This window comes from Chiloscyllium plagiosum, unplaced genomic scaffold (assembly GCF_037043375.1).
Source record: "Chiloscyllium plagiosum isolate Xiang-an unplaced genomic scaffold, Cpla_swu_hap1 HiC_scaffold_1, whole genome shotgun sequence".
Classification (NCBI taxonomy): domain Eukaryota; kingdom Metazoa; phylum Chordata; class Chondrichthyes; order Orectolobiformes; family Hemiscylliidae; genus Chiloscyllium; species Chiloscyllium plagiosum.
In genome coordinates, this window is record NW_028270139.1 from 166561749 (window position 1) to 166704816 (window position 143068).

Consider the following 143068-nt stretch of genomic DNA (forward strand, 5'->3'; position numbering starts at 1 on the left):
CTCATTGAAACTTTCAAAATACCTAAGCAGACAGACAGGATAGATTCAAGTAAGCCGTTTCCCCTGGTTGGGGCATCAAGAGCAGAGGGTATTATTTGAAAATAAGGAAGATTCCATTTAGGTTAGAGGAGAGAATTTCTTTTATTTCAAAAGGTTGTAAGCGTTTGGAATTTTCTACCATAGAGTGCTGCGGGAGCTGTGTCTTTGGGCATGTTTCAGGTAGAGATTGGTAGCCTTCTGATTACTAATGGTGTACAGGGTTACAGATATGAGATTGATAAAAGGTACTTAAGTGTGCAAGCAGCCATGAATGTATTGAAGGGAAGGACAGACTCAATAGCCTACTCCTATGTTTGTCACTATTAATTCGCAGACCAGCAGGTAGTTTCTAATAGGCACATTTATTGCCCACCCCTCGTTGCCCCTTGAGCTGCCTTCTTGAACCACTTCAGTCCGTGTGCTGCAGGTTGACCCACAATGTCCATTGGGAGTGAATTCCAGGATTTTGACTCAGTGCCAGTGGAGGAATGATCATATTAGTCCAAGTCAGGATAGTGATTGGCTTGGAGGGGAACTGGTAGGGGACATTGTTCCCTTGTAACTGCTGACCTTGTCCTTCTAGATGGAAGTGGTCATTGCTGTAGAAGGTGCTGTCTGAGGATTTTGGTGGATTTTTGCAGTTCATCTTGTAAATAGTGCGCACTGCTTTGGTGGTGGAGGGAATGGATACAATGCCAATCAAGTGGGTTGGTTGGTGGCAGGCTTTTGGAGTATTGTTGACTCTGCCCAGGCAAGTGGGTAGTATTTCATCACACTCCTGATCTGTGCCTTGGAGATGGTGGACAGGTTTTGGGGAGTGATGTGGTGAGTTACTGCAAATTCCTAGTCATAGAGATGGGTACAGCATGGAAACAGACCCTTCGGTCCAACCCGTCCATGCCAACCAGATACCCCAACCCAATCTAGAGCCACCTGTCAGCACCAGCCCATATCCCTCCAAACCCTTCCTATTCATATACCCATCCAAATGCCTCTTAAATGTTGCAATTGTACCAGCCTCCACCACTTCCTCTGGCAGCTCATTCCATACACATACCATGTGAAAAAGTTGCCCCTTAGCTCTCTTTTATATCTTTCCCCTCTCATCCTAAACCTATGCCCTCTATTCTGGACTCCCCGGCCCCAGGGGAAAGACTTTGCCTATTTATCCTAACCATGCCCCTCATGATTTAATAAACCTCTATAAGGTCACCCCTCAGCCTCCGATACTCCAGGGAAAACAGCCCCAGCCTGTTCAGCCTCTCCCTATTGCTCAATGTCCTCCAACCCTTCTCTGACCTACTCTTATGGTCACTATTTACATGGCAAATCCAGTTGAGTTTCTGATCGATATTAACCTTCAGGATGTTGATAGTGAGGGATTCAGTCAGGGCAACACCATTGAATGACAAGGGAATGGCTAGAAGGTGTTTTATTGGAGATGGGCATTGGCTGACATTCGTGTGGCACAAATGTTACATTGACTATTAATGTTCTTGCTGCATTGCCATGCCAGGGATGGCTGACCAATCAGCACTTTTACTGCACAAAAAGATTTGATTCTGTCTCGTGTGACTGAGACAAATAAAAAGTTTCACATTTTTTAAATTCTTGCCTCCTTTCAGCAATGCCTACTTTGACACTAATTGAACATTTTTGGAAGAGCAACATGCACTATAGATCGGTTAGGATTATATCCACTGAAATTTAGAAGAATGAGAGGGATGAACTCATAGAAACCTACAAAATAACAGGAGCAGACAGAGTAAACACAGATTGTTCCCAATGACCAGGGAGCCCACAACCAGGGGCACAGACAGTTAAACGCTGCCCTGAGTTGAAAGAGTGAGCTCACAACCACCAAGATGAGTGCAGACTAGGATTTTTAAAAAAATGTTATAACCAAAGAATGATTAAGGTGGAGAAATTAAGAGTACTTGAGAAAGCTGACTAGAACATTAAAAACAGCTAAGAGTTTCTGTAGATGTTCCCTAGATGCTGCCTGACCTGCTGCGCTTTTCCAGCAACACATTTCCATCTCTGATCTCCAGCATCTGCAGACCTCACTTTCTCCTCCAAAATGGAATAAAGCCAAAGTGGGTGTTGGTTGTCCAGAATCCCTCTCTGGGGAATGAATAATGTGAAATAAAGAAATGACACATCCATGGAACAGGTACTTCACCCCCATTTTTCACTACAGAGAATAACACCCCAGGAGGGGAGGGAAAAGGGAAGTAGGAACATTAAACCAATACAAAAACCAGCGAATGGGTATGGCTGACACATCCCTAGGTCCTTATGAACTTGATCACAATATTAAAATAGCTAAAATTGCCTTAAATTTGCCAGGAAACAGCAAGCTAAAGGCCAATTAACCTAATGTCTGGCTTTGAGAAAATACCAAAATCTCTTGAGGTTACAACATGGCAGTTAGTGAAATCAATGCAAATATGTAGAGCCACGTGGTTTTGAACATAGTTTGTGACTAGAGGTCTTTGAGGAAGTAACAATCAACAAGGATAAAGGGGAACCTATTGATGACACCAACTTGAGTTTGCAGAATGATTTTGACTAGATGTTTCAAAGAGTAGTTAAAATCAAGAGCTGGAGTAGGGGGGTACATTAGCACGGATATTGCATTAATTAGTAAACAGGTGACGTAAATGGGTCACTTTCAGGTTGGCAAGATGTAACAAGTAGGGGACCAAAGGAGTACAGTACTGGGGCCTCGACTATTTACAATCTATACAAATGACTTGGACGAAGGGAGAATCAATTATATGCTGTTCAATTTTACTGGAAACACTAAACGAGAGAGAACGTTGCACAAGAGAACAGAATCTATTCCAACTTCGTTACTGAGTCCTTCAGCAAGTCGATAAAACTGTGGCAGGTGACAGTACAATGTAAATCTTTGGCAGGAATAGGAAAGCAGCATATTTAAGGGAGAGAGATTATACAATTCTGAAGTGCAGGAGGAACTGGATGTCCACATGTATCACAAAATACTAGGTGGCATGTACAGCAATTTGGAAGGGAAATGCAACACGATCGTTCATTGCAAGGGGAATGGAATAAAAAGCAAGGAAATTCTGCCATGGTTCTCGAAGGCAGATGACATCTGCAGCTCTGCAGAATTGTGCATCTTCTTTACAAAAAACAGAACTACACTAGAACTTGTGAAGTTTTAATTGACCGATTTCTGAGATAAATGTGTGGCCTTATGAGGAATGCCTAGGCCTGTATCTAATGAAGTTCAGAAAATAAACCAAGAAATTAGCTTCTTGAAAAATCCCGAGAAACTGGACAGGGTGAGCACTGAAAAGGTATTTACCCTTGCTGGAGAAACTAGAAGTAGGGGGCACAGTTTAACAACAAAACATTTAAGAGTGAGCATTTTTTTCGCAGCAGAGAGCGGCGGGAGCTGGGCGGAAGTTCAGACGGAGCGCAAAGCCGGTCGGGAAGGTAAGTGATTGCTATTAGAGTGGGTGTGTTCTAAACCCCAGGTCCTACAAAGTAGGGTCTCCTGCCCTCCCTCCTCCTCTAACCTTAATTAAGAGTCCACAGACGTGCCACAAAAAGAGGGTCTAAGGAAGTTTAGATCGAAGAGTGAGGCTTCAGCTCAGGAATCTTTGACAAGGAGGTTGAGTTGAAGAGGGTGAAGACATGACTGCCCAGCTGGTTCAGTGCGCTACGTGCTTGATGTGGGAGGTCAACGACTCTGGTGTGTCTGGCTCGTATATGTGTGGAAAATGTATGCACATTCAGCAATTGACCGAGCATATTGCAGCGCTGACGAAAGAACTCTAAGACCTTAGGCTCATCCGAGAGAACGAGATCTTTCTGGACAAGACCTTCAGCGATGTTATTACACCAATCATGCCAGAAGAGAGAAGAAGAGAGGAGACGATGAGGAAGGCAGAGAGGAGACAGGTGCAAGAGACCCCGGGAGAAGTATCTGTCAGGAACAAGTTGAAGCTTTTGGAAGCAGAGACTGATGACACTGCAGTTCGCAAGGCGGCCAAGTTTGTCAATCAAAAGTTGGCGTGGAGGCAGAGCGGAAGAGTCGGACATCGCATAGAGCAGTGGTAATAGGGGACTCCATCGTGAGAGGAACTGACCGGGGTTTTTGTGGCAGCAGACGGGATTTAAGGATGGTGTGTTGCCTTCCTGGTGCGAGAGTGAAAGACATCGCGGACAGAGTGCAGGAAATCCTCAAGGATGAGGGTGAAGAGCCAGAGGTGGTGGTACATGTCGGCACAAATGATGTCGGGAAGAAGAGGAGGAACATACTACAGCGAGACTTCGGAGAACTAGGAAGAAGGCTGAAAAGCAGGACGTCCAAGGTGGTTATCTCCGGTTTGCTTCCAGTTCCTCGGGCTAGTGTGGCCAGAAACAGGGAGATAATGGACTTGAACGTTTGGTTGGGGAACTGGTGCAGGAAGCAAGGATTTAAGTTCTTGGATCACTGGGGTATATTTTATGGTAAGCATAAATTCTATAAGCGAGACGGCTTGCACCTTAATAGGTTAGGGACCAGCATTCTGGCAGGCAGGTTTTCTACTGCAACACCGCTACATTTAAACTAAGTAGCGGGGGGGGGGGGGGGGACAAGCTGGATGTTTAAAAAGGAAATTGAAGGGAAAGTTAGAACAAGAGAAATCAAGACAGACAACTGTATCAATGAGGCAGAAAACTCGGAAAGGCATCATGCTGTAAGGTTGAGTGAAATAAGGGTTGATGGGAAGGGTGAGAGCAGTAACAAATTAAAAATACTATACATGAATGCACGAAGCATTAGACATAACATGGATGAACTTGAGGCTCTTTTGGAAATTGGCAGATACGATATTGTGGGGATAACTGAGACGTGGCTTCAAATGGACAGGGCCTGGGAAATGAATATTCAAGGCTTCACGTGCTATCGTAAGGACAGTCTGACGGGCAAAGGGGGTGGGGTGGCCTTGTTGGTAAGGGACGATATTCAGTCCCTTGCGCGGGGGGACCGAGAGTCAGTGTGGATAGACCTTCGAAATACTAAGGGTAAAAAGACCCTCTTGGGAGTCATCTACAGGCCCCCAAACAGTAGTCTGGATGTCAGATGTAAGTTAAATCAGGAGCTGAAATTGGCCTGTCGCAAAGATGTCACTACAGTTGTTATGGGGGATTTTAACATGCAGGTAGACTGGGAGAATCAGGATGGTATTGGGCCACAAGAAAGAGACTTTGTGGAGTGCCTCAGAGATGGATTCTTAGAGCAGCTGGTGCTGTAGCCGACCAGGGAGAAGGCAATTCTGGATCTGGTATTGTGCAACGAACCAGAATTGGTCAGAGACCTCAAAGTGAAGGAGCCATTGGGAAGCAGTGACCATAATACAATAAGCTTCAATCTGCAATTTGAGAGGGAGAGGGTACAGTCGGAAGTGACAGTACTTCTGTTGAATAAAGGGAACTATGGAGCTATCAGGGAGGAGCTGGCCAAAGTTCAAAGGTGCAATACCTTAACAAGGAGGACCGTGGAGGAACAATGGCGGATATTTCTGGGTATAATGCAGAAGTTGCAGGATCAGTTCATTCCTAAAAGGAAGAAAGATCCTATGAGGAGGCAGGGGTGGCCGTGGCTGACGAGGGAAGTAAAGAAACATATAAAGTTAAAAGAGAAAAAGTATAACATAGCAAAGATAAGTGGGAAAACTGAGGACTGGGAAGCTTTTAAAGAGCAACAGAGGATTACTAAGAAGGAAATACGCAGAGGAAAAATGAGGTACGAAGGTAAACTGGCCAAGAATATTAAGGAGGATAGTAAAAGCTTTTTTAGGTATGTGCAAGGCAAAAAAAAATGGTTAGGACAAAAATTGGGCCCTTGAAGACAGAAACAGGGGAATATATTACTAGGAACAAAGAAATGGCAGAGGAATTAAATGGGTACTTCAGATCTGCGTTCACTGGGGAAGACACAAGCAATCTCCCTGAGGTAACAGTGGCTGAAGGACCTGAACTGAAGGGAATTTATATTTGCCAGGATTTGGTATTGGAGAGACTGTTAGGTCTGATGGTCTGCATCTCAGGGTACTGAAGGAGGTGGCTCGGGAAATCGTGGATGTGTTGGTGATTATTTTCCAGAGTTCAATAGATTCGGGGTCGGTTCCTGAGGATTGGAGGGTGGCTAATGTTATACCACTTTTTAAGAAAGGTGGGAGAGAGAAAGCAGGAAATTATAGACCAGTTAGTCTGACCTCAGTGGTGGGAAAGATGCTGGAGTCTATTATAAAGGATGAAATTACTGCACATCTGGATAGTAGTAACAGGATAGGACAGAGTCAGCATGGATTTATGAAGGGGAAATCATGCTTGACTAATCTTCTTGAATTTTTTGAGGATGTAGCTCTGAAGTTGGACGAGGGAGATCCAGTAGATGTAGTGTACCTGGACTTTCAGAAAGCTTTTGATAAAGTTCCACACAGGAGGTTAGTGAGTAAAATTAGGGCGCATGGTATTGGGGGCAAAGCACTAGATTGGATTGAAAATTGGTTGGCTAATAGGAAACAAAGGGTAGTGATAAACGGCTCCATTTCGGAATGGCAGGCAGTGACCATCGAGGTACCGCAGGGATCCGTGCTGGGACCACAGCTTTTTACAATATATGTTAATGATATAGAAGATGGTATCAGCAATAACATTAGCAAATTTGCTGATGATACAAAGCTGGGTGGCAGGGTGAAATGTGATGAGGATGTTAGGAGATTACAGGGTGACCTGGACAAGTTAAGTGAGTGGGCAGATGCAGTTTAATGTGGATAAATGTATGGTTATCCACTTTGGTGGCAAGAACAGGAAGGCAGACTACTATCTAAATGAAATCAATTTAGGTAAAGGGGCAGTACAAAGAGATCTGGGTGTTCTTGTACACCAGTCAATGAAGGCAAGCATGCAGGTACAGCAGGTAGTGAAGAAGGCTAATAGCATGCTGGCCTTCATAACAAGAGGAATTGAGTATAGAAGCAAAGAGGTGCTTCTGCAGCTGTACAGGGCCCAGGTGAGACCACACGTGGAGTACTGTGTGAAGTTCTGGTCTCCAAATTTGAGAAAAGACATTCTGCCTATTGAGGGAGTGCAGCGTAGATTCACGAGGTCAATTCCTGGAATTACACTGAAAGACTGAAGCGACTGGGCTTGTATACCCTTGAGTTTAGAAGACTAAGAGGGGATCTGATTAAGACGTATAAGATTATGAAAGGATTGGACACTCTGGCAGTAGGAAACATATTTCCACTGATGGGTGAGTGCCGAACCAGAGGACACAACTTAAAAATACGGGGTAGACCATTTAGACAGAGCTCAGGAGAAACTTCTTCACCCAGAGAGTGGTGGCTGTGTGGAATGCTCTGCCCCAGAGGGCAGTGGAGGCCCAGTCTCTGGATTCATTTAAGGAGGAGTTGGATAGAGCTCTCAAAGATAGTGGAATCAAGGGTTATGGAGATAAGGCAGGAACAGGATACTGATGAAGGATGATCAGCCATGATTATATTTAATGGCGGTGAAGGCTCGAAGGGCTGAATGGCCTACTCCTGCATCTATTGTCTATTGAGATAGGATTTTATTTTTCCTCTCAGTCACTGGAGTTCAATTCCCCTCACAGCAAAGTGGCTGTGTCACAATATTTTAAAGTCTCAGATTCTTGATTGACAAGGAGATTGAAAGAGGGCAGCCATGAAAGGGTTGCTGAGGCCAGATCAGGTCAGACACCATTTTATTGAATGGCAAAGCAGGTAAGAGGGACCGAATGGCCTACTCTTAATGTAGATATTCAAAATATGACAGCCAACTCATGTTGACGAATTGCATGCAATCCTCACCAAAGTGTCTTTCTAAATTGATGGAAATTGAGCAATTGCATTGGCCAGGAAACTGGAAAAGTTCTCCTATTCTTGCACAAACTAGTGCCAAAGGATCTTATAAATGTAACTGAAGGGGAAGATAAGACCAGAGTTTAACATCTTACCTGACAATGCAGAATCCTTCAGCACAACATTGAAATGTCAGTCAAGTACTTGCTTCAAGTCTCTGGAGATGGGGCATGAATCCATGAGGTTTCAACTCAGAGGATGGAGTCCAACCCACTGAACCAATACTGCCACCATACTCCAGGTTGCTATCCTGAGGTACATGAGAGGCTGACATTGTGGAGTGCAAAACGATATGGAGAAACTCACTATGGATTTTAATACTTTACTCAAGAACTCTCAGATCCCTTAGAGTCATCCAGCAAGGAAACAGTGCCTTCAGACCAACCAGTCCGCACTGACCATGTTCCCTAACTAAACTAGTCCCACCTGCCTGTACTTGACCCACATCCCTCCAAACCTTTCCTATTCATGAACTTACCCAAATGTTGTTACAGCACCTGCATCCACCACTTTGTCTGGCAGCTCATTCCACACAAGAACCATTGCATTGAAAAAGTTGCCTTTCCTGTCCTTTTTAAATCTTTCACCTCTCACCTTTAAAATATGCCCCCTCGTTTGGAACTCCCCCACCCTAAGGAAAGGACCCTTGCCATTCACCTTACCTCATGATGTTATAAACATCTGTAACCTCCTACACTCCAGTGAAAAAGATCCAAACCTTTCCAGTTTATTTTTTATAACTCAGACCCTCCGTACGTGGCAACATCCTCATAAATCTGTTCTGAACTCTCTCCAGCTCAATAATATCCTTCCTATAGCACGGCGACCAGAAATGGATACAAGTACTCGAGAACAGGCCTCACCAACATCCTGTACAACCTCAACATAATGTCCCAACTCCTATACTCAGAAGGTCTGAGCAATAGAGACAAGTGTACCAGCCCTTTAATCACCCTGTCTACCTGTGATGCAAATTTCAAAACATTATATACCTGAACCCCGAGGTCCTTCTGTTCTACAACAGTATCCAGGGCCCAAACATTAATTGCATCAGTCCTGCCCTTGTTGTTTTACCAAAACACAATCCCTCACGTTTATGCAAATTAAACTCCATCTTCCACCCCTCAGCCCACTGACCCAACTGATTGAGATCTCTATGTAATCTTAGATGACCTCTTCACTGCCCACTATGCCACCAATCTTGGGGCCTTTCGCAAACGTACCAACCATGCCTCTGACATTCTCATACAAGTCATTTATTTAAAAGGCAAATTAAAAAAGTGGACCCAGCACCAATCTCTGTGGAACACCAGTCACAGGCCTCCAGTTTGAAAAACAACCCTCCAGCAACACACTGTCACCTTCCATAAAGCCAAGTTTGCATCCAATTGGCTAGCTCACCCTGAATCCCATGGTGACAGCTATAGGGTTTTATCTTGAATGTTTGCACCATATGCACTTCGACCGAGTGATTTAACATTCCCCTCTGAAACCCCCAGCTGTCCGAGTTCTTATTGATTTATAACACTGAACAACACCTCCCTGCACACTCTCAGCCCCCCACTCCCACCCCGTGGGTACCAAGAGGTAGTTGCTGATGGCATGCAGGGAAAATGCAGCAGAGAAGGGCATGACTGGCTGAAAAAAAATACACAAATTACTTGAAAATCAATTGGTAATGAGACAAAGTCCAAAACCTTCTCATTCAAACACCATCTTTCAAAACCTCCTCACCAACCAGACAAAACAGTATAAAGTCAACAAGCTGAGTAAAAAAAAAAATCTTCCCCAGATATTTAACCAGTCATGAGAAATGTCCTCACTAACTTGAACCAAAACCTGTTGAACAATTGAGCCTTTTGAAAGCTCCCAAACTAACTCGTGTTGACTTATACAACCCAGACAACCCCAGGATACTGTGATGCAATGTGTCATCATGTTGAGAGAGTCGGTGCTGTGCTTGTCCAGAACCAAGACCGAGAAATGAAGAGACAAAGTCTACAAGAATCTGACTGGGATTTTATAAGGATGTATCTGCAGTCTCTGGCACTGCTCATTTATCTCAAATCAATTTTTATCTGGTTATAGAAACTTGATTTTTCTTAAATATATATATAAAGGCATTGTGCAATTTATAAAAGGTAAAATCAAATCACTGATAACAGGGTGCATCATTTTAACAGAGTACACTGCCTCCAATATGGCACAACGAGGGGCAGACAGTAGTATCAGAATACCACCCCCTCTCTCTTTAAACACATTTCGAAACATGGTTTATGGAATCAAATCAGCAAAAACTGCAGAAAGGCGACATGATGACAGGAATTGAGGCAGCGCCGGGTGAGACAGGAATCGACAGTGTAGAATCCATCTCCAGGAGCAAGCCACGTCAAGCAGCTCCAAGAACAAGTTTCCGAATCAAAGCTTGAGCACACACAGAGTGTGGACAGGAGATTCCAGAGGGCATTCCAATTACACAGCTCATTCCGTTTCCACCACAGGCAGCCCAATAGTGCGTGCATGCGCGTGCACAAAGGTGATGCTCTCAGGACAGTAAGGATTCCACCCTCCCCTCCCTCAGCGGTCCGCTGCCGAGATTAGACTTTTTGCCACGAGCAGGGGAGATTCAGCTGCAAGGTACACACCCTGCCGGATGGAATTTTAAAACTGCAGAGCCCTTCCACATTCTGTACAGAAGCCAGGGTCACTGTCTCCAGATAACAAACACAGAATCTTGTTTCCGCCTGACGTGGGGAGGGGGGGGGTTAGCACTGAATCCTAGTCAGACCAACCACAGAGGGTCTAACCAAGGGGAGTTGGTCTGAACTCTCAGGCCACAGAACTTCATACCAGAGGTGGGGAGGGAGATACTTTCAATGCCTGTGATGTGGACAGATTCGTGCTTGCACACTGCAGAGGTTCACCGAATTAGCTGCGACAATGCAGTCCTAGCCTCCTGGTCTGCGCTTCTTGGATATGTGCAATCACTCTTTATACAAGGTAGACTGGAAACGCCTCTTGTTCACACGAGAATTCCTTCCTTATAACACCAGCTCCTCTTACACCCAGGTGAAAAGAGTTCCGTAGTTAGCTCTCCAATCGGGTGTTCTTGTTTCTCTCATGAACCTGATTATAAAATGGGCTCCACTGCACGTTGCTGCCGTAGTGATAAGCACATCACACATTGTTCTTGTTCACTGATCCATTCGTTACTGCCACTGGCTATCACGCATCATGCCCTCTCCTCTTCACAACTTGGCATCTTCCTTTGAAATGTTACAGCACAAACGTGCATCTGTCAGTGTTTAATTCTGCGTGACCTTGGTATCCACGCCTTTGTGCTGCGGAATGTGCCGGAAGCGACACTTGTCCCCATAGACACAGCCGACATTCCTCCAGAAATGGCACTCAAGGGTGGGTGGGATTTTCACCTTCTCCCTGTTGGAGGTGGGAGTGAGAGATCAGTTAGTGGCGGGGGGGGGGGGGGGGAAGGGAGGTGTGTGTGCTGGGAAGGGAAGGGGGCTGGGAAGGGGAAAGGGCAGCACAAAGACGATGCAGGATTGCTTGGGGTTTGGGAATCTTTATACACTGGAAATCACAAGAGATGTGCGAGCAGCAGCAGCAGCAACACTGCTACTGAACTGGCAGCAGGCTTCAGGTCCTGTGTACCTCTGACCAAGAGCTGATGGAGTAGCAGAGGCCCGCTGCACAAGCGCTACTTACACAAGTGAAGGCTTAGTGGCTGGAGCTGCCGTCTTGGCTGCTCCGAGGTTTTTGTAAATATTGTCAGGATGACGAATCAGCAGCTTGGTTCCTTCGAGTTCAGTACCCTGCGGAAAGGAGGGAGAGCAATCAGCCAAGCAACACAACCAGGCAAAGAGATGGTGTGAACTTTAATGAGCATTTCAAGTCCTGCTTAAGAGCATCATCTCAGTCTCATGACCTCCCTGGCCTCACTAATTCCTATGAGATCCAGGGCAATTCCATAATTCAGTTACGTTTAGTTCAGCGCTGGAAAGGGATAGCTCCATGCCACAGGGCAAGAGTTGTCGATGGGGTAATATGATTAGGCAAGGATTAGGATGCATAGAATGGGGTAGCAAAATGCAGGGGAGGCAGGCAATTGAAATGTGGAGCTGGTTTAAGGAACAGGTATTGCGCGTCCTTGAAAGGTATGTCCCTGACAGGCAGGGAGAAAGTGATAAGGTAAGGGAACCGTGGTTTACTACAGAAATTGCATCTCTTGTTAAGCAGAAGGAGGAGGCTTATGTGTTGATGAGACAAGATGGTTCAGATGAGGCGATGGAGAGTTACAGATCAGCTAGGAAGGATTTAAAGAGAGAGTTAACAAAAGCAAAGAGAGGACATGAGCAGTCTTTAGCAGGTAGAATAAAGGAAAACTCTAAAGCTTTCTATAGGTATGTGAGGAATAAAAGGATGACTAGGGTAGGAATAGGGCCAATCAAAGACAGAAGTGGGAAGTCGAATGTGGACCCTGTGGAGATTGAAGAGGTGCTAAACAAAGGCTTTACTGATTTTCATCGGTTTCCACTCAGGAAAAGGAGAAGATTGTAGAGGAGGAGAATGAGATGTGACATATTAGACTAGAAAGGATCAAGATTAGTTACGAACAGGTGTTATCAATTCTAGAAGGAGTGAAAGTAGACAAATTCCTTGGGCTGGATGGGATTTATCCAAGGATTCCCTGGCAAGCTAGGGAGGAGATAGCAGAGCCTTTGGCTTTGATATTTAAGTCGTCATTGTCTACAGGTTTAGTACCAGAGGACTGGAGGATTGCAAATGTTGTGCCCTTGTTCTATGACTCTACAACTCTAGAGATGACCCAGGTATTTATTGACCAGTCAGCCTTACAACTATTGTAGGAAAAGTGTTGAAAAGGATTATAAGAGATAAGATTTACAATAATCCAGCAAGCAACAATTTGATTTCAGATAGTTAACATGGTTTCGTCAAGGGCAGGTCATGTCTCACAAACCTCATTGAGTTTTTTGAGAAGGTGGCCAAGCATGTAGATGAGGGTAGGGCAGTTGGCGTGGTATACATGGACTTCAGTAAAGCCTTTGATAAGGTTCCATACGGTAGGTTGTTGGAGAAAATGCATGCGATCGAGGGTGATTTAGCAGTTTGTATTAGAAACTGGCTTTCTGTAAGAAGGCAGCGAGTGGTGGTTGATGGAAAATATTCAGCCTGGAGTCCGGTTACTAGTGGTGTGCCACAAGGATCTGTTTTGGACCACTGCTGTTTGTCATTTTTATAAATGACTTGGACACAGGCATAGGTGGATGGATTAGTAAATTTACAGATGACACTCAAGTCAGTGGAGTAGTGGGTAGTTTGGAAGAATGTTACAGGTTGCAGGGGGACTTGGATAAACTGCAGAATTGGGCTGAGAGGCGGCAAATGGAGTTCAATGCAGCTAAATGTGAGGTGATGCACTTTGGGAAGAATAACAGGAAGGCAGAGTACTGGATCAATGGAAAAATTCTTGGTAGTGTGGATGTGCAGAGGAATGCTGCAACTCTACAAAACGCTAGTGCGGCCACACTTGGAATATTGTGTACAGTTCTGGTCCCCATATTTCGGGAAGGATGTGGAAGCATTGGAAAAGGTGCAGAGGAGATTTACCAGGATGTTGCCTGGTCTGGAGGGAAGGTCTTATGAGGAAAGGCTGAGAGACTTGGGTCTGTTCTCATTGGAAAAAAGACGGCTAAGAGGAGATTTGATAGAGACCTACAAGATGATCAGAGGATTAGATAGGGTAGACAGTGAAAGACTTTTTCCTAGGATGATGACGTCAGCTTGTACAAGGGGCAGAACTACAAATTGAGGGGTGATAGATTTAAGACAGAAGTCTTAACTCAGGTTCTTTACTCAGAGAGTGGTAAGGGCGTGGAATACCCTACCAGCTAATGTAGTCAACTCAGCCACATTAGGGAGATTTAAACAATCCTTAGATAAGCACATGGATGATGATGGGATAGTGTAGGGGGACGAGCTGAGAATAGTTCACAGGTCGGCGCAACATCGAGGGCCGAAGGGCCTGTTCTGCGTCTCTACTGACAACGATTCAATTCTCCAGCCACTGGAGTGTCTCAGCTGAATTCACCCCAATGATTTTATCCCTCAATATCTCTATACTCCATCTTGGAACAGAATCCTCTGGGTGGGGTGGGGGGGGGGGGGGGGTCACCTCTGGGCAATTCACCTCCTGTCCCCTTTTGCTCTATCTCTGTGCCATTCATCCCTCTACACTCACCAGCTACTTTCTCTGAATTGAAATCAAGCAGCTATCTATCCTCCAAACATTTTTGTTCTCTTGCACACCACAGAAGGGGTATTCCTCTCTTCCTCCAGCCTTTCCTGACATTCCCATCTCCCTTTGCCATCCCTCCCTATCCAGCTGTCCTCTGGTTTCCAGAGTCCCTTCCCCCAACCCTCGCAGTCAGTGCCACATTGACCAGCTGGTCTCCAAATGCCCAGTCCCCACGTGCCCTCAAGTCAGTGCTCAGAATAAAGAGGAGACTGACTGGGTTACCGGTCAGCCCTGAATCATGAACAGGTTACTAGCACCTAACCTCCCTTAACCACCTGCTGCAACTCTTACCGACCTCATCTCCCACTCAGAGGTTTACAGCAGGCCCTTCAGCCCAACTTGTCTATGCCATCCAGTTTTCAGAATTAAACTAGCCCCATTTGCCTGCATTTGGTCCATATTTCTCCGTACCTATCCTATCCATGCATCTGTCCAAATGTTTCTTAAATAATGCAGGTGTACTCACTGCCACCACCACCTCTGACAGCCTGCTCCAGACACACACGGTGTGAAAAGAATTGCCTCTCCGCACCCTTCTTTATTTTTCCAATCTCACCTTAAACCTATGCCCTCTAGTTTTAGACTCCCCGATTACTGGTTTTCTCCCTGATCTATGCCTCTCTTGATTTTATGGACCTCTCGAAGGTGACCCATCAGTCTGCTATGCTCCAAGGAAAAAAGTCCCAGCCTCTCCTTATAACATAAACCTTCCGAGTAAATCTTTCCTGCATTCTTTGTAGTTTAATAACATCCCTTCTATAGTCAGCGACCAGAACTATAGTGAACCCTTCCCTCGCCCCTCTTCACCAGCCAACTTTAGTTCCCACCCTTGCCAACCCCTCCACCACCCCCTTGATGCCAGGCAGTCAATCTCACTCTGCTCCCTTATTTCACGTCTACTCCTCCTATCCACTCATCTCCCACTCCGACAATCCACTATCCCTCTCACCTCTGGTACCCTGTCCTAACTAATCCCTCGACCAGTATCTTGCCTCTGCTAAACCCTTCCCTGACCTCCCGTCAACCCCTCCCACAATCTCCCGCTAAACTGTTCCCCACCTTACAGCTTTCCCCTCGACTTCGGCTAACCCCCCTTCATCCAACCTTGTCCTCTTGTCTACCCATCCTTTCTGCATGGAGCTAGCTGCCCTGAGTATCACTGGGACCATTCGAGGGACTGGGAAGTGTGCAGTTAACGACCATGTGGTAACAACTCTATAGCCCTGAGCTTTCCATGAGACAGAAATAGAAGCAGCCCATCGAGTCTCGGCTCCACCAATTAATAAGATCACGGTTGATCTGATAATCCTCGGTCCCACTTTCCTGCCTTTTCCCATAACCCTCGATTCCCTTACTGGTTAAAAACCTGTCTACCTCAGCCTTAAATATACTTAACAACCCAACCTCAGCAGTGCTCTGCCGTCAAGAATTCCACACATTCATAACCCTCAGAAGAAATGCTTCCATATCTCTGTCTTAAATTTGCGACCCATACTCTGAAATTATGCCCTTGGATCCTAGACTCTTCCACAAGAAGAAAAAAATCTTTTTTCGAGTCCACTTTGTCAAGTCCCCTAAGACTGTTTTAAGAAGGTTGCCTCTCATTCTTCTGAACCCCAATGTGTACAGGTCCAACCGACTCAACCTCTCCTCATATTTGGCATTAGCCTGATGAAGCTTCAGTGGACTGCCTCGAATGTCCCTGAAATAAGGGACCCACAATTGTCCCAACCGTGGTCTGATTATTGCCTTATATAGTTGAAGTAAAACCATTCAGACTTCATTCCCTTTGAAATAAAGGGAATCAGGCATTTGCCTTCCCTATTACTCACTGAGCTAGGATACTAGCGTTTCATCATACATAGTCAGGAACACCCAAATCCCTCTGTTCTGTAGCTATTTGCAGTCTATCCCCGTTTACAAGTTCAGTAATCTTCCTGTCACAGTGCATAACCTCACACTTCCCCACACTACATTCCACCTGCCAGGTTTTTGCCCATTTATGTAACCTCTGCAAACCCTTATCATCATCCTCAGCACCTTGGTTCCCACCTATTTTCATGTCATCCATAAATGTGGCTCCAATGTATTGCCTTTCCTTATCCAAGTCATTAATATATATAGAAACAAAATGTGGCTCCAACTCGGAACCCTGCAGCATTCGACAAGTTACAGGTCGCCCTCCTGAAAATGCCCTCTTTGTCCCATCCTCCATCCGTGCTAATACATCTCAGGTCTTATTCCATATCCACACAACCCAGAATGAAAGCGGAGCCAGAGACTCGCTATGAGCAGAGTACACACTAAACAGTGCAGCAGTCAGTACTATAATTGGAGAGAAGTCACTGACTCATGCAGTACGTGACCAGCCAGCCAGGCAGGCAGTGTGAACAGCCACAGACATTTTAACAGGACTACAGCTCCGACTGCTGGTCAGGACACTGCCAGGACGACAGCTCCGACTGCTGGTCAGGACACTGCCAGGACGACAGCTCCCACAGCCGGCCAGGACACTGCCAGGACTACAGCGCCCACTGCCGGCCAGGACACTGCCAGGACAACAGCTCTCACGGCCGGCCAGGACACTGCCAGAACTACAGCTCCCACTGCCGGCCAGGACACTGCCAGAACTACAGCTCCCACAGCCGGCCAGGACACTGCCAGGACTACAGCGCCCACTGCCGGCCAGGACACTGCCAGAACTACAGCTCCCACTGCCGGCCAGGACACTGCCAGGACGACAGCTCCCACTGCCGGCCAGGACACTGCCAGGACTACAGCTCCCACTGCCGGCCAGGACACTGCTAGGACTACAGCTCCCACTGCCGGCCAGGACACTGCCAGGACTACTGCTCCCACTGGTGGCCAGGTCACTGCCAGGAGGACAGACCCCACGGCCGGTCAGGACACTGCCAGAACTACTGCTCCCACTGCCGTTCAGGACACTGCTAGGACTACAGCTCCCACTGCCGGCCAGGACACTGCCAGAACTACAGCTCCCACTGCCGGCCAGGACACTGCCAGAACTACAGCTCCGACTGCTGGTCATGACACTGCCAGAACTACAGCTCCCACAGCCGGCCAGGACACTGCCAGGACTACAGCGCCCACTGCCGGCCAGGACACTGCCAGGACTACAGCTCCGACTGCCGGCCAGGATCCTGCCAGGACTACTGCTCCCACTGGTGGCCAGGTCACTGCCAGGAGGACAGACCCCACTGCCGGTCAGGACACTGCCAGAACTACTGCTCCCACTGCCGTTCAGGACACTGCTAGGACTACAGCTCCCACTGCCGGCCAGGTCACTGCCAGGACTACAGCTCCCACTGCCGGCCAGGACACTGCCAGGACTACAGCTCCCACTGGTGGCCAGGACACTGCCAGAACTACAGCTCCCACTGGTGGCCAGGACACTGCCAGAACTACAGCTCCCACTGGTGGCCAGGACACTGCCAGAACTACTGCTCCCACTGGTGGCCAGGACACTGCCAGGACTACAGCTCCCACTGCCAGCCAGGTCACTGCCAGGACTACTGCTCCCACTGCCGTTCAGGACACTGCCAGAACTACAGCTCCCACGGCCGGTCAGCACACCGCCAGAACTACAGCTCCCACTGCCGGCCAGGACACTGCCAGAACTACAGCTCCCACTGCCAGCCAGAACTACAGCTCCCACGGCCGGTCAGCACACTGCCAGAACTACAGCTCCCACTGCCAGCCAGGACACTGCCAGAACTACAGCTCCCACTGCGGCCAGTACACTGCCAGAACTACAGCTCCGACTGCGGCCAGGACACTGCCAGGACTACAGCTCCCACAGCCGGCCAGGACACTGCCAGGACTACGGCTCCCACTGCCGGCCAGGACACTGCCAGGACTACAGCTCCGACTTCCGACCAGGACATTGCCAGGACTACAGCTCCCACTGCCGGCCAGGACACTGCCAGGACTACAGCTCCGACTTCCAGTCAGGACAGTGCCAGGACTACAGCTCCCACTGGCGGTCAGGACACTGCCAGGACTACAGCTCCCACTGCCGGTCAGGACACTACCAGGACTACCGCTCCCACTGGCGGTCAGGACACTGCCAGGACTACCGCTCCCACTGGCGGCCAGGACACTGCCAGGACTACCGCTCCCACTGGCGGTCAGGACACTGCCAGGACTACCGCTCCCACTGGCGGTCAGGACACTGCCAGGACTACCGCTCCGACTTCCAGTCAGGACACTGCCAGGACTACCGCTCCCACTGGCGGTCAGGACACTGCCAGGACGACAGCTCCCACTGCCGGCCAGGACACTGCCAGAACTACTGCTCCCACTGGTGGCCAGGACACTGCCAGAACTACAGCTCCCACTGCCGGTCTTGTCACTGCCAGGACTACCGCTCCCACTGGTGGCCAGGTCACTGCCAGGAGGACAGACCCCACTGCCGGTCAGGACACTGCCAGAACTACTGCTCCCACTGCCGTTCAGGACACTGCTAGGACTACAGCTCCCACTGCCGGCCAGGACACTGCCAGAACTACAGCTCCCACTGCCGGCCAGGACACTGCCAGAACTACTGCTCCCACTGGTGGCCAGGTCACTGCCAGGAGGACAGAACCCACTGCCGTTCAGGACACTGCTAGGACTACAGCTCCCACTGCCAGCCAGAACACTGCCAGAACTACAGCTCCCACGGCCGGTCAGCACACCGCCAGAACTACAGCTCCCACTGCCGGCCAGGACACTGCCAGAACTACAGCTCCCACTGCTGGCCAGGACACTGCCAGAACTACAGCTCCCACTGCCGGTCAGCACACCGCCAGAACTACAACTCCCACTGCCGGCCAGGACACTGCCAGAACTACAGCTCCCACTGCGGCCAGTACACTGCCAGAACTACAGCTCCGACTGCGGCCAGGACACTGCCAGGACTACAGCTCCCACAGCCGGCCAGGACACTGCCAGAACTACAGCTCCCACTGCCGTTCAGGACACTGCCAGAACTACAGCTCCCACGGCCGGCCAGGACACTGCCAGAACTACAGCTCCCACTGCCAGAACTACAGTTCCCACTGCCAGCCAGGACACTAGCTCCCACTGCCGGTCAGGACACTGCCAGGACTATGGCTCCCACTGCCGGCCAGGACACTGCCAGAACTACCGCTAAGAATGCCGGCCAGGACACTGCCAGGACTACTGCTCCCACTGCCGGTCAGAACACTGCCAAGACTACAGTTCCCACTGCCGGCCAGTACACTGCCAGAACGACAGTTCCCACGGCCGGCCGGGACACTGCCAGAACTACAGCACCCACTGCCAGCCAGGACACTGGCAGGACTACGGCTCCGACTGCCGCCCAGGACACTGACAGGACACTAGCTCCCACTGCCGGTCAGAACACTGCCAGGACTACAGCTCCTACTGCCGGTCAGGACACTGCCAGAACTACTGCTTACACTGGTGGCCAGGTCACTGCCAGGAGGACAGACCCCACTGCCGGCCAGGACACTGCCAGAACTACTGCTTACACTGGTGGCCAGGTCACTGCCAGGAGGACAGACCCCACTGCCGGTCAGGACACTGCCAGAACTACAGCTCCCACGGCCGGCCAGGACACTGCCAAAACTTCAGCTCCCACTGCCGGCCAGTACGCTGCCAGAACTACAGCTCCCACGGCCGGCCAGGACACTGCCAGGACTACAGCTCCCACTGCCAGCCAGGACATTGCCAGGACTACAGCTCCCACAGCTGGCCAGGACACTGCCAGAACTACAGCTCCCACGGCCGGCCAGGACGCTGCCAGAACTACAGCTCCCACTGCCGGCCAGGACGCTGCCAGAACTACAGCTCCCACAGCCGGCCAGGACACTGCCAGGACTACAGCGCCCACTGCCGGCCAGGACACTGCCAGGACTACAGCTCCCACTGCCGGCCAGGACACTGCTAGGACTACAGCTCCCACTGCCGGCCAGGATCCTGCCAGGACTACAGCTCCCACTGCCGGCCAGGACACTGCCAGGACTACTGCTCCCACTGGTGGCCAGGTCACTGCCAGGAGGACAGACCCCACTGCCGGTCAGGACACTGCCAGAACTACTGCTCCCACTGCCGTTCAGGACACTGCTAGGACTACAGCTCCCACTGCCGGCCAGGTCACTGCCAGGACTACAGCTCCCACTGCCGGCCAGGACACTGCCAGAACTACAGCTCCCACTGGTGGCCAGGACACTGCCAGAACTACAGCTCCCACTGGTGGCCAGGACACTGCCAGAACTACTGCTCCCACTGGTGGCCAGGACACTGCCAGGACTACAGCTCCCACTGCCAGCCAGGTCACTGCCAGGACTACTGCTCCCACTGCCGTTCAGGACACTGCCAGAACTACAGCTCCCACGGCCGGTCAGCACACCGCCAGAACTACAGCTCCCACTGCCGGCCAGGACACTGCCAGAACTACAGCTCCCACTGCCAGCCAGAACTACAGCTCCCACGGCCGGTCAGCACACCGCCAGAACTACAGCTCCCACTGCCGGCCAGGACACTGCCAGAACTACAGCTCCCACTGCGGCCAGTACACTGCCAGAACTACAGCTCCGACTGCGGCCAGGACACTGCCAGGACTACAGCTCCCACAGCCGGCCAGGACACTGCCAGGACTACGGCTCCCACTGCCGGCCAGGACACTGCCAGGACTACAGCTCCGACTTCCGACCAGGACATTGCCAGGACTACAGCTCCCACTGCCGGCCAGGACACTGCCAGGACTACAGCTCCGACTTCCAGTCAGGACAGTGCCAGGACTACAGCTCCCACTGGCGGTCAGGACACTGCCAGGACTACAGCTCCCACTGCCGGTCAGGACACTACCAGGACTACCGCTCCCACTGGCGGTCAGGACACTGCCAGGACTACCGCTCCGACTTCCAGTCAGGACACTGCCAGGACTACCGCTCCCACTGGCGGTCAGGACACTGCCAGGACTACAGCTCCCACTGCCGGCCAGGACACTGCCAGGACTACGGCTCCCACTGGTGGCCAGGACACTGCCAGAACTACAGCTCCCACTGGTGGCCAGGTCACTGCCAGGAGGACAGACCCCACTGCCGGTCAGGACACTGCCAGAACTACTGCTCCCACTGCCGTTCAGGACACTGCTAGGACTACAGCTCCCACTGCCGGCCAGGACACTGCCAGAACTACAGCTCCCACTGCCGGCCAGGACACTGCCAGAACTACTGCTCCCACTGGTGGCCAGGACACTGCCAGGACTACAGCTCCCACTGCCGGCCAGGTCACTGCCAGGACTACCGCTCCCACTGGTGGCCAGGTCACTGCCAGGAGGACAGAACCCACTGCCGTTCAGGACACTGCTAGGACTACAGCTCCCACTGCCAGCCAGAACACTGCCAGAACTACAGCTCCCACGGCCGGTCAGCACACCGCCAGAACTACAGCTCCCACTGCCGGCCAGGACACTGCCAGAACTACAGCTCCCACTGCCGGTCAGCACACCGCCAGAACTACAGCTCCCACTGCGGCCAGTACACTGCCAGAACTACAGCTCCGACTGCGGCCAGGACACTGCCAAAACTACAGCTCCCACTGCCGGCCAGGACACTGCCAGAACTACAGCTCCCACTGCGGCCAGTACACTGCCAGAACTACAGCTCCGACTGCGGCCAGGACACTGCCAGGACTACAGCTCCCACAGCCGGCCAGGACACTGCCAGGACTATGGCTCCCACTGCCGGCCAGGACACTGCCAGGACGACAGCTCCCACTGCCGACCAGGACATTGCCAGGACTACAGCTCCCACTGCCGGCCAGGACACTGCCAGGACGACGGCTCCGACCTCCGGTCAGGATACTGCCAGGACGACGGCTCCGACTTCCGGTCAGGACACTGCCAGAACTACAGCTCCCACTGGCGGTCAGGACACTGCCAGGACTTCAGCTCCCATGGCTGGCCAGGACACTGGCTCCGAATTCCGGCCAGGACACTGCCAGAACTACAGCTCCCACTGCTGGTCAGGACACTGCCAGAACTACAGCTCCCACTGGCGGTCAGGACACTGCCAGAACTACAGCTCCCACTGCTGGTCAGGACACTGCCAGAACTACAGCTCCCACTGCCAGCCAGGACACTGCCAGAACTACAGCTCCCACCGCCGGCCAGGACACTGCCAGGACTACAGCACCCACTGTCGACCAGGACACTGCCAGGACTAGAGCCCCCATGCCGGGCAAGACATTGCCAGGACTAGAGCCCCCACTGCCGGTCTGGACACTGCCAGGACACTGCCAGGACTAGAGCCCCCACTGCCGGTCTGGACACTGCCAGGACACTGCCAGAACTACAGCTCCCACTGCCGGCCAGAACGCTGCCAGGACTACAGCTCCCACTGCCGGCCAGGACACTGCCAAAACTACTGCTCCCATTGGTGGCCAGGTCACTGCCAGGAGGACAGACCCCACTGCCGTTCAGGACACTGCCAGGACTACACCTCCCACTGCCGGTCAGGACACTGCCAGAACTACACCTCCCACTGCCGGTCAGTACGCTGCCAGAACTACTGCTCCCACTGCCGTTCAGGACACTGCCAGAACTACAGCTCCCACGGCCGGCCAGGACACTGCCAGAACTACAGCTCCCACTGCCGTTCAGGACACTGCCAGAACTACAGCTCCCACGGCCGGCCAGGACACTGCCAGAACTACAGCTCCCACTGCCAGAACTACAGTTCCCACTGCCAGCCAGGACACTAGCTCCCACTGCCGGTCAGGACACTGCCAGGACTATGGCTCCCACTGCCGGCCAGGACACTGCCAGAACTACCGCTAAGAATGCCGGCCAGGACACTGCCAGGACTACTGCTCCCACTGCCGGTCAGAACACTGCCAAGACTACAGTTCCCACTGCCGGCCAGTACACTGCCAGAACGACAGTTCCCACGGCCGGCCAGGACACTGCCAGAACTACAGCACCCACTGCCAGCCAGGACACTGGCAGGACTACGGCTCCGACTGCCGCCCAGGACACTGACAGGACACTAGCTCCCACTGCCGGTCAGAACACTGCCAGGACTACAGCTCCCACTGCCGGTCAGGACACTGCCAGAACTACTGCTTACACTGGTGGCCAGGTCACTGCCAGGAGGACAGACCCCACTGCCGGCCAGGACACTGCCAGAACTACTGCTTACACTGGTGGCCAGGTCACTGCCAGGAGGACAGACCCCACTGCCGGTCAGGACACTGCCAGAACTACAGCTCCCACGGCCGGCCAGGACGCTGCCAAAACTACAGCTCCCACTGCCGGCCAGTACGCTGCCAGAACTACAGCTCCCACGGCCGGCCAGGACACTGCCAGGACTACAGCTCCCACTGCCAGCCAGGACACTGCCAGGACTACAGCTCCCACAGCCGGCCAGGACACTGCCAGAACTACAGCTCCCACGGCCGGCCAGGACGCTGCCAGACTACAGCTCCCACTGACGGCCAGGACACTGCCAGAATTACAGCTCCCACTGCCGGCCAGTACGCTGCCAGAACTACAGCTCCCACGGCCGGCCAGGACACTGCCAAAACTACAGCTCCAACTGCCAGAACTACAGCTCCCACTTCCGGCCCGGACACTGCCAGGACACTAGCTCCCACTGCCGGTCAGGACACTGCCAGGACTACAGCTCCCACTGCCGGCGAGGACACTGCCAGAACTACTACTCCCACTGCCGTTCAGGACACTGCCAGAACTACAGCTCCCACTGCCGGTCAGTACGCTGCCAGAACTACTACTCCCACTGCCGTTCAGGACACTGCCAGAACTACAGCTCCCACTGCCGGCCAGGACACTGCCAGGACTACAGCTCCCACTGCCGGCCAGGACACTGCCAGGACTACAGCTCCCACTGCCGGCCAGGACACTGCCAGGACTACAGCTCCCACTGCCGGCCAGGACACTGCCAGGACTACAGCTCCCACTGCCGGCCAGGACACTGCCAGGACTACAGCTCCCACTGCCGGCCAGGACACTGCCAGGACTACAGCTCCCACTGCCGGCCAGGACACTGCCAGGACTACAGCTCCCACTGCCGGCCAGGACACTGCCAGGACTACAGCTCCCACTGCCGGCCAGGTCATGGCCAGGACTACAGCTCCCACAGCCGACCAGGACACTGCCAGGACTACAGCTCCCACAGCCGGCCAGGACACTGCCAGGACTACAGCTCCCACGGCCGGCCAGGACACTGCCAGGACTACGGCTTCCACGGCCGGCCAGGACACTGCCAGGACTACAGCTCCCACAGCCGACCAGGACACTGCCAGGACTACAGCTCCCACAGCCGACCAGGACACTGCCAGGACTACAGCTCCCACTGCCGGCCAGGACACTGCCAGGACTAGAGCTCCCACTGCCGGCCAGGACACTGCCAGGACTAGAACTCCTACTGCCGGCCAGGACACTGCCAGAACTATAGCTCCCACTGCCGGCCAGGACACTGCCAGGACTACAGCTCCCACTGCCGGCCAGGACACTGCCAGAACTAAAGCTCCCACTGGCGGTCAGGACACTGGCTCCGAATTCCGGTCAGGACACTGCCAGAACTACAGCTCCGACTGGCGGTCAGGACACTGCCAGAACTAAAGCTCCCACTGGCGGTCAGGACACTGCCAGGACTACAGCTCCCACTGCCGGCCAGGACACTGCCAGGACTATAGCTCCCACTGCCGGCCAGGACACTGCCAGGACTACAGCTCCCACTGCCGGCCAGGACACTGCCAGGACTACAGCTCCCACTGCCGGCCAGGACACTGCCAGGACTACAGCTCCCACTGCCGGCCAGGACACTGCCAGGACTACAGCTCCCACTGCCGGCCAGGACACTGCCAGAACTACTGCTCCCACTGGTGGCCAGGTCACTGGCAGGAGGACAGACCCCACTGCCGGTCAGGACACTGGCAGAACTACTGCTCCCACGGCCGGCCAGGACACTGGCAGAACTACAGCTCCCACGGCCGGCCAGGACACTGGCAGAACTACAGCTCCCACGGCCGGCCAGGACACTGCCAGAACTACAGCTCCCACGGCCGGCCAGGACACTGCCAGAACTACAGCTCCCACGGCCGGCCAGGACACTGCCAGAACTACAGCTCCCACGGCCGGCCAGGACACTGCCAGAACTACAGCTCCCACGGCCGGTCAGGACACTGCCAGAACTACAGCTCCCACGGCCGGCCAGGACACTGCCAGAACTACAGCTCCCACGGCCGGCCAGGACACTGCCAGGACTACAGCTCCCACGGCCGGCCAGGACACTGCCAGGACTACAGCTCCCACTGCCGGCGAGGACACTGCCAGGACGAGAGCTCCCACTGCCGGTCAGGACACTGCCAGGACTACAGCTCCCACTGCCGGCCAGGACCCTGCCAGGATGACAGCTCCCACTGCTACTTAGGTCACGGCCAGGACACTGCCGGAACAACAGCTCCCACTGCTACTGAGGTCACGGCCAGGACACTGCCGGAACAACAGCTCCCACTGTCGGCCAGGACACTGCCAGGACTAGAACTCCCACTGCCGACCAGGACACTGCCAGGTCTACAGCTCCCACTGCCGGCCAGGACACTGCCAGAACACTAGCTCCCACTGCCGGCCAGGACACTGCCAGGTCTACAGCTCCCACTGCCGGCCAGGACACTGCCAGAACACTAGCTCCCACTGCCGGCCAGGACACTGCCAGAACTAGAGCTCCCACTGCCGGCCAGGACACTGCCAGAACAACAGCTCCCACGGCCGGTCAGGACACTGCCAGGACTACAGCTCCCACTGCCGGCCAGATCACAGCCAGGACACAGGCAGGACTGTCGCTCCCACTGCCGGTCAGGACACTGCCGGACCTACACCTCCCACAGCCTGCCAGGTCACAGCCAGGACTACAGCTCCAATTCCCTTCAGAGCGGTGAACAAACTGCTTCTTTAAAAACAAACACAAACATTTTTCTCTACTGCACATAACTTTGGCATGTGTCACATCAAGACAATCTTTATTCTTAAAACATTTTGTACAGGAATGCAAAGCACAAACCTAACAGTGACCACGGGCCTGTTGGAGAGAGTGCGCAGTCCAGGTACCGCGTTCCTATCACAAAGATCATCTACTCCCCAGTCCCGTGTACCTGTCAGTGACTGCCCACTCCCCAGTCCTGTGTACCTGTCAGTGACTGCCCACTCCCCAGTCCTGTGTACCTGTCAGTGACTGCCCACTCCCCAGTCCTGTGTACCTGTCAGTGACTGCCCACTCACCAGTCCTGTGTACCTGTCAGAGAGACTGCCCACTCCCCAGTCCTGTGTACCTGTCAGAGAGACTGCCCACTCCCCAGTCCTGTGTACCTGTCAGTGACTGCCCACTCCCCAGTCCTGTGTACCTGTCAGAGAGACTGCCCACTCCCCAGTCCCGTGTACCTGTCAGAGAGACTGTCCACTCCCCAGTCCTGTGTACCTGTCAGAGTGACTGCCCACTCCCCAGTCCTGTGTACCTGTCAGAGAGACTGTCCACTCCCCAGTCCTGTGTACCTGTCAGAGTGACTGCCCACTCCCCAGTCCTGTGTACCTGTCAGTGACTGCCCACTCCCCAGTCCCGTGTACCTGTCAGTGACTGCCCACTCCCCAGTCCCGTGTACCTGTCAGAGAGACTGCCCACTCCCCAGTCCTGTGTACCTGTCAGTGACTGCCCACTCCCCAGTCCTGTGTACCTGTCAGAGAGACTGCCCACTCCCCAGTCCTGTGTACCTGTCAGAGAGACTGCCCACTCCCCAGTCCCGTGTACCTGTCAGTGACTGCCCACTCCCCAGTCCAGTGTACCTGTCAGAGAGACTGCCCACTCCCCAGTCCTGTGTACCTGTCAGAGAGACTGCCCACTCCCCAGTCCTGTGTACCTGTCAAAGACTGCCCACTCCCCAGTCCCCAGTCCTGTGTACCTGTTAGAGTGACTGCCCACTCCCCAGTCCCGTGTACCTGTCAGTGACTGCCCACTCCCCAGTCCTGTGTACCTGTCAGAGTGACTGCCCACTGCCCAGTCCCGTGTACCTGTCAGAGAGACCGCACACTCCCCAGTCCCGTGTACCTGTCAGAGTGACTGCCCACTCCCCAGTCCCGTGTACCTGTCAGTGATTGCCCACTCCCCAGTCCTGTGTACCTGTCAGAGAGACTGCCCACTCCCCAGTCCCGTGTACCTGTCAGTGACTGCCCACTCCCCAGTCCCGTGTACCTGTCAATGATTGCCCACTCCCCAGTCCTGTGTACCTGTTAGAGTGACTGCCCACTCCCCAGTCCTGTGTACCTGTCAGAGACGGCCCACTCCCCAGTCCCGTGTACCTGTCAGTGACTGCCCACTCCCCAGTCCCGTGTACCTGTCAGAGAGACTGCCCACTCCCCAGTCCCGTGTACCTGTCAGAGTGACTGCCCACTCCCCAGTCCCGTGTACCTGTCAGAGAGACTGCCCACTCCCCAGTCCCGTGTACCTGTCAGTGACTGCCCACTCCCCAGTCCTGTGTACCTGTCAGAGTGACTGCCCACTCCCCAGTCCCGTGTACCTGTCAGAGAGACTGCCCACTCCCCAGTCCTGTGTACATGTCAGTGACTGCCCACTCCCCAGTCCCGTGTACCTGTCAGAGTGACTGCCCACTCCCCAGTCCTGTGTACCTGTCAGTGACGGCCCACTCCCCAGTCCAGTGTACCTGTCAGAGTGACTGCCCACTCCCCAGTCCTGTGTACCTGTCAGTGACTGCCCACTCCCCAGTCCCGTGTACCTGTCAGAGAGACTGCCCACTCCCCAGTCCTGTGTACCTGTCAGTGACTGCCCACTCCCCAGTCCTGTGTACCTGTCAGAGAGACTGCCCACTCCCCAGTCCTGTGTACCTGTCAGAGAGACTGCCCACTCCCCAGTCCCGTGTACCTGTCAGTGACTGCCCACTCCCCAGTCCAGTGTACCTGTCAGAGAGACTGCCCACTCCCCAGTCCCGTGTACCTGTCAGAGTGACTGCCCACTCCCCAGTCCCGTGTACCTGTCAGAGAGACTGCCCACTCCCCAGTCCTGTGTACCTCTCAGAGACTGCCCACTCCCCAGTCCTGTGTACCTGTCAGAGTGACTGCCCACTCCCCAGTCCCGTGTACCTGTCAGAGTGACTGCCCACTCCCCAGTCCCGTGTACCTGTCAGAGTGACTGCCCACTCCCCAGTCCCGTGTACCTGTCAGAGAGACTGCCCACTCCCCAGTCCTGTGTACATGTCAGAGTGACTGCCCACTCCCCAGTCCCGTGTACCTGTCAGAGAGACTGCCCACTCCCCAGTCCCGTGTACCTGTCAGAGAGACTGCCCACTCCCCAGTCCTGTGTACCTGTCAGAGTGACTGCCCACTCCCCAGTCCTGTGTACCTGTCAGTGACTGCCCACTCCCCAGTCCTGTGTACCTGTCAGAGAGACTGCCCACTCCCCAGTCCTGTGTACCTGTCAGAGTGACTGCCCACTCCCCAGTCCTGTGTACCTGTCAGTGACTGCCCACTCCCCAGTCCCGTGTACCTGTCAGTGACTGCCCACTCCCCAGTCCCGTGTACCTGTCAGAGTGACTGCCCACTCCCCAGTCCCGTGTACCTGTCAGAGAGACTGCCCACTCCCCAGTCCTGTGTACCTCTCAGAGACTGCCCACTCCCCAGTCCTGTGTACCTGTCAGAGAGACTGCCCACTCCCCAGTCCTGTGTACCTGTCAGTGATTGCCCACTCCCCAGTCCTGTGTACCCGTCAGAGAGACTGCCCACTCCCCAGTCCCGTGTACCTGTCAGTGACTGCCCACTCCCCAGTCCTGTGTACCTGTCAGAGACGGCCCACTCCCCAGTCCCGTGTACCTGTCAGAGTGACTGCCCACTCCCCAGTCCCGTGTACCTGTCAGAGAGACTGCCCACTCCCCAGTCCTGTGTACCTCTCAGAGACTGCCCACTCCCCAGTCCTGTGTACCTGTCAGAGAGACTGCCCACTCCCCAGTCCTGTGTACCTGTCAGAGACGGCCCACTCCCCAGTCCCGTGTACCTGTCAGAGTGACTGCCCACTCCCCAGTCCTGTGTACCTGTCAGAGTGACTGCCCACTCCCCAGTCCTGTGTACCTGTCAGAGTGACTGCCCACTCCCCAGTCCCGTGTACCTGTCAGAGTGACTGCCCACTCCCCAGTCCTGTGTACCTGTCAGAGAGACTGCCCACGCCCCAGTCCTGTGTACCTGTCAGTGACTGCCCACTCCCCAGTCCCGTGTACCTGTCAGAGAGACTGCCCACTCCCCAGTCCCGTGTACCTGTCAGAGAGACTGCCCACTCCCCAGTCCTGTGTACCTCTCAGAGACTGCCCACTCCCCAGTCCTGTGTACCTGTCAGAGAGACTGCCCACTCCCCAGTCCTGTGTACCTCTCAGAGACTGCCCACTCCCCAGTCCTGTGTACCTGTCAGAGAGACTGCCCACTCCCCAGTCCTGTGTACCTCTCAGAGACTGCCCACTCCCCAGTCCTGTGTACCTGTCAGAGAGACTGCCCACTCCCCAGTCCTGTGTACCTGTCAGAGACGGCCCACTCCCCAGTCCCGTGTACCTGTCAGAGTGACTGCCCACTCCCCAGTCCTGTGTACCTGTCAGAGTGACTGCCCACTCCCCAGTCCTGTGTACCTGTCAGAGTGACTGCCCACTCCCCAGTCCCGTGTACCTGTCAGAGTGACTGCCCACTCCCCAGTCGGGTGTACCTGTCAGAGTGACTGCCCACTCCCCAGTCCCGTGTACCTGTCAGAGTGACTGCCCACTCCCCAGTCCCGTGTACCTGTCAGAGAGACTGCCCACTCCCCAGTCCTGTGTACCTCTCAGAGAGACTGCCCACTCCCCAGTCCTGTGTACCTGTCAGTGATTGCCCACTCCCCAGTCCTGTGTACCCGTCAGAGAGACTGCCCACTCCCCAGTCCAGTGTACCTGTCAGTGACTGCCCACTCCCCAGTCCTGTGTACCTGTCAGAGACGGCCCACTCCCCAGTCCCGTGTACCTGTCAGAGTGACTGCCCACTCCCCAGTCCCGTGTACCTGTCAGAGTGACTGCCCACTCCCCAGTCCCGTGTACCTGTCAGAGAGACTGCCCACTCCCCAGTCCTGTGTACCTCTCAGAGACTGCCCACTCCCCAGTCCTGTGTACCTGTCAGAGAGACTGCCCACTCCCCAGTCCTGTGTACCTGTCAGAGACGGCCCACTCCCCAGTCCCGTGTACCTGTCAGAGTGACTGCCCACTCCCCAGTCCTGTGTACCTGTCAGAGTGACTGCCCACTCCCCAGTCCTGTGTACCTGTCAGAGTGACTGCCCACTCCCCAGTCCCGTGTACCTGTCAGAGTGACTGCCCACTCCCCAGTCCTGTGTACCTGTCAGAGAGACTGCCCACTCCCCAGTCCTGTGTACCTGTCAGTGACTGCCCACTCCCCAGTCCCGTGTACCTGTCAGAGAGACTGCCCACTCCCCAGTCCTGTGTACCTGTCAGAGAGACTGCCCACTCCCCAGTCCCGTGTACCTGTCAGAGAGACTGCCCACTCCCCAGTCCTGTGTACCTGTCAGAGTGACTGCCCACTCCCCAGTCCTGTGTACCTGTCAGAGTGACTGCCCACTACCCAGTCCTGTGTACCTGTCAGTGACTGCCCACTCCCCAGTCCTGTGTACCTGTCAGAGAGACTGCCCACTCCCCAGTCCTGTGTACCTGTCAGTGACTGCCCACTCCCCAGTCCTGTGTACCTGTCAGAGAGACTGCCCACTCCCCAGTCCTGTGTACCTGTCAGTGACTGCCCACTCCCCAGTCCTGTGTACCTGTCAGTGACTGCCCACTCCCCAGTCCTGTGTACCTGTAAGAGAGACTGCCCACTCCCCAGTCCTGTGTACCTGTCAGAGAGACTGCCCACTCCCCAGTCCTGTGTACCTGTCAGTGACTGCCCACTCCCCAGTCCCGTGTACATGTCAGAGTGACTGCCCACTCCCCAGTCCCGTGTACCTGTCAGAGAGACTGCCCACTCCCCAGTCCTGTGTACCTGTCAGAGAGACTGCCCACTCCCCAGTCCTGTGTACCTGTCAGAGTGACTGCCCACTCCCCAGTCCTGTGTACCTGTCAGTGACTGGCCACTCCCCAGTCCTGTGTACCTGTCAGAGTGACTGCCCACTCCCCAGTCCTGTGTACCTGTCAGAGAGACTGCCCACTCCCCAGTCCTGTGTACCTGTCAGAGTGACTGCCCACTCCCCAGTCCTGTGTACCTGTCAGTGACTGCCCACTCCCCAGTCCCGTGTACCTGTCAGTGACTGCCCACTCCCCAGTCCCGTGTACCTGTCAGAGTGACTGCCCACTCCCCAGTCCCGTGTACCTGTCAGAGAGACTGCCCACTCCCCAGTCCTGTGTACCTCTCAGAGACTGCCCACTCCCCAGTCCTGTGTACCTGTCAGAGAGACTGCCCACTCCCCAGTCCTGTGTACCTGTCAGAGACGGCCCACTCCCCAGTCCCGTGTACCTGTCAGAGTGACTGCCCACTCCCCAGTCCTGTGTACCTGTCAGAGTGACTGCCCACTCCCCAGTCCTGTGTACCTGTCAGAGTGACTGCCCACTCCCCAGTCCCGTGTACCTGTCAGAGTGACTGCCCACTCCCCAGTCCTGTGTACCTGTCAGAGAGACTGCCCACTCCCCAGTCCTGTGTACCTGTCAGTGACTGCCCACTCCCCAGTCCCGTGTACCTGTCAGAGAGACTGCCCACTCCCCAGTCCCGTGTACCTGTCAGAGAGACTGCCCACTCCCCAGTCCTGTGTACCTCTCAGAGACTGCCCACTCCCCAGTCCTGTGTACCTGTAAGAGAGACTGCCCACTCCCCAGTCCTGTGTACCTGTCAGAGAGACTGCCCACTCCCCAGTCCTGTGTACCTGTCAGTGACTGCCCACTCCCCAGTCCCGTGTACATGTCAGAGTGACTGCCCACTCCCCAGTCCTGTGTACCTGTCAGAGACGGCCCACTCCCCAGTCCCGTGTACCTGTCAGAGTGACTGCCCACTCCCCAGTCCTCAATACCTGTCAGTGACTGCCCACTCCCCAGACCCGTGTACCTGTCAGAGTGACTGCCCACTCCCCAGTCCCGTGTACCTGCCAGAGAGACTGCCCACTCCCCAGTCCGTGTACCTGCCAGAGAGACTGCCCACTCCCCAGTCCCGTGTACCTGTCAGAGAGACTGCCCACTCCCCAGTCCTGTGTACCTGTCAGTGACTGCCCACTCCCCAGTCCTGTGTACCTGTCAGAGAGACTGCCCACTCCCCAGTCCTGTGTACCTGTCAGAGAGACTGCCCACTCCCCAGTCCTGTGTACCTGTCAGTGACTGCCCACTCCCAGTCCCGTGTACATGTCAGAGAGACTGCCCACTCCCCAGTCCCGTGTACCTGTCAGAGAGACTGCCCACTCCCCAGTCCCGTGTACCTGTCAGAGAGACTGCCCACTCCCCAGTCCTGTGTACCTGTCAGAGTGACTGCCCACTCCCCAGTCCTGTGTACCTGTCAGAGTGACTGCCCACTACCCAGTCCTGTGTACCTGTCAGTGACTGCCCACTCCCCAGTCCTGTGTACCTGTCAGAGAGACTGCCCACTCCCCAGTCCTGTGTACCTGTCAGTGACTGCCCACTCCCCAGTCCTGTGTACCTGTAAGAGAGACTGCCCACTCCCCAGTCCTGTGTACCTGTCAGAGAGACTGCCCACTCCCCAGTCCTGTGTACCTGTCAGTGACTGCCCACTCCCCAGTCCCGTGTACATGTCAGAGTGACTGCCCACTCCCCAGTCCCGTGTACCTGTCAGAGAGACTGCCCACTCCCCAGTCCCGTGTACCTGTCAGAGAGACTGCCCACTCCCCAGTCCTGTGTACCTGTCAGAGTGACTGCCCACTCCCCAGTCCTGTGTACCTGTCAGTGACTGGCCACTCCCCAGTCCTGTGTACCTGTCAGAGTGACTGCCCACTCCCCAGTCCTGTGTACCTGTCAGTGACTGCCCACTCCCCAGTCCTGTGTACCTGTCAGAGAGACTGCCCACTCCCCAGTCCTGTGTACCTGTCAGAGTGACTGCCCACTCCCCAGTCCTGTGTACCTGTCAGAGAGACTGCCCACTCCCCAGTCCTGTGTACCTGTCAGAGAGACTGCCCACTCCCCAGTCCTGTGTACCTGTCAGAGAGACTGCCCACTCCCCAGTCCTGTGTACCTGTCAGAGAGACTGCCCACTCCCCAGTCCCGTGTACCTGTCAGAGTGACTGCCCACTCCCCAGTCCTCAATACCTGTCAGAGAGACTGCCCACTCCCCAGTCCCGTGTACCTGTCAGTGACTGCCCACTCCCCAGTCCTGTGTACCTGTCAGATAGACTGCCCACTCCCCAGTCCCGTGTACCTGTCAGTGACTGCCCACTCCCCAGTCCCCAGTCCTGTGTACCTGTCAGAGAGACTGCCCACTCCCCAGTCCTGTGTACCTGTCAGTGATTGCCCACTCCCCAGTCCCGTGTACCTGTCAGAGTGACTGCCCACTCCGCAGTCCCGTGTACCTGTCAGAGAGACTGCCCACTCCCCAGTCCCGTGTACCTGTCAGAGTGACTGCCCACTCCGCAGTCCCGTGTACCTGTCAGAGAGACTGCCCACTCCCCAGTCCCGTGTACCTGTCAGAGAGACTGCCCACTCCCCAGTCCCGTGTACCTGTCAGAGTGACTGCCCACTCCGCAGTCCCGTGTACCTGTCAGAGAGACTGTCCACTCACCAGTCCTGTGTACCTGTCAGAGTGACTGCCCACTCCGCAGTCCCGTGTACCTGTCAGAGAGACTGCCCACTCCCCAGTCCCGTGTACCTGTCAGAGTGACTGCCCACTCACCAGTCCTGTGTACCTGTCAGAGAGAATGCCCACTCCCCAGTCCGGTGTACCTGTCAGAGAGACTGCCCACTCCCCAGTCCTGTGTACCTGTCAGTGACTGCCCACTCCCCAGTCCTGTGTACCTGTCAGAGAGACTGCCCACTCCCCAGTCCCGTGTACCTGTCAGTGACTGCCCACTCCCCAGTCCCGTGTACCTGTCAGAGTGACTGCCCACTCCGCAGTCCCGTGTACCTGTCAGAGAGACTGTCCACTCACCAGTCCTGTGTACCTGTCAGAGTGACTGCCCACTCCGCAGTCCCGTGTACCTGTCAGAGAGACTGCCCACTCCCCAGTCCCGTGTACCTGTCAGAGTGACTGCCCACTCACCAGTCCTGTGTACCTGTCAGAGAGAATGCCCACTCCCCAGTCCGGTGTACCTGTCAGAGAGACTGCCCACTCCCCAGTCCTGTGTACCTGTCAGTGACTGCCCACTCCCCAGTCCTGTGTACCTGTCAGAGAGACTGCCCACTCCCCAGTCCTGTGTACCTGTCAGTGACTGCCCACTCCCCAGTCCTGTGTACCTGTCAGTGACTGCCCACTCCCCAGTCCTGTGTACCTGTCAGAGAGACTGCCCACTCCCCAGTCCTGTGTACCTGTCAGAGTGACTGCCCACTCCCCAGTCCCGTGTACCTGTCAGAGAGACTGCCCACTCCCCAGTCCTGTGTACCTGTCAGAGAGACTGCCCACTCCCCAGTCCTGTGTACCTGTCAGTGATTGCCCACTCCCCAGTCCTGTGTACCTGTCAGAGAGACTGCCCACTCCCCAGTCCTGTGTACCTGTCAGTGATTGCCCACTCCCCAGTCCTGTGTACCTGTCAGAGAGACTGCCCACTCCCCAGTCCCGTGTACCTGTCAGTGACTGCCCACTCACCAATCCCGTGTACCTGTCAGAGTGACTGCCCACTCCCCAGTCGCGTGTACCTGTCAGAGAGACTGCCCACTCCCCACTCCTGTGTACCTCTCAGAGACTGCCCACTCCCCAGTCCTGTGTACCTGTCAGAGAGACTGCCCACTCCGCAGTCCTGTGTACCTGTCAGAGACGGCCCACTCCCCAGTCCCATGTACCTGTCAGAGTGACTGCCCACTCCCCAGTCCTGTGTACCTGTCAGAGTGACTGCCCACTCCCCAGTCCCGTGTACCTGTCAGAGAGACTGCCCACTCCCCAGTCCCGTGTACCTGTCAGAGTGACTGCCCACTCCCCAGTCCCGTGTACCTGTCAGAGAGACTGCCCACTCCCCAGTCCCGTGTACCTGTCAGAGTGACTGCCCACTCCCCAGTCCCGTGTACCTGTCAGAGAGACTGCCCACTCCCCAGTCCCGTGTACCTGTCAGAGAGACTGCCCACTCCCCAGTCCCGTGTACCTGTCAGAGTGACTGCCCACTCCCCAGTCCCGTGTACCTGTCAGTGACTGCCCACTCCCCAGTCCCGTGTACCTGTCAGAGTGACTGCCCACTCCCCAGTCCCGTGTACCTGTCAGAGAGACTGCCCACTCCCCAGTCCCGTGTACCTGTCAGTGACTGCCCACTCCCCAGTCCTGTGTACCTGTCAGTGACTGCCCACTCCCCAGTCCTGTGTACCTGTCAGAGAGACTGCCCACTCCCCAGTCCTGTGTACCTGCCAGAGAGACTGCCCACTCCCCAGTCCGTGTACCTGCCAGAGAGACTGCCCACTCCCCAGTCCCGTGTACCTGTCAGTGACTGCCCACTCCCCAGTCCCGTGTACCTGTCAGAGTGATTGCGCAGTCCCCAGTCCCGTGTACCTGCCAGAGAGACTGCCCACTCCCCAGTCCGTGTACCTGTCAGAGTGACTGCCCACTCCCCAGTCCTGTGTACCTGTCAGAGTGACTGCCCACTCCCCCGTCCCGTGTACCTGTCAGTGACTGCCCACTCCCCAGTCCTGTGTACCTGTCAGAGAGACTGCCCACTCCCCAGTCCTGTGTACCTGTCAGAGAGACTGCCCACTCCCCAGTCCTGTGTACCTGTCAGTGACTGCCCACTCCCCAGTCCTGTGTACCTGTCAGAGTGACTGCCCACTCCCCAGTCCCGTGTACCCGTCAGAGAGACTGCCCACTCCCCAGTCCCGTGTACCTGTCAGTGACTGCCCACTCCCCAGTCCTGTGTACCTGTCAGAGAGACTGCCCACTCCCCAGTCCTGTGTACCTGTCAGAAAGACTGCCCACTCCCCAGTCCCGTGTACCTGTCAGAGTGACTGCCCACTCCCCAGTCCTGTGTACCTGTCAGAGTGACTGCCCACTCCCCAGTCCTGTGTACCTGTCAGAGTGACTGCCCACTCCCCAGTCCTGTGTACCTGTCAGAGTGACTGCCCACTCCCCAGTCCCGTGTACCTGTCAGAGACGGCCCACTCCCCAGTCCCGTGTACCTGTCAGAGTGACTGCCCACTCCCCAGTCCTGTGTACCTGTCAGAGAGACTGCCCACTCCCCACTCCTGTGTACCTGTCAGTGACTGCCCACTCCCCAGTCCCGTGTACCTGTCAGAGTGACTGCCCACTCCCCAGTCCTGTGTACCTGTCAGTGACTGCCCACTCCCCAGTCCTGTGTACCTGTCAGTGACTGCCCACTCCCCAGTCCTGTGTACCTGTCAGAGAGACTGCCCACTCCCCAGTCCTGTGTACCTGTCAGAGACGGCCCACTCCACAGTCCCGTGTACCTGTCAGAGTGACTGCCCACTCCCCAGTCCTGTGTACCTGTCAGAGTGACTGCCCACTCCCCAGTCCCGTGTACATGTCAGAGTGACTGCCCACTCCCCAGTCCTGTGTACCTGTCAGAGTGACTGCCCACTCCCCAGTCCCGTGTACCTGTCAGAGAGACTGCCCACTCCCCAGTCCTGTGTACCTGTCAGTGACTGCCCACTCCCCAGTCCTGTGTACCTGTCAGAGAGACTGCCCACTCCCCAGTCCTGTGTACCTGTCAGAGTGACTGCCCACTCCAGTCCTGTGTACCTGTCAGAGTGACTGCCCACTCCCCAGTCCTGTGTACCTGTCAGAGTGACTGCCCACTCCAGTCCTGTGTACCTGTCAGAGAGACTGCCCACTCCCCAGTCCTCAATACCTGTCAGAGTGCCCACTCCCCAGTCCTGTGTACCTGTCAGAGAGACTGCCCACTCCCCAGTCCCGTGTACCTGTCAGTGACTGCCCACTCCCCAGTCCCGTGTACCTGTCAGAGAGACTGCCCACTCCCCAGTCCTGTGTACATGTCAGAGAGACTGCCCACTCCCCAGTCCCGTGTACCTGTCAGTGACTGCCCACTCCCCAGTCCCGTGTACCTGTCAGAGAGACTGCCCACTCCCCAGTCCTGTGTACCTGTCAGAGAGACTGCCCACTCCCCAGTCCCGTGTACCTGTCAGAGTGACTGCCCACTCCCCAGTCCTGTGTACCTGTCAGAGAGACTGCCCACTCCCCAGTCCCGTGTACCTGTCAGAGAGACTGCCCACTCCCCAGTCCCGTGTACCTGTCAGAGTGACTGCCCACTCCCCAGTCCCGTGTACCTGTCAGAGAGACTGCCCACTCCCCAGTCCTGTGTACCTGTCAGAGAGACTGCCCACTCCCCAGTCCCGTGTACCTGTCAGAGTGACTGCCCACTCCCCAGTCCTGTGTACCTGTCAGAGACTGCCCACTCCCCAGTCCCGTGTACCTGTCAGAGTGACTGCCCACTCCCCAGTCCTGTGTACCTGTCAGAGTGACTGCCCACTCCCCAGTCCCGTGTACCTGTCAGAGAGACTGCCCACTCCCCAGTCCCGTGTACCTGTCAGAGTGACTGCCCACTCCCCAGTCCTGTGTACCTGTCAGAGTGACTGCCCACTCCCCAGTCCCGTGTACCTGTCAGAGAGACTGCCCACTCCCCAGTCCTGTGTACCTGTCAGAGAGACTGCCCACTCCCCACTCCTGTGTACCTGTCAGTGACTGCCCACTCCCCAGTCCCGTGTACATGTCAGAGTGACTGCCCACTCCCCAGTCCTGTGTACCTGTCAGTGACTGCCCACTCCCCAGTCCCGTGTACCTGTCAGAGTGACGGCCCACTCCCCAGTCCCGTGTACCTGTCAGAGAGACTGCCCACTCCCCAGTCCCGTGTACCTGTCAGTGACTGCCCACTCCCCAGTCCTGTGTACCTGTCAGAGAGACTGCCCACTCCCCAGTCCCGTGTACCTGTCAGAGTGACTGCCCACTCCCCAGTCCCGTGTACCTGTAGAGTGACTGCCCACTCCCCAGTCCCGTGTACCTGTCAGAGTGACTGCCCACTCCCCAGTCCCGTGTACCTGTCAGAGAGACTGCCCACTCCCCAGTCCCGTGTACCTGTCAGTGACTGCCCACTCCCCAGTCCTGTGTACCTGTCAGAGTGACTGCCCACTCCCCAGTCCCGTGTACCTGTCAGAGACGGCCCACTCCCCAGTCCTGTGTACCTGTCAGAGAGACTGCCCACTCCCCAGTCCCGTGTACCTGTCAGTGACTGCCCACTCCCCAGTCCTGTGTACCTGTCAGAGTGACTGCCCACTCCCCAGTCCCGTGTACCTGTCAGAGTGACTGCCCACTCCCCAGTCCCGTGTACCTGTCAGAGACGGCCCACTCCCCAGTCCTGTGTACCTGTCAGAGAGACTGCCCACTCCCCAGTCCTGTGTACCTGTCAGTGACTGCCCACTCCCCAGTCCTGTGTACCTGTCAGTGACTGCCCACTCCCCAGTCCTGTGTACCTGTCAGAGAGACTGCCCACTCCCCAGTCCTGTGTACCTGTCAGAGTGACTGCCCACTCCCCAGTCCCGTGTACCTGTCAGAGAGACTGCCCACTCCCCAGTCCTGTGTACCTGTCAGAGAGACTGCCCACTCCCCAGTCCTGTGTACCTGTCAGTGATTGCCCACTCCCCAGTCCTGTGTACCTGTCAGAGAGACTGCCCACTCCCCAGTCCTGTGTACCTGTCAGTGATTGCCCACTCCCCAGTCCTGTGTACCTGTCAGAGAGACTGCCCACTCCCCAGTCCCGTGTACCTGTCAGTGACTGCCCACTCACCAATCCCGTGTACCTGTCAGAGTGACTGCCCACTCCCCAGTCGCGTGTACCTGTCAGAGAGACTGCCCACTCCCCACTCCTGTGTACCTCTCAGAGACTGCCCACTCCCCAGTCCTGTGTACCTGTCAGAGAGACTGCCCACTCCGCAGTCCTGTGTACCTGTCAGAGACGGCCCACTCCCCAGTCCCATGTACCTGTCAGAGTGACTGCCCACTCCCCAGTCCTGTGTACCTGTCAGAGTGACTGCCCACTCCCCAGTCCCGTGTACCTGTCAGAGAGACTGCCCACTCCCCAGTCCCGTGTACCTGTCAGAGTGACTGCCCACTCCCCAGTCCCGTGTACCTGTCAGAGAGACTGCCCACTCCCCAGTCCCGTGTACCTGTCAGAGTGACTGCCCACTCCCCAGTCCCGTGTACCTGTCAGAGAGACTGCCCACTCCCCAGTCCCGTGTACCTGTCAGAGAGACTGCCCACTCCCCAGTCCCGTGTACCTGTCAGAGTGACTGCCCACTCCCCAGTCCCGTGTACCTGTCAGTGACTGCCCACTCCCCAGTCCCGTGTACCTGTCAGAGTGACTGCCCACTCCCCAGTCCCGTGTACCTGTCAGAGAGACTGCCCACTCCCCAGTCCCGTGTACCTGTCAGTGACTGCCCACTCCCCAGTCCCGTGTACCTGTCAGAGTGACTGCCCACTCCCCAGTCCTGTGTACCTGTCAGTGACTGCCCACTCCCCAGTCCTGTGTACCTGTCAGAGAGACTGCCCACTCCCCAGTCCTGTGTACCTGCCAGAGAGACTGCCCACTCCCCAGTCCGTGTACCTGCCAGAGAGACTGCCCACTCCCCAGTCCCGTGTACCTGTCAGTGACTGCCCACTCCCCAGTCCCGTGTACCTGTCAGAGAGACTGCCCACTCCCCAGTCCTGTGTACCTGTCAGTGACTGCCCACTCCCCAGTCCTGTGTACCTGTCAGAGAGACTGCCCACTCCCCAGTCCTGTGTACCTGCCAGAGAGACTGCCCACTCCCCAGTCCGTGTACCTGCCAGAGAGACTGCCCACTCCCCAGTCCCGTGTACCTGTCAGTGACTGCCCACTCCCCAGTCCTGTGTACCTGTCAGAGTGATTGCGCAGTCCCCAGTCCCGTGTACCTGCCAGAGAGACTGCCCACTCCCCAGTCCGTGTACCTGTCAGAGTGACTGCCCACTCCCCAGTCCTGTGTACCTGTCAGAGTGACTGCCCACTCCCCCGTCCCGTGTACCTGTCAGTGACTGCCCACTCCCCAGTCCTGTGTACCTGTCAGAGAGACTGCCCACTCCCCAGTCCTGTGTACCTGTCAGAGAGACTGCCCACTCCCCAGTCCTGTGTACCTGTCAGTGACTGCCCACTCCCCAGTCCTGTGTACCTGTCAGAGTGACTGCCCACTCCCCAGTCCCGTGTACCCGTCAGAGAGACTGCCCACTCCCCAGTCCCGTGTACCTGTCAGTGACTGCCCACTCCCCAGTCCTGTGTACCTGTCAGAGAGACTGCCCACTCCCCAGTCCTGTGTACCTGTCAGAAAGACTGCCCACTCCCCAGTCCCGTGTACCTGTCAGAGTGACTGCCCACTCCCCAGTCCTGTGTACCTGTCAGAGTGACTGCCCACTCCCCAGTCCTGTGTACCTGTCAGAGTGACTGCCCACTCCCCAGTCCTGTGTACCTGTCAGAGTGACTGCCCACTCCCCAGTCCCGTGTACCTGTCAGAGACGGCCCACTCCCCAGTCCCGTGTACCTGTCAGAGTGACTGCCCACTCCCCAGTCCTGTGTACCTGTCAGAGAGACTGCCCACTCCCCACTCCTGTGTACCTGTCAGTGACTGCCCACTCCCCAGTCCCGTGTACCTGTCAGAGTGACTGCCCACTCCCCAGTCCTGTGTACCTGTCAGTGACTGCCCACTCCCCAGTCCTGTGTACCTGTCAGTGACTGCCCACTCCCCAGTCCTGTGTACCTGTCAGAGAGACTGCCCACTCCCCAGTCCTGTGTACCTGTCAGAGACGGCCCACTCCACAGTCCCGTGTACCTGTCAGAGTGACTGCCCACTCGCCAGTCCTGTGTACCTGTCAGAGTGACTGCCCACTCCCCAGTCCCGTGTACATGTCAGAGTGACTGCCCACTCCCCAGTCCTGTGTACCTGTCAGAGTGACTGCCCACTCCCCAGTCCCGTGTACCTGTCAGAGAGACTGCCCACTCCCCAGTCCTGTGTACCTGTCAGTGACTGCCCACTCCCCAGTCCTGTGTACCTGTCAGAGAGACTGCCCACTCCCCAGTCCTGTGTACCTGTCAGAGTGACTGCCCACTCCAGTCCTGTGTACCTGTCAGAGTGACTGCCCACTCCCCAGTCCTGTGTACCTGTCAGAGTGACTGCCCACTCCAGTCCTGTGTACCTGTCAGAGAGACTGCCCACTCCCCAGTCCTCAATACCTGTCAGAGTGCCCACTCCCCAGTCCTGTGTACCTGTCAGAGAGACTGCCCACTCCCCAGTCCCGTGTACCTGTCAGTGACTGCCCACTCCCCAGTCCCGTGTACCTGTCAGAGAGACTGCCCACTCCCCAGTCCTGTGTACATGTCAGAGAGACTGCCCACTCCCCAGTCCCGTGTACCTGTCAGTGACTGCCCACTCCCCAGTCCCGTGTACCTGTCAGAGAGACTGCCCACTCCCCAGTCCTGTGTACCTGTCAGAGAGACTGCCCACTCCCCAGTCCCGTGTACCTGTCAGAGTGACTGCCCACTCCCCAGTCCTGTGTACCTGTCAGAGAGACTGCCCACTCCCCAGTCCCGTGTACCTGTCAGAGAGACTGCCCACTCCCCAGTCCCGTGTACCTGTCAGAGTGACTGCCCACTCCCCAGTCCCGTGTACCTGTCAGAGAGACTGCCCACTCCCCAGTCCTGTGTACCTGTCAGAGAGACTGCCCACTCCCCAGTCCCGTGTACCTGTCAGAGTGACTGCCCACTCCCCAGTCCTGTGTACCTGTCAGAGACTGCCCACTCCCCAGTCCCGTGTACCTGTCAGAGTGACTGCCCACTCCCCAGTCCTGTGTACCTGTCAGAGTGACTGCCCACTCCCCAGTCCCGTGTACCTGTCAGAGAGACTGCCCACTCCCCAGTCCCGTGTACCTGTCAGAGTGACTGCCCACTCCCCAGTCCTGTGTACCTGTCAGAGTGACTGCCCACTCCCCAGTCCCGTGTACCTGTCAGAGAGACTGCCCACTCCCCAGTCCTGTGTACCTGTCAGAGAGACTGCCCACTCCCCACTCCTGTGTACCTGTCAGTGACTGCCCACTCCCCAGTCCCGTGTACATGTCAGAGTGACTGCCCACTCCCCAGTCCTGTGTACCTGTCAGTGACTGCCCACTCCCCAGTCCCGTGTACCTGTCAGAGTGACGGCCCACTCCCCAGTCCCGTGTACCTGTCAGAGAGACTGCCCACTCCCCAGTCCCGTGTACCTGTCAGTGACTGCCCACTCCCCAGTCCTGTGTACCTGTCAGAGAGACTGCCCACTCCCCAGTCCCGTGTACCTGTCAGAGTGACTGCCCACTCCCCAGTCCCGTGTACCTGTAGAGTGACTGCCCACTCCCCAGTCCCGTGTACCTGTCAGAGTGACTGCCCACTCCCCAGTCCCGTGTACCTGTCAGAGAGACTGCCCACTCCCCAGTCCCGTGTACCTGTCAGTGACTGCCCACTCCCCAGTCCTGTGTACCTGTCAGAGTGACTGCCCACTCCCCAGTCCCGTGTACCTGTCAGAGACGGCCCACTCCCCAGTCCTGTGTACCTGTCAGAGAGACTGCCCACTCCCCAGTCCCGTGTACCTGTCAGTGACTGCCCACTCCCCAGTCCTGTGTACCTGTCAGAGTGACTGCCCACTCCCCAGTCCCGTGTACCTGTCAGAGTGACTGCCCACTCCCCAGTCCCGTGTACCTGTCAGAGACGGCCCACTCCCCAGTCCCGTGTACCTGTCAGAGTGACTGCCCACTCCCCAGTCCTGTGTACCTGTCAGAGAGACTGCCCACTCCCCAGTCCCGTGTACCTGTCAGAGTGACTGCCCACTCCCCAGTCCCGTGTACCTGTCAGTGACTGCCCACTCCCCAGTCCCGTGTACCTGTCAGAGTGACTGCCCACTCCCCAGTCCCGTGTACCTGTCAGTGACTGCCCACTCCCCAGTCCCGTGTACCTGTCAGAGAGACTGCCCACTCCCCAGTCCCGTGTACCTGTCAGAGAGACTGCCCACTCCCCAGTCCCGTGTACCTGTCAGAGTGACTGCCCACTCCCCAGTCCCGTGTACCTGTCAGAGAGACTGCCCACTCCCCAGTCCTGTGTACCTGTCAGTGACTGCCCACTCCCCAGTCCTGTGTACCTGTAGAGAGACTGCCCACTCCCCAGTCCCGTGTACCTGTCAGAGAGACTGCGCACTCCCCAGTCCTGTGTACCTGTCAGAGTGACTGCCCACTCCCCAGTCCCGTGTACCTGTCAGAGAGACTGCCCACTCCCCAGTCCCGTGTACCTGTCAGAGAGACTGCCCACTCCCCAGTCCCGTGTACCTGTCAGTGACTGCCCACTCCCCAGTCCTGTGTACCTGTCAGAGAGACTGCCCACTCCCCAGTCCCGTGTACCTGTCAGAGTGACTGCCCACTCCCCAGTCCTGTGTACCTGTCAGAGAGACGGCCCACTCCCCAGTCCCGTGTACCTGTCAGAGAGACTGCCCACTCCCCAGTCCCGTGTACCTGTCAGAGTGACTGCCCACTCCCCAGTCCTGTGTACCTGTCAGAGAGACTGCCCACTCCCCAGTCCTGTGTACCTGTCAGTGACTGCCCACACCCCAGTCCTGTGTACCTGTCAGAGACTGCCCACTCCCCAGTCCCGTGTACCTGTCAGAGAGACTGCCCACTCCCCAGTCCCGTGTACCTGTCAGTGACTGCCCACTCCCCAGTCCTGTGTACCTGTCAGTGACTGCCCACTCCCCAGTCCTGTGTACCTGTCAGAGTGACTGCCCACTCCCCAGTCCCGTGTACCTGTCAGAGAGACTGCCCACTCCCCAGTCCCGTGTACCTGTCAGTGACTGCCCACTCCCCAGTCCTGTGTACCTGTCAGTGACTGCCCACTCCCCAGTCCTGTGTACCTGTCAGAGTGACTGCCCACTCCCCAGTCCTGTGTACCTGTCAGAGTGACTGCCCACTCCCCAGTCCCGTGTACCTGTCAGAGAGACTGCCCACTCCCCAGTCCCGTGTACCTGTCAGAGACTGCCCACTCCCCAGTCCCGTGTACCTGTCAGAGAGACTGCCCACTCCCCAGTCCCGTGTACCTGTCAGTGACTGCCCACTCCCCAGTCCCGTGTACCTGTCAGAGAGACTGCCCACTCCCCAGTCCCGTGTACCTGTCAGAGAAACTGCCCACTCCCCAGTCCTGTGTACCTGTCAGTGACTGCCCACTCCCCAGTCCTGTGTACCTGTCAGAGAGACTGCCCACTCCCCAGTCCCGTGTACCTGTCAGTGACTGCCCACTCCCCAGTCCCGTGTACCTGTCAGAGAGACTGCCCACTCCCCAGTCCTGTGTACCTGTCAGAGTGACTGCCCACTCCCCAGTCCTGTGTACCTGTCAGAAAGACTGCCCACTCCCTAGTCCCGTGTACCTGTCAGTGACTGCCCACTCCCCAGTCCCGTGTACCTGTCAGTGACTGCCCACTCCCCAGTCCCGTGTACCTGTCAGAGAGGCTGCCCACTCCCCAGTCCTGTGTACCTGTCAGTGACTGCCCACTCCCCAGTCCTGTGTACCTGTCAGAGAGACTGCCCACTCCCCAGTCCTGTGTACCTGTCAGAGAGACTGCCCACTCCCCAGTCCTGTGTACCTGTCAGAGACTGCCCACTCCCCAGTCCTGTGTACCTGTCAGTGACTGCCCACTCCCCAGTCCTGTGTACCTGTCAGAGAGACTGCCCACTCCCCAGTCCCGTGTACCTGTCAGTGACTGCCCACTCCCCAGTCCCGTGTACCTGTCAGAGAGACTGCCCACTCCCCAGTCCCGTGTACCTGTCAGAGAGACTGCCCACTCTCCAGTCCTGTGTACCTGTCAGAGAGACTGCCCACTCCCCAGTCCCGTGTACCTGTCAGAGAGACTGCCCACTCTCCAGTCCTGTGTACCTGTCAGTGACTGCCCACTCCCCAGTCCTGTGTACCTGTCAGTGACTGCCCACTCCCCAGTCCTGTGTACCTGTCAGTGACTGCCCACTCCCCAGTCCTGTGTACCTGTCAGAGAGACTGCCCACTCCCCAGTCCTGTGTACCTGTCAGTGACTGCCCACTCCCCAGTCCTGTGTACCTGTCAGTGACTGCCCACTCCCCAGTCCTGTGTACCTGTCAGAGTGACTGCCCACTCCCCAGTCCTGTGTACCTGTCAGAGAGACTGCCCACTCCCCAGTCCTGTGTACCTGTCAGAAAGACTGCCCACTCCCCAGTCCTGTGTACCTGTCAGAGAGACTGCCCACTCCCCAGTCCTGTGTACCTGTCAGAGAGACTGCCCACTCCCCAGTCCTGTGTACCTGTCAGAGAGACTGCCCACTCCCCAGTCCTGTGTACCTGTCAGAGTGACTGCCCACTCCCCAGTCCCGTGTACCTGTCAGAGAGACTGTCCACTCCCCAGTCCCGTGTACCTGTCAGAGTGACTGCCCACTCACCAGTCCCGTGTACCTGTCAGAGTGACTGCCCACTCCCCAGTCCCGTGTACCTGTCAGAGAGACTGTCCACTCCCCAGTCCCGTGTACCTGTCAGAGAGACAGTCCACTCCCCAGTCCCGTGTACCTGTCAGAGAGACAGTCCACTCCCCAGTCCCGTGTACCTGTCAGAGAGACTGTCCACTCCCCAGTCCCGTGTACCTGTCAGAGAGACTGCCCACTCCCCAGTCCCGTGTACCTGTCAGAGAGACTGCCCACTCCCCAGTCCTGTGTACCTGTCAGTGACTGCCCACTCCCCAGTCCCGTGTACCTGTCAGAGTGACGGCCCACTCCCCAGTCCCGTGTACCTGTCAGAGAGACTGCCCACTCCCCAGTCCTGTGTACCTGTAGAGAGACTGCCCACTCCCCAGTCCCGTGTACCTGTCAGAGTGACTGCCCACTCCCCAGTCCTGTGTACCTGTCAGAGAGACTGCCCACTCCCCAGTCCTGTGTACCTGTCAGAGTGACTGCCCACTCCCCAGTCCCGTGTACCTGTCAGAGTGACTGCCCACTCCCCAGTCCCGTGTACCTGTCAGTGACTGCCCACTCCCCAGTCCTGTGTACCTGTAGAGAGACTGCCCACTCCCCAGTCCCGTGTACCTGTCAGAGAGACTGCCCACTCCCCAGTCCTGTGTACCTGTCAGAGTGACTGCCCACTCCCCAGTCCTGTGTACCTGTCAGAGTGACTGCCCACTCCCCAGTCCCGTGTACCTGTCAGAGTGACTGCCCACTCCCCAGTCCTGTGTACCTGTCAGAGTGACTGCCCACTCCCCAGTCCTGTGTACCTGTCAGAGTGACTGCCCACTCCCCAGTCCCGTGTACCTGTCAGAGTGACTGCCCACTCCCCAGTCCTGTGTACCTGTCAGTGACTGCCCACTCCCCAGTCCCGTGTACCTGTCAGACTGACTGCCCACTCCCCAGTCCTGTGTACCTGTCAGAGTGACTGCCCACTCCCCAGTCCTGTGTACCTGTCAGAGAGACTGTCCACTCCCCAGTCCCGTGTACCTGTCAGTGACTGCCCACTCCCCAGTCCCGTGTACCTGTCAGAGAGACTGTCCACTCCCCAGTCCCGTGTACCTGTCAGAGTGACTGCCCACTCCCCAGTCCTGTGTACCTGTCAGAGAGACGGCCCACTCCCCAGTCCTGTGTACCAGTCAGTGACTGCCCACTCCCCAGTCCTGTATACCTGTCAGAGAGACTGCCCACTCCCCAGTCCCGTGTACCTGTCAGAGAGACTGCCCACTCCCCAGTCCCGTGTACCTGTCAGAGAGACTGCCCACTCCCCAGTCCCGTGTACCTGTCAGTGACTGCCCACACCCCAGTCCTGTGTACCTGTCAGTGACTGCCCACACCCCAGTCCTGTGTACCTGTCAGTGACTGCCCACTCCCCAGTCCTGTGTACCTGTCAGAGAGATTTCCCACTCCCCAGTCCTGTGTACCTGTCAGAGACTGCCCACTCCCCAGTCCCGTGTACCTGTCAGAGACTGCCCACTCCCCAGTCCCGTGTACCTGTCAGAGAGATTTCCCACTCCCCAGTCCTGTGTACCTGTCAGTGACTGCCCACTCCCCAGTCCCGTGTACCTGTCAGTGACTGCCCACTCCCCAGTCCTGTGTACCTGTCAGAGAGACTGCCCACTCCCCAGTCCTGTGTACCTGTCAGAGTGACTGCCCACTCCCCAGTCTTGTGTACCTGTCAGTGACTGCCCACTCCCCAGTCCTGTGTACCTGTCAGTGACTGCCCACTCCCCAGTCCTGTGTACCTGTCAGAGTGACTGCCCACTCCCCAGTCCTGTGTACCTGTCAGAGTGACTGCCCACTCCCCAGTCCCGTGCACCTGTCAGTGACTGCCCACTCCCCAGTCCTGTGTACCTGTCAGAGTGACTGCCCACTCCCCAGTCCTGTGTACCTGTCAGAGTGACTGCCCACTCCCCAGTCCTGTGTACCTGTCAGAGTGACTGCCCACTCCCCAGTCCTGTGTACCTGTCAGTGACTGCCCACTCCCCAGTCCTGTGTACCTGTCAGTGACTGCCCACTCCCCAGTCCTGTGTACCTGTCAGTGACTGCCCACTCCCCAGTCCTGTGTACCTGTCAGAGTGACTGCCCACTCCCCAGTCCTGTGTACCTGTCAGTGACTGCCCACTCCCCAGTCCTGTGTACCTGTCAGAGAGACTACCCACTCCCCAGTCCTGTGTACCTGTCAGTGACTGCCCACTCCCCAGTCCTGTGTACCTGTCAGAGAGACTACCCACACCCCAGTCCCGTGTACCTGTAGAGAGACTGCCCACACCCCAGTCCTGTGTACCTGTCAGTGACTGCCCACTCCCCAGTCCTGTGTACCTGTCAGAGTGACTGCCCACTCCCCAGTCCTGTGTACCTGTAGAGAGACTGTCCACTCCCCAGTCCCGTGTACCTGTCAGAGTGACTGCCCACTCCCCAGTCCTGTGTACCTGTCAGTGACTGCCCACTCCCCAGTCCTGTGTACCTGTCAGTGACTGCCCACTCCCCAGTCCTGTGTACCTGTCAGAGTGACTGCCCACTCCCCAGTCCTGTGTACCTGTCAGAGACGGCCCACTCCCCAGTCCTGTGTACCTGTCAGAGAGACTACCCACTCCCCAGTCCTGTGTACCTGTCAGTGACTGCCCACTCCCCAGTCCTGTGTACCTGTCAGAGAGACTACCCACACCCCAGTCCCGTGTACCTGTAGAGAGACTGCCCACACCCCAGTCCTGTGTACCTGTCAGTGACTGCCCACTCCCCAGTCCTGTGTACCTGTCAGAGTGACTGCCCACTCCCCAGTCCTGTGTACCTGTAGAGAGACTGTCCACTCCCCAGTCCCGTGTACCTGTCAGAGTGACTGCCCACTCCCCAGTCCTGTGTACCTGTCAGAGTGACTGCCCACTCCCCAGTCCTGTGTACCTGTCAGTGACTGCCCACTCCCCAGTCCTGTGTACCTGTCAGAGTGACTGCCCACTCCCCAGTCCTGTGTACCTGTCAGAGACGGCCCACTCCCCAGTCCCGTGTACCTGTCAGAGTGACTGCCCACTCCCCAGTCCTGTGTACCTGTAGAGAGACTGCCCACTCCCCAGTCCTGTGTACCTGTCAGAGTGACTGCCCACTCCCCAGTCCCGTGTACCTGTCAGAGTGACTGCCCACTCCCCAGTCCCGTGTACCTGTCAGAGAGACTGCCCACTCCCCAGTCCCGTGTACCTGTCAGAGTGACTGCCCACTCCCCAGTCCCGTGTACCTGTCAGAGTGACTGCCCACTCCCCAGTCCCGTGTACCTGTCAGAGTGACTGCCCACTCCCCAGTCCCGTGTACCTGTCAGAGTGACTGCCCACTCCCCAGTCCCGTGTACCTGTCAGAGTGACTGCCCACTCCCCAGTCCCGTGTACCTGTCAGAGTGACTGCCCACTCCCCAGTCCCGTGTACCTGTCAGAGTGACTGCCCACTCCCCAGTCCCGTGTACCTGTCAGAGAGACTGTCCACTCCCCAGTCCTGTGTACCTGTCAGAGTGACTGCCCACTCCCCAGTCCTGTGTACCTGTCAGAGTGACTGCCCACTCCCCAGTCCTGTGTACCTGTCAGAGACGGCCCACTCCCCAGTCCCGTGTACCTGTCAGAGAGACTGCCCACTCCCCAGTCCCGTGTACCTGTCAGAGAGACTGCCCACTCCCCAGTCCCGTGTACCTGTCAGAGAGACTGCCCACTCCCCAGTCCTGTGTACCTGTCAGAGAGACTGCCCACTCCCCAGTCCTGTGTACCTGTCAGTGACTGCCCACTCCCCAGTCCTGTGGACCTGTCAGAGAGACTGCCCACTCCCCAGTCCTGTGTACCTGTCAGAGAGACTGCCCACTCCCCAGTCCCGTGTACCTGTCAGAGAGACTGTCCACTCCCCAGTCCCGTGTACCTGTCAGAGTGACTGCCCACTCCCCAGTCCCGTGTACATGTCAGTGACTGCCCACTCCCCAGTCCCGTGTACCTGTCAGAGAGACTGCCCACTCCCCAGTCCTGTGTACCTGTCAGTGACTGCCCACTCCCCAGTCCTGCGTACCTGTCAGAGAGACTGCCCACTCCCCAGTCCTGTGTACCTGTCAGTGACTGCCCACTCCCCAGTCCTGTGTACCTGTAGAGAGACTGCCCACTCCCCAGTCCTGTGTACCTGTCAGAGTGACTGCCCACTCCCCAGTCCCGTGTACCTGTCAGTGACTGTCCACTCCCTAGTCCTGTGTACCTGTAGAGAGACTGCCCACTCCCCAGTCCTGTGTACCTGTCAGTGACTGCCCACTCCCCAGTCCCGTGTACCAGTCAGAGAGACTGCCCACTCCCCAGTCCTGTGTACCTGTCAGAGTGACTGCCCACTCCCCAGTCCTGTGTACCTGTCAGTGACTGCCCACTCCCCAGTCCTGTGTACCTGTCAGAGTGACTGCCCACTCCCCAGTCCTGTGTACCTGTCAGAGTGACTGCCCACTCCCCAGTCCTGTGTACCTGTCAGAGAGACTGCCCACTCCCCAGTCCCGTGTACCTGTCAGAGACGGCCCACTCCCCAGTCCTGTGTACCTGTCAGAGTGACTGCCCACTCCCCAGTCCTGTGTACCTGTCAGAGTGACTGCCCACTCCCCAGTCCTGTGTACCTGTCAGTGTGACTGCCCACTCCCCAGTCCTGTGTACCTGTCAGAGAGACTGCCCACTCCCCAGTCCTGTGTACCTGTCAGAGTGACTGCCCACTCCCCAGTCCTGTGTACCTGTCAGAGTGACTGCCCACTCCCCAGTCCCGTGTACCTGTCAGTGACTGCCCACTCCCCAGTCCCGTGTACCTGTCAGAGTGACGCCCCAGTCCCGTGTACCTGTCAGAGAGACTGCCCACTCCCCAGAACTGTGTACCTGTCAGAGAGACTGCCCACTCCCCAGTCCTGTGTACCTGTAGAGTGACTGCCCACTCCCCAGTCCCGTGTACCTGTCAGAGTGACTGCCCACTCCCCAGTCCTGTGTACCTGTCAGTGACTGCCCACTCCCCAGTCCCGTGTACCAGTCAGAGAGACTGCCCACTCCCCAGTCCTGTGTACCTGTCAGAGTGACTGCCCACTCCCCAGTCCTGTGTACCTGTCAGTGACTGCCCACTCCCCAGTCCTGTGTACCTGTCAGAGTGACTGCCCACTCCCCAGTCCTGTGTACCTGTCAGTGACTGCCCACTCCCCAGTCCTGTGTACCTGTCAGAGTGACTGCCCACTCCCCAGTCCCGTGTACCTGTCAGTGACTGCCCACTCCCCAGTCCTGTGTACCTGTCAGTGACTGCCCACTCCCCAGTCCTGTGTACCTGTCAGAGTGACTGCCCACTCCCCAGTCCTGTGTACCTGTCAGAGTGACTGCCCACTCCCCAGTCCTGTGTACCTGTCAGAGAGACTGCCCACTCCCCAGTCCTGTGTACCTGTCAGAGTGACTGCCCACTCCCCAGTCCTGTGTACCTGTCAGAGTGACTGCCCACTCCCCAGTCCTGTGTACCTGTCAGAGTGACTGCCCACTCCCCAGTCCTGTGTACCTGTCAGTGACTGCCCACTCCCCAGTCCTGTGTACCTGTCAGAGTGACTGCCCACTCCCCAGTCCTGTGTACCTGTAGAGAGACTGTCCACTCCCCAGTCCCGTGTACCTGTCAGAGTGACTGCCCACTCCCCAGTCCTGTGTACCTGTCAGAGTGACTGCCCACTCCCCAGTCCTGTGTACCTGTCAGTGACTGCCCACTCCCCAGTCCTGTGTACCTGTCAGAGTGACTGCCCACTCCCCAGTCCTGTGTACCTGTCAGAGTGACTGCCCACTCCCCAGTCCTGTGTACCTGTCAGAGACGGCCCACTCCCCAGTCCCGTGTACCTGTCAGAGTGACTGCCCACTCCCCAGTCCTGTGTACCTGTAGAGAGACTGCCCACTCCCCAGTCCTGTGTACCTGTCAGAGTGACTGCCCACTCCCCAGTCCCGTGTACCTGTCAGAGAGACTGCCCACTCCCCAGTCCCGTGTACCTGTCAGAGACACTGCCCACTCCCCAGTCCCGTGTACCTGTCAGAGTGACTGCCCACTCCCCAGTCCCGTGTACCTGTCAGAGTGACTGCCCACTCCCCAGTCCCGTGTACCTGTCAGAGTGACTGCCCACTCCCCAGTCCCGTGTACCTGTCAGAGTGACTGCCCACTCCCCAGTCCCGTGTACCTGTCAGAGTGACTGCCCACTCCCCAGTCCCGTGTACCTGTCAGAGTGACTGCCCACTCCCCAGTCCCGTGTACCTGTCAGAGAGACTGCCCACTCCCCAGTCCCGTGTACCTGTCAGAGTGACTGCCCACTCCCCAGTCCCGTGTACCTGTCAGAGTGACTGCCCACTCCCCAGTCCCGTGTACCTGTCAGAGAGACTGTCCACTCCCCAGTCCTGTGTACCTGTAGAGAGACTGCCCACTCCCCAGTCCCGTGTACCTGTCAGAGTGACTGCCCACTCCCCAGTCCCGTGTACCTGTCAGAGTGACTGCCCACTCCCCAGTCCCGTGTACCTGTCAGAGAGACTGTCCACTCCCCAGTCCTGTGTACCTGTCAGAGTGACTGCCCACTCCCCAGTCCTGTGTACCTGTCAGAGTGACTGCCCACTCCCCAGTCCTGTGTACCTGTCAGAGACGGCCCACTCCCCAGTCCCGTGTACCTGTCAGAGTGACTGCCCACTCCCCAGTCCTGTGTATCTGTCAGAGAGACTGCCCACTCCCCAGTCCTGTGTACCTGTCAGTGACTGCCCACTCCCCAGTCCTGTGGACCTGTCAGAGAGACTGCCCACTCCCCAGTCCTGTGTACCTGTCAGAGAGACTGCCCACTCCCCAGTCCCGTGTACCTGTCAGAGAGACTGTCCACTCCCCAGTCCCGTGTACCTGTCAGTGACTGCCCACTCCCCAGTCCTGTGTACCTGTCAGAGTGACTGCCCACTCCCCAGTCCCGTGTACATGTCAGTGACTGCCCACTCCCCAGTCCCGTGTACCTGTCAGAGAGACTGCCCACTCCCCAGTCCTGTGTACCTGTAGAGTGACTGCCCACTCCCCAGTCCTGTGTACCTGTCAGAGAGACTGCCCACTCCCCAGTCCTGTGTACCTGTAGAGAGACTGCCCACTCCCCAGTCCCGTGTACCTGTCAGAGAGACTGCCCACTCCCCAGTCCTGTGTACCTGTCAGTGACTGCCCACTCCCCAGTCCCGTGTACCAGTCAGAGAGACTGCCCACTCCCCAGTCCTGTGTACCTGTCAGAGTGACTGCCCACTCCCCAGTCCTGTGTACCTGTCAGTGACTGCCCACTCCCCAGTCCTATGTACCTGTCAGAGTGACTGCCCACTCCCCAGTCCCGTGTACCTGTCAGTGACTGCCCACTCCCCAGTCCCGTGTACCTGTCAGTGACTGCCCACTCCCCAGTCCCGTGTACCTGTCAGAGAGACTGCCCACTCCCCAGTCCTGTGTACCTGTCAGAGTGACTGCCCACTCCCCAGTCCTGTGTACCTGTCAGAGTGACTGCCCACTCCCCAGTCCTGTGTACCTGTCAGAGTGACTGCCCACTCCCCAGTCCTGTGTACCTGTCAGAGTGACTGCCCACTCCCCAGTCCTGTGTACCTGTCAGAGTGACTGCCCACTCCCCAGTCCTGTGTACCTGTCAGAGAGACTGCCCACTCCCCAGTCCCGTGTACCTGTCAGAGACGGCCCACTCCCCAGTCCTGTGTACCTGTCAGAGTGACTGCCCACTCCCCAGTCCTGTGTACCTGTCAGTGTGACTGCCCACTCCCCAGTCCTGTGTACCTGTCAGAGAGACTGCCCACTCCCCAGTCCTGTGTACCTGTCAGAGTGACTGCCCACTCCCCAGTCCTGTGTACCTGTCAGAGTGACTGCCCACTCCCCAGTCCCGTGTACCTGTCAGTGACTGCCCACTCCCCAGTCCCGTGTACCTGTCAGAGTGACTCCCCAGTCCCGTGTACCTGTCAGAGTGACTGCCCACTCCCCAGTCCTGTGTACCTGTCAGAGTGACTGCCCACTCCCCAGTCCTGTGTACCTGTCAGAGTGACTGCCCACTCCCCAGTCCTGTGTACCTGTCAGAGAGACTGCCCACTCCCCAGTCCCGTGTACCTGTCAGAGACGGCCCACTCCCCAGTCCTGTGTACCTGTCAGTGACTGCCCACTCCCCAGTCCCGTGTACCTGTCAGAGAGACTGCCCACTCCCCAGTCCCGTGTACCTGTCAGTGACTGCCCACTCCCCAGTCCTGTGTACCTGTCAGAGTGACTGCCCACTCCCCAGTCCTGTGTACCTGTCAGTGACTGCCCACTCCCCAGTCCTGTGTACCTGTCAGAGTGACTGCCCACTCCCCAGTCCCGTGTACCTGTCAGTGACTGCCCACTCCCCAGTCCTGTGTACCTGTCAGAGAGACTGCCCACTCCCCAGTCCTGTGTACCTGTAGAGTGACTGCCCACTCCCCAGTCCCGTGTACCTGTCAGTGACTGCCCACTCCCCAGTCCTGTGTACCTGTCAGTGACTGCCCACTCCCCAGTCCTGTGTACCTGTCAGAGAGACTGCCCACTCCCCAGTCCTGTGTACCTGTAGAGTGACTGCCCACTCCCCAGTCCCGTGTACCTGTCAGTGACTGCCCACTCCCCAGTCCTGTGTACCTGTAGAGTGACTGCCCACTCCCCAGTCCCGTGTACCTGTCAGTGACTGCCCACTCCCCAGTCCTGTGTACCTGTCAGAGAGACTGCCCACTCCCCAGTCCTGTGTACCTGTCAGTGACTGCCCACTCCCCAGTCCCGTGTACCAGTCAGAGAGACTGCCCACTCCCCAGTCCTGTGTACCTGTCAGTGTGACTGCCCACTCCCCAGTCCTGTGTACCTGTCAGAGAGACTGCCCACTCCCCAGTCCTGTGTACCTGTCAGAGTGACTGCCCACTCCCCAGTCCTGTGTACCTGTCAGAGTGACTGCCCACTCCCCAGTCCCGTGTACCTGTCAGTGACTGCCCACTCCCCAGTCCCGTGTACCTGTCAGAGTGACTCCCCAGTCCCGTGTACCTGTCAGAGAGACTGCCCACTCCCCAGAACTGTGTACCTGTCAGAGAGACTGCCCACTCCCCAGTCCTGTGTACCTGTAGAGTGACTACCCACTCCCCAGTCCCGTGTACCTGTCAGAGTGACTGCCCACTCCCCAGTCCTGTGTACCTGTCAGTGACTGCCCACTCCCCAGTCCCGTGTACCAGTCAGAGAGACTGCCCACTCCCCAGTCCTGTGTACCTGTCAGAGTGACTGCCCACTCCCCAGTCCTGTGTACCTGTCAGTGACTGCCCACTCCCCAGTCCTGTGTACCTGTCAGAGTGACTGCCCACTCCCCAGTCCTGTGTACCTGTCAGTGACTGCCCACTCCCCAGTCCTGTGTACCTGTCAGAGTGACTGCCCACTCCCCAGTCCCGTGTACCTGTCAGTGACTGCCCACTCCCCAGTCCTGTGTACCTGTCAGAGTGACTGCCCACTCCCCAGTCCTGTGTACCTGTCAGAGTGACTGCCCACTCCCCAGTCCTGTGTACCTGTCAGTGACTGCCCACTCCCCAGTCCTGTGTACCTGTCAGAGTGACTGCCCACTCCCCAGTCCTGTGTACCTGTCAGTGACTGCCCACTCCCCAGTCCTGTGTACCTGTCAGAGTGACTGCCCACTCCCCAGTCCTGTGTACCTGTCAGAGTGACTGCCCACTCCCCAGTCCTGTGTACCTGTCAGAGAGACTGCCCACTCCCCAGTCCCGTGTACCTGTCAGAGACGGCCCACTCCCCAGTCCTGTGTACCTGTCAGTGACTGCCCACTCCCCAGTCCCGTGTACCTTTCAGTGACTGCCCACTCCCCAGTCCTGTGTACCTGTCAGAGTGACTGCCCACTCCCCAGTCCTGTGTACCTGTCAGTGACTGCCCACTCCCCAGTCCAGTGTACCTGTCAGAGTGACTGCTCACTCCCCAGTCCTGTGTACCTGTCAGTGACTGCCCACTCCCCAGTCCAGTGTACCTGTCAGAGTGACTGCCCACTCCCCAGTCCTGTGTACCTGTCAGTGTGACTGCCCACTCCCCAGTCCTGTGTACCTGTCAGTGTGACTGCCCACTCCCCAGTCCTGTGTACCTGTCAGAGAGACTGCCCACTCCCCAGTCCTGTGTACCTGTCAGAGTGACTGCCCACTCCCCAGTCCCGTGTACCTGTCAGAGTGACTGCCCACTCCCCAGTCCTGTGTACCTGTCAGTGACTGCCCACTCCCCAGTCCCGTGTACCTGTCAGAGTGACTCCCCAGTCCCGTGTACCTGTCAGAGAGACTGCCCACTCCCCAGTCCTGTGTACCTGTAGAGTGACTGCCCACTCCCCAGTCCCGTGTACCTGTCAGAGTGACTGCCCACTCCCCAGTCCCGTGTACCTGTAGAGAGACTGCCCACTCCCCAGTCCTGTGTACCTGTCAGTGACTGCCCACTCCCCAGTCCTGTGTACCTGTCAGAGTGACTCCCCAGTCCCGTGTACCTGTCAGAGAGACTGCCCACTCCCCAGTCCTGTGTACCTGTAGAGAGACTGCCCACTCCCCAGTCCTGTGTACCTGTCAGTGACTGCCCACTCCCCAGTCCCGTGTACCTGTCAGTGACTGCCCACTCCCCAGTCCTGTGTACCTGTCAGTGACTGCCCACTCCCCAGTCCCGTGTACCTGTAGAGAGACTGCCCACTCCCCAGTCCTGTGTACCTGTCAGTGACTGCCCACTCCCCAGTCCCGTGTACCTGTCAGAGAGACTGCCCACTCCCCAGTCCCGTGTACCTGTCAGAGAGACTGCCCACTCCCCAGTCCCGTGTACCTGTCAGAGAGACTGCCCACTCCCCAGTCCTGTGTACCTGTCAGTGACTGCCCACTCCCCAGTCCCGTGTACCTGTCAGAGAGACTGCCCACTCCCCAGTCCTGTGTACCAGTCAGAGAGACTGCCCACTCCCCAGTCCTGTGTACCTGTCAGAGTGACTGCCCACTCCCCAGTCCTGTGTACCTGTCAGAGTGACTGCCCACTCCCCAGTCCTGTGTACCTGTCAGTGACGGCCCACTCCCCAGTCCAGTGTACCTGTCAGTGACTGCCCACTCCCCAGTCCCGTGTACCTGTCAGAGAGACTGCCCACTCCCCAGTCCTGTGTACCAGTCAGAGAGACTGCCCACTCCCCAGTCCTGTGTACCTGTCAGAGTGACTGCCCACTCCCCAGTCCTGTGTACCTGTCAGTGACTGCCCACTCCCCAGTCCTGTGTACCTGTCAGAGTGACTGCCCACTCCCCAGTCCTGTGTACCTGTCAGTGACTGCCCACTCCCCAGTCCTGTGTACCTGTCAGTGTGACTGCCCACTCCCCAGTCCTGTGTACCTGTCAGAGTGACTGCCCACTCCCCAGTCCTGTGTACCTGTCAGAGAGACTGCCCACTCCCCAGTCCCGTGTACCTGTCAGTGACTGCCCACTCCCCAGTCCTGTGTACCTGTCAGTGACTGCCCACTCCCCAGTCCTGTGTACCTGTCAGAGAGACTGCCCACTCCCCAGTCCCGTGTACCTGTCAGTGACTGCCCACTCCCCAGTCCTGTGTACCTGTAGAGAGACTGCCCACTCCCCAGTCCTGTGTACCTGTAGAGAGACTGCCCACTCCCCAGTCCTGTGTACCTGTCAGAGTGACTGCCCACTCCCCAGTCCCGTGTACCTGTCAGTGACTGCCCACTCCCCAGTCCTGTGTACCTGTAGAGAGACTGCCCACTCCCCAGTCCTGTGTACCTGTAGAGAGACTGCCCACTCCCCAGTCCTGTGTACCTGTCAGTGACTGCCCACTCCCCAGTCCCCAGTCCCGTGTACCTGTCAGTGACTGCCCACTCCCCAGTCCTGTGTACCTGTCAGTGACTGCCCACTCCCCAGTCCCCAGTCCCGTGTACCTGTCAGTGACTGCCCACTCCCCAGTCCTGTGTACCTGTCAGTGACTGCCCACTCCCCAGTCCCCAGTCCCGTGTACCTGTCAGTGACTGCCCACTCCCCAGTCCTGTGTACCTGTCAGTGGCTGCCCACTCCCCAGTGTTGTGTACCTGTCAGTGACTGCCCACTCCCCAGTCCCGTGTACCTGTCAGTGACTGCCCACTCCCCACTCCTGTGTACCTGTCAGAGAGACTGCCCACTCCCCAGTCCTGTGTACCTGTCAGAGTGACTGCCCACTCCCCAGTCCCGTGTACCTGTCAGTGAGACTGCCCACTCCCCAGTCCTGTGTACCTGTCAGTGACTGCCCACTCCCCAGTCCTGTGTACCTGTCAGAGTGACTGCCCACTCCCCAGTCCTGTGTACCTGTCAGTGACTGCCCACTCCCCAGTCCCGTGTACCTGTCAGTGTGACTGCCCACTCCCCAGTCCCGTGTACCTGTTAGTGACTGCCCACTCCCCAGTCCAGTGTACCTGTCAGAGAGACTGCCCACTCCCCAGTCCCGTGTACCTGTCAGAGAGACTGCCCACTCCCCAGTCCTGTGTACCTGTCAGAGAGACTGCCCACTCCCCAGTCCTGTGTACCTGTCAGTGACTGCCCACTCCCCAGTCCTGTGTACCTGTCAGTGACTGCCCACTCCCCAGTCCTGTGTACCTGTCAGAGAGACTGCCCACTCCCCAGTCCTGTGTACCTGTCAGAGAGACTGCCCACTCCCCAGTCCTGTGTACCTGTCAGAGAGACTGCCCACTCCCCAGTCCTGTGTACCTGTCAGAGAGACTGCCCACTCCCCAGTCCCGTGTACCTGTCAGAGTGACTGCCCACTCCCCAGTCCTGTGTACCTGTCAGAGAGACTGCCCACTCCCCAGTCCTGTGTACCTGTCAGTGACTGCCCACTCCCCAGTCCTGTGTACCTGTCAGTGACTGCCCACTCCCCAGTCCTGTGTACCTGTCAGAGAGACTGCCCACTCCCCAGTCCTGTGTACCTGTCAGAGAGACTGCCCACTCCCCAGTCCTGTGTACCTGTCAGAGTGACTGCCCACTCCCCAGTCCCGTGTACCTGTCAGAGAGACTGCCCACTCCCCAGTCCTGTGTACATGTCAGAGTGACTGCCCACTCCCCAGTCCTGTGTACCTGTCAGTGACTGCCCACTCCCCAGTCCTGTGTACCTGTCAGAGAGACTGCCCACTCCCCAGTCCTGTGTACCTGTCAGAGAGACTGCCCACTCCCCAGTCCTGTGTACCTGTCAGAGAGACTGCCCACTCCCCAGTCCCGTGTACCTGTCAGAGAGACTGCCCACTCCCCACCCCCGCGCGCCGGACAGAAAGAGTGCCCACTCCCCAGTACCTGTAACTTTGTAATGGCCTGCTCCGCTCCCTGTTTGGTCGTGTAATTGATGAAGGCACAAAAGCGATCTTGAAGCATTCGGATGCTGTGTATGGTTCCAACACTACAGTGCCAACAGACGGAAACAAAGTTTCAGCACAAAATACTTAGCGACCTGACAAACTTAACAACAGACAAAGACCAAGGGTCCAGGAGAAAGTGATGCTGGATATCAGAGTCGAGAGTACAGAAGGTCATGCAGTATCCTGGGAGCAGGGGAATCCAAGTTTCAGGCAAGAGCCCTTCCTCAGTCCTTCCTGATATAGGGCTCTTGTCCGCAACGTCAGTTCTCCTGCTCCTTGAAAGACCAAGGGTGTGTCAGTCAATGCTCAAAGCTCTGAACATTAGTTCTAAAGAAAAGCACCTGGACTCAGCGTTAACTCGGTTTCTCTCTCCACGGATGAAAGTCTGCAGTGCTTTTACCTTCCATTTCAGAATTTCAACATCTGCAGTATTTTGCCTTTATGTCTTTAAACGTGACTCTTGGAAAAAACGGGGAGGAAGGAGGCAGGTCTCCACCATCTCTATCAGAGAGAAACAGTCAGCAATAACAGAAGGCTTTAAATTAAAAAGCTCACTCGTGGGATGTGGATTGTACTGGCTAGGACGCTGCACATCTCTAAATGACCTGAGCAAGTTGATGGGCCATTTCAGAGGGCTGTTCACAGTTAACTACGTTGCTGTGGGTCAAGAGTCACATACAGGCCAGATCACAGACAAGTGATGATCAAGTGGTATTATCACTAGGGTGGCATGGTGGCTCAGTGGTTAGCACTGCCACCTCATAGCACCAGGGACCTGGGTTCAATTCCAGCCTCAGGCAACTGTCTGCGTGGAATTTGTACTTTCTCCCTGTGTCTGTGGGGGTTTCCTTTGGGTGCTCTGGTTTCCTCCCACAATCCAAAGACGTGCAGGTTAGGGTGGATCGGCCATGCTAAACTGCCCATAGCCTCCAGGGATGTGCAGGCTAGGTGGGTTAGCCATGGAACATACAGAGTTAAAGGGATTTGGGGAGGGATGGGATGCTCTTCAGAGGATTAGTGTGGACTTGATGGACTTGCTTCCACACAGCAGGGATTCTATCAGCTAAGGACAGCAGATTTCTCTCCCTGAAGAACAGTGAATCAAAACATAATTTGTCAGGATTGTTGACAATAGTTTCATGGTCAGAATTCCTAATACCAGCTTTCCACTTCCCAATTTAGTTATTTAATTTAAACAATAGGATTTGAACCAGCATCTTTAGAGCATTGAACTCTGGCTCGGCATCAGTGACCTTACAGCTAACACCACAATCTCCCGAGGTTCAAACTCAGGAAACCATTATACTTTCCAGGATGCTGACATCTTTTTGCTCATCTCCTTCTAACCAATCTATGTTCCAGCCTCTGCCATGACAGAAAGGCTGATCAAGGGCAAACTCCTTCATCAATGCTGCAAGACCCACACCACGTAAAGGTCGGGGGTTCCAACATTCACCCAGTAGCCGGCATTTCATCAGTGTTTACCAAGGGCTTTTTGCTGCAGCCAGTGCTCAGATTCAAGCTGAAATCCAGCACAAAGCACTCTCCCACCTTTAAACCTGACAGTTTCGGGGAGATCTTATCATCACACGGGGGCTGGATTTACAGATCGGTAACAGCACTAAACTTTGAGAACCGCTGTGAGATAAAGCCCAGCGCCGCACGGATTCAGTCATCTCTGAAAGCCCATGAAGTGACTCACGTTTCAAATATTCTACGTAATGCTTCTTCAGTGATACGAGTGGTTACATTCCCAATCCAGATCGGAAACAATTCCCTGAAGAACACAAGACTTGCATCATCACACTCCAAACAGAAAGAATCTGACAGACAATTCACAAACACACAAGGTCAGAGAACAAACACAGTTTTCACCAAAGACAGAGGGACTGAAAGCATGAACATGAACTACCACCAAGACAAGTTCAATCATTCATATAATGAACGTTGTGGAGATGTATCTCGCTGGGCTGGTTTGCTGGTGCTATCAGGAATGGGTCAAACTGGAAATAGAAGATAACATGCAAGAGGAAAACCAAGCTGAACTGGCAATCAGGAGAGACAGACAGCATGGGAATAAGGAATAGCAAACTGTGTGATGTGGAGTCAGAGTATGAGGGATTCTATTTTTTGATTTGGCTTTGAGGCAGGCATGTGAATGTACAGGCAGCAGCATATAAAAGGCAGTGAGCTACAGATACAGAAAACCAAGTGGTTATAGCAATGACAGACTAGGTTTAAAAAAAAATCACAAAACTGGGTGCTTTATATTCCCAGATAAAGAGATGTTCAGGAAAGATAGGGAGAGATGGAGGATATCACAGTGGAAGGACAGGGTGTCTTTGATGGGTCAAGAAGCCAAGAAACAATACCTGTTCCTCTATTTTACTTGGCACATTCAATGCACAATGAATGGGAAAGATGTATATAAAGGGAGACTTCAATTGTCCTAAAACCAATTGGGATTGAGCCGACTCCAAGACTTTTGCTGATTGTTATCTTTAGTCTATTTACCAAGGGTGGTTCTACAAGCCTCAAGAACCTTGGCCTATTGATGAAAATGGGTATCACCCTCCATAGGTACTTACCTCGGCTGGAGTTGTGGCTGGACTAACATTGAGGCAGGTTTATTTTTGGATTTTTTCACACGGACAAAGTCTTTGTCGTCTTCATCCGATACATACGTGCTTGCGTTAATTTGGCTGTTTCGGGGTTTCGGAGCTGAAGTAAAGGTGGAAGAAATTAGAGGCAGTGAAAAATGTGAAACAGTCTGCAGCAGGTTCAACAATCACCTTTGTGGCAGAGTTATACTAACTTTCATTCAGGAGTGGGACCACTTGAACTTCGCACAAGACTTTCACATAGTCTGGATTTCCCGATCCCAACTCCACACCTGCCGCAACTCCCATTAATTTTGCTCAGTTTCTACCCCACGTACATCAACCTGGATAGCAAGCCCACCCTGCATATCCTGTTTTCACCCACTGGGAACTTATACTGCCTCATCACAGTCTCAAGGTCACATTCCTTCGACCTCAACCAAAGTGCTTTACCACCAATTGATCACGTTAAACGTGTAGTGTGTCAGGTTGTCAAAGACAGACAGGCAACAGCAAGATCCCATCAGCAACAAAATAAGGCAGTGGGGGTGCAGGGAAGGGGGTTGGAGGAAGGAGGGGAAACGTTGGCCTGGAAACAATGGAAATCTGCGGCATCTACCCGATAAGGCAGCTTCAACTTATCAGAGTGCAACAAGGGGAGCCCAACAAGGATCAGTGCTGGGATACCTCAGCTATTTGAAATATACACTGGGTTTTTTTTGTTTTGTGGGACGTGGGCAGTATTAGCAAGGTCAGCATTTGTTGCCCTTGAACTCGACCACATGGCTTTTATTCTGGAAGCATAGGTCAGCCAGATTGAGAAAGGATGGCAGATTTCCTTCTCGAAAAGACACGAGTGAGCCAAGATATGTGCTTATGACAACCGATGGCAGTTTCATGATCATCATGGCCAAAACTTTCAATTCCATTCTAGATTTTATATCAAAATTTTCAAAGCAGAAGTTAATTCGTACAGAACAAACCCGATTATCCAAGCGAGACAGGTGGGGAGTATTTTGGTTGGACAACTGATTAGGCTTACCAATATCAGGGACAGGGTCCCCGTGGGCGGGGGCAATATCAGGGACAGGGTCCCCGTGGGCGGGGGCAATATCAGGGACAGGGTCCCCGTGGGCGGGGGCAATATCAGGGACAGGGTCCCCGTGGGCGGGGGCGATATCAGGGACAGGCTCCCCGTGGGCGGGGGCAATATCAGGGACAGGCTCCCCGTGGGCGGGGGCAATATCAGGGACAGGCTCCCCGTGGGCGGGGGCAATATCAGGGACAGGCTCCCCGTGGGCGGGGGCAATATCAGGGACAGGCTCCCCGTGGGCGGGGGCAATATCAGGGACAGGCTCCCCGTGGGCGGGGGCAATATCAGGGACAGGCTCCCCGTGGGCGGGTTAATATCAGGGACAGGCTCCCCGTGGGCGGGGGCAATATCAGGGACAGGCTCCCCGTGGGCGGGGGCAATATCAGGGACAGGCTCCCCGTGGGCGGGGGCAATATCAGGGACAGGCTCCCCGTGGGCGGGGGCAATATCAGGGACAGGGTCCCCGTGGGCGGGGGCAATATCAGGGACAGGGTCCCCGTGGGCGGGGGCAATATCAGGGACAGGGTCCCCGTGGGCGGGGGCAATATCAGGGACAGGGTCCCCGTGGGCGGGGGCAATATCAGGGACAGGGTCCCCGTGGGCGGGGGCAATATCAGGGACAGGGTCCCCGTGGGCGGGGGCAATATCAGGGACAGGGTCCCCGTGGGCGGGGGCAATATCAGGGACAGGGTCCCCGTGGGCGGGGGCAATATCAGGGACAGGGTCCCCGTGGGCGGGGGCAATATCAGGGACAGGGTCCCCGTGGGCGGGGGCAATATCAGGGACAGGGTCCCCGTGGGCGGGGGCAATATCAGGGACAGGGTCCCCGTGGGCGGGGGCAATATCAGGGACAGGGTCCCCGTGGGCGGGGGCAATATCAGGGACAGGGTCCCCGTGGGCGGGGGCAATATCAGGGACAGGGTCCCCGTGGGCGGGGGCAATATCAGGGACAGGGTTCCCATGGCGACAGCAATAGCAGGAAAAGGTCCCCATAGTAATCCTGTTCCTGCTCTTGCCGCCAGCCCAGGCTACCTGTTCTCACTGTGCTTTTATTGAAATTTAATAATTTTTTTTAACGGGACCTTGAGATCTTGTTCGGATAATTCAAAATCCGGATAAGTGATGCTTGGATAACCGATGTTGTTCTGTATTCAAAACAAGGAAGTTAGCAATGCAGTTCAGCAAGCAATTAGGAAAACAAATAGTATGCTAACTTTATTTAAAATAAAATTGTGCTTTCTGTTCCTACTCCGAAAATGAATTTTCTCATTTGATCCCACTTGTTCCCTATGCCATCTTGTTGTCCACTTACTTTCCCCTGTTTTTCAGTTTCATTGTGCCCTCCTCTCAAGTTGGTGGTTCACTCTCATCCAGCTTGGTGTCATCAGCAACTGGTTTACATTGCTCGTGTGACCTTTGAGTCACTGGGGAGACTGTGGCACAATGGTAATGTCAATAGGCCAACAATCCAGAGGTTCGGACAAATATTTTGGGGACATGGGTTCAAACCCCAAAATGGCAGTTGAACTGCAAATTTAAATCATAAAATCGAGAATTGAAAGCTAGTACTGGTAACGATGACCAGGAAACTATCGATCATCAATTGTTGTTAAAAACTCATCTTGTTCCACTAATGTCCTTCAGGGAAGGAAACATGCCGTGCTGAAAGGGGCCAGAGTATCGGAATAAAGCTGTACCGACATTCCGTGATCCCACATCTGGAATACGGTTCTCCATTTTTAAAAAGGAAGGGACACTTGCATTGGAGTGGTGCTGTGATGAGAGGCAGAGCAAATTGGTCTAATATTTCTGAAATTAATCATCTGAAGAATGAAATAAAAACTGCAAAGTTATGTATCTCTCTTGAAAGGCTGAAAACACTTGAGGTTTTGAGAGATCCAGCAGAGGCCTTTAAAATAGTGGAATTATCTTTACAGTGCACATGCAGAGGTAATGGTTCCACTTGTGGGCTACATCACACTTAGATATCTTAAATACAAGATCAGAACCAATAAATCCAATTGGAAACTCAGCAGAAACTTCTTTAGCTGAAACGCAGAACTCACTCTCAAGGAGTTGTTCAGTCAAATAAAGGTGCTTTGTAAGGGCAAGCACATTCTCCAACTCTCAACTTCAGCCCTGTAAAGGGATTAAGTCAGTTGGGTGAGCCGGCAAAAATATTTGGCAGTTGGGATCATAATGCCACTCTTCAGGATTAAGCATAGAAACACGATTTTTCCCATGGAGAGTTTGCAGAACGCTGCAGTGTGGAGAACTGGCTGTCCCATGGCATGCAGGTACGAGGATGAATTAGGAAAGCAAACGGAACGTGGGCTTTATTGCAAGGGGATGGATTGTCAAAGTGCAGTCTTGCTACAATTGTTCAGATGTCAGTGTTGGACTGGGGTGGACAATGTCAGAAGTTAGCGATACCGGGTTGTAGTCCCACAGGCTTATTTAGAATCACACACTTTTGGAGCGCTGCCCCTTGTAGAAGGAGCTCAGCTGATGAAGGGGGCAGTGCTCCGAAAGCATGTGATTTCAAATAAACCTGATGGACTATAACCTGGTGTCATGTGACTTCTGATAGTTATTCTGGATATCGGTGAGATCTCACTGAGCACAGTTTTAGTCACTTCACCTGAGAGGCACACTTAGTGCTGTTCAGAGAAGTTTCACAAGGTTGATTCCCAAGCTGAAGGGTTGCTCTCCTGAAGAAATGGTGGAAAAAAACTGGGCTGACACTCAATGGACTTTGGAAGGATGAGAAGTGATCTTATCAAAACACATTGAGGGAGCTTGACAGAGTAGCTGCTGGGAGGCCGGTTGCCCTCGTAGAACTTTGGAGCCCAGTTTCAAAACAGGTGGCTTCCCATTTAAGACAGAACAGAAGGAACTTCACCTTTCAGGAAGGTTTCAGTGTGTTGGAATTGTCTTCTCCAAAAGCTGTTTCTCTGAATATATTCACAGTTGTGTTGGACTGATTTTGACTGAAGGGTTATGGAGGCGCAGGAATGAAGACAGAGTTGAGGCCACACAGATCAGCCATGTATCTTGTAGACTGGGAGGGTAGACTCTATGGGCTGAATGGCCCACTGTTACTCCTATTTCTTAAGATTTTATACACACTGCCAACATCCTCACTCGCACCTCTAGAGTAGCACATTCCAGCTACCTCCAGGCTGACAGCCGACACCCTAACACACACACAAACACAAACAGAAATGGCTGGGAAAGCTCGGCAGGTCGGGCAGCATTTGTGCTGCCTACCCCCGACCCTGCCCAAGTCAGCTCCCAGTTATGCAGCAATTGTAAAATGCTCCTCCCACGGCTTACAAAGCCCTGCTTGGGCCCACTCCAATTACCAACAGCACCATCCCGGAGTTTAAATACTTCACTGGCAGCCTTAGTTTCAGCTGCCAACCCCCAAACTCTGGAATTCCCGCCACAGCACTGTTAAGACACTGCCTATGCCCCATCATGTTTGAAAACCCTTCGGTGTTGGGATATTTGATTTTGTCCAGAATGCTAGGTACTGTTGCCGCTGACAGACTGAAGGGACCCGCCGGTCAGAGGCAAGTACAGTAACAAGGCAGATTCTCACCTGAAGATAGTAGCGTCTCTTCTAAGCTCCCATATTTAAATAGAATTTCATCACATTGTTGCTGAGTAAAACCTCGCTCCTGCAAGACACAATGGGTTTCAACATTACAAAAGGGGAGGACAGGCAGGCTTAGAAGCCAGAGCTCCACCCAGTCTGCTGTGTGAGGATAATTCAAAGAACAGTGCAGCAGCCCTTTCAAACAGCTCCAAGATTAGGTCAGACTACGTCACATCAATCACACAGTGAAGCAGACACATCACTGTGCTTTACTGATATTGAATAATCATGCGCTTGCACTTGGCAGGGCCTGCATTCTGGAGGAGGAGACATGGCTTCACATCACACAGAGTCAGAGAATCATTGAGATATCCAGCAAGGAAACAATTCGTCCATGCCGCCCAGATATTCTAACCTAATCTCGTCCCATTTGCCAGCACTTGGCCCATATCCCTCTAAGCCCTTCCCTATTCATACACCCATCCAGATGCCTTTTAAATGCTGCAACTCTACCAGCCTTCACCACTTCCTCTGGCAGCTCATTCCATACACTTGAATGAAATAAAAGACACAGTCCTGCAGTGCAATACTGAGCTGTCAGACGGGATCGTTACCAAACAAGGGCAAACACTAATGGGGCGGCAGTCAAGGGGAAATGGGTCTGGGTGGGTTACTCTTCAGAGGGTCAGTGTGGACTGGTTGGGCTGAAGGGCCTATTTCCACACTGTAGGGAATCTAATCTCTAATCACATGCTGGTTGGAGTTAAAATCAGTAAGCCACAAGGAGTGAATTCGCCCTACAGAGGCACTGAGGGTGGTACTGCAGAGGCATGGCTGTCAGGTGTGACGCCAGAGGGCTGGAGCACTGAAAGCTTTATAGACACCAATTCAAAAAAACGGTGCAAAGGGAAAAGACTTTGCCTATTGAAGGGAGGCCAGAATTGCACACAATATTCCAAAGTAACAATTTTTAATGTTAGTTGCTCTAAGCTGGGATTTCTGGGTCTGTAGGTCTAAAGTTCTAATTAACTTCTAAGAAAGTGTAACTATTACGACTTATTTTAAAAGCAATTTATGAAACTTGGCTGTAGAGTGAATGGATGGAATTTCATTTTATTTTATATTACTTGCAACCCAACATGGTAAAAAACGGGGCCTCAAAGGTTTGTTAGTGTGCTCTGGAAGCTGTTTGTCAGCCCGTAACAGAGATTTTCAACAGGTTAGTCCTGTGGAGACCTTGAAACAGGGTGACTGTACACAGCAATGCTGCTCGGAAATACGTGACAGAGACACGTATTAGAATTAGATTATCTTAGAATGAAGAGTTCGTGCTCATCCCAGACCAGAAATGTTGGAATAAAGACACTGAAAAGTTTACTTACCCAAGTGCAATGGCGCTCAGATATGTGACAGCTCAGTCTAAAAGTTGAAGTTGCAGATGGTGCAGAGACTTTTCTGTGAGTATTACAGATGTGGTGCTTCAGAAACTTATCAGGAATGGTTCACTGAGACGCTATCTTGTTTCTTAATTTGTAACCAAGTGTTTTGCGATGAATTGAACTATGACTTGCATTTTAAACCTTTCAATTTGTATTCAGCAGATAATTTTTATTATTCTATTTTATCTTTGTTCCTTTAATAATAAGAGTCCACATTAAAACAATAACTGCAGCATTGTGTACTTATGGTTCAGCAAGTGATCACTTCATTAAAAACTTAAATAAAATCATCAAGCCAGGTTCCTGGTTAGGATCAGACTTGTCCAGTAATAACACCAACTGGGAAGACAACAGCAATATCACAGCAACAATAGGAGTGAGACTTTAACTTCAGTCAGAGTTGTACAGCATGGAAATAGACTCTTTGGTCCAACTCATCCACGCCAACGAGATATGATTCGATTCCTTACAGTGTGGAAACAGGTCCTTCAGCCCAACAAATCCACATCGACCCTCCGAAGAATAATCCATCCAGGCCCATTCCCCTACCCTATATTTACATTAACACTATGGACAATTTAGCATGACTAATTCACCTGACCTGCACATCTTTGTATTGTGGGAGGAAACTGGAGTACCTGGAGGAAACCCACGCAGACACGGGGAAAATGTGCAAACTCCACAAAGACAGTCGCTAGAGGGCTGGAATCGAACCCGGGTCTCTGGTGCTGTGAGGCAGCAGTGCTAACCACTGAGCCACCATGCCGCCCACATTTTAAACTAATCTAGTCCCATTTGCCACTACTTTGCCCATATGCCTCTAAACCCTTTCTATTCATATACACAACCAGATGCTTTTTCAATGCTGTAATTATACCAGCCTCTATAACATCCTCTGGCAGCTTATTCCATACACTTACCATCCTCTGCATGAAAAAGTTGCCCCTTCGGTCTCTTTTAAATTCTTCCCCTTTCACCCTAAACCTCTGCCCTCTCGTTCTGAACTCCCTGACCCTAGGGAAAAGACTTTGTCTATTTATCCTATCCATGCCCCTCATGATTTTATAAGCCTCTATAAGGTCAGCCCTCAGCCTCTGGCCTGTTCAGCCTCTCCCTATCGCTCTAATGTCAACCCTGGCAACATCCTTGTAAATCTTTTCTGAACTCTTTCAAGTTTCACAACATTGCTCCTATTGAAGGGAGACCAAAATTGCACACAATATTCCAAAAGTAGTCTAACCAATGTCCTGTAGCTGCAACATGACCTCCCAACTGTACTCAATACTCTGACCAATAAAGGAAAGCAGACCAAACGCCTTCTTCACTATCCTATCTACCTGCGACTCCACTTTCAAGGAGCTATGAACCTGCACTCCAAGGTCTCTTTGTTCAGCAACACACCCTCGGACCTTACCATTAAGTGTATAAGCCCTGCCCTGATTTGCCTTTCCAAAATGCTGCACCTCACACTTATCTAAATTAAACTCCACCTGCCATTCCTCGGCCCATTGCCCCATCTGATCAAGATCCCGTTGTACTCTGAGTAACCTTCTTCACTGTCCACTACATCACCAATTTTGGTGTCATAGACAAACTTACTAACGATACCTCTTATGCTCATATCCAAATCATTTATATAAATGATGAAAAGCAGAGGGCCCAGCACCGATCCTTGTGGCACTCCACTGGTCACAGGCCTCCAGTCTGAAAAGCAGCCCTCATCCAACAGCCTTTGTCTTTGAACTTCAAGCCAGTTCTGTATCTAAATGGCTAGTGCTCCCTGTATTCCATGTCATTTCCTTGCTAGCCAGTCTACCATGGAGAACTTTGTTGAATGCCTTACTCAAGTTCATATCGATCACATCCATCCTCTGCCCTAAAACTCAATCAAATTTGTGAGACATGATTTCCCACATACAAAGCCATACTGACTACCCTTAATCAGCCCTTGCCTTTCCAAACACATGAAAATCCTGTCTCTTAGGATTCCCTCCAATAACGTGCCCACCACCGAGGTCAGGCTCATAGCTCCCTGGCTTTTCCTTACCACCTTTGTTAAATAGTGGCACCACATGAACCAACCTCCAGTCTTCCAGCACCTCACCTGTGACTACTGATTATACAAATATCTCAGCAAGAGGCCCAGCAATCACTTCTCTAGCTTCCCACAGAGTTCTCGGGTACACCTGATCAGGTCCTGGGGATTTGTTCACCTTGACGCATTTTAAGACATTCAACACTTCCTCCCCTGTGATATGGACATTTTTCAAGACGTCACCAGCTTTTTCCATATATTGTTTATCTTCCCCATGTCCTTCTCCACAGTAAACACTGATGCAAAATACTTGTTTAATATCTCCCTCTATCTCCACACATAGGCTGTCTTGCTGGTCTTTGAGGGCCCTATTCTCTCCCTAGATACCCTTTTATCTTAATGTGTTCGTGAAAACTCATTGGATTCTCCTTAATTCTATTTGCCAAAACTATCTCATGTCCCCTTTCTGCCCTCCTGATTTCCCTCTTAAGTATACTCCTGCTGCCTTTATACTCTAAGGATTCACTCGATCTCTCCTGTCTATATCTTACATATGCTTCCTTCTTTTTCTTGACCAAACCCTCAATTTCTCGTCATCCAGCATTCCCTATACCTATCAACCTTCCCTTTCACCCAAACAGGAATATACTTTCTCTGGACTCTAGCTATCTCATTTTTGATTGGTTTCCCACTTTCCAGCCATCCGTTTACCTGTGAACATCCAACCAACTCTTAAAGTTCTTGGCTAATACTGTCAAAATTGGCCTTCCTCCAAATTAGAACTTCAACTTTTAGATCCAGTCTATCCTTTTCCATCACAATTTTAAAACTAGAATTATAGCTGCTGGTCCTAAAGTGCTCCCCGACTGAAACTCAGTCAATGCCATGCCTTATTTCCCAACAGTAGGTCAAGTTTTGCACTTTCTCTAGTAGGTACACCCACATACTGAAACAGAAAATTTTTTGTACACACAAATTCCTCTCCAACTAAACCCTTAACACTATGGCAGTCCCAGTCTATGTTTGGAAAGTTAAAATTCCCGACCATAACCACCCACTTTCCTCACTTTCTCCTGTTGTCCAGATATCGTTGCATTTGGACACAGACTGCTTCAGTATCGGAGGAGTCGTGTGAGATGCTGAACATTGCACAATCCCAGCAGCAAACAACCCCACCTCTGACCTTCTGATGGATGGAAGGGCATTAATGAAGTAACTGAAGATGGTTGGGCCTAGGTCATTTCTCTGAGGAACTCCTGTTGAGATGTCCTGAAACTGAGATGACTGACCTCCAACAACCACAACCTTGTACCAGGTATGACTCCAACCAGTGGAGAGCTTTTATCAATTCTCATTGATTCCAGTTTTGCTACAGCTCCTTGAGGAGGCCTCAGATATGGCCTTGATGTCACTCTCCCCTCCCCTCTGGAATTCAGCTCTTTTGTCCATGCCTGAACCAAGGCTGTAATGAGGTCAGGAGCTGAGTGGCCCTGGCATCACTAAGCAGGGTATTGCTAAGTGCCCAAATAAACGCATGTGTATATTTCATATTACTAGCAAAGTGCTGGAGAAACTCAGCAGGTTTGGTAGCATCCGAGGAGAGAGAAACAGAGTTAACATTTCGAGTCCAACACAACTTTGTCAGAATACATTCTTCCTAAGAATATGTCAACACTGCTTGTGTTGAAGCAACCAAACCATGGGTTTCTCCAGCAGATTCTGTTTTTGTTGCCAAGTATTGCCTGTTGACATTGTGGATCCTATACTTTTCTCATTGAGAGTCGGCTGATGGGCAGTAATTGGCTGGTTGGATTTGTCCTGCTTTTTATGTACAGGACAGACTTGGACAATAGAACATAGAACAATACAGCGCAGTACAGGCCCTTCGGCCCTCGATGTTGCGCCGATCCAAGCCCACCTAACCTACACTAGCCCACTATCCTCCATATGCCTATCCAATGCCCGCTTAAATGCCCATAATGAGGGAGAGTCCACCACTGCTACTGGCAGGGCATTCCATGAACTCACGACTCGCTGAGTAAAGAACCTACCCCGAACATCTGTCCTATACCTACCCCCCCTTAATTTAAAGCTATGCCCCCTTCCAACAATATTCCAACATTGTCAGTTAGGTAACAGTGCTCTGTGCTGTAACAGCTTGGCTCGGGGAGTGGCAAGTTCTGGAGCACAAGTCTTCTGTCCCATTGCAGGAATGTTGTCACAGCTACCTCCCAACTGCAGCAGGTAGACTGGAGGAGAGCTTTGTCTTTTGATGGTTTCCTTACCACCTGCTGTAGACCGTATCTTGCAACAAAGACCTTCAGGATTCAACCAGCACTTTCAGTAGTAGTGAAATGAAAACACAAAATGTAGCAAAAATATAGCACGTCAGACAGTTTCTTTGAGAGAAATAGAGACAATAGTTTGATCGTTGACCCTTTCAGAGATGAATTAGAATTCTGCTTTTCTGAAGAAATCTCTTCACAGATACTGCCAGATCTACTGAGTTCTTGCCATGCGTTCTCTCACCTTCATTCTCATTACTATTTAGAGGAACCTATGAGGGAAGTGGTGTCTGCAGTTATCTTGTGATTGATGTCAAACCCACATACTGAGGAGACACTGAAGGACAGAAGTCTTGCCCAATTTCACTGCTCTCTTAACCTTCTCCAAACAGGAACCATCATTGTTAAGGCCCAGCCACACAGCACCAAAATTTAGAATTCCACCTACAAAGTGAGGCATCATGTAGGCGTGAGCAACTTAGAGGATGTTCAACAGCAAGGAGCTACGTTAACACAGAAGCCAGCCCTCGGCGCAAGGATAAACACATCTTCTTGCCACCCAGGGGAACAGACAATTGTCATCAAGAGCTCTGATGAAGAGTCATCTCAACTTGAAATGTTAGCTTGCTCTCTCTCCATGGATGCTGCCTGATCTGCTATGATCTCCAGCGTCTGTTGTTTTCATTAACAGCAGCAACTTGGTTTCTGCCCCTCCCCCCCAGTTTCAGGGTTACAACAGGCAACTACTTTGGTAACATAATATTTTGTGCAAAAAAAAAAGGGATCCTGTTGTGACAGTCCCACACTTTACCACCCTGGTTCCCACAGTCATCACACCACCCTCCCATTCCCACATCCATCTGCAAACTCCACCCTCCCTCTGTAAACACCCATATTCCAATCATAAAGCCAAAAAAACCTATAGTTTTTGTACACTGCTTTCTCAAGCCTTACCATCTCCTTGTAATTATTCACTGTTCCACAATCAAATATGCCATCTTTGTGCATTAAATCGTATCTGCCCTAAATCTAACCATCCCAACTGTATGTTCCCAAGAGAGGGTCATTAACATTCTCAGGTTTCCACAGCTGGAATTTGAACCCAGGTCTTCATTATTTAAAATGATATTTTATTACTCACCATCAGTAGCTGCATCTGAACTTGGACGAGCTCACATTCAGCATCTTTACAGGAGCTATCAATTTTCAGCACCTCCTGGAAAGCCTCTATGGCCTCAATGTATCTCTGCATGTGAAAGACCAGACACGGGGCTATAATGTATTCAAACACAGTTAGAAATGACAACATGATACTGACATCAGTGCAGGGAATTTCTGACTCAGCAGATGGCATGAGCTGCTGGAGGAGAAGAAGTCTCCGTTTAAGACGCTGCAAGGAATCGTTAGTGTAGAGTCCTGGTACTGAACCAGTAACGCAAATGTACATGAGTTTAAGGCTGACCCTGAAAATCAAACACTTCAATTTAGCAAATCTGCTAGTTTACAGACTGGCCGGGCAGGGAAATCATCACAAGGCTCTCAGATTGCAGTGCCCGTTTAAGTACTTAATGAATGTCCTTCAGAGAAGAGAACCTGCCCTCTTTACCTAATCCAAGCTACAAACAACAGCAGGCCCACAAGACTACAGAGAGCTCACACCTTCAGGTATGAGCAATGAGGGATGAGTAATCAGTGGCAATACGCCTCACTTCAGAAGAATTCAACACAAACAGCCTTCCTCACGGAGACACTTTCAGACAGTTAAAGAGAACATTACATCCAAGACCATGAAGATTGAGAAATAGCTGGGGCTTCAAATTCCAATAAGTTAGAGTGAGGATATTGTTAAAGCTGGAGAGGGTTTCCAGGAATGGAGGGCTTGAGTTAGAACAGAAAGCTGGGTAGGCTGGGACGTTTTGCCACTGGAAGGTTGGAGTTGACAGGTGACCTTATTGAGGTTTATAAAATCATGAGGGACATAGATAAGGTGAATGGTAAGTGCCTTTCCTTAGAGTGGAGAATTTCAAGAGTAGGGAGCATACTTTTATGGTAAGAGGAGTTTTTTTTTTAAAAAAAGAGACATGAGGGGCAACTTTGCTTCCATGGAGTGGTTCATGTGTGGAATGAACTTCCAGAAAAAGTGGCAGATGCAGGTAGTGACAATATTTGAAAGATATTTAGATAATTACACAAATAAGAAATGTTTGGAGAGATATGGACAAAGTGCAAGCAGGTGGGACTAGTTTAGTTTCTGGTTGGTGTAGGCTGATTGTATCAAAGGGTCTGTTTCGGTGCTGTATGACTCGATAACTTACCTGGCAGTTTTCAAAGGAAGAGCCATGAGCAGTGGCCAGAACTGATGAAACACAGGTGACAGGATATGGAAACATAGCAACAATTCGAAGGAAAGGGGCTTGCATGGGGAGCAGAAAGGGGGGCAAGTCCCCTCAATAGCACGGATACAAAACAATGGCAAAGCAGCATTCACCAAAACAAACAGAATTAACCCCATAAATCGTAACAGACAAAATTTCAGAGCATTTTACCTTAACTCCAGCTAATGCTCTAGCTTTCCTGAAGTATCCTTTAGGCCAGGATGGATTCAGATTCACTGCTATTTGAGCATCACTCAGTGCTCGACTATATTGCTTTAATCTCTCATAGCAGTAGGAACGGTTTCCAAACAGTCTGTAAACAATAAACAAACGAAAATTACATAACAAAGGTACAGTATGGGATTACAGACAGAGTAAAGCTCACTGCCCCATCAAGCACTCCCAGGTATTGTGGGTAAATCACAAAGTTATTTTTAATCCAGCTATATATAAAGAAATCTCTCAGATATTCAGGTACTGAAACAATGATTTAAACTTTATTACGCATAGCAACCAAATATTCGACCCCTCAACTTAGCTATCAACAATTAATGGTCAAATCTTGCAAAGGCTTAAAATTCATAGATCTGAACAGCACAGATACAGACCCTTCAGGTTAACTTGTCCATGCTGACCAGATATCCTAAATTAGTCTACTCCTGTTTGTCAACAGTTGGCCCATATCCCTCCAAATCCTTCCTCTTCATATACCTATCCAGATGCCTTTTAAAAGGTTGTCACCATACCAGCCTCCACCTTCTCTGCCAGCTCATTCTGTACCAAACTCTGTGTGGTCCATTTTATATCTTTCCCCTCTCACTTTAAACCCATGCTGTCTAGTTCTGGACTCCCCCACCCCAGGGAAAAGACCTTGTTCATTTACTCTATCCATGCCCCCCATAATTTTATAAACCTCGATGAGGTCACCCCTCAGCCTCCCATGCTCCAGGGAAAACAGCCCCAGCCTGTTCAGCCTCTCTTTGTAGCACAAATCCTCCAGCCCCACCAACGTCCTTGTAAATCTTTTCTGAACCCTTTCAAGTTTCACAACATCCTTCCTACAGATGGGAGACCAGAACTGAATGCAATATTCCAAAACTGGCCGAACCAATGTCCTGTACAGCTGCAACATGATCCCCCCCAACTCCTATACTCAGCGCACTGACCAATAAAAGGAAAGCATACCAAATGCATTTTTCACTATCCTATCTGGGGGGGGGGGGGGGGGGGGGGCGTGGGGTGCAGTTTTACACCTCCTGCAGTGGCAAGGGAAGGTGCCAAGTGTGGACGGTGGGTTGATGGGGTGGCATGGACCTAACGAGGGAGTCGTAGAGGGAATGGTTTCTGCAGAATGCAGATACGGGATGGGGAAATCTCTCTGGTGGTGTCCTGAATGTCCATCTTCCTTCCCACCTACTCCGCCCTACCCTGCCCTCCAACCTATCACCATCACGACCCCCTCCCCCAACCTGCACCTACCTATCACCTTTCCGGGTAGTTTAGGCTGAGGTTAGAAACATGAAAGGAGAGGTCACCCTGTCGGGAGTTTTCTACAGGCCTCCGAATTGTTCCAGGGAAATAGAGTGTAGGATAGCAAAGATGATTCTCAATAGGAGCGAATGTAACAGGGTAGTGGTTATGGGGGACTTTAACTTCCCCAATGTTGACTGGGAATACTATAGTTCAAGTAGTTTAGATGGGTCAGTTTTTGTCCAATGTGTGCAGGAGGGTACCCTGACACAGTATGTAGACAGGCCAACAAGGGAAGACATTGGATTGGGTACTGGGGAATGAACCCAGCCAGGTGTTAGTTTTGGAGGTAGGTGAGCACATTGGCGATAGTGACCATAATTCGGTTATGTTTACAATAGCAATGGGCAGGGATAGGTACATACTGCAGGGAAAGAGGTATAACTGGGGGAAAGGCAATTATGAAGTGATTAGGCAAGACTGAGGGTGCATTGGATGGGGGAGGAAACTGCAGGGGATGGACATGTGGAGCTTATTCAAGGAACAGCTACCACGGGTCCTTGACAAGTATATACCCATCAGGCAGGGAGTTAGTTGTCGAACGAGGGGGCTGTGGTTTATTAAAGAAGTTGAAGCTCTTGTCAAGAGGAAGGAGGCAGCTTATGTGAGGATGAGGCGTGAAGGCTCAGTTAGGGAGCTTGAGAGTTATAAGTTAGCCAGAAAAGATCTAAAGAGAGTGCTAAGAAGAGTTAGGAGGGGACATGAGAAGTTGTTGGCAGATAGGATCAAGGAAAACCCTAAAGTCTTCTATAGCTATATCAGGAATAAAAGAATAACTAAAGTAAGATTAGGACCAAAGATAGTAGTGGGAAGTTGTGTGTGGAATCTGAGGACATAGGGAAAGCGCTTAATTAATACTTTTCGTCAGTATTCACATTAGAAAAGGGCAATGTTAGTGAGAATACGGAGATACGGGCTACTAGATTAGATGGTTTTGAGGTTGACAAAGAGGAGGTTTTAGCAATTTTGGAAGATCTGAATATAGATTAGACCCCTGGGCCGGATGGGATTAATCCTAGGATTCTCTGGAAAGCCAGGGAGGAAATTACAGAGCCTTTGGCTTTGATCTTTATATCGTCATTGTCGACAGGAGTAGTGCCTGAAGACTGGAGGATAGCAAATGCTGTTCTGTTGTTTAAGAAGGGGGGTCGGGACAACCCTGTTAATTATGGGGTTGTGGGTAAGGTGTTGGAAAAGGTTAGAAGAGATAGGATTTATAATCATCTGGAAAGGAATAATTTGATTAGAGATAATCAACACTGTTTGTGAATGCCTCACTAACCTTAGAGTTCTTTGAGAAGGTGACCAAACAGGTGGATGAGGGTAAAGCAGTTGATAAGGTGTATATGGACTTAAGCAAGGTGTTTGATAAGGTTCCACATGGTAGGCTATTGCACAAAGCACGGAGTTTCGGGATTGAAGGTGTTTAGCGGTTTGGATCAGAAATTGGCTAGCTGAAAGAAGACAGAGGGTGGTGGTTGATGGGAAATGTTCATCCTGGAGCTCAGTTACCAGTGGTATACCGCAAGGATCTGTTCTGGGGCCACTGCTGTTGTCATTTTTATAAATGACCTGGATGAGGGCATAGAAGGATGGGTTAGTAACTTGCAGATGACAGTAAGGTTGGCAGAGTTGTGGATAGTGCCGAAGGATGTTGTGGGTTACAGAAAGACATAGATAAGACGCAGAGTTGAGCTAAGAAATGGCAAACAGTTTAATGTGGAAAAGTGTGAGGTAGTTCATTCTGGAAATAGTAACAGGAATGCAGAGTACTGGGCTAATGGTAAAATTCTTGGTAGTGTAGACAAACAGAGATCGCGGTGTGCTGGTGCATAAATCCCTGCAAGTTGCCACCCAGGTTGATAGGGTTATTAAGGAGGCATATGGTGTGTTGGCGTTTATTGGTCGGGGGAATTGAGTTTCAGAGCCATGAGGTCATGCTTTAGCGGTACAAGACACTGGTAAAACCACTCCTGGAGTATTGCATGCAGTTCTGGTCACCGCATTATAGGAAGGATGTGGAAGCTTTGAAAGGGTTCAAAGGAGATTTACCAGGATGTTGCCTGGTATGGAGGGAAGGTCTCATGAGGAAAGGCTGAGGGACCGGAGGCTGTTTTCGTTACAGAGATGAAGGTTCAGAGGTGGCTTAATCAAGACGTATAAGATAATCAGAGGGTGAGATCAGGTGGACAGGGAAAGCCTTTTTCCTTGGATGGTGAAGGCTAACATGAGGGGACAGCTTTAAATGGAGGGGTGACAGATTAAGGACAGATATCGAGGTAGTTTCTTTACCCAGAGTAGGAGGGGCATGGAACTACCTGCAACAGTAGCAACTTGCCGACATTAAGTGCATTTAATTGGGCAATGGACAGTTCCAGTAGGATAATAATGGAATGGTGTCGGTTAGATGGGCATCAGATTATTTTCACAGGTGGTGCAGAGGGCTCAAGGGCCTGTACTGCGCTGTTTATGTAAATGACTGCAAGTCTGCAACTGGCTTCCTTATCAAAAGTAATTTATCTGTTTCTTGCTACATTTGGAGACACAGCTTTCGACAATTAACTCCTTCAATGCTTCTGAAGGGTAAACTTTGTCCTCCTTGGCCATAAAACATCCAGTTTATCAGGCAGGTGTCAAAGCAATTTTGTTTATATAAATCTGACCAAGATACAGCTGATTCCTCCAGTCTGTGCAACAGCTTTTGTTCCTGAACAGTTCCAGACAGAGTTATTGCTGTGTGACAGGTCATTTCTTTGATGATTCATTCACAGGTATAGCACGCAAACAGACCCTTCAGTCCAACCCGTCCATGCCGGCCAGATATCCCAACCTAATCTAGTCCCATCTGCAAGCACCTGGCCCATATTCCTCCAAACCCTTCCTATTCATATACCCATCCAAATGCCTTTTAAATACTGTAATTAGCCTCCACCACTTCCTCTGGCAGCTCATTCCATACACGCATCACCCTCTGTGTGAAAAAGTTGCCCCTTAGGTCTGTTTTATATCTTTCCCCTCTCACCCTAAACCTATGGCCTCTAGTTCTCCATGAACAGTTATTTAAGTTCCGAAATCTACAATGTCACAGAGGACAGGTGGGGAAGATATTTCCCTTCACATTGTGACATTAATGCATCTTACCTCAAGTCTCAGCAATCACCATTTACATTAACTGATATTTCGATGGGACAGATTTGATGAAAGCCCACTATTTCACGTGAAAGGTTTTAACTTATTGATGGAAGACAAATATTTAAGTCATCGTTGTCAACAACGACGACAACGACAACATATTGTTGAATTGAGAAATAACACTGAATAGATTCAGGGGCCACTTGGCTTAGTGGCAATACTCTTGCCTGTGTCCAAAGTACATGGGCTTTACATAGAATTTTACTGAAATACTCAATTGCCATTCTGCCAGCTAGATATGAAAGATCCCAGACTGTATTTCGGAGTGGAGGAACGGAATTTGGCCAGTGTTCAACTCAATATTCACTTTTCAACCAACATCACTAAAGATTATCTGGTCATTAACCCATTACTGCTCATACGAGCTTACCACACACAAAATGGTCACTGCATTTCCTGGCTGCCGAGATTTCAAAATTATTTCACTGACCTACTTACTGTGGGACAGGTTGCATTTCTTAAAGGCACGATACAAATCCAAATGCTTCCCTTCTTCTTACAAGCTTCTTAGCAACAGAATAAGACAGGAACCAAATCACTTGCCATCCACTCTCTTTCCAACAAAATATTGAAACTTGCCCTCTTACCTATATTCTTTTGGATCATATTTAATTGCTTCTGTAAAATATTCCACCGCATCTTCATAGCGCCCCTCATTAGCCATACTATTTCCTTGTACTGTGGAGAAATAAAGCAACCGTCAGTTTCATTGTATCAGCACACAAACACTGCCAGAGCAATAAAGAGTCATTCAGCCCACCTGAGCTACTCTCATACAAACCCATGGCTTATAAACCCAGTCTGAACTCTCCTCCCACTGAGTCACATTTGGATCCAAAGGGTAATGGTTGACAGATGTTTTTGCAAATGGAAGGCTGTTTCCAACGGGGTTCCACAGGGCTTGGTACTGAGTCCCTTGTTTTCAGAATTTGTCAATGATTTAGATTTAATGATCAGAACCCGGAGGAAATCCACGCAGACACGGGGAGAATGTGCTAACTCCACACAGACAGTTGCCTGAGGCGGGAATTGAACCCGGGTCTCTGGCATGAATAAATGATTTGCAGATGACATGCAAATTGACCATACTGTTGATAGTAAGAAACCTGCAGTTTGCAGGAAGATATCAAAAGCATTGCCACTCCAACTTACAGCCTCCCAGTTCACACCAGCCCTACCCAGAAACCTGTATTCACCTTCCAGATTCCAATCTGATACCAGAACTCAAGGGGTGTGTGGGTTCTGATGCTGTAAACTTGGGCTGCGATTAGATTAGATTAGATTACTTACGCGTGGAAACAGGCCCTTCGGCCCAACAAGCCCACACCAACCCTCCGATAAGCAACCCACCCAGACCCATTCCTACATTTACCGCTTCACCTAACACTACGGGCAATTTAGCATGGCCAATTCACCTAACCAGCACATTTTTGACTGTGGGAGGAAACCGGAGCACCCGGAGGAAACCCACGCAGACACGGGGAGAATGTGCAAACTCCACACAGACAGTCGCCTGAGGTGGGAATTGAACCCGGGTCTCTGGCACTGTGAGGCAGCAGTGCTAACCACTGTGCCACCGTGTTGCCCATGTTATTATAATATATAATTCGCTCCAATGCCAGTCACCTCTGCAGCGTCGTTTACACTGAGGGGACAGGAGAGGGAGGAAGAATTTTTTTTAATAAGATATGGATTGTAACAGCATGTTACAATCTGCAAATGGGAGTCTGAAGAAAACTAGCAGTCTTTGAAGAGGTTTGCAAGGATGAAAAGCAGAAAGTAACTCTCAAAAACACAGACAAAGGATTTTATCGGGATCAGTGGAGGGGAGAGAGAGAGAGAGAGAGAGAGAGAGAGTGGGCGTGAGAGCAAGAGAGAGCGAGAGAAATCACCCATGTACACAAAGACATGAATTCTCAGGTCTTCTCTCGAACAGCAGATTCTAAAGGAATTATATAGTCACTTGCAAAGAGCAGCATCCAAATAAGGCAACATCTGTATTGATTGCAAAGGTCAATGAGCAAGCATCAACAGTAAAGATTAAGCATCTGGCATTACACAACAGATGTTCCTCACCTCAATAACTGGCATTACACAATGGATGTTCCTCACCTCATTAACCCACTACCCTTGCCTCCAGCATCTCACTGTTTACTGCAAGTTATCTGATCAGTCATGCTTGCTGAGCCTTTGTTACACATCCCGAACCTTAACTCTCTCCCTACTTGCTCATACCTTACACACATTCTCATTCCCTCCTTTTATCATTTCATGATAACCACCTAGATGACACCATCACCTTTTTCATAAGAATCTGACACTCAGCACTTAAGCAAGTTATTGACACATAGCATACGATGATTATAACAACAAAAATTACTCGTCCATGCACTAGATAGAATCTGCAGGATGCTCCCATGTGGAAAAAAACAATCATCAGGTAAAGTTCTTTAATCCACAGTCCTTAGTAACCACTCCACCCCCTCCAAGTCGAGTGGAAATGAGCCAGTTATCCAAAATCTCCATCAGTAAAGTCCAACCTTTAAACAAAATCCAGTCTGTCCTTCTGCATCACTCCACAGGGAAATTGGAATCCTTGGATAAGGGCATTTAAATACTTAACAAAACTGACAAGACTGCCATCCTTGCAGAGATGCTTCAGATGGAGGATACCAGTGCATCCGAGCATGAAGTGCAGCAGCAGCAGGGTAGGTGAACGCAGCATTTTTTGCTGCTTCTGCTCCCACTCTCCTGTCAAATGTACCAAAGCCAACTGGCTGTTGTGATGTTAGCTTGATCAGTAAGCCTTCATATCCCTTTAAAGGGTCAAAAGAGAAGGTAGAGGTCATGTGGCTTAATGTCCGTAGGAAGACCACTGACAAAAAGCGCACCGACCTCTTGACCTTTGTTAGCTTCTACACTTTTCATGCTCACAACTGGGGAGCTGACTGAATCCACTGGATCAGGTTGTGGAGGGGTGGGCAGTGGTCCGAAGGCATGCTTTACCTGTGAATGGAGAAACTTTGGAGACAATGTGAGCTGCTCAAAGTTGCTTTGAATTTCCTGTTTCCTTCCTTGCCAAGGTGGTTATCAGTATGAAGACAGTCACACATTTAACTACACTAAATTGCATCTACCTATTTCAACACCCTCAATCATCTTGAAGTCTGTTACCCTGTTCACTATTTGACATTATCAAGTCTAACACAACCACCTGATGAAGGAGCGTCGCTCCGAAAGCTAGTGCTTCCAATTAAACCTGTTGGACTATAACATGGTGTTGTGTGATTTTTAACCTTAAACAATCCACAAACTTTAAAATTGCACTGCCTAAACAAGTATCATTTATAAACGACAATCAATGGTCCTAAAACCCAACTCTCTGGGGACCCCACTCAGGTTATTCAAAAATTATTTTCCTTTGACAAATTAATACTTGGGGCCAATGTGAAATCTGTTGCTGGAAAAGCACAGCAGGTCAGGCAGCATCCAGGGAACAGGAGAATCGACGTTTCGGGCATTAGCCCTTCCTGAAGAAGGGCTAATGCCCGAAACGTCGATTCTCCTGTTCCCTGGATGCTGCCTGACCTGCTGTGCTTTTCCAGCAACACATTTCCATCTCTGATCTCCAGCATCTGCAGACCTCACTTTCTCCCCAATGTGAAATCTGTCAGGAAAAGTATTTGAAAAATCTGGAACAGCAAGAAACCTGTTTCCTGTGCTTTAGCCATTAAAGAGGCCGTTTCAGTTCAGATTTACATCTCAAATATTTGAGGGAAACAAATGCAGAATATCTTAAAGATTGTTCTCCAAATGAACAGTTGGAACTAGTGGTTACAGACCTGTAACTGTACAACTCGGATAGAGATCAGCATTCTTTGAATATATGAAGGGGGTCAATGATGTCTTAACAAGAATTGACAGAACTGAACAGCTCAGCGTCAAGTTCTAATATTCTCTCAAATCTTAAATCGTAAAAATTAAAATGCACTCTTATTTTTATGAACACACTGCATTAAAAACACAGCAGCAAATATATTATAAAACAATACTGTCATCTGGCTCAAGCATGACCACTGACAATTGTTTCTGGAACCAGGCATTGTAGAATTTCAAACAAATCAGGGGCCCAAGGCCCTCAATCAATTTATTTTAACGTTACATGTTTGATCATTTTAAAAAGATCCTAATGCTGTAAAATATTAATGTAAAAACAAAATAGGCCCTATTACGTAGCCCACAAAACACACTGGATTGAGAGCCGAATTCAAACAGTCAAAATAGGCAAACAAATATTTAAATACTTCAGGATGGCATAATTTATATTGAAACTTCCTTTTTCGAGCCAAGTATTAGTACAACCTTAATTTCAACATTTTTCATTTTTTTCGTATCCGCTCGATGAAATTACACCTATTAAAAGAGAAAACCTTTGTAGCAGACCACACAGTGCCGCAGTCCTAGCCACTCCCCTCCCACAGAAGGAGTCGCAGAGTAGAGTTCACAGCCCAGAAACTAAGACTCCCACAATAAAAACCTGGACAAAGCTTTCCCGTCAGTCAACGTATTTCACTATCGGGACCCGAGTGGACCGGCTCCACTTTCTCCCCCTTTTCCCAGTGATGCCATATTGTCCTAAAAGTCCTTCTAAGGGGACATGTGGAGGATAAAGGTGTTAACTTTAAGTACCACCAAATTTTGTTTAGATATTTATCTTTGAAGTTCCTGGTTTCTAACTTGTTTTAATGCTCCAGAGCCTCAAACCTAGTGTCTGCAGTACTCCAAATTCCTTTTTCCAGGGGACTTTAACCCCCTTTTACCAAGGGGACTCAAACCCCTTTCTCACTGGGATTCAGACCCCTTTTCTTACTCTGTGTCCAGGGACTCAAACCCCAATTAAAACCCGGGGGGACCCGAGCCAGTTTGTCAGTGCGTTTACCAAACTGTGTCTCTCGACTGAACTAATTACTGTTTGAGGAGTCCGTAGAATAGAAAGCGATTGAATGTCGGACCGTTTCCGACACTAGAAATATCGAAAGGGACCAAGGTTTAAAATCTTACCTCCTGGGCCCATCCATCTCGAGATACCAGTGTTCCGGGCAATCACTGACACAGTCTGATAACTACTGATTTGGAATCCTGCCTGGCTCACCATATTGTCTTGCTGTTTCCCTATCCCCCTGAGCAAACACTCAGACACACAGCTCTACCTTCTTCACTTTTATTCTGAGCCAGAGAGAGAGAGAGACAGCGATTACCCATGTACACAAAGACATGAGTTCTCCAACTTCTTTCAAACAGCAGATTCTTAAGGAATTATACAATCACTTGCAGAGAGCAACATCCAAATAAGACAACATCTATATTGATTGGGTGACCGTTACAATCAGTGAGCATCAACAGTAAAGATTAAGCCATGTGGCATTACACAATGGATGTTCTTTACCACGTTAAAACACTACCCCTTGCCTCCAACACCTCATTGTTTACTGCAAGTTCTTATCTGGTCAAAGTCATTCTAGCTGAGTCTTTGTCCCACAACCCTAAACTGAACTCTTTCCCTACTTGCTCATACATTATACACATTCTCCAAACAAGGCTGAACAGCAATTAGACCACAAACAGCAATTAGACCACAAACAGCAATTAGACCACAAACAGGAAGTCCAAGGAAATGAGAGACATCGGCCCTTTTCAATCACCTGCATCAGGACCCCTGATGCCCCAATAATACTCTGAAGAGCTGTGTGGCCTTGTCCTGTCTGTGTATGAATGTGTACCCACTTGGAATAGAGAGAGATATAGGGGATATAGTTTATCCCTGCAAGATTAAATTGACAAAAACTTATTGTCAAAAACAATTGCCTTTAATGAAAGTATTATTTTGGGGTTTATTGGACAAAATTGGTGAATATTGCACTTATCTAGAATGAAAGAAAAGGGTAAAGTCACCAGAATCCAACTAGACAATAGGGGTGCTATCTCATTAGAGAGAGATGACTGGTTTAACCTGACATCACCACAGCTCAGGCAAGGGGAGAAATTGAGAGGACAGCCCTCATGGTAACCTTAGCTGGTTCAGGAATTGAACCCACCCTGCTGCCAATGCTCTGTATTGCCAACCAGCCTTCCAGCCAACTGAGCTTTTTGGTGATTAAGACAATTACACTTTTGCCACAACTTGAATTCCACTCCTCCTATCAAAGTCGTACAGAGCGTCAGTGAGCCTTCATCCAGCCTGAGAGAGACTGGCTTGATGTTAGGAAACCTTCACTCTTCACAAAATACACACTCAGCATCAGCAAATCTTCAATGCATCGCATCATCTTCCATGAAACACTGTTCCAATGTCAGTGAACCTTCAACTTCGATTATTCTCCCAATTTCAGTTAACCTTCTCCCGAGATTTCCTTTGTAAAATATCAAATCTTCTGGAGGGTCAGAAATGTTAACTTTGATTTCTCTTCACAGATGCTGCCAGACCTGCTGAGTTTTTCCAGCAACTTCTGTTTTTGTTTCTGATTTACAGCATTACGCAGTTCCTTCAGTTTTTATCAAATCTTCAAGCACTTTTGAACATCTCACCCATTAATACTGGATCATCAGCTTTCTTGTGAGAAGTATTCTTCCAATGTCAGTGGATCTTCAAATTCCAGCTCTCATCCCTTCGGAACACTTTTTGATTAATTCCTACAGTGTGGAAACAGGTCCTTCGGCCCAACCAGTCCACACCGATCCTCCGAAGAGCAACCCATCCAGAACCATTTCCCTCTGACTAATGCACCGAACGCTATGGGCAATTTAGCATGGCCAATTCACCTGACCTGCACATCTTTGGACTGTGGGAGGAAACCGGAGCACCCGGAGGAAACCCACACAGACACAGGGAGAATGTGCAAACTCCACACAGACAGTCGCCCATGGCTAGAATCGAACCTGGGGCCCTGGTGCTGTGAGGCAGCATGCTAACCACTGAGCCACCGTGTTTGTCAATGACTTTCAGCCCACAAGAATACAACGTATCAGTGTGAGTTCAGGTCACACACTGACAACAAATGATTCCTACAAATGGTCTTGACTTACCTGCCAAGTTATAAATCTTGTCACTCAAAGCGTTGGGGTCCGTAGTTTGCTGAGAAGGGCAGAAATAACAAGCAATGAAAACATGACTGCACAATTTACATTAACACAGCACTTAATCACCGTGAAAGATGTTGAACAGCATTGTACAATGGAATACTTGACATAATGACCAAGATAAGGAAATGCCATTCCAGACGCAGTGAGACTTCACAAATACAAAATAGTACCAGTAAGAACAATTAAAAAAATTAAGGAAAATAAAAATCCAAGTACCATCACAACACTTACTGATTGCTTGAAACACTACAGCATACAAGGCTACGGGCAAAGTGTTGGGAAATTGGATTAGAGTATTGACGACTGGTTGAAGGGCCCTTTCAGTGCTGTAATACGTCATGACTCAGAAAATGCTCAAATTCGCAGCTGGAAGTAGTTCAGAAATAAGCAGCGCTGGAGTTTGTTTACTGGGGCTTATTTGTGCAACAATGATCAGAATATTCCTCACCTCTACTTTCTTTTCTCCTTTTTTCTTCTCAGTCTCCTTCTTCTCAACTTTAGGTTTTATGTTCATTTTACGTTTCATTTGGGTGACAGCTTTTGAAACAAAAGAACTGTTCATATCTAACTCATCCTGAAAGAAGGACAGACTGTGTCAACAGGAGCTTGTTCGAAAACCCACAGACCACACTCCAAACCCTCTTCCCATTCCGATATAAATTAGACAAGTGGAAAAGCAGATTCCTTTCTCCCTTGCTAACTAGATCAGCAGTTTGATAGAACAAATGTGCCAAAGGCAGGAACAGAAGTGTCTCCATTAAAGCAGCACAGCAACACCTCAAGGGCAACAGCAGACAGCTTCCTCACTCAAAACGTGACCAAATTACTGGAAGGACAATGGAAAGGAAGCAGACAGTAATTACATTTTTAAAAATGCAATGCTGGAAAGGAGGGACTGCACGGGGATGTGGCAAGGGAGCAGTGGTGATGACAAAGGGCTGGGGGAAAGTGAAAGTATTGAATGAGTACATACACACCCAAGGTGTTGCTGGCTTTATCTGCCTATCTGTGCTGCAGACTTTCAGATTCACTGAAGAGAGGGCCACACCAGCATATATGTAAGAGAAAGAAACAATAGATCCTGAAGGAGATCTGCCACCATGCCCCAAACAAACAGGATGGATGGGGCGGGGGGGGGGGGGGGGGGGGGGGGGAATTCGGGTGAAATTTCAATCCCTTAGCCCATCACTATAAAGCCACCGCAGCTCATTCCCCACCAGCTGGTGCGCTGCAAAGCTCAGATGCTTACCTCTGATATATACACTGATTTATCGATTGCGTTCTCATCCTCACTCACTACAGCAGTAACTTTCACACTATTCTCATTTTTACTGTCAGTTGTGTCGGAGCTCTGCTCTTTGCCCGCTGAAGCCCCTTTCTCAGGTAACACAGCAAGACCACGTTTAATATTTCCACTCACTTCTTTATCATCCTCCTCTCCGTCGCTACAACTTTCTTTCTTTGACAGAACTTTCTGCAGGCAGAACAGACAACACCAGATAAAACATTGGCTGTACACGAGTTTTTTCTTTATCCATCTGGGGTGTGGGTGTCGATGGGCCAGCGTTTATTGCCCGTCCCTAGTTGCTCCTTGGGAAGGTGGGGGTGAGCTGCCCTTTTTGAACCACGGGAGCCCATGTGCTGCCGTTAGGGAGGGAATTCCAGGATTTTGAACTCGTGAAGAACGGCAATATATTTCTGAGAATGGTGAGTGGTTTGGAAGGGAACTTGAAGATGGTGATGTCTCCATGTATCTGATACATGGTAGTGGATGTGTGTTTGGAAGGTGTTAAGGAGCCTCGAATTTCTGCAGTGCGTTTTGTAGATAGTACACACTGCTGCTACTGAGCGTCGGTGGTGGAAGGAGTCAATGTTTGTGGTGCCAATCAAGTGGGCTGCTTTGTCCTGGATTAGATTAGATTCTCTACAGAATGGCAACAGGCCCATCGGCCCAACAAGTCCACACCGTCCCTCCAAAGAGTAACGCACCCAGACCCATTCCCCTACCCTATATTCATCCCTGATGAATGCACCTAACACTACGGGCAATTTAGCATGGCCAATTCACCTGACCTGCACATCTTTGGACTGTGGAGGAAACCGGAGCACCCGGAGGAAATCCACGCAGACACGGGGAGAACGTGCAAACTCCACACAGACAGTTGCCCAAGGCTGGAATCGAACCTGGGTCCCTGGCGCTGTGAGGCAGCAGTGCTAACCGCTGAGCCACCATGCCACCCAAATGGTATCAAGCTTGAGTATTGTTGGAGGTGCACTCATGCAGGCAAGTGTCGAGTATTCCGTCAAACACCTGACTTGTGCCTTGTAGATGGTGGGCATGCTTTGGAGAGTCAGGAGGTAAATTGACTTGCTCTTGTAGCCACTGTACGTAGATGGCCATTGTCTGGCATGTGTGTGGCACAAATGTGACTTGTCATTTCTCAGGTTCTTGCCCAGGTCTTGGTACATTTGAACAGGAGTTCCTTCAGAATTTGGAGGAATTGCAAATGGTGCTGAACATCTTCAAATCATCAGCAAACATCCCAAATTATGACCTTAAGATGGAAAGATCAAAACTCTTGAAAACAAGTAGGGCCAGATGGGGGCTACCACATCACAGTCTTGAGATGAGGAGAAGCCATTTTAGGCAGAAAAGGAGAAATTTCTTCAGAGGACTGGGAACCTGTGGAATTCTCTACACAAAATCCTTTTGAATTCTAATTTATTCATAGAATGTGAGCATCACTCTGTAGAAAAGCATTTATTGCCCATCCCTATGTTGCTGTGGGATTAGGGAGAGTGTGGCACTGGACAAAGCACAGCAGGTCAGTATCTGAGGTGCAACAGAATCGACATTTCAGGAAGGACTCTTCATCAGGACTGGTCCAGAGTCACATTTAAGCCAGACTGGGTAATGGTGGCAAAATACACAGTCTCTTCCCTGGGTTTGGGGAGTCCAGAACTAGAGGGCATAGGTTTAGGGTGAGAGGGGAAAGATATAAAAGAGACCTAAGGGGCAACCTTTTCACGCAGAGGGTGGTACGTGTATGGAATGAGCTGCCAGAGGAAGTGGTGGAGGCTGGTACAATTGCAACATTTAAGAGGCATTTGGATGGGTATATGAATAGGAGGGGTTTGGAGGGATATGGGCCGGGTGACGGCAGGTGGGACTAGATTGGGTTGGGATATCTGGTCGACATGGACGGGTTGGACTGAAGGGTCTGTTTCCATGCTGTACATCTCTATGACTCTAAAGGCTGCTCATGAACCAGATGGGTTTCTAACAACAAATGACATTAGTTACATGATCGTCATAAGGCCATCTTTTTATCCAGACTTATTACTGAATTTAAATTTCACCATCTAGCAGGGTGGGATTCAAACCAGTGTCCCCAAGTCATGAGCCTGGGGTTATGCCTGTTGAAGAGCTAATGCCCGAAACATCAACTCTCCTGCTCCTTGGATGCTGCCTGACCTGATGTGTTTTTCCAGCACCACGCTTTTCGACTGACTCTCCAGCATCTGCTGTCCTAACCTTTTTGCTCGTCTGAATGAGGAGTCCAATAATAGAATGACTATGCCATCATCTGACCCAAATGCATGTGAACATTCAATGGTTCAGCAAATTCACAGCTAAGATCGAATATACTTAGAGACGAAGGGGATAGGACAGGAAGGTGCAGCAGCTATAACCTACTAATTGCTATGTTAAATACCAGCAAAAACACTAGGACAGTGCTGGCTCAGTCGCGTACAGTTTTAACCGAATATAGAAGGGAGAAGCTTAGCACAGTCAATGAACACTTCCTCAAATATAACAGGAACGTGTTCTTACCTTATCATTAACATTCTCTCCAAATTTATTCTCGCTTCTATTTTCTTTTTCTAATTTCTGTTGCCGCCTTCTCTCTTTCTGTCTCTGAAGGAAATTAAGTCAACACCCATCACCTAACATTATTCGTGAAGTGCAGGACGACGACAAAACGAATTTCCACTAAACATGAATCATGGTATCATCGAGAAGAGTTAATGCTGCAGTATTCAGGTATGTCGACATAGCAACAATGAAGTGGAAAAAAAATCAAGGACTTAAATCAAGGACTGTGACATGGGACACAGAGCAATGACAGCAAACCCAGTTAAACACAGGTACCTGGGGCAGAGATCATAGACAGGTATCCTATTTAAACACAGATACCTGGGGCAGAGATCACAGACAGGTATCCTATTTAACTCCTATTATGGAGTTTAACGTGGACAAGTGTGAGGTGATACACTTTGGACGGAGTAATCGGAATGCAAAGTACTGGGCTAATGGTAAGATTCTTGGGAGTGCAGATGAGCAGAGAGATCTCTGTGTCCATGTACACAGATCCCTGAAAGTTGCCACCCAGATTGACAGGGTTGTTAAGAAGGCATAGTGTTTTGGCCTTTATTAAGAGAGGAATTGAGCTCCGGAAGCAGGTGGTTATGCTGCAGCTGTACAAAGCTCTGGTATGGCCACACTTGGAGTATTTTGTACTGTTCTGGTCACCGCATTATAAGAAGGATGTGGAAGCTTTGGAAAGGGTGCAGAGGAGATTTACTAGGATGTTGCCTGGTATGGAAGGACTGTCTTACGAGGAAAGGCTGAGGGTCTTGAGGCTGTTCTCTTTAGAGAGAAGGTTGAGAGGTGACTTAATAGAGACATACAAGATAATTAGAGGGTGAGATAGGCTCTCCCAGTCCACCCTTTTACCAAGTATGGGGATGGCAAACACGAGGAGACACAACTTTAAAGTGAGGGGAGATAGATATAAGACAGATGTCAGAGGTACTTTCTTTACTCAGAGTAGTAAGGGCATGGAATGCTTTGCCTGCAACGGTAGTAGATTCGCCAAGTTTAAGTGCATTTAAGTCGTCATTGGACAGGCATATGGACGTACATGGAATAGTGTAGGTGGGATGGGCTTCAGACCAGTATGACAGGGCCGGCACAACATCGAGGGCCAAAGGGCCTGTACTGCGCTGTAATGTTCTATGTTCTATGTAAACACAGGTACCTGGGGCAGACATCACAGACAGGTATCCCATATAAACACAGGTACCTGGGGCAGAGATCACAGACAGGTATCCTATTTAAACACAGGTACCTGGGGCAGAGATCACAAACAAGTATCCTATTTAACACAGGTACCTGGGGCAGAGATCACATTCAGGTATCCCATATAAACACAGGTACCTGGGGCAGAGATCACATTCAGGTATCCCATATAAACACAGGTACCTGGGGCAGAGATCACAGACAGGTATCCTATTTAAACACAGGTACCTGGGGCAGACATCACATTCAGGTATCCCATATAAACACAGGTACCTGGGGCAGAGATCACAGACAGTATCCTATTTAACACAGGTACCTGGGGCAGACATCACATTCAGGTATCCCATATAAACACAGGTACCTGGGGCAGAGATCACAGACAGGTATCCCATATAAACACAGGTACCTGGGGCAGACATCACATTCAGGTATCCCATATAAACACAGGTACCTGGGGCAGAGATCACAGACAGGTATCCTATTTAAACACAGGTACCTGGGGCAGACATCACAGACAGGTATCCCATATAAACACAGGTACCTGGGGCAGAGATCACAGACAGGTATCCTATTTAAACACAGGTACCTGGGGCAGACATCACATTCAGGTATCCTATTTAACACAGGTACCTGGGGCAGACATCACATTCAGGTATCCCATATAAACACAGGTACCTGGGGCAGAGATCACAGACAGGTATCCTATTTAAACACAGGTACCTGGGGCAGACATCACATTCAGGTATCCCATATAAACACAGGTACCTGGGGCAGACATCACAGACAGGTATCCCATATAAACACAGGTACCTGGGGCAGAGATCACAGACAGGTATCCTATTTAAACACAGGTACCTGGGGCAGAGATCACAGACAGGTATCCTATTTAAACACAGGTACCTGGGGCAGAGATCACAGACAGGTATCTCATTTAAACACAGGTACCTGGGGCAGAGATCACAGACAGGTATCCCATATAAACACAGGTACCTGGGGCAGAGATCACAGACAGGTATCCTATTTAAACACAGGTAACTGGGGCAGAGATCACAGACAGGTATCCCATATAAACACAGGTACCTGGGGCAGAGATCACAGACAGGTATCCTATTTAAACACAGGTACCTGGGGCAGAGATCACAGACAGGTATCTCATTTAAACACAGGTACCTGGGGCAGAGATCACAGACAGGTATCCCATATAAACACAGGTACCTGGGGCAGAGATTACAGACAGGTATCCTATTTAAACACAGGTAACTGGGGCAGAGATCACAGACAGGTATCCCATATAAACACAGGTACCTGGGGCAGAGATCACAGACAGGTATCCCATTTAAACACAGGTACCTGGGGCAGAGATCACAGACAGGTATCCTATTTAAACACAGGTAACTGGGGCAGAGATCACAGACAGGTATCCCATATAAACACAGGTACCTGGGACAGAGATCACAGACAGGTATCCCATATAAACACAGGTACCTGGGGCAGAGATCACAGACAGGTATCCCATATAAACACAGGTACCTGGGGCAGAGATCACAGACAGGTATCCCATATAAACACAGGTTCCTGGGGCAGAGATCACATTCCAGGTATCCTATTTAAACACAGGTACCTGGGGCAGAGATCACAGACAGGTATCTCATTTAAACACAGGTACCTGGGGCAGAGATCACAGACAGGTATCCCATATAAACACAGGTACCTGGGGCAGAGATCACAAACAGGTATCCCATATAAACACAGGTAACTGGGGCAGAGATCACAGACAGGTATCTCATTTAAACACAGGTACCTGGGGCAGAGATCACAGACAGGTATCTCATTTAACACAGGTACCTGGGGCAGAGATCACAGACAGGTATCCTATATAAACATAGGTACCTGGGGCAGAGATCACAGACAGGTATCCCATATAAACATAGGTACCTGGGGCAGAGATCACAGACAGGTATCCCATATAAACACAGGTACCTGGGGCAGAGATCACAGACAGGTATCTCATTTAAACACAGGTACCTGGGGCAGAGATCACAGACAGGTATCCCATATAAACATAGGTACCTGGGGCAGAGATCACAAACAGGTATCCTATTTAAACACAGGTACCTGGGGCAGAGATCACAGACAGATATCCTATTTAACACAGGTACCTGGGGCAGAGATCACAAACAGGTATCCCATATAAACACAGGTACCTGGGGCAGAGATCACAGACAGGTATCCTATTTAAACACAGGTACCTGGGGCAGAGATCACAAACAGGTATCCCATATAAACACAGGTACCTGGGGCAGACATCACAGACAGGTATCCCATATAAACACAGGTACCTGGGGCAGACATCACAGACAGGTATCCCATATAAACACAGGTACCTGGGGCAGAGATCACTGACAGGTATCTCATTTAAACACAGGTACCTGGGGGAGAGATCACAGACAGGTATCCTATTTAAACACAGGTACCTGGGGCAGAGATCACAGACAGGTATCCCATATAAACACAGGTACCTGGGGCAGAGATCACAGACAGGTATCCCATATAAACACAGGTACCTGGGGCAGAGATCACAGACAGGTATCCTATTTAAACACAGGTACCTGGGGCAGAGATCACAAACAGGTATCCCATATAAACACAGGTACCTGGGGCAGAGATCACAGACAGGTATCCCATATAAACACAGGTTCCTGGGGCAGAGATCACATTCCAGGTATCCTATTTAAACACAGGTACCTGGGGCAGAGATCACAGACAGGTATCCTATTTAAACACAGGTACCTGGGGCAGAGATCACAGACAGGTATCCCATATAAACACAGGTACCTGGGGCAGAGATCACAGACAGGTATCCCATATAAACACAGGTACCTGGGGCAGAGATCACACACAGGTATCCCATTTAAACACAGGTACCTGGGGCAGAGATCACAGACAGGTATCCCATATAAACACAGGTACCTGGGGCAGAGATCACAGACAGGTATCCTATTTAAACACAGGTACCTGGGGCAGAGATCACAGACAGGTATCCCATATAAACACAGGTACCTGGGGCAGAGATCACAGACAGGTATCCTATTTAAACACAGGTACCTGGGGCAGACATCACATTCAGGTATCCCATATAAACACAGGTACCTGGGGCAGAGATCACAGACAGGTATCCTATTTAAACACAGGTACCTGGGGCAGAGATCACAGACAGGTATCTCATTTAAACACAGGTACCTGGGGCAGAGATCACAGACAGGTATCCCATATAAACACAGGTACCTGGGGCAGAGATCACAGACAGGTATCCCATATAAACACAGGTACCTGGGGCAGAGATCACAGACAGGTATCCTATTTAAACACAGGTACCTGGGGCAGACATCACATTCAGGTATCCCATATAAACACAGGTACCTGGGGCAGACATCACATTCAGGTATCCCATATAAACACAGGTACCTGGGGCAGAGATCACACACAGGTATCCCATATAAACACAGGTACCTGGGGCAGAGATCACAGACAGGTATCCTATTTAAACACAGGTACCTGGCGCATGGATCCAAGACCAGAATCCTGCATAAGCACTGGTACCTGGCATATGGAAACAAGGTGAGAATCCTGCACATTCACAGGCATATCAGATACAGAAATTAGACCACAGCCCCACATATGCACATTACACAGGGCATTGAAACAAAATGGGAGTTCTTCACAGGCACAGGTCGATGGGACAAGAATCTGAGGTGAGAATTAATCTGAGACAGGAGTCCTGCAAACAAATAGACACAGAAACAAGATAGCAGTCCTGTGTAAACATAACCCAACACACTCAGACACTCACTTTTTTCTTAAGTCTTCGTTTCTCAGCCTTCTTTTTAGCCTGCTCCTCTTCATTAACTAACTCTTGAGCAATTCTCTCAGCCTCCTGCAAAACACATAATGAGAGAGTCATACTGGATTAGCAGGAACACATCCAGTCTCCCAGACAAACAGAAACCCAGGAAAGAATTGGATCTCACTGAGAAACACCAACCCAGTGGAGGATGGGACGTCAACCAAGACCAGCAACGATTCAGCACAGATGGAGATTTCACCACATTGCAGGCCCAACTGAATCCAAGGGGACACTTGCATGTGCAGTAAGCTACATACCTTGACAAAGGAGTTTGCAATTTTTTGCGAAGATTTGTAGCTCAGGTTCTAAGTTTGCTAGCTGAGCTGCTAAGTTTGTTCTCAGACATTTTGTCATCATGCTAGGTATTATCATCACTGAGGAGTCAGGCCCATCACCCCATGGCAATGGCGTGTCAATATTAAATGTGTTGTTGTTAGGTGTTTTGAAAAACATGAAGGTAGACAAGTCCCCAGAACATGATGGGATCTGTCCCGGAAAACTGAGGGCGATGAAACTGTTGTGGTCTTGTATGAAATCTTTGTGTCCTCTTTAGTGACAGGTCCCAGAGTACTGCAGAATAACCAATGCTGTTCCTTTAAGAAGGGAAACAGGCATAATCTAGGAAATGAGTCTAGATTAGAATGGTGCTGGAAAAGCACAGCAGTTCAGGCAGCATCAGAGGAGCAGGGAAATCGACGTTTTGGGCAAAAGCTCTTCATCAGGAATTCCTGATGAAGGGCTTTTGCCCGAAACGTCTATTTTACTGCTCCTCGGATGCTGCCTGAACTGCTGTGCTTTTCCAGCACCATTCTAATCTAGACTCTGGTTTCCAGCATCTGCAGCCATTGTTTTTACCTATAATCTAGGAAATTACTGGCGGACAAGCTTTATGTCAGTGGTAGGAAAATTATTGGAGAAGATTCTGAGGAATAGGATGTATTCAGATTTGTAATAATATGAAAAAACATGATTGAGTTTTTTGAGGAACTGACAAAGATGATGGATGACAGCTGGGTAGTGGATATTGTCTACATGGATTTTGGCGAGGCCTTTGACAGGGTCCCTCCTGGCAGGCTGATACAGAAGGTAAAGTTACATGGGGTCCACTATGTGCTGCTAAGATGGACACAGAACTGGCTTGGTCATTGAAGACAGACATTAGTTGTGGAAAGGTGGCTTTCAGACGAGAGATCTGTGACCAGTGGTATTCCACAGGGATCAGTGCTGGGATGGATATAGATCGGGATAGATACTTGGGTGGAGAAAAAGCAGATGGGATCTAATCCAGACACGTGAGTTGATGCATTTTGGAAGACCTCATGCAGCAGGCAAGTATACAGTAAACGGCAGAGCTCTTAGAAACATTAAGATAGAGGGATCGAGATGTACAGGTCGACAGTGCCCTGAAAGTGTCAACACAAGGGGATAAGATGGCAAAGGAGGCTTGCTTGCCGTTGTCAGTCAGAGCATGAAAATTGGCATGTCATGTTGCAGCTGTATAGCGTCAAATTGTCAATTACAGCAAAATTAACCTCGCCCCTATGGGACCGGTTGATCAAGAGGTCCACATAATCAATGTGAAAACCAACAATAATTGAAACCGAATACAGGGGACATGCACATCACCATTATACTTTCAGCATAAATTACTTAAATAATGATTAAACTTTGCCTTGGATAAAACTTACCAGCAGAGCCTTCTCACTACACCCTCAACCGACTACTCCAACATCACAATCATACAGGAAACTTCCACTATTTCAGGTATATAACGTTTACCAGTTTATCCAATGCACTGGTACAGAAGGTGCCAGTTAAAACAAAGTTTGTTGTATAAGGGGGCAAAGTTTTAATATGAAAGGAAGAAGTTTAAAGGAGATGTGAAAGGCAAGTGTTTTTTTTTAACAGAGGCGACTATAGATATGTGAAGGGAGGGTGGGGGTGGGGGGGGGAGAAAAAAAACTGGTGAAGATAAATGTAGGTCCCTTGCAGTTGGAATCAGATGAATTCATAATGGACAACAAAGTGTTGGCAGACCAGTTGAACAAATGCTTTGGATCTGTCTTCAATAAGGAGGACACAAATAACATTCAGGAAATGCAAGGACACAGATGGTCAAGCATGAAAGAGAAACTGAAAGAAATACTTATTAAGTCAGGAAATGGTACTTGGGAAATTGATGGGATTAAAACCCAATTAGTCCCCAGGGTCTGAAGCTCTGCATCCCAGAGCACTTAGGGAAGTGGTACCAGAAATAGCAGATGCATTGGTGATTGAATTTACAGAATGCTGGAAAGAGTCCCAATGGACTGGAAGATAGCTAATCTAACTCCAGTCTTTAAACAATTATAGGCCAGTTAGCCTGACACCAGTGGTGGGGAATATGCTGGAGTCAGTCATTAAGGATGTAATAACTGCGCATTTGGAAAGCAGTGACAGGATCAGTCCAAGTCAGCATGGATTCACTAAAGGGAAGACATGCTTGACAAACCTTCTGGAATGTTTTGAGGATGTGACCAGTAGAATGGACAATGGTGAATCAGTAGACGTTGTGCATCTGGACTTTCAAAAGGATTTGGACAAGGTTCCACACAGGAGATTAGTGAGGAAAATTAAAGCTCAAGGTATCGTGTAATGATGTGAATGGAGAACTGATTGGCAGATTGGAAGAAGAGTTGGAATAAACAGGCCCCTTTCAGAGTGGCAGGCAGTGACAAGTGGGGTGTCGCTGGGTTCAGTGCTGGGACCCCAGTTGTTCACAAGATACATTAATGACTTTGATGAAGGAATGGAACGCCATATCTCCAAATATGCAGGTGACACAAAGCTGGGTGGCAGTGTGTGCTGGGAGGAGGGTGCTCAGAGGATGACTTGGACAGACTAGCTGAACGGGCAAATACTTGGCAAATGCAATGTGATGTCAATCAATGACAGGTTATCCACTTTGGTCACAAAAACAGGAAGGTAGATTATCTGAATGAGGGCAGTTTAGGAAAAGGGAAAGTTCAATGAGACCCAGGTGTCCTGTTGGAACAGTCATAAAGATGTACAGCATGGAAACAGACCCTTTGGTCCAACTCATCCATGCCGACCAGATATCCTAAATTAATCTAGTCCCAATTACCAGCACCCGGCCCATATTTCTCTAAACCTTGCCTATTCATATACCCATCCAGATGCATTTTAAATGTTGCAATTGTACCAGCCTCCACCACTTCCTCTGGCAGCTCATTGCATACACACACCACCCTCTGCGCGAAAAAGTTGCCCCTTAGGTCCCTTTTAAATCTTTCCCCTCACACCCTAAACGTATGCCCTCTTGATCTGGATTTCCCCCACCCCGGGGAAAAGACCTTGTCTAGTTACCCTATCTATGCCCCTCATGATTTTATAAACCTCTATAAGGTCACCCCTCAGCCTCCAACACTCCAGGGAAAACAATCCCAAAAACTTATTCAGCCTCTCCTTACAGCTCAAATCCTCCAACCCTGGCAACCTCCTTGTAAATCTTTTCTGAACCCTTCCAAGTTTCGCAACATCCTTCCTATTGGAGGGAGACCAGAACTGCACTGAAGGTGGGCATGCAGGTACAGCAGGCAGTGAGGAAAGCTAATGGCATGCTGGCATTTATAGTAAGATGACTTGAGTATCAGAGTAAGGATGTCTTGCTGCAGTTATCCAGGGTCTTGGAGAGGCCACACCTCGACTATTGTGTGCAATTTTGGCGCCTCAGTCTGATGCGGTTGAGGGAGTCAAGTGAAGGTTCACCGGGAATGGCAGGACTGACATTCCCAGGATAAGGAAAGACTTCTTCAACTGGGTTTGGATTCACTGGAATTTAGAAGAACGAGGGGGGAATCTCAAGGAAACAAAACCCTGATGAGACTGGACATGCCAGACGTGAGGAAGAATGTTCCCAATGCTGGGGAAGTCCAGGACGAGGGGTCACAGTCTAAGAATAAGGTGTAAGCTGTTCAGGACTGAGATACGAAGAACTTCTTCACTCAGAATTCTGAACCTGTGGAATTCTCTCCCACAGGAAGCTGTTGGGGCCAGTTCATTAAAAATATTCAAGAGGGAGCTGGACATGGCCCTTTCAACTAATGGGATCAGGGGTATGGAGAGAGGGCAGGAATAGCATACTGAAACTGCATGACCAGCCACGATCGGACTGAGTGGTGGTGCAGACTCGAAGGGCCAAATGGCCTATTCCTGCACCTATTTTCTGTGTTTCTATGGAAGCGCCTGGAATGCAGAGGAGATGGTAGAAGCAGACACAACAACATTTAAGAGGCATCTTGACAGATACATGATTAGGCATGGAATAGAGGGATATGGACCATGTAGAGGCAACAGGTGTTTAGTTTAGAAAGGCATCTTGTATCAGTGCAGTTACGATGGCCTGAACGGCCTGTTACAGTGCTACACTGCTCTTTGACCTCAAGAGTATGACTGCTATTTTTATTTTACTTTGGAATGTCATAAGTGCAAGACAAAAAGTTCCATCAAAACTGCTTTCATTTCCAGCAATACGCAAGTTCTGCATGACCAAACAACAGCTGCAATTCTCAGGTTTACCCACCTCAGCAGAACCTCGGTATGAATTGGAGCTTTTATTATTGTATGGATCTGTTATATTTTTAAATGTGGACAATTCCGGAGCATTGTAGAGGAAATTTTTCCGTAATCCGCAAAATGTATCAACGTTGTGGTCATCATCATCATTGGAATAATCATCTTCATAGGTGTAATTATCATCATCATCACTTGAATCTACAGGACCAATACAATAACAGTGAAGTCAGATTGTCTTTATCATCTCCAGCTCTGGCTCTCATTCCTCCGCTCCTGAACCCTGTAAAAGGACCTGATTCCATTTGCGTTGCTAGCCCAGGATCACGCGACACGAGTGTCTACTCTGGATACATGAGGTGACACTGAAACTCTCGCCACACACTCTCCAGCAGCAGAAATACTGCTCCACTCATTTAAATTGGGAGCAGACCACTGCGGTTTACCCAGGTCTCTGGTCCAGGACATGGCCCCTCATGGGATCCTTAACATCCAACTGAGAAAACACATGCTGCTCATTTGAAGTTCTGAGCTGCAGCACTCCCTCAAGTATGGCACAGAAAATCTCCCAGTCAGGAGATTCAGTTCCTGTCCATCACACAAGTGAAGACTGTGCACAACTGCCCAGTGCAGAGTTACAGGATTCACTGCTGATCCCTGGGACTATGCTGAACAATTGACCATGGGATCACAGACCATTACCACCAATATTACTATCCAAGTGTTACTGAGGTGATCACCACAGGGTATGGCGTATGACTCTACCTCAAGAGCACCTGAGCCACTTTATGATCTGACTAGTTGAAGAATAAACACCGTAGTAATAACAGAGGAAGCAGGGACCCTTAAAATTATGCATCAGCAGTACAGGGGAGACAATTGGCTTGGACTTAGTTGTAAAGAGGGTGCAAGGAGGCTTCAAGGTGATTTAGATAAGTTGAGCCAGAACAAACACATGGCAGATGCAATACAGCATGGATAGTTGTGAAATTATATGCTACGGTGTAAGAAACAGATGAATTAAATTGAATGGTGATACATTGGGAATCATGGATACACAGAGGGGTCTGGGTGTCCTTTTACATCCGTTAATGAAAGTAAACAGCCAACCGCACCAAGCATTCATATATAGAACATTGGTCTTCAGTGCAAGAGGGTTGGAATTCAGAAGGAGTTCAGAACTGCCTCACTGCAGTTATACAAGGCCTTGGTGAGACCATACCTGGAGTACTGCTTGCAATTTTCGCATCCCTCAAGAAAGGAGGTGCTTGGCAGAGACAGAATGCAGTGGAGGGTCAATAGGTTGATTCCAGGAACAGATTGGTTTGGGTGGACCTGTGTTCACTGGAGTTTAGAAGGATGAGGGGATCGGACTGAACTGTACAAAATTCTAACAGGGCTACAGCGATGCAGTTCAGGTAAATATTTTCCCTTAGTAGGCAGTCTAGAACCGTGGGACAGTCTCAGGACACAGGGTAGACCACTCAGAACTGAGATCACTGCCTTCACTCAAACCTGAGTGAACCTGTAGAATTCTCAATCACAGAAGGCTGTGGGGGAACAGGACACTGATTCAAGGAAGAGATAGTTTTTTTTGTCTAGATTTTAATGACATCAAGGGAATATGGGGAGACAGGGGAACACAACAGTGATACAGAGGATCAGCAATGACCATATTTAATGATGGAGCAGGATCCAAGGGCCGGTTGGCTACTTCTGCTCCTACTTTCTATACAAGAGGGGCGTGCGAAAGGGTGAAGTGGGTGGAAATTGTGACAAAACACAACTATTGATATTAACCCAAAGATCAAGCAAGATTCTTGTAGACACAAATTACCAAAAACATGCTGCTCCATTATGGCTGTCTCCTCATTAAAAACACACTGATGAACCTCCACTGGACTGCTCTCAATTAGATCTTTTAAAAAATTGTCCAGCCTCTGCAAGAGAACACAATTGGAAAAACTGAAAAAAATTGTGACCAACAGCAAAACCCACCAAACAAATAGAGATTAAAACCCAATTCCCCAGCCCAGAGAATTAGCAATGTGAAGCATTTGCGGGATGCACTGTACAGGTTTACCACAGATCCCGAGACAGTACATACCAAGTATACAACCCCTGCCATTTTGAAGGACAAAGGTAACAGATACAAGGGAACTCTATCAACTGCAAGTTCCCCTCCAAGCCACTCACCACCCTGACTTGGAAATATCTGCATTCCTTCACCGTTGCTGGGTCAAAATCCTGGAATTCCCTCCCCAAGGGCATTGCGGGCCAACCCACAGCACAAGGACTGCAGTGATTCAAGGAGGCAGCTCACCACCACCTTCTCAAGGGGCAACGAGGGATGGGCAAGGAATAAATCAATAAAACTCAGAATATCAAAGTCCTGGGGGAAGAAAAAGGTCACCCACGTAACTCCAGATTCTCAGTAATATGATGGACCTCTAACAGCCCTCTGAAAGGGTCTAGCAAGCTGCTCATTTCAAAGGTCAAATAGTGATGGGCAATTAATGCTGGCCCTCCATTGATGCATGCAACCCAGGAATGAATAAACAGAAATACAAAGAGATACAAAAACATTTTCTGTCATTGTTTTTCCTCAAGCTGATTGGCTGCTGCTACTTTTCCAAAGTTACAATAAGTAATAAACAGAGTATCAGCATTCTCAGAGAGGAATAGTCTGAACGCCTCCAAGCAGCCCACCGCCATTGGCTAGGCAAACACCAAATAACTGTGGGCTGTGCGGCAGCATAACTATCATTACAATGATAGGTACCCTTACAGGCACCATGCATACCTGATTTGTAACCGGATTGTCCTGCAGGTTATGGTGGTAAACGTTGGCTTTATCCGTCAATGTTGACAGGTAACAGCCTTCTGCAAAAAGAAAGGCTTTAGGGAATAAAAAAAACAGTTCCACAGTGCACCGAAAGAAATGCAGACCGACTTCATCACTCACGGTTCTTACAAAACCTACCAACCCAGGTTTTTGCTCGTCTATCCACAGCCGACACAACGTGCAATGTCAGCAGAGCTACAGACCCCACAAAAATTCATCCTTAATCCCTCTTCCACATTTCCAGATGGGGCCTATGGATTGATGTTGCTTGCACATCTTCGAGGCATAGAATGTACAGCACAGAAACAGACCCCAGTCCAACCCGTCCATGCCGACCAGATATCCCAACCCAATCTAGTCCCACCTGCCAGCACCCGGCCCATATCCCTCCAAACCCTTCCTATTCATATACCCATCCAAATGCCTTTTAAATGATGCAATTGTACCAGCCTCCACCACATCCTCTGGCAGCTCATTCCATACACATACCACCCTCTGCGTGAAAAGGTTGCCCCTTAGGTCTCTTTTATATCTTTCCCCTCTCACCCTAAACCTATGCCCTCTAGTTCTGGACTCCCCGACTCTAGGGAAAAGACTGTGACTATTTACCCTATCCATACCTCTATTCTGAGAGATCTAACCTTGCTAATCAGTCGCCCATGGGGAACCTTGTCGAACGCCTTGTCGAAGTCCATATAGATCATGTCTCATCTACACTCACATACAGGCCATCTTTCCAGAAGCTCCGAATTCTGGATGACCTCGCTCAGTGACACAACCACTGCTTCTCTTTCCTCACTAAAGCTATGTTCAGCTGGCTCAGCTGATATCTTCCTTTCCTTTCAGTTGATTTTCATGCATTTACTCAGTACCATTTCCTTCTGCACAAAGCAGTGCAGAAGGGACGAATGGAGTCCTGAAATTTGTGTGCTCCTCCACTGTCATCACAGAAATAAACATTTTCAGAGATCCTCACATAAGACTGCATCAAATAACCACGTGTGCGACCCTGACAATGAATAGCAGAATAATCAAATACTTTTCATGCATCGGAACAGGTTTAAAAAATTGGAGTACGATTAATATTGTCTTCCTCTCCAAAGATCAATTGTGTCAAGGAAGGATTAAACCAAATTTTAATACATAGACACTAAACCTATTTCCAAAAAGCACACTAAACAGCCCAAATATGGCTACTATAATCACGTACCTGTCCTCAGCAACCTCTACCAGAAAGGTCTCAAAAATCTTCAGCCAGGCCATCAACATTCCACGCATTTTCTCGGGACAGGAATGTATACTGGTGTGTTATAACTTGCTGCAGAGGTGACTATATCCAGGAGAGAAAAATCTACACAATAGAATCGCAAGTGCAGCCTACAAGATGTGTTAATGATTTTCCAACATTAAAGTCCAGACTGGGCAATAGATAGAGCGAGTGGGGGAAATGTATTCCCACTTGTTTTAAAAACAGGAAACATTGAATCACAATCTGCTGATGGACAGGTAGTGAGAATACAGCCTGTAAATGGTAAGATGGATGCTGCTACACAGCTTAAAAAATACCAGAGTTTCCTTCCTGCAACTTGATGATTATATGGTGTAAATGAAAAGTTAAGGAGACAGAAAAAGAACACTAGCCTTGGAAGAAAACTGCCATCTGACTTCATGGACACCAACTTGCAACCAGGATCCACTCTCCCTCATCTCTGTACTCACAGACCATGAGGGCCATCAATTCAACTATTACAAAGTAACCATTCTCGGGCAAGCCAAACATAGACATGCAAGAGTGTTCTTGGAAGGCTGGCTTTCAATGAAAATAAAATCCACAAACACACAGAGATAGAGCTGGTGTACAAACCGCAGCAGAGAAGACCCAGAAGTGACACTCACCCCGGCAGACCGGACTACACAAAACCCAAGCAGGACAGAACCACAGCGCTTCACAGACATCACACCAATGGCGTTACCCAGCATGGTAATGAAACATCGACACGACAGCCCAGCAGCTCGGCGAGCTCACCAACCACCTCATCCACAACCTGAGCTACAGATCTTTGCAAAAAGCTTGGAACAAACAGCAAAATGGATACACTGGAACACAGTGGCACCAGGTGTTGGAGTTCAGTAGGAACTTTTTTGTTAAAAAAGTCACTCATTGACAGGACGAGGGCATAGCTGGCCATGCCAGCATTTATTGCCCATCCCTAATTGCAGTTAAGAGTCAATCACATTGCTGTGGGTCACATTTAGGTCAGACCAGGTAACAACAGCAGTTTCCTTCCCTGAAGAACATTAGTGAACAGATGGGCTCTTTCCAGACAATCAACAAATGATTCACGATCATTAGACGTAATTCCAGGTTTTTTTAAAAAGTGAATTCCAATTCCATTGTGTGCTGTGGCAGGACTCGAACCTGGGTCCCCAGAACATTCTCTGGGTCTCTGGATTAACACTCCAGTGATGATGCCATGACCATCATCTCCCCAGCAACAGCCTGAAGATTGGGTCAGTTGCAGTTTGTTGCAGGTCTGCAAGTGATCTGCAGCTGTAGACATCTGGAATCTACCAACAAGGAAGATCTCTCTCCCCCTTCAGAGCGAAACCACAAAGAAAAATCTGTACAGAGAGAATTCTCATACAAGATCCAAATCCAACTGAAGACAGGAAGATGAAGTATCACTCTGTAGACATTGTGTCACTGGTCATCGAAACCCTAAAATCTGAAAGAAATAACTCACCACCTTTACGGTCTGGACTTTTGACTTCCAGAAATTTTCCCTGCCTATATTTTCCAGCCACAACATTTGCGTTAAACAGTCTATTTTTGTCTGATCTTATGCAAATGAATAAGTGAATGGGGGCTGTGACATAGGGATGGGGGGCCCCCTAGGGGATGGGATTTAAAAGAATACAGTCTAGGTCCCAGTGGTAAACCAGTAATCCATTATTGTAGTCTGTTAAATTGTTTTCCTGTGAATGACGAGATCTGACATAAATTACTTTTGCCCTGAATCGCAGTCAGGCAGGCAAATTGACTGATGGTTTAGTTGGGTGCTAACACCCTATTTGTGACAGCCTGTGGAGTAATGGAGCTTGATAGCACACTTCCTCATTGAGTCATAAGATAGATTTTAAAACTTGCTATCTATCACACTTGCCAATTTTCTACTCCCAACAATCCTGTTCATGAGCCAAACTTCATACCATCAGCAAACTTGGATATACAGTGCTATACCTTTGTAGTGTAGTGCTAGTACAGGTCCTCACAGGACAAAAGGGTAACTAGGGAGAGAATAGGGCCCTTCAAAGATCAGCAAGGCAGTCTTTGTGTGAAGCCTCAGAAAATGGAGGAGATACTAAATGAAGATTTTGCATCAGTATTTACTGTGGAAAAGGATATGGAAGATATAGACTGTAGGGAAATAGATGGTGACATCTTGCAAAATGTCCAGATTACAGAGGAGGAAGTGCTGGATGTTTTGAAACGGGTCAAGGTGGATAAATCCCCAGGACCTGATCAGGTGTACCCGAGAACTCTGTGGGAAGCTAGAGAAGTGATTGCTGGGCCTCTTGCTGAGATATTTGTATCATCGATAGTCACAGGTGAGGTGCCAGAAGACTGGAGGTTGGCAAACATGGTGCCACTGTTTAAGAAGGGTGGTAAAGACAAGCCAGGGAACTATAGACCGGTGAGCCTGACCTCGGTGGTGGGCAAGTTGTTGGAGGGAATCCTGAGGGACAGGATGTACATGTATTTGGAAAGGCAAGGACTGATTCGGGATAGTCAACATGGCGTTGTGTGTGGGAAATCATGTCTCACAAACTTGATTGAGTTTTTTGAAGAAGTAACAAAGAAGATTGATGAGGGCAGAGCAGTAGATGTGATTTATATGGACTTCAGTAAGGCGTTCGACAAGGTCCCCATGGGAGACTGGATAGCAAGGTTCGATCTCATGGAATACAGGGAGAACTAGCCATTTGGATACAGAGCTGGCGCAAAGGTAGAAGACAGAGGGTGGTGGTGGAGGGTTGTTCTTCAGACTGGAGGCCTGTGACCAGTGGAGTGCCATAAGGATCGGTGCTGGGTCCTCTACTTTTTGTCATTTACATAAATGATTTGGATGCGAGCATAAGAGGTACAGTTAGTAAGTTTGCAGATGACACCAAAATTCGAAGTGTAGTGGACAGTGAAGAGGGCTACCTCAGATTACAACAGGATCTGGACCAGATGGGCCAAGAAGTGGCAGATGGAGTTTAATTGAGATAAATGCGAGGTGCTGCATTTTGGGAAAGCAAATCTTAGCAGGACTTATACACTTAATGGTAAGGTCCTAGGGAGTGTTGCTGAACAAAGAGACCTTGGAGTGCAGGTTCATAGCTCCTTGAAAGTGGAGTCGCAGGTAGATAGGAAAGTGAAGAAGGCTTTTGGTATGCTTTCCTTTATTGGTCAGAGTACTGAGTACAGGAGTTGGGAGGTCATGTTGCGGCTGTACAGGACATTGGTTAGGCCACTGTTGGAATATTGCGTGCAATTCTGGTCTCCTTCCTATCGGAAGGATGTTGTGAAACTTGAAAGGGTTCAGAAAAGATCTACAAGGATGTTGCCAGGGTTGGAGGATCTGAGCTACAGGGAGAGGCTGAACAGGCTGGGCTGTTTTCCCTGGAGCGTCAGAGGCTGAGGGGTGACCCTATAGAGGTTTACAAAATTATGAGGGGCATGGATAGGATAAATAGACAAAGGCTTTTCCCTGGGGTCGGGGAGTCCAGAACTAAAGGGCGAGAGGGGAAAGATATGAGAGAGACCAAAGGGGCAACTTTTTCACACAGAGGATGGTACATGTATGGAATGAGCTGCCAGAGGATGTGATGGAAGCCGGTACAATTGCAACATTTAAGAGGCATTTGGATGGGTATATGAATAGGAAGGGTTTGGAGGGATATGGGCCGGGTGCTGGCAGGTGGGACTAGATTGGGTTGGGATATCTGGTCGGCATGGATGGGTTGGACTGAAGGGTCTGTTTCCATGCTGTACATCTCTATGACTCTCGTACATGTCTATTTACATCTTGCATCCTACCCACTTTGCTCAATTCACCGTATCTTTTGGCAATCTTCTCATTCTTCCCCGTTCTGTCTCACACATCATGAGCAAACTTCAAACCATTGCTCACTCTCAGAAAGGTGGAGAGTCATATCAGTTATCTCAATGGCACAGATTGACTGAAGACCCAGACTCTGGTCAAAAATCAAACCCCTGCAGATTTTGATCTTGTCCACCCGGGTCCACCATCATCCCCTGACCCTATTACTGACACGCTCTCTAACAGGACCATTAGCTGTCAAACAGAATTTGGTCCCAAATCAATGAGATGTAAGGGCAGCTGATTAAAAACTGTGTCACACAGGAAGGATTTAAAAAGCACTAAGTAAGGACAAGAGAGGTGGAGGAGAAAAGTTACATACAGAGAGCTCTGGGCCCAGGAGGCGAAAGCAACACAGCAAATGTTGAAGGGGTTCAAGATGGGGATGCTCACAAGGCCAGGATTGGAGTCGTGCAGACATCTTGAAGATTGTAGGCTAAAGTGAGGACGGCAGGTGCTGGAAACTAGGGTTTAGATCAGAGTTGTGCTGGAAAAGCACAGTAGGTCAGGCAGCATCCGAGCAGCAGTAAAATCGACATTTCGGGCAAAAGCCCTTAATCAGAAATAGGGGCAGGGAGCCTCCAGGGTGGAGCGATAAATGGGGTGGGACGGGACTGGGGAGAAGATAGCCAAGAGTACAATCAGGGGATGGGGATGGAGGTAATAGATTAGATTACTTACAGTGATAGGTCAGAGGGGAGGGTGGCGCAGATAGGTGGGAAGGGAGATTGGCAGGTAGGACAGGTCATGAGGGCGGTGCTGAGCTCGAAGGTTGGAACTAGGGTGAGGTGGGGGGAGGGGAAATGAGGAAACTGTTGAAATCCACATTGATACCCTGGGGTTGAAGTGTTCCGAGGCGGAAGGTGAGGCATTCTCCCTCCAAACGTCTGGTGGTGAGGGAGCGGCGGTGGAGGCGGCCAAGAACCTGCATGTCCTCGGCAGAGTGGGAGGGGGAGTTGAAATGTTGGACCGCGGGGCGATGGGGTAGATTGGTGCAAGTGTTCTGGAGATGTTCCCTAAAGCGTTCTGTGAGGAGGCGTCCAGTCTCCCCAATGTACAGGAGACTGCATCAGGAGCAACGGATACAATAAATGATATTGGTGGATGTGCAGGTGAAACTTTGATGGATGTGGAAGGCTTCTTTTGGGCCTTGGAAGGTGAGGGAGGGGGTGTGGGCACAGGTTTTGCAATTCCTGCGGTGGCAGGGGAGACTGCCAGGGCGGAAGGGTGGGTTGTTGGGGGGGGGGCGTGGACCTGACCAGGTAGTCACGGAAGGACTACCTGGCCAGGTCCACTGCAAACCGTCTTGGAGATTATGTGCAGTGGAGCCCTGAAATATCAGAGTCACATCAGACTCTGAATATTAACTCTGATTCTCATTACACAGATGTTGCAAGGGTGCTGCTGAGTTTCTCCATCACACTGTTTTGCTTTTGGGTCTCTGGCATCTGCAATATTTTGCTTTTATTGCCCAGAACATCTATGTCCCTTTGCCAGCTCTGTATTCACGTAGTGTCATTGCCTTCAAGACATTTTGTAAATCAATCTGGTCGGAGAGGTTATTACACACCCATGAAGCAGGTCAAACTTGAACCTGGGTCTCTTGGCTCAGAGTTGGGGATACTACCACTGCACCACACTATCAAATGCTGCCATTAATGTTATACATATAAAAATCTGCCACGTGATATCTCACTAAAAATCATCCAAAATCTCTCACATTTTCTTTTTCTATAAATTATTTGAAAGTCTAAAAGTTAATAGCTCATTATGCTCTGCTCTTCAAATCCAAGCAGACCATCCAGGATTAGCTTTGCCTCTTGAACCCTTTGCTAACACTGCCTAAGATTGGAAGCATTATCCATCACCAGATGGTGATTAAACAGAGCTCTTCACAAGGAATGGAAAAACTTTCATTATTTACCCTGCTACAGACAGCTTGGCATTCTAACATGAGGTACAAACTACAAGACTCTAAGAATTAGAGCATTTCTGAGATTGTTGAGCCAGGAACACTTTCAGTCTAACCACATTTCCACCAACAGTTCACAAGGTGACAGGATCCATTAGAGCCTCTATCTAAAATAGATAAAACAGGCAAAAACAAACACTTTTATTCTCATGTCCACTTCATGAAAGTCATAAAGATGTACAGCACAGAAATAGACCCTTCGGTCCAACTCATCCATGCTGACCAGATATCCCAACCTAATCTAGTCCCATTTGCCAGCACCCGGCTCATATCCCTCCAAACCCTTCCTATTCATATACCCATCCAGATGCCTTTTAAATGTTGTAATTGTACCAGCCTCCACCACTTCCTCTGGCAGCTCATTCCATACTCACACCAAACCTCTGCATGAAAGAATTGCTCAGGTCCCTTTTAAATCTTTCCCCTCTCACCCTAAACCTATGCTCTCTCTAGTTCTGGACTCCCGATCCCAGGGAAAAGACTTTGCCTATTTACCCTATCCATGCTCGTGATTTTATAAACTTCTATAAGGTCACCCCTCAGCCTCCAACACTCCAGGGAAAACAGCCTAGGCCTCTCCCCATAGCTCAAATCCTCCAACCCTGGCAACATACTTGTAAATCTTTTCTGAACCCTTTCAAGTTTCACAACATCCTTCCTATAGGAAGACGACCAGAATTGCACGCAATATTCCAACAGTGGCCTAACCAATGTCCTGTACAGCCGCAACATGACCTCCCAACTCCTGTACTCAATACTCTGACCAATAAAGGAAAGCATACCAAACGCCTTCATCACTATCCTATCTACCTGCGACTCCACTTTCAAGGAGCTATGAACCTGCACTCCAAGGTCTCTTTGTTCAGCAACACTCCCTAGGACCTTACCATTAAGTGTATAAGTCCTCCAGCTGATACTCCTCAGCCCATTGGCCCATCTGATCAAGATCCAGTTATAATCTGAGGTAACCTTCTTCGCTGTCCATTACACCTCTAATTTTAGTGTCACCAGAAAACTTACTAATTATACCTCCTATATTCACATCCAAATCATTTATATAAATGATGAAAAGTAGTGGACCCAACATCGATCATTGTGGCACACCACTAGTCACAGGCCTTCAGTCTGAAAAGCAATCCTCCACCACCACCTCTGTCTTCTACCTTCCAATCTAGTTCTATAACCAATTGGCTAGTTCTCCACATATTCCGTGTGATCTCACGTTGCTAACCAGTCTACCATGAGGAACATTGTCAAACGCCTTACTGAAGTCCACATCGACCAAAACCACTGCTCATTAATCCTAGAACATAGAACAATACAGCGCAGAACAGGCCCTTCGGCCCTTAATGTTGCGCCAACCTGTGAACTATTCTCAGCTTGTCCCCCTACACTATCCCAAAATCATCCAAGTGCTTATCTAAGGATTGCTTAAATCTCCCTAATGTGGCTGAGTTGACTACATTAGCTGGTAGGACATTCCACACCCTCACCACTCTCTGAGTAAAGAACCTGCCTCTGACATCTGTCTTAAATCTATCACCCCTCAATTTGTAGTTATGCCCCCTCGTACAAGCTGACGTCATCATCCTAGGAAAAAGTCTTTCACTGTCTACCCTATCTAATCCTCTGATCATCTTGTAGGTCTCTATCAAATCCCCCCTTAGCTGCCTTCTTTCCAATGAGAACAGACCCAAGTCTCTCAGCCTTTCCTCATAAGACCTTCCCTCCAGACTAGGCAACATCCTGGTAAATCTCCTCTGCACCTTTTCCAATGCTTCCACATCCTTCCCGAAATATGGGGACCACAACTGTGCACAATATTCCAAGTGTGGCCGCACCAGCATTTTATATAGTTGCAGCATGATATTGTGGCTCCGGAACTCAATCCCTCTACCAATGAAACCTAATACACCGTATGCCTTCTTAACAGCACTATCAACCTGGGTGGCAACTTTCAGGGATCTATGCATATGGTTCCCTCTGCATAACCACACTACCAAGAATCTTTCCATTGACCCAGTATTCTGCCTTCCTGTTATTCTTCCCAAAGTGCATCACCTCATATTTAGCTGCATTGAACTCCATTTGCCGCCTCTCAGCCCAATTCTGCAGTTTATCCAAGTCCCCCTGCAACCTGTAACATTCTTCCAACTGACAAAGGCTCGGTTATCTCCTCCCTAGCTTCCCAGAGAATCCTCGGATAAATCCCATCCGGCCCAGGTAACTTGTCTATTTTCACTCCTTCTCGAGATAACACCTGTGCACAACTAACCTCGATCCTTTCTAGTCTAATATCTCTTCCCTCATTCTTCTCCTCTACAATATTCTCCTTTTTCTGAGCGAACACCGGTGAGAAATGTTCATTTAGCACCTCTCCGATCTCCACAGGGTCCATACTCAACTTCCCACTTCTGTCTTTGAACTGGCCCGATTCCTATCCTAATCATCCTTTTATTCCTCTTTGTTAGTTCTTCAAAAAAAAACTCAATGAAGTTAGTCAGACATGATTTCCCATACACAAAGTCATGTTGACTATCTTTAATCAGTCCTTACCTTTCCAAGTGCATGCAAATCCTGCCCCTCAGGATTCCCTCCAACAACTTGCCCCCTGGTCTATAGTTCCCTGGCTTTTTCTTACCACCTTTCTTAAATAGTGGCACCGTGTTAGCTAACCTCCAGTCTTCTGAAGAAGGATTACACCCAAAATGTTGACTTCTCCACCTTCTGATGCTGCCAGGCTTGCTGTGTTCTTCCAGCCTCCTGCTTGTCAACCTTCAGTCTTCAGGCACCTCAATTGTGACTATTGATGATCCAAATATTTCAGCAAGGGGCCCAGCAATCACTTCCCTTGCTTCGAGGATACACCTTATCAGGTCCTGGGGATTTATCCACTTTAATGCCTCTCAGGAGCAAAATTTACTGTTGCTGAGCATCTAAGGGGCAAGGGATAAAAACTTACCAATACTGGAGACAGAATTAAGCGACTGCCGAACAAGCACATGGACGACAGTAAATTGAGGGGTGCGCAGGTTAGGTTGATCTTAGATTAAGATAAATGCTCAGCACAACATCGTGGGTCAAAGGACTTGTACTATGCTGTACTGTTCTATGTAATACTGACTTGAAATATTCACTTGAAGTTACATGGTCTTCTCCTGAGGTGCAGCTGTGAAATTATATTCTTGTATCTTGCAAAAGCAACAAGGTGAAGATCACAACAATTTAAAACTCTTGTTCAGGACATCTTCCACTGTCACAATGGGAAGATTTACACATTCTTATGATGCACAAGACTTGCACAAAACAAAGAACTACAGATGCTGGAGATTTGAAACAAACAAAAACAGAAACTGATGGAAAAACTGAGCAGGTCTGGCAAAATCTGGAGAAAACAGAGTCACAAGACTCAAAACGTTAACTCTGTTCTTCTCCCAACAGATGCTACCAAAACTGCTGAGTTTCTCCAGGGAAAATGAGAAATTAGGAGGCCACTCAGGCCCTCCAGCTTATTGTACCATTTGATAGGATGAAGGTTGATCTGCTTCGGCTCTGAACTCCACTTGCTGGCTTCCAAAGCCTCAGTCCTGAGCGAGATCAAAAACCTGTCTCCGCCATCCTGGAATATGCTTAATTACACTGCCTCCACTGCTCCCGAGGGAAGAAAATTCCCCAGTCATGGAATTCTCTGGTCATGAAACTCACTCAAGAGTTCTGGATTCCCACACAAGGGGGAATATTCTCTCCGTATCCAGCCTGCTGAGACCTCGCAGGATCTTATAATGCCTTGAACAAATTAACCACTTGTTCTCTTAAATGTGTAAAATCTATTCTCTTAATTGAGACAATCCTTTCATCCCACAATCAGCCGAGTGAACCTCCTCTGAACTGTTCTCATTAATCTCTCTCATTAAGCAGAGAAACATAACTACGCCTTTTTTCAAGTGTGGTCTAACCAATGGTTTCAGTAAGACCTCTCTACTTTTATACTCCATAATCCCTTAATACGTCACCGTTGCAGTTGCATTCTTAATTTCTTCATAACTTTTGGCAATTCACCTGAAACCCAGATCCTCAGCATTCCTCTAGTCTCTTTCCATTTAAATAATATTCTGCTAATATCACAAATTAATTTGAAAATTTAAAGTCAGTTCTCCCTTGACTTCGAAATGTCTGACAGGTACCAGCTTAAACGCAGCGACAGAGGCTAATCAGACACCTCCAGCTATATCCAAACTTCGCTTTGGTATTACTGCTTTTCAAGAACCTGATTTAGCAATTGTGGCTTACTGCAACCTTTTCAAGAAACGCTGTCCCTCTGATCCATCCACAGCAGTAGCATTGTATTCATCTGATGCTTCCTCAGAAACGTGAATGCAATGTCTCAGTAAGCACTGAGACAGAGCATGGAGACAACCATTCCACAGCACAGTATACAAAGCAAACAGACAGGGAAAATACTTCCTCCCACCCAGTGCGCAATCTGGAACAAACCTTTACCAGCCTGACAAGTCTCAAAGCCCATGCTGCCTCCTTTAAATAATACTTAAATAATCGATCTACCCGATTAGATTAGTGCCTGTTCTCCAGGGACTTCACGACTGTGGTCTGATTTTAGTCGAGAGTGAGACTGCCTTTTCTGAAAGAATAGAGTCTTAAACTTTAAACAAAAGACACCAACGCTGCCTTGGAATTCTGATAAATAAGTTACACTCAAGAACTATTTCTTTTATATAAAAGGCACTTAACAAGAGAAAATAAAAACCTTCTGTGAATTAATATTTTGTCTCAGCACTGCTCAGATGAAACCGGCCAGTTGTTTTTGAGTCACTGGTTAAAATGGAAAAGATTGAACAGAAACGAAACTAAAACTCAGACACCACTTGGCAAACATACAACTTTAAATGTGGTTTACAGCATTGTAACCGGGATCATTATTAACCATTAAGCGTTTGGAATACCACTGCCTCCGACATCCCAACCAGAATTACTGCTTCAATTAGGTTACTGCAATTCTTCTGCAATCTCACCTTTGCAAATAGATTCCAGAGAAGAAACTGTCACACACATCCAGGAAGTACTTCTTTACTTCAAAACCACTCCTCTATCAAAGCCACCAATCTCTCAAAACTCAATGACATTAGTCAGACATGGCATATCCTTTACAAATACATGCTGACTCTCAGATGAGCTCACATTTTTCAAGTACTCAGTCATTGTCTCTGGTAATGGATCTCAGCTAACACCAAAATAACAGTGACATTTGAAATTTTCAAAACCTTAACATTTACTCCTCCCACATATAAGATACTTCAGAATCGTCAGCTGCTGTAAAAATGGTTCGAATACATTGGAATCCTGAAATTACACCACATTTGCCCAGATGGATTTTTTTTAAAAAGATTCCGTCATTCACAAAATGTGAGCATCATTGGCTGGACTAGTATTTACTGGCCATCCCTAATTCCCTGGGAAGTGGTGGTGGTGTTGGGAAGCTGCCTTCTGGAACCCCTGCAGAGTCACCCACAGTGCTGTTAGGAAGGGAATTCCAGGACTTTGAACCAGTCACACTGAGGAATGGTTTGGAGGGATATGGGCCAAGCACAGGCAAGTGGGACAGTTTGGTTTGGGAACATCGTCGGCGTAGACTAATTCGACCGAAGGGTCTGCTTCCATAGTAAAGGTCAGGATGGGGAGTGGTTCAGAGGGGAACTTGTCGGGAATGGTATTCCCACACATCTGCTGCTTTTGTCCTTCTAAACCAACTCTTCCAACAACATGCCTACAACCATCCTGGACTCCAGATTGAGATTTTGTTTGCTATAACCAATCAGCCACACACACAAAAAAATACCTAGCAACTGCAGTCAGTTCCAATTCTTTTAGACATCAAGCAACCACTCAGTTCTCAAACCACTTTTGAGTTGTAATCACAAAATGTAAATCAAATTTAACCAGATACCAGGTAGTATGACCAATGTTTCAGTCAGCGGTGGGTTCTGAAGGAAGTTGGATTTGTGCTGAGATAGCTTCACCCGTTTGTCTCTGCTTCCTGTGTTAACCAATTGTTTGTTTTTAAATAGTTTTTTCTCTCTCCCCCGTGACAGTTGTCCTTCAGTGGCTAGCACTGTTGCATGAATCTGAATGTTCTGAGTTCAAGTCCTCCTCCAAAATCAAGGCTGACAGTTAATGCATTACTGGAGGAGTAATGTGCTCACTTTGAAGAGGAGCTGGGGAGTTCTCCTTCAGTTCTGGCCAACACCTATCACTCAATCAACGTCACAGAAACAGATCTACCTAGTTCAGAACACACGACTGCCTCCGACAGAGAGTTCTTTTTTTAAAAACGGTGAAATGTCAAGTCATTTTACTGCTGTAAACCATCGTGAAACAACCATGAAAGGTGCTGTATAACTACAAGCCTTTTCCTTTTAAAGTGATTCTCTAACAGCCCTTCAGGAGCCGAGGCTTCTTCAATGAGATGAACATGCAAATAAGTTACACCCATTGCATTGCTTTTTCTTTAATCTGGCTTCAATACACCATTACTCAAACAGGATTGCTCTTCAACAGATACGTTTGCGTTGGCTGCATCTGAGTAATTCAGGTTTTTCTAATGGTCTCCTCAATCTATCCCATGTATAGAGTTCTAAGAGATTACCCACAGCTGACTTCAGACCAACTAATGTCTGGTTACTGAGTTTAAACAGAGTAAATATGGCATCAATGGATTTGGTGCTGAGGTGAGATGGACAGCCATGATCTAGAATAGCAGAACAGGCTGGAGGGGCTGAACATCACGCTCCTGCTCTGAAGTTACACATAGAAAGACCATCCAGCCCAATGCACCTGTGTCAGCCTACAAAGAAACGTACAGCATTTTGGTGATGGTGTATACAATCGTCTTTTTAAAAAAGATGGTGAAGTGCTTCAACCACCCTTCAAGTTCCAGAACCCTACCACTAACATTCTTTCAATAATTTTTAATCTATGCCCTCTGGTTATCTACTTGGAATAGGGGATAATTAGAGTCAGAGATGTACAACACAGAAACAGACCTTTCGGTCCAACCCGTCCATGCAGAGCAGATATCCCAACCTAATCTAGTCTCATTTGCCAGCACTTTGCCCATATCCCTCCAAACCCTTCCTATTCATATACCCATCCAAATGCCTCTTAAATGTTGCAATTGTACCAGCCTCCACCACTTCCTCTGGCAGTTCGTTCCATACATGCACCACCCTCTGCGTGGGAAAGTTGCCTCTGAGGTCTCTCTTATATCTTTCCTCTCTCACCCTAAACCTATGCCCTCTAGTTCTGGACTCCCCCACCCCTGGGAAAATTTACCCTATTTGTCCTATCCATGCCCCTCATAATTTTGTAAACGTCTATAAGGTCACCCCTCAGCCTCCGACGCTCCAGGGAAAACAGCCCCGGCCTGTTCAGCCTCTCCCTATAGCTCAAATCCCCCAACCCTGGCAACATCCTTGTAAATCTTTTCTGAATCCTTTCAGGTTTCACAACATCTTTCCGATAGGAAGGAGACCAGAATTGCACACAACATTCCAACAGTGGCCTAACCAATGTCCTGTACAGCCGCAACATGACCTCCCAACTCCTGTACTCAATACTCTGACCAATAAAGGAAAGCATACCAAACGCCTTCTTCACTATCCTATCTACCTGCGACTCCACTTTCAAGGAGTTATGAACCTGTACTCCAAGGTCTCTTTGTTCAGCAACACTCTCTAGGACCTTACCATTAAGTGTATAAGTCCTGCTCTGATGTGCATTTCCAAAATTCTTCAGGCTAAGGAGACTAAAAGCTATGGGGAATAAGGAGGAGCAGGAGACGATGATCAGCTATGATGTAGTGAGTGGCAGAGCTTTGATTGAGCAGGCTCAAAGGGTTGAAACAGCCTCCTCGTGCTTCTATTTCCTGTGCTAATTTCAACATATCCTTTCCATCCAGGCCCCACAATGTTGCGCAATTTGAAATCGCCCCTCAACTTCCTTCATTGCAAAAACAAAATCGTTCAGACCTTTGCTCATCACTAAAATTCTTCAGTCCTGACAACAATCTCATTATTCTCCTCTGTATTCTCTTTAGTCTCAACAATCAGTAATTTGGTGACCAGAACTGCACACTGAACCCTCCCTACAATCTAGTGCTTGGTAACCACTGGATGAAGTCTCTATCATCCAAGTTCACCTCTTTACTCCGTCTCCCCTCTGAAGCTCGTGTGCTTGCTCGCCCATTCACGAGTTCCACACGACTGTTAGATCAGAAGAGGTTTGAAACACTGGTTGCACCTTCTGCTATATTGTGTCTAAGCTACAATGTGCATTCCATCAGATTCAAGGATTCATGCAATTTGGTCCATTACCTGCCTTCACATTTGCACTTATCAACTCTAATAATTCCTTGTGTTTTCCGATAAATTATCTCACTATCTTCCAAGAATAGTGATCAATTCTCCCAACATGCACAACCAACCGCCATCACTTCCAATTCTCTTGCCCTCTCTCCATTCTCCTACCCACCACCCCACTACCAGCATTGCCTCTCATCACATACCTCAACCAAGGCATTGTTTCTTTTGATGGCTTGGACACACTCCAAATTCCACCTCTCCCTGCTACAGGTTAATGGTTTACATCTCCTGCAACTTCTCCCCTCCATCTCACTCTTCAATCTCATTCTTTTACCCTCAACTCATCAACCTCCTCTCTTCCCAGCCCCACCTCCAAATCCACCTCTCACTTTCCTGCTCCTTTGTCTCCCTCTTCTATCCCAGTCTCAGTCCCCACCGCTCACTGTCATTCCCCCTCACCCTCCCATCTAGTCTGTCTCCCCAGTCTCCCATTCCACCAAGCACCCCCAACATTTCCCTCCCTAAATACACACCTCAGTCTTTCTTCCACAATGTCCAGCCCTAGCCTCCCCATCCCACCAAGCTCCCCAGCCTCATTACCTCCTTCCCCATTCACCCCACCAAACCTACCCCAAACCCTGTCCGTTCCCCAAACCCCCCCATTCCCCCAAACCTCCCCCACCCCCAAACCCTGTCCGTTCCCCAAACCTCCCCCACCCCCAAACCCTGTCCGTTCCCCAAACCCTGTCCGTTCCCCAAACCCTGTCCGTTCCCCAAACCTCCCCCACCCCCAAACCCTGTCCGTTCCCCAAACCCTGTCCGTTCCCCAAACCCTGTCCGTTCCCCAAACCTCCCCCACCCCCAAACCCTGTCCGTTCCCCAAACCCTGTCCGTTCCCCAAACTCCCCCATTCCCCAAACCTCCCCCACCCCCAAACCCTGTCCGTTCCCCAAACCCTGTCCGTTCCCCAAACCTCCCCCACCCCCAAACCCTGTCCGTTCCCCAAACCCTGTCCGTTCCCCAAACCTCCCCCACCCCCAAACCCTGTCCGTTCCCCAAACCCTGTCCGTTCCCCAAACCTCCCCCACCCCCAAACCCTGTCCGTTCCCCAAACCTCCCCCACCCCCAAACCCTGTCCGTTCCCCAAACCTCCCCCACCCCCAAACCCTGTCCGTTCCCCAAACCTCCCCCACCCCCAAACCCTGTCCGTTCCCCAAACCCCCCCCACTCCCCAAACCCTGTCCGTTCCCCAAACCCCCCCACTCCCCAAACCCCCCCCCTCCTCAAACCCCCCCATTCCCCAAACCCCCCCCACTCCTCAAACCCCCCCATTCCCCAAACCCCCCCCACTCCCCAAACCCCCCCATTCCCCAAACCCCCCCCACTCCCCAAACCCCCCCATTCCCCAAACCCCCCCCACTCCCCAAACCCCCCCCACTCCCCAAACCCCCCCATTCCCCAAACCCCCCCCACTCCCCAAACCCCCCCCACTCCCCAAACCCCCCCCACTCCCCAAACCCCCCCCACTCCCCAAACCCCCCCACTCCCCAAACCCCCCCCACTCCCCAAACCCCCCCCACTCCCCAAACCCTGTCCGTTCCCCAACCCCCCCCCACTCCCCAAACACCCCCATTCCCCAACCCCCCCCCACTCCCCAAACACCCCCATTCCCCAACCCCCCCCCACTCCCCAAACACCCCCATTCCCCAACCCCCCCCCACTCCCCAAACACCCCCATTCCCCAACCCCCCCCACTCCCCAAACACCCCCATTCCCCAACCCCCCCCACTCCCCAAACACCCCCATTCCCCAACCCCCCCCACTCCCCAAACACCCCCATTCCCCAAACCCCCCCATTCTCCCCAAACCCCCCCATTCTCCCCAAACCCCCCCATTCTCCCCAAACCCCCCCATTCTCCCCAAACCCCCCCATTCTCCCCAAACCCCGTCCGTTCCCCAAACCCTGTCCGTTCCCCAAACCCTGTCCGTTCCCCAAACCCCCCCATTCTCCCCAAACCCCCCCATTCTCCCCAAACCCCCCCATTCTCCCCAAACCCCCCCATTCTCCCCAAACCCCCCCATTCTCCCCAAACCCCCCCCATTCCCCAAACCCTGTCCGTTCCCCAAACCCTGTCCGTTCCCCAAACCCCCCCATTCTCCCCAAACCCCCCCATTCTCCCCAAACCCCCCCATTCTCCCCAAACCCCCCCATTCTCTCCAAACCCCCATCCAGACCGCCCCTCCCCTCCCCTCCCCTCCCCGGTGCCCTCACCATTCTCCCGCCACCAGATCGGGTCGATGTAACCCCCGCCACTGCCGCTCATGTCGGCCACTCGATTTGGTGAAATGAGCAAAGCGAGGCGGAGTCCTCCGCGGCGGGTGCAGGCCCCAGAGGCCGGGGCCTAACTCGCCAATCCGCCTCGGGCTCTCCCTTAGGCCCCGCGCCTCACAACAAGCCTCCCGGCCGGAACCGGAAACCCGAAGTCCACCCATCCTGGCGGCCGGGCATGTCCGCTCCGCTGCGATGACGGATTGAGCGTGGGCGCCGCCATCTTTGAGACGGGCAAGAGTGACCCACCCCCCCATTCTCAACTCAACAGAGTGTGCTCCACCCTGTCCCTGATCACAGCTACTCACCTACCCCCTTCTATAACCTTTTCTGTTCAATAACCAAGTGGTTCATAACACAAAGAAGATTGCAACAGCTTATTTATTCATACTCACAGTCAAAGAGCGACAAGAGTGGTCAATGGACCACTGCAAAATGAGGTTGGAGAAATAGCAATGGGGAACAAAGAAATAGTGGAGGAATGAATAATTCTGTCAATCACAATGGAAGATCACAGTAACATACCAAAACTTAAAGAGGGTCAGGTGGCAGATTAGTGAAGGAGAAGGTGCTAGAGAAGTAGAAAAGTCTGAATTTGGATAAATCTTCTGGTAAAAATAGTGGAAGTAGGACTTCCAGAGCTTGTCCCCTCCACCTGTTCTTTTTCTTCCCACCCCCGTCTTTTCCTTCCTTCTGTATTTTCTTCTGCTTTTCTGTCTTCTCAGACTCTCAGTCTTGGAAATCCAACTCTGACCTCCAAAGCGAGGTCAACTGCATGGAGATGGACACCAGCGGCTCGCTGTGGGCCGGTATGGGAGCTGGGGTTTGTGGCCCGGTGTGGGAGGGGGGGGTAGTGGCCTGATGCAGAGCAGGGCGAGTGGTGTAATGTGCGAACTTGGTTGGCAACCTGAGGTGGAGCTTGGCAGAGCGAAAGCTGTGGCCCAGTCTGGAGCGAGAGCACTGGCCCAGTGCGCAGTGAGAGCGGTGGCCTAGTGCGGAGCGAGGTCAGTGGCCCACTCTGGAGCAAGGGCAGCAGCCCAGTGCAGAGCGAGGGCAGTGGTGCGAGGGCACTGGCTCAGTTCGGAGTGAGAGCAGTGGCCTAGTGCGGAACAACAGCTGTGGCCCAGTGTGGAATGAGGGCTTTTACCCAGTGTGGAGTGAGGGCAGTGGCCCAAAGTGGAGCGAAGGCAGGGGCCCAGTGTGGAGCGAGGAAAGTAGCCCAGTGTAGAGTGAGGGCAGTGGCCCAATACGGAATAAGAGCACTGGCCCAGTGTGGAGTGAAGGCAGAAGCCCAGTGCGGAGTGAGAGCAGTGACACAGTGTGGAATGAGGGCAGTGACCCAGTGTGGAGTGAGGGCCATGGCCCAGTGTGGAGTGAGAGCAGTGACCCAGTGTGGAGTGAGGGCCATGACCCAGTGTGGAGTGAGAGCAGTGGCCCAGTGTGGAGTGAGAGCAGTGACCCAGTGTGGAGTGAGGGCCATGACCCAGTGTGGAGTGAGAGCAGTGGCCCAGTGTGGAGTGAGAGCAGTGGCCCAGTGTGGAGTGAGAGCAGTGGCCCAGTGTGGAGTGAGAGCAGAGGCCCAGTGCGGAGTGAGAGCAGTGGCCCAGTGTGGAGTGAGGGCAGTGACCCAGTGTGGAGTGAGAGCAGTGGCCCAGTGTGGAGTGAGGGCAGTGACCCAGTGTGGAGTGAGAGCAGTGGCCCAGTGCAGAGTGAGGGCAGAAGCACAGTGTGGAGTGAGAGCAGTGGCCCAGTGCGGAGTTTGGGCAGAAGACCAGTGTGGAGTGAGGGCAGTGGCCCAGTGTTGAGTGAGAGCAATGGCCCAGTGTGGAGTGAGAGCAGTGGCCCAGTGTGGAGTGAGAGCAGTGGCCCAGTGTGGAGTGAGAGCAGTGGCCCAGTGACGAGCGAGAGCAGTGGCCCAAAGTGGAGCGAAGGCAGTGGCCCAGTGTGGAGGGAGGACAGTGGCCCAGTGTGGAGTGAGAGCAGTGGCCCAGTGTGGAGTGAGAGCAGTGGCCCAGTGCAGAGTGAGAGCAGTGGCCCAGTGTGGAGGGAGGACAGTGGCCCAGTGTGGAGTGAGAGCAGTGGCCCAGTGTGGAGTGAGAGCAGTGGCCCAGTGCAGAGTGAGAGCAGTGGCCCAGTGTGGAGTGAGAGCAGTGGCCCAGTGTGGATTGAGAGCAGTGGCCCAGTGCAGAGTGAGAGCAGTGGCCCAGTGTGGAGTGAGAGCAGTGGCCCAGTGTGGAGTGAGAGCAGTGGCCCAGTGTGGAGTGAGAGCAGTGGCCCAGTGTGGAGTGAGAGCAGTGGCCCAGTGCGGAGTGAGGGCAGAAGCCCAGTGTGGAGTGAGAGCAGTGGCCCAGTGACGAGCGAGCAGTAGCCCAGTGCGGAGTGAGAGCAGTGGCCCAGTGTGGAGTGAGAGCAGTGGCCCAGTGTGGAGTGGGAGCAGTGGCCCAGTGTGGAGTGAGGGCAGTGGCCCAGTGTGGAGTGAGAGCAGTGGCCCAGTGTGGAGTGAGAGCACTGGCACAGTGCGGAGTGAGAGCAGTGACCCAGTGTGGAGTGAGAGCAGTGGCCCAGTGTGGAATGACAGCAGTGGCCCAGTGTGGAGTGAGAGCAGTGGCCCAGTGACGAGCGAGCAGTAGCCCAGTGCGGAGTGAGAGCAGTGGCCCAGTGCGGAGTGAGAGCAGTGGCCCAGTGCAGAGTGAGAGCAGTGGCCCAGTGTGGAGTGGGAGCAGTGGCCCAGTGTGGAGTGAGGGCAGTGACCCAGTGTGGAGTGAGAGCAGTGGCCCAGTGTGGAGTGGGAGCAGTGGCCCAGTGTGGAGTGAGGGCAGTGACCCAGTATGGAGTGAGAGCAGTGGCCCAGTGTGGAGTGAGAGCAGTGGCCCAGTGTGGAATGACAGCAGTGGCCCAGTGTGGAGTGAGGGCAGTGGCCCAGTGTGGAATGACAGCAGTGGCCCAGTGTGGAGTGAGAGCAGTGGCCCAGTGTGGAGTGAGAGCAGTGGCCCAGTGTGGAATGACAGCAGTGGCCCAGTGTGGAATGACAGCAGTGGCCCAGTGTTGAGCGAAGGCCATGGCCCAATACGGAGTGAGAGCACTGGCCCAGTGTGGAGTGAGGGCAGTGGCCCAGTGTGGAGTGAGGGCAGTGGCCCAGTGTGGAGCGAGGGCTGTGGCCAGTGTGGAGTGAGAGCAGTGGCCCAATGCAGAGTGAGAGCACTGGCCCAGTGCTGTGTGAGGTCACTGGCCCAGTGTGGAGTGAGGGCAGTGGCCCAGTGTGAAGCGAGGGCACTGGCCCAGTTTGGAATGAGAGCAGCGGCCCAGTGCCGATCGTGGGCAGTGGCCCAGTTCAGAGTGAGAGCAGTGACCCAGTGTGGAGTGAGAGCAGTGGCCCAGTGACGAGCGAGAGCAGTGGCCCAGTGCGGTGTGAGAGCAGAGGCCCAGTGTGGAGTGAGAGCAGTGGCCCAGTGAGGAGTGAGATCAGTGGCCCAGTGACGAGCGAGAGCAGTGGCCCAGTGTGGAGTGAGAGCAGTGGCCCAGTGAGGAGTGAGATCAGTGGCCCAGTGAGGAGTGAGATCAGTGGCCCAGTGTGGAGTGAGAGCAGTGACCCAGTGTGGAATGAGAGCAGTGGCCCAGTGTGGAATGAGAGCAGTGGCCCAGTGTGGAATGAGAGCAGTGGCCCAGTGTGGAGCGAGGGCAGTGACCCAGTGTGGAGTGAGAGCAGTGACCCAGTGTGGAGTGAGAGCAGTGACCCAGTGTGGAGCGAGGGCAGTGACCCAGTGTGGAGTGAGAGCAGTGACCCAGTGTGGAATGAGAGCAGTGGCCCAGTGTGGAATGAGAGCAGTGGCCCAGTGTGGAATGAGAGCAGTGGCCCAGTGTGGAGTGAGAGCAGTGGCCCAGTGTGGAGTGAGAGCAATGGCCCAGTGCAGAGTGAGAGCAGAGGCCCAGTGTGGAGTGAGAGCAATGGCCCAGTGCAGAGTGAGAGCAGAGGCCCAGTGTGGAGTGAGAGCAGTGGCCCAGTGTGGAGTGAGGGCAGTGGCCCAGTGTGGAGTGAGAGCAGTGGCCCAGTGTGGAGCGAGGGCAGTGGCCCAGTGTTGAGTGAGAGCAGTGACCCAGTGTGGAATGAGAGCAGTGGCCCAGTGTGGAGTGAGAGCAGAGGCCCAGTGTGGAATGAGAGCAGTGGCCCAGTGTGGAGTGAGAGCAGTGACCCAGTGTGGAATGAGAGCAGTGGCCCAGTGTGGAATGAGAGCAGTGGCCCAGTGTGGAATGAGAGCAGTGGCCCAGTGTGGAGTGAGAGCAGTGACCCAGTGTGGAGTGAGAGCAGTGGCCCAGTGTTGAGTGAGAGCAGTGGCCCAGTGTGGAGTGAGAGCAGTGGCCCAGTGTGGAGTGAGAGCAATGGCCCAGTGTTGAGTGAGAGCAGTGGCCCAGTGTGGAGTGAGAGCAGTGGCCCAGTGTGGAGTGAGAGCAATGGCCCAGTGCAGAGTGAGAGCAGAGGCCCAGTGTGGAGTGAGAGCAGTGGCCCAGTGTGGAGTGAGAGCAGTGACCCAGTGTGGAGTGAGAGCAATGGCCCAGTGTGGAGTGAGAGCAGTGGCCCAGTGCGGAGTGAGGGCAGTGACCCAGTGTGGAGTGAGAGCAATGGCCCAGTGTGGAGTGAGAGCAGTGACCCAGTGTGGAGTGAGAGCAGTGGCCCAGTGTGGAGTGAGAGCAGTAGCCCAGTGTGGAGTGAGATCAGTGGCCCAGTGACGAGCGAGAGCAGTGGCCCAGTGTTGAGTGAGAGCAGTGGCCCAGTGCAGAGTGAGAGCAGTGGCCCAGTGCAGAGTGAGAGCAGTGGCCCAGTATGGAGTGAGAGCAGTGACCCAGTGTGGAGTGAGAGCAGTGGACCAGTGTGGAGTGAGAGCAGTGGCCCAGTGAGGAGTGAGTTCAGTGGCCCAGTGTGGAGTGAGAGCAGTGGCCCAGTGTGGAGTGAGAGCAGTGACCCAGTGTGGAGTGAGAGCAGTGGCCCAGTGTGGAGTGAGTTCAGTGGCCCAGTGTGGAGTGAGAGCAGTGGCCCAGTGCGGAGTGAGTTCAGTGGCCCAGTGTGGAGTGAGAGCAGTGGCCCAGTGTGGAGTGAGAGCAGTGGCCCAGTGCGGAGTGAGAGCAGTGGCCCAGTGTGGAGTGAGAGCAGTGGCCCAGTGTGGAGTGAGAGCAGTGGGCCAGTGTGGAGTGAGAGCAGTGGCCCAGTGTGGAATGAGAGCAGTGGCCCAGTGCGGAGTGAGAGCAGTGGCCCAGTGTGGAGTGAGAGCAGTGGCCCAGTGTGGAGTGTGAGCAGTGGCCCAGTGTGGAGTGTGAGCAGTGGCCCAGTGTGGAGTCAGAGCAGTGGCCCAGTGTGGAGTGAGAGCAATGACCCAGTGCGGAGTGAGAGCAGTGGCCCAGTGTGGAGTGAGAGCAGGGGCCCAGTGCGGAGTGAGAGCAGTGGCCCAGTGTGGAGTGAGAGCAATGGCCCAGTGCGGAGTGAGAGCAGTGGCCCAGTGCAGAGTGAGAGCAGTGGCCCAGTGTGGAGTGAGAGCAGTGGCCCAGTGTGGAGTGAGAGCAGTGGCCCAGTGTGGAGTGAGAGCAATGGCCCAGTGCGGAGTGAGAGCAGTGGCCCAGTGCGGAGTGAGAGCAGGGGCCCAGTGCGGAGTGAGAGCAGTGGCCCAGTGTGGAGTGAGAGCAGTGGCCCAGTGTGGAATGACAGCAGTGGCCCAGTGCGGAGTGAGGGCAGTGGCCCAGTGTGGAATGACAGCAGTGGCCCAGTGTGGAGTGAGGGCAGTGGCCCAGTGTGGAGCGAGAGCAGTGGCCCAGTGTGGAGTGAGGGCAGTGGCCCAGTGTGGAGCGAGAGCAGTGGCCCAGTGTGGAGTGAGGGCAGTGGCCCAGTGTGGAATGACAGTAGTGGCCCAGTGTGGAGTGAGGGCAGTGGCCCAGTGTGGAATGACAGCAGTGGCCCAGTGTGGAGTGAGGGCAGTGGCCCAGTGTGGAGCGAGAGCAGTGGCCCAGTGCAGAGTGAGAGCAGTGGCCCAGTGTGGAATGACAGCAGTGGCCCAGTGTGGAGTGAGAGCAGTGGCCCAGTGTGGAGTGAGAGCAGTGGCCCAGTGTGGAATGACAGCAGTGGCCCAGTGTGGAGTGAGAGCAGTGGCCCAGTGTGGAGTGAGAGCAGTGGCCCAGTGTGGAATGACAGCAGTGGCCCAGTGTGGAGCGAGGGCAGTGACCCAGTGTGGAGTGAGGGCAGTGGCCCAGTGTGGAATGACAGCAGTGGCCCAGTGTGGAGTGAGGGCAGTGGCCCAGTGTGGAATGACAGCAGTGGCCCAGTGTGGAGTGAGGGCAGTGGCCCAGTGTGGAATGACAGCAGTGGCTCAGTGCAGAGTGAGAGCAGTGGCCCAGTGTGGAATGACAGCAGTGGCCCAGTGTGGAATGACAGCTGTGGCCCAGTGTTGAGCGAAGGCCATGGCCCAATACGGAGTGAGAGCACTGGCCCAGTGTGGACTGAGGGCAGTGGCCCAGTGTGGAGTGAGAGCAGTGGCTCAGTGCGGAGTGAGAGCAGTGGCCCAGTGTGGAGCGAGAGCAGTGGCCCAGTGTGGAGCGAAGGCCGTGGCCCAGTGTGGAGTGAGAGCAGTGGCCCAGTGCAGAGTGAGAGCAGTGGCCCAGTGTGGATTGAGAGCAGTGGCCCAGTGCAGAGTGAGAGCAGTGGCCCAGTGTGGAGTGAGAGCAGTGGCCCAGTGTGGAGTGAGAGCAGTGGCCCAGTGTGGATTGAGAGCAGTGGCCCAGTGCAGAGTGAGAGCAGTGGCCCAGTGTGGAGTGAGAGCAGTGGCCCAGTGTGGAGTGAGAGCAGTGGCCCAGTGTGGAGTGAGAGCAGTGGCCCAGTGTGGAGTGAGAGCAGTGGCCCAGTGCGGAGTGAGGGCAGAAGCCCAGTGTGGAGTGAGAGCAGTGGCCCAGTGACGAGCGAGCAGTAGCCCAGTGCGGAGTGAGAGCAGTGGCCCAGTGTGGAGTGAGAGCAGTGGCCCAGTGTGGAGTGGGAGCAGTGGCCCAGTGTGGAGTGAGGGCAGTGGCCCAGTGTGGAGTGAGAGCAGTGGCCCAGTGTGGAGTGAGAGCACTGGCACAGTGCGGAGTGAGAGCAGTGACCCAGTGTGGAATGACAGCAGTGGCCCAGTGTGGAGTGAGAGCAGTGGCCCAGTGTGGAGTGAGAGCAGTGGCCCAGTGACGAGCGAGCAGTAGCCCAGTGCGGAGTGAGAGCAGTGGCCCAGTGAGGAGTGAGATCAGTGGCCCAGTGTGGAGTGAGAGCAGTGGCCCAGTGACGAGCGAGCAGTAGCCCAGTGTGGAGTGAGAGCAGTGACCCAGTGCGGAGTGAGGGCAGTGGCCCAGTGTGGAGTGAGAGCAGTGGCCCAGTGTGGAGTGAGAGCAGTGGCCCAGTGCGGAGTGAGAGCAGTGGCCCAGTGCAGAGTGAGAGCAGTGGCCCAGTGTGGAGTGGGAGCAGTGGCCCAGTGTGGAGTGAGAGCAGTGGCCCAGTGCAGAGTGAGAGCAGTGGCCCAGTGTGGAGTGAGAGCAATGGCCCAGTGTGGAGTGAGGGCAGTGGCCCAGTGTGGAATGACAGCAGTGGCCCAGTGTGGAGTGAGAGCAGTGGCCCAGTGCAGAGTGAGAGCAGTGGCCCAGTGTGGAGTGAGAGCAGTGGCCGAGTGTGGAATGACAGCAGTGGCACAGTGTGGAATGACAGCAGTGGCCCAGTGTTGAGCGAAGGCCATGGCCCAATACGGAGTGAGATCACTGGCCCAGTGTGGAGTGAGGGCAGTGGCCCAGTGTGGAGTGAGGGCAGTGGCCCAGTTTGGAGCGAGTGCAGTTGCCCAGTGTGGAGTGAGAGCAGTGGCCCGGTGTTGAACAAGGGCAGTAGCCCAGTGTGGATTGAGGACACTGGGCCAGTGCCGAGTGAGGGCAGTGGCCCAGTGTGGAGCGAGGGCTGTGGCCAGTGTGGAGTGAGAGCAGTGGCCCAATGCAGAGTGAGAGCACTGGCCCAGTGCTGTGTGAGGTCACTGGCCCAGTGTGGAGTGAGGGCAGTGGCCCAGTGTGAAGCGAGGGCACTGGCCCAGTTTGGAATGAGAGCAGCGGCCCAGTGCCGATCGTGGGCAGTGGCCCAGTTCAGAGTGAGAGCAGTGACCCAGTGTGGAGTGAGAGCAGTGGCCCAGTGACGAGCGAGAGCAGTGGCCCAGTGCGGTGTGAGAGCAGAGGCCCAGTGTGGAGTGAGAGCAGTGGCCCAGTGAGGAGTGAGATCAGTGGCCCAGTGACGAGCGAGAGCAGTGGCCCAGTGTGGAGTGAGAGCAGTGGCCCAGTGAGGAGTGAGATCAGTGGCCCAGTGTGGAGTGAGAGCAGTGACCCAGTGTGGAGTGAGAGCAGTGGCCCAGTGTTGAGTGAGAGCAGTGGCCCAGTGTGGAGTGAGAGCAGTGGCCCAGTGTGGAGTGAGAGCAATGGCCCAGTGCAGAGTGAGAGCAGAGGCCCAGTGTGGAGTGAGAGCAGTGGCCCAGTGTGGAGTGAGAGCAGTAGCCCAGTGTGGAGTGAGATCAGTGGCCCAGTGTTGAGTGAGAGCAGTGGCCCAGTGCAGAGTGAGAGCAGTGGCCCAGTATGGAGTGAGAGCAGTGACCCAGTGTGGAGTGAGAACAGTGGCCCAGTGTGGAGTGAGATCAGTGGCCCAGTGACGAGCGAGAGCAGTGGCCCAGTGTTGAGTGAGAGCAGTGGCCCAGTGTTGAGTGAGATCAGTGGCCCAGTGACGAGCGAGAGCAGTGGCCCAGTGTTGAGTGAGAGCAGTGGCCCAGTATTGAGTGAGAGCAGTGGCCCAGTGTTGAGTGAGAGCAGTGGCCCAGTGCAGAGTGAGAGCAGTGGCCCAGTATGGAGTGAGAGCAGTGACCCAGTGTGGAGTGAGAACAGTGGCCCAGTGTGGAGTGAGATCAGTGGCCCAGTGACGAGCGAGAGCAGTGGCCCAGTGTTGAGTGAGAGCAGTGGCCCAGTGTGGAGTGAGAGCAGTAGCCCAGTGTGGAGTGAGATCAGTGGCCCAGTGACGAGCGAGAGCAGTGGCCCAGTGTTGAGTGAGAGCAGTGGCCCAGTGCAGAGTGAGAGCAGTGGCCCAGTATGGAGTGAGAGCAGTGGCCCAGTGCGGAGTGAGAGCAGTGGCCCAGTGCGGAGTGAGAGCAGTGGCCCAGTGTGGAGTGAGAGCAGTGGCCCAGTGTGGAGTGAGAGCAGTGGCCCAGTGAGGAGTGAGTTCAGTGGCCCAGTGTGGAGTGAGAGCAGTGGCCCAGTGTGGAGTGAGAGCAGTGACCCAGTGTGGAGTGAGAGCAGTGGCCCAGTATGGAGTGAGTTCAGTGGCCCAGTGTGGAGTGAGTTCAGTGGCCCAGTGTGGAGTGAGAGCAGTGGCCCAGTGTGGAGTGAGAGCAGTGACCCAGTGTGGAGTGAGAGCAGTGGCCCAGTGCGGAGTGAGAGCAGTGGCCCAGTGTGGAGTGAGAGCAGTGGCCCAGTATGGAGTGAGTTCAGTGGCCCAGTGTGGAGTGAGTTCAGTGGCCCAGTGTGGAGTGAGAGCAGTGGCCCAGTGTGGAGTGAGAGCAGTGACCCAGTGTGGAGTGAGAGCAGTGGCCCAGTGCGGAGTGAGAGCAGTGGCCCAGTGTGGAGTGAGAGCAGCGGCCCAGTGTGGAGTGAGTTCAGTGGCCCAGTGTGGAGTGAGAGCAGTGGCCCAGTGTGGAGCGAGAGCAGTGGCCCAGTGTGGAGTGAGAGCAGTGGCCCAGTGTGGAGTGTGAGCAGTGGCCCAGTGCGGAGCGAGGGCAGTGGCCCAGTGTGGAGTGAGAGCAGTGGCCCAGTGCGGAGTGAGAGCAGTGGCCCAGTGCGGAGTGAGAGCAGTGGCCCAGTGCAGAGTGAGAGCAGTGGCCCAGTGTGGAGTGAGAGCAGTGGCCCAGTGTGGAGTGAGAGCAGTGGCCCAGTGCGGAGTGAGAGCAGTGGCCCAGTGCGGAGTGAGAGCAGTGGCCCAGTGCAGAGTGAGAGCAGTGGCCCAGTGTGGAGTGAGAGCAGTGGCCCAGTGTGGAGTGAGGGCAGTGGCCCAGTGTGGAATGACAGCAGTGGCCCAGTGTGGAGTGAGGGCAGTGGCCCAGTGTGGAATGACAGCAGTGGCCCAGTGTGGAGTGAGGGCAGTGGCCCAGTGTGGAGCGAGAGCAGTGGCCCAGTGCAGAGTGAGAGCAGTGGCCCAGTGTGGAATGACAGCAGTGGCCCAGTGTGGAATGACAGCAGTGGCCCAGTGTGGAGTGAGGGCAGTGGCCCAGTGTGGAGTGAGAGCAGTGGCCCAGTGTGGAGCGAGAGCAGTGGCCCAGTGCAGAGTGAGAGCAGTGGCCCAGTGTGGAATGACAGCAGTGGCTCAGTGCAGAGTGAGATCAGTGGCCCAGTGCGGAGAGAGGGCAGTGGCCCAGTGTGGAGTGAGAGCAGTTGCCCAGTGTGGAATGACAGCAGTGGCCCAGTGTGGAGTGAGGGCAGTGGCCCAGTGTGGAATGACAGCAGTGACCCAGTGTGGAGTGAGGGCTGTGGCCCAGTGTGGAATGACAGCAGTGGCCCAGTGTGGAGTGAGGGCAGTGGCCCAGTGTGGAAAGACAGCAGTGGCTCAGTGCAGAGTGAGAGCAGTGGCCCAGTGTGGAATGACAGCAGTGGCCCAGTGTGGAATGACAGCTGTGGCCCAGTGTTGAGCGAAGGCCATGGCCCAATACGGAGTGAGAGCACTGGCCCAGTGTGGACTGAGGGCAGTGGCCCAGTGTGGAGTGAGAGCAGTGGCTCAGTGCGGAGTGAGAGCAGTGGCCCAGTGTGGAGCGAGAGCAGTGGCCCAGTGTGGAGCGAGGGCAGTGGCCCAGTGTGGAGTGAGAGCAGTGGCCCAGTGTGGAGTGAGAGCATTGGCCCAGTGTGGAGTGAGAGCAGTGACCCAGTGCGGAGTGAGAGCAGTGGGCCAGTGTGGAGTGAGAGCAGTGACCCAGTGTGGAGTGAGAGCAGTGGCCCAGTGCGGAGTGAGAGCAGTGGCCCAGTGTGGAGTGAGAGCAGTGGCCCAGTGTGGAGTGAGGGCAGTAGCCCAGTGTGGAGTGAGAGCAGTGGCCCAGTGTGGAGTGAGAGCAGTGACCCAGTGTGGAGTGAGAGCAGTGACCCAGTGTGGAGTGAGAGCAGTGGCCCAGTGTGGAGTGTGAGCAGTGGCCCAGTGTGGAGTGAGAGCAGTGGCCCAGTGTGGAGTGAGAGCAGTGGCCCAGTGTGGAGTGAGAGCAGTGGCCCAGTGTGGAGTGAGAGCAGTGGCCCAGTGTGGAGTGAGAGCAGTGGCCCAGTGCGGAGTGAGAGCAGTGGCCCAGTGTGGAATGACAGCAGTGGCCCAGTGTGGAGTGAGAGCAGTGGCCCAGTGTGGAGTGAGAGCAATGGCCCAGTGTGGAGTGGGAGCAGTGGCCCAGTGTGGAGCGAGAGCAGTGGCCCAGTGTGGAGTGAGAGCAGTGGCCCAGTGTGGAGTGGGAGCAGTGGCCCAGTGTGGAGCGAGAGCAGTGGCCCAGTGTGGAGTGAGAGCAGTGGCCCAGTGTGGAGTGAGAGCAGTGGCCCAGTGTGGAGTGGGAGCAGTGGCCCAGTGTGGAGTGAGGGCAGTGACCCAGTGTGGAGTGAGAGCAATGGCCCAGTGTGGAGCGAGAGCAGTGGGCCAGTGCGGAGCGAGAGCAGTGACCCAGTGTGGAGTGAGGGCAGTGACCCAGTGTGGAGTGTGAGCAATGGCCCAGTGTGGAGCGAGAGCAGTGACCCAGTGTGGAGTGAGAGCAATGGCCCAGTGCGGAGCGAGAGCAGTGACCCAGTGTGGAGTGAGAGCAATGGCCCAGTGTGGAGCGAGAGCAGTGGCCCAGTGTGGAGCGAGAGCAGTGGCCCAGTGTGGAGCGAGGGCAGTGGCCCAGTGTGGAGTGAGAGCAGTGGCCCAGTGTGGAGTGAGAGCAGTGGCCCAGTGTGGAGTGAGAGCAGTGGCCCAAAGTGGAGTGGGAGCAGTGGCCCAGTGTGGAGCGAGAGCAGTGGCCCAGTGTGGAGTGAGAGCAGTGACCCAGTGTGGAGTGAGAGCAGTGGCCCAGTGTGGAGTGAGAGCAGTGGCCCAGTGTGGAGTGAGAGCAGTGGCCCAGTGCGGAGTGAGAGCAGTGGGCCAGTGCGGAGTGAGAGCAGTGGGCCAGTGTGGAGCGAGAGCAGTGACCCAGTGTGGAGCGAGGGCAGTGACCCAGTGTGGAGTGTGAGCAGTGACCCAGTGTGGAGTGTGAGCAGTGGCCCAGTGTGGAGTGAGAGCAATGGCCCAGTGTGGAGTGAGAGCAGCGGCCCAGTGTGGAGTGAGTTCAGTGGCCCAGTGTGGAGTGAGAGCAGTGGCCCAGTGTGGAGCGAGAGCAGTGGCCCAGTGTGGAGTGAGAGCAGTGGCCCAGTGTGGAGTGTGAGCAGTGGCCCAGTGCGGAGCGAGGGCAGTGGCCCAGTGAGGAGTGAGAGCAGTGGCCCAGTGTGGAGCGAGAGCAGTGGCCCAGTCTGGAGTGAGAGCAGTGGCCCAGTGCGGAGTGAGAGCAGTGGCCCAGTGCGGAGTGAGAGCAGTGGCCCAGTGCAGAGTGAGAGCAGTGGCCCAGTGTGGAGTGAGAGCAGTGGCCCAGTGTGGAGTGAGAGCAGTGGCCCAGTGCGGAGTGAGAGCAGTGGCCCAGTGCGGAGTGAGAGCAGTGGCCCAGTGCAGAGTGAGAGCAGTGGCCCAGTGTGGAGTGAGAGCAGTGGCCCAGTGTGGAATGACAGCAGTGGCCCAGTGTGGAGTGAGGGCAGTGGCCCAGTGTGGAATGACAGCAGTGGCCCAGTGTGGAGTGAGGGCAGTGGCCCAGTGTGGAGCGAGAGCAGTGGCCCAGTGCAGAGTGAGAGCAGTGGCCCAGTGTGGAATGACAGCAGTGGCCCAGTGTGGAGTGAGGGCAGTGGCCCAGTGTGGAGTGAGAGCAGTGGCCCAGTGTGGAGCGAGAGCAGTGGCCCAGTGCAGAGTGAGAGCAGTGGCCCAGTGTGGAATGACAGCAGTGGCTCAGTGCAGAGTGAGATCAGTGGCCCAGTGCGGAGAGAGGGCAGTGGCCCAGTGTGGAGTGAGAGCAGTTGCCCAGTGTGGAATGACAGCAGTGGCCCAGTGTGGAGTGAGGGCAGTGGCCCAGTGTGGAATGACAGCAGTGACCCAGTGTGGAGTGAGGGCTGTGGCCCAGTGTGGAATGACAGCAGTGGCCCAGTGTGGAGTGAGGGCAGTGGCCCAGTGTGGAAAGACAGCAGTGGCTCAGTGCAGAGTGAGAGCAGTGGCCCAGTGTGGAATGACAGCAGTGGCCCAGTGTGGAATGACAGCTGTGGCCCAGTGTTGAGCGAAGGCCATGGCCCAATACGGAGTGAGAGCACTGGCCCAGTGTGGACTGAGGGCAGTGGCCCAGTGTGGAGTGAGAGCAGTGGCTCAGTGCGGAGTGAGAGCAGTGGCCCAGTGTGGAGCGAGAGCAGTGGCCCAGTGTGGAGCGAGGGCAGTGGCCCAGTGTGGAGTGAGAGCAGTGGCCCAGTGTGGAGTGAGAGCATTGGCCCAGTGTGGAGTGAGAGCAGTGACCCAGTGCGGAGTGAGAGCAGTGGGCCAGTGTGGAGTGAGAGCAGTGACCCAGTGTGGAGTGAGAGCAGTGGCCCAGTGCGGACTGAGAGCAGTGGGCCAGTGCGGAGTGAGAGCAGTGGGCCAGTGTGGAGCGAGAGCAGTGACCCAGTGTGGAGCGAGGGCAGTGACCCAGTGTGGAGTGTGAGCAGTGACCCAGTGTGGAGTGTGAGCAGTGGCCCAGTGTGGAGTGAGAGCAATGGCCCAGTGTGGAGTGAGAGCAGTGGCCCAGTGTGGAGTGAGAGCAGTGGCCCAGTGTGGAGCGAGGGCAGTGGCCCAGTGTGGAGCGAGGGCAGTGGCCCAGTGTGGAGCGAGAGCAGTGGCCCAGTGTGGAGTGAGAGCAGTGACCCAGTGTGGAGTGAGAGCAGTGACCCAGTGTGGAGTGAGAGCAGTGGCCCAGTGTGGAGCGAGGGCAGTGGCCCAGTGTGGAGCGAGGGCAGTGGCCCAGTGTGGAGTGTGAGCAGTGGCCCAGTGTGGAGCGAGGGCAGTGGCCCAGTGTGGAGTGAGAGCAGTGACCCAGTGTGGAATGAGAGCAGTGGCCCAGTGTGGAGCGAGGGCAGTGGCCCAGTGTGGAGCGAGAGCAGTGGCCCAGTGTGGAGTGAGAGCAGTGGCCCAGTGTGGAGCGAGAGCAGTGGCCCAGTGTGGAGTGAGAGCAGTGGCCCAGTGTGGAGCGAGGGCAGTGGCCCAGTGTGGAGTGAGAGCAGTGACCCAGTGTGGAATGAGAGCAGTGGCCCAGTGTGGAGTAAGAGCAGTGACCCAGTGCGGAGTGAGAGCAGTGGCCCAGTGTGGAGTGAGAGCAGTGGCCCAGTGACGAGCGAGAGCAGTGGCCCAGTGACGAGCGAGAGCAGTGGCCCAGTGCGGAGTGAGAGCAGTGGCCCAGTGCGGAGCGGGAGCAGTGACCCAGTGTGGAGTGTGAGCAGTGGCCCAGTGCGGAGTGAGAGCAGTGGCCCAGTGAGGAGTGAGAGCAGTGGCCCAGTGTGGAGTGAGAGCAGTGGCCCAGTGCGGAGTGAGAGCAGTGGCCCAGTGTGGAGTGAGAGCAGTGGCCCAGTGTGGAGTGAGGGCAGTGGCCCAGTGCGGAGTGAGAGCAGTGGCCCAGTGCGGAGTGAGAGCAGTGACCCAGTGTGGAGTGAGAGCAGTGGGCCAGTGCGGAGTGAGAGCAGTGGCCCAGTGCGGAGTGAGGGCAGTGACCCAGTGTGGAGTGAGAGCAGTGGCCCAGTGTGGAGTGAGAGCAGTGGGCCAGTGCGGAGTGAGAGCAGTGGCCCAGTGTGGAGTGAGAGCAGTGGCCTAGTGCGGAGTGAGAGCAGTGGCCCAGTGTGGAGTGAGAGCAGTGGCCCAGTGTGGAGTGAGGGCAGTGGCCCAGTGCGGAGTGAGAGCAGTGGCCCAGTGTGGAGTGAGAGCAGTGGCCCAGTGTGGAGTGAGAGCAGTTGCCCAGTGTGGAATGACAGCAGTGGCCCAGTGTGGAGTGAGGGCAGTGGCCCAGTGTGGAATGACAGCAGTGGCCCAGTGTGGAGGGAGGGCAGTGGCCGAGTGTGGAATGACAGCAGTGGCCCAGTGCAGAGTGAGAGCAGTGGCCCAGTGTGGAGTGAGAGCAGTGGCCCAGTGTGGAGTGAGAGCAGTGGCCCAGTGTGGAATGAGGGCAGTGGCCCAGTGTGGAGTGAGAGCAGTGACTCAGTGCGGAGTGAGAGCAGTGACCCAGTGCGGAGTGAGAGCAGTGGCCCAGTGTGGAGTGAGAGCAGTGGCCCAGTGTGGAATGAGGGCAGTGGCCCAGTGTGGAGTGAGAGCAGTCGCCCAGTGTGGAGTGAGAGCAGTGGCCCAGTGTGGAATGAGGGCAGTGGCCCAGTGTGGAGTGAGAGCAGTGACCCAGTGCGGAGTGAGAGCAGTAGCCCAGTGTGGAGTGAGATCAGTGGCCCAGTGACGAGCGAGAGCAGTGGCCCAGTGTGGAGTGAGAGCAGTGGCCCAGTGAGGAGTGAGTTCAGTGGCCCAGTGTGGAGTGAGAGCAGTGGCCCAGTGTGGAGTGAGAGCAGTGACCCAGTGTGGAGTGAGAGCAGTGGCCCAGTATGGAGTGAGTTCAGTGGCCCAGTGTGGAGTGAGTTCAGTGGCCCAGTGTGGAGTGAGAGCAGTGGCCCAGTGTGGAGTGAGAGCAGTGACCCAGTGTGGAGTGAGAGCAGTGGCCCAGTGCGGAGTGAGAGCAGTGGCCCAGTGTGGAGGTAGAGCAGTGGCCCAGTATGGAGTGAGTTCAGTGGCCCAGTGTGGAGTGAGTTCAGTGGCCCAGTGTGGAGTGAGAGCAGTGGCCCAGTGTGGAGTGAGAGCAGTGACCCAGTGTGGAGTGAGAGCAGTGGCCCAGTGCGGAGTGAGAGCAGTGGCCCAGTGTGGAGTGAGAGCAGCGGCCCAGTGTGGAGTGAGTTCAGTGGCCCAGTGTGGAGTGAGAGCAGTGGCCCAGTGTGGAGCGAGAGCAGTGGCCCAGTGTGGAGTGAGAGCAGTGGCCCAGTGTGGAGTGTGAGCAGTGGCCCAGTGCGGAGCGAGGGCAGTGGCCCAGTGTGGAGTGAGAGCAGTGGCCCAGTGCGGAGTGAGAGCAGTGGCCCAGTGCGGAGTGAGAGCAGTGGCCCAGTGCAGAGTGAGAGCAGTGGCCCAGTGCAGAGTGAGAGCAGTGGCCCAGTGTGGAGTGAGAGCAGTGGCCCAGTGTGGAGTGAGAGCAGTGGCCCAGTGCGGAGTGAGAGCAGTGGCCCAGTGCGGAGTGAGAGCAGTGGCCCAGTGCAGAGTGAGAGCAGTGGCCCAGTGTGGAGTGAGAGCAGTGGCCCAGTGTGGAATGACAGCAGTGGCCCAGTGTGGAGTGAGGGCAGTGGCCCAGTGTGGAATGACAGCAGTGGCCCAGTGTGGAGTGAGGGCAGTGGCCCAGTGTGGAGCGAGAGCAGTGGCCCAGTGCAGAGTGAGAGCAGTGGCCCAGTGTGGAATGACAGCAGTGGCCCAGTGTGGAGTGAGGGCAGTGGCCCAGTGTGGAGTGAGAGCAGTGGCCCAGTGTGGAGCGAGAGCAGTGGCCCAGTGCAGAGTGAGAGCAGTGGCCCAGTGTGGAATGACAGCAGTGGCTCAGTGCAGAGTGAGATCAGTGGCCCAGTGCGGAGAGAGGGCAGTGGCCCAGTGTGGAGTGAGAGCAGTTGCCCAGTGTGGAATGACAGCAGTGGCCCAGTGTGGAGTGAGGGCAGTGGCCCAGTGTGGAATGACAGCAGTGACCCAGTGTGGAGTGAGGGCTGTGGCCCAGTGTGGAATGACAGCAGTGGCCCAGTGTGGAGTGAGGGCAGTGGCCCAGTGTGGAATGACAGCAGTGGCTCAGTGCAGAGTGAGAGCAGTGGCCCAGTGTGGAATGACAGCAGTAGCCCAGTGTGGAATGACAGCTGTGGCCCAGTGTTGAGCGAAGGCCATGGCCCAATACGGAGTGAGAGCACTGGCCCAGTGTGGACTGAGGGCAGTGGCCCAGTGTGGAGTGAGAGCAGTGGCTCAGTGCGGAGTGAGAGCAGTGGCCCAGTGTGGAGCGAGAGCAGTGGCCCAGTGTGGAGCGAGGGCAGTGGCCCAGTGTGGAGTGAGAGCAGTGGCCCAGTGTGGAGTGAGAGCATTGGCCCAGTGTGGAGTGAGAGCAGTGACCCAGTGCGGAGTGAGAGCAGTGGGCCAGTGTGGAGTGAGAGCAGTGACCCAGTGTGGAGTGAGAGCAGTGGCCCAGTGCGGAGTGAGAGCAGTGGCCCAGTGTGGAGTGAGAGCAGTGGCCCAGTGTGGAGCGAGGGCAGTGGCCCAGTGTGGAGCGAGGGCAGTGGCCCAGTGTGGAGCGAGAGCAGTGGCCCAGTGTGGAGTGAGAGCAGTGACCCAGTGTGGAGTGAGAGCAGTGACCCAGTGTGGAGTGAGAGCAGTGGCCCAGTGTGGAGCGAGGGCAGTGGCCCAGTGTGGAGCGAGGGCAGTGGCCCAGTGTGGAGTGTGAGCAGTGGCCCAGTGTGGAGCGAGGGCAGTGGCCCAGTGTGGAGTGAGAGCAGTGACCCAGTGTGGAATGAGAGCAGTGGCCCAGTGTGGAGCGAGGGCAGTGGCCCAGTGTGGAGCGAGAGCAGTGGCCCAGTGTGGAGTGAGAGCAGTGGCCCAGTGTGGAGCGAGAGCAGTGGCCCAGTGTGGAGTGAGAGCAGTGGCCCAGTGTGGAGCGAGGGCAGTGGCCCAGTGTGGAGTGAGAGCAGTGGCCCAGTGTGGAGTGAGAGCAGTGACCCAGTGCGGAGTGAGAGCAGTGGCCCAGTGTGGAGTGAGAGCAGTGGCCCAGTGACGAGCGAGAGCAGTGGCCCAGTGACGAGCGAGAGCAGTGGCCCAGTGCGGAGTGAGAGCAGTGGCCCAGTGCGGAGCGGGAGCAGTGACCCAGTGTGGAGTGTGAGCAGTGGCCCAGTGCGGAGTGAGAGCAGTGGCCCAGTGTGGAGTGAGAGCAGTGGCCCAGTGTGGAGTGAGAGCAGTGGCCCAGTGCGGAGTGAGAGCAGTGGCCCAGTGTGGAGTGAGAGCAGTGGCCCAGTGTGGAGTGAGGGCAGTGGCCCAGTGCGGAGTGAGAGCAGTGGCCCAGTGCGGAGTGAGAGCAGTGACCCAGTGTGGAGTGAGAGCAGTGGGCCAGTGCGGAGTGAGAGCAGTGGCCCAGTGCGGAGTGAGGGCAGTGACCCAGTGTGGAGTGAGAGCAGTGGCCCAGTGTGGAGTGAGAGCAGTGGGCCAGTGCGGAGTGAGAGCAGTGGCCCAGTGTGGAGTGAGAGCAGTGGCCTAGTGCGGAGTGAGAGCAGTGGCCCAGTGTGGAGTGAGAGCAGTGGCCCAGTGTGGAGTGAGGGCAGTGGCCCAGTGCGGAGTGAGAGCAGTGGCCCAGTGTGGAGTGAGAGCAGTGGCCCAGTGTGGAGTGAGAGCAGTTGCCCAGTGTGGAATGACAGCAGTGGCCCAGTGTGGAGTGAGGGCAGTGGCCCAGTGTGGAATGACAGCAGTGGCCCAGTGTGGAGGGAGGGCAGTGGCCGAGTGTGGAATGACAGCAGTGGCCCAGTGCAGAGTGAGAGCAGTGGCCCAGTGTGGAGTGAGAGCAGTGGCCCAGTGTGGAGTGAGAGCAGTGGCCCAGTGTGGAATGAGGGCAGTGGCCCAGTGTGGAGTGAGAGCAGTGACTCAGTGCGGAGTGAGAGCAGTGACCCAGTGCGGAGTGAGAGCAGTGGCCCAGTGTGGAGTGAGAGCAGTGGCCCAGTGTGGAATGAGGGCAGTGGCCCAGTGTGGAGTGAGAGCAGTGGCCCAGTGTGGAGTGAGAGCAGTGGCCCAGTGTGGAATGAGGGCAGTGGCCCAGTGTGGAGTGAGAGCAGTGACCCAGTGCGGAGTGAGAGCAGTAGCCCAGTGTGGAGTGAGATCAGTGGCCCAGTGACGAGCGAGAGCAGTGGCCCAGTGTTGAGTGAGAGCAGTGGCCCAGTGTGGAGTGAGAGCAGTGGCCCAGTGTGGAGTGAGAGCAGTGGCCCAGTGCGGAGTGAGAGCAGTGGCCCAGTGTGGAGTGAGAGCAGTGGCCCAGTGTGGAGTGAGAGCAGTGGCCCAGTGAGGAGTGAGTTCAGTGGCCCAGTGTGGAGTGAGAGCAGTGGCCCAGTGTGGAGTGAGAGCAGTGACCCAGTGTGGAGTGAGAGCAGTGGCCCAGTATGGAGTGAGTTCAGTGGCCCAGTGTGGAGTGAGTTCAGTGGCCCAGTGTGGAGTGAGAGCAGTGGCCCAGTGTGGAGTGAGAGCAGTGACCCAGTGTGGAGTGAGAGCAGTGGCCCAGTGCGGAGTGAGAGCAGTGGCCCAGTGTGGAGGTAGAGCAGTGGCCCAGTATGGAGTGAGTTCAGTGGCCCAGTGTGGAGTGAGTTCAGTGGCCCAGTGTGGAGTGAGAGCAGTGGCCCAGTGTGGAGTGAGAGCAGTGACCCAGTGTGGAGTGAGAGCAGTGGCCCAGTGCGGAGTGAGAGCAGTGGCCCAGTGTGGAGTGAGAGCAGCGGCCCAGTGTGGAGTGAGTTCAGTGGCCCAGTGTGGAGTGAGAGCAGTGGCCCAGTGTGGAGCGAGAGCAGTGGCCCAGTGTGGAGTGAGAGCAGTGGCTCAGTGTGGAGTGAGAGCAGAGGCCCAGTGTGGAGTGAGAGCAGTGGCCCAGTGCGGAGTGAGAGCAGTGGCCCAGTGCAGAGTGAGAGCAGTGGCCCAGTGTGGAGTGAGAGCAGTGGCCCAGTGTGGAGTGTGAGCAGTGGCCCAGTGCGGAGCGAGGGCAGTGGCCCAGTGTGGAGTGAGAGCAGTGGCCCAGTGTGGAGTGAGAGCAGTGGCCCAGTGCGGAGTGAGAGCAGTGGCCCAGTGCGGAGTGAGAGCAGTGGCCCAGTGCGGAGTGAGAGCAGTGGCCCAGTGCAGAGTGAGAGCAGTGGCCCAGTGTGGAGTGAGAGCAGTGGCCCAGTGTGGAGTGAGAGCAGTGGCCCAGTGCGGAGTGAGAGCAGTGGCCCAGTGCGGAGTGAGAGCAGTGGCCCAGTGCAGAGTGAGAGCAGTGGCCCAGTGTGGAGTGAGAGCAGTGGCCCAGTGTGGAATGACAGCAGTGGCCCAGTGTGGAGTGAGGGCAGTGGCCCAGTGTGGAATGACAGCAGTGGCCCAGTGTGGAGTGAGGGCAGTGGCCCAGTGTGGAGCGAGAGCAGTGGCCCAGTGTGGAATGACAGCAGTGGCCCAGTGTGGAGTGAGAGCAGTGGCCCAGTGCAGAGTGAGAGCAGTGGCCCAGTGTGGAATGACAGCAGTGGCCCAGTGTGGAGTGAGGGCAGTGGCCCAGTGTGGAGTGAGAGCAGTGGCCCAGTGTGGAGCGAGAGCAGTGGCCCAGTGCAGAGTGAGAGCAGTGGCCCAGTGTGGAATGACAGCAGTGGCTCAGTGCAGAGTGAGATCAGTGGCCCAGTGCGGAGAGAGGGCAGTGGCCCAGTGCAGAGTGAGAGCAGTGGCCCAGTGTGGAATGACAGCAGTGGCTCAGTGCAGAGTGAGATCAGTGGCCCAGTGCGGAGAGAGGGCAGTGGCCCAGTGTGGAGTGAGAGCAGTGGCCCAGTGTGGAATGACAGCAGTGACCCAGTGTGGAGTGAGGGCTGTGGCCCAGTGTGGAATGACAGCAGTGGCCCAGTGTGGAGTGAGGGCAGTGGCCCAGTGTGGAATGACAGCAGTGGCTCAGTGCAGAGTGAGAGCAGTGGCCCAGTGTGGAATGACAGCAGTAGCCCAGTGTGGAATGACAGCTGTGGCCCAGTGTTGAGCGAAGGCCATGGCCCAATACGGAGTGAGAGCACTGGCCCAGTGTGGACTGAGGGCAGTGGCCCAGTGTGGAGTGAGAGCAGTGGCTCAGTGCGGAGTGAGAGCAGTGGCCCAGTGTGGAGCGAGAGCAGTGGCCCAGTGTGGAGCGAGGGCAGTGGCCCAGTGTGGAGTGAGAGCAGTGGCCCAGTGTGGAGTGAGAGCATTGGCCCAGTGTGGAGTGAGAGCAGTGACCCAGTGCGGAGTGAGAGCAGTGGGCCAGTGTGGAGTGAGAGCAGTGACCCAGTGTGGAGTGAGAGCAGTGGCCCAGTGCGGAGTGAGAGCAGTGGCCCAGTGTGGAGTGAGAGCAGTGGCCCAGTGTGGAGTGAGGGCAGTAGCCCAGTGTGGAGTGAGAGCAGTGGCCCAGTGTGGAGTGAGAGCAGTGACCCAGTGTGGAGTGAGAGCAGTGACCCAGTGTGGAGTGAGAGCAGTGGCCCAGTGTGGAGTGTGAGCAGTGGCCCAGTGTGGAATGAGAGCAGTGGCCCAGTGTGGAGTGAGAGCAGTGACCCAGTGTGGAGCGAGAGCAGTGGCCCAGTGTGGAGTGAGAGCAGTGGCCCAGTGTGGAGTGAGAGCAGTGGCCCAGTGCGGAGTGAGAGCAGTGGCCCAGTGTGGAATGACAGCAGTGGCCCAGTGTGGAGTGAGAGCAATGGCCCAGTGTGGAGTGGGAGCAGTGGCCCAGTGTGGAGCGAGAGCAGTGGCCCAGTGTGGAGTGAGAGCAGTGGCCCAGTGTGGAGTGAGAGCAGTGGCCCAGTGTGGAGTGGGAGCAGTGGCCCAGTGTGGAGCGAGAGCAGTGGCCCAGTGTGGAGTGAGAGCAGTGGCCCAGTGTGGAGTGAGAGCAGTGGCCCAGTGTGGAGTGGGAGCAGTGGCCCAGTGTGGAGTGAGGGCAGTGACCCAGTGTGGAGTGAGAGCAGTGACCCAGTGTGGAGTGAGAGCAATGGCCCAGTGTGGAGCGAGAGCATTGGGCCAGTGCGGAGCGAGAGCAGTGACCCAGTGTGGAGTGTGAGCAATGGCCCAGTGTGGAGCGAGAGCAGTGGGCCAGTGCGGAGCGAGAGCAGTGACCCAGTGTGGAGTGAGAGCAATGGCCCAGTGTGGAGCGAGAGCAGTGGCCCAGTGTGGAGCGAGAGCAGTGGCCCAGTGTGGAGCGAGGGCAGTGGCCCAGTGTGGAGTGAGAGCAGTGGCCCAGTGTGGAGTGAGAGCAGTGGCCCAGTGTGGAGTGAGAGCAGTGGCCCAGTGTGGAGTGGGAGCAGTGGCCCAGTGTGGAGCGAGAGCAGTGGCCCAGTGTGG

The 143068-nt window shown here is 52.7% G+C and overlaps 1 protein-coding gene across 5 annotated transcripts; it reads right to left on the minus strand.

Annotated features, from left to right (window-relative positions):
* Window positions 1–9945: 9945 nt before the first annotated feature.
* LOC122548805 (tetratricopeptide repeat protein 31-like) lies at window positions 9946–121001 on the minus strand. Of its 5 annotated transcripts, none has more exons than XM_043687717.2 (18): window positions 120820–121001; window positions 103012–103091; window positions 102046–102148; window positions 100219–100409; window positions 95583–95666; window positions 90485–90568; window positions 87899–88123; window positions 87098–87223; window positions 86593–86641; window positions 80097–80187; window positions 74959–75100; window positions 73554–73658; window positions 66657–66735; window positions 61948–62080; window positions 61062–61136; window positions 59298–59400; window positions 11670–11776; window positions 9946–11384 (listed from the first exon to the last, which is right to left on the minus strand). In XM_043687717.2, the coding sequence occupies exons 1-18, from the start codon at window positions 120869–120871 to the stop codon at window positions 11252–11254; spliced, it is 1962 nt and encodes a 653-aa protein (XP_043543652.1). In that variant the 5' UTR covers window positions 120872–121001; the 3' UTR covers window positions 9946–11251. The 5 variants fall into 5 exon arrangements, with proteins under 5 accessions (XP_043543652.1, XP_087848174.1, XP_043543996.1 ...); XM_087992048.1 differs by having other exon boundaries at window positions 88070–88123; window positions 120820–121000; XM_043688061.2 differs by lacking the exon at window positions 120820–121001 and adding an exon at window positions 104264–104931.
* Window positions 121002–143068: the final 22067 nt, after the last annotated feature.

Coding starts and splice junctions, on each gene's coding strand:
- LOC122548805 (XM_043687717.2), bottom strand. CDS start 120,871: ATGAGCGGCAGTGGCGGGGGTTACATCGACCCGATCTGGTGGCGGGAG. Junction 86,642..87,097: donor AAGGAGAAAAGAAAGTAGAG/GTGAGGAATATT, acceptor TGCCCTTCTCAG/CAAACTACGGACCCCAACGC. Junction 62,081..66,656: donor AGAGACGCTACTATCTTCAG/GTGAGAATCTGC, acceptor CCTTTACTTCAG/CTCCGAAACCCCGAAACAGC.